Source organism: Apostichopus japonicus, chromosome 14 (assembly GCF_037975245.1).
Source record: "Apostichopus japonicus isolate 1M-3 chromosome 14, ASM3797524v1, whole genome shotgun sequence".
In the NCBI taxonomy this organism is placed as follows: Eukaryota; Metazoa; Echinodermata; class Holothuroidea; order Aspidochirotida; family Stichopodidae; genus Apostichopus; species Apostichopus japonicus.
The window spans coordinates 16455095-16562501 of NC_092574.1; the positions used below are offsets into that span (position 1 = coordinate 16455095).

Below are 107407 nucleotides of genomic sequence, written 5' to 3' on the forward strand. Positions count from 1 at the left end.
CCCAATCCGTACCAAACTGATTTAAGTTCACTTTGAGGAAATTTGAAAGAGTCTGAATGTGTCTTTCAACCTGTAAGCTTCCATGATTGCTTACACTGATGAACTTTTGTTCAATGCCTAAAGCTTTAATTAAGAGCTCCACTAATTTTCCTGTAAGAGAAGCTGCCGCATCACTTATAATACAAGACGGTGGACCAAAGGTTGTGACTACCCTCTGCAATAATGCTTCACATATTGTTTCAGCATCAAGAGTCTTAAGAGAAACACATACAACAAATCTAGTGATCTCATCACAAACAACCATCAAATGTTTAAATCCTGTAGCCGTTATGGGCATAGTCTTGAAATCCAGACTAAGTCTGTCAAAAGGACGATAAGAATCAGGAATGCGAGCATGATATTGTCTCAATTTGTCCGGTTTCTTACGGAATTCTTGACAACGGAGACATGCCTGAATATAATTACTGATGCGTTGAAACATATTGCGCAGATAGAAATGCTGTCTAATGGTCAAATATGTACGCATTACACCCTGATGATTACTTAACAAGTCATCATGATATCGAGATATTATTTGTTCTACCATAGTCTCAGGTACGACTAACTGAAGAGTCATCTTAGCATCATTAGTCTCATGCAAAAATATCCTGAATAACAAACTATTACATAACAAATAATCCTCTGCTTGAGAACGAACCGTTCTAGCATGCTTAACATTACTTGGAATAATGTCATGTGCAAGAAAATCATAAATTGGTTTGTAGTAAGGACAAGTTTGTTGTTGAATTTGCAACTCTTTTACATCAAATGGCAGATCATAGTTTTTGATCAGCTTTCCTTGAATTGCCTTCATGACTTTATTCAATTCCTTTTGTTTTGGAATATGCCCTGTAACCAAATGATCAATGTTTGTTATGACTGGCTTTGGCTGAGCAAATAATTCTGGAGGTGGTTCTCTGATTACCTCTTGCACTCTATGTCTACTCTGATCCACTAATCTTGGCTCTGAAGGTTGAGAAACACTTGTAAAATTTGGCACAACTAATACATCAGGACTATATGTATGTCGATTTTCACTCGGCATAGTAATAATAGGCCTTTGAATACATGTATCTCTCTTGTCAGTAGAAATATCTGGTGTAGTCCTCTTTTGTGACTCAGATTGTGGTCTCTGTGTAACATGCTCATTAGAATGTGTTGCCTTAGGAATGGATGTCCTATTAACTCTATTTGTTGATTCTTTGGCTGGGGAATCCTGCTTAGACTCCTTTGTGACTTTATTCGGAAATAAATCTGGAACTTTGACTCCCATTGACCTTGCCTTTGACCTTGTCATGATTGGATTAAATGTCTCCTTAGGTAAAGTTGAAAAATCCTCACTAGAGTGGACCTCTTGAGCAACCTGATCTATTTCAGAGTGAAATTCCTGTGGTGCTCTAGACAAATAATCTGCCAAAACCAATTCTGAGCCTTTCTTATAACCAACCTGAAATGTATATTCTGACAATTTGAACAGAAGCTTACGTAAGCGTGAAGTTGCTGGTTCTTGTTTCGATTTAAACAATTCAACAATGGCCGAGTGATCAACATATGCCTCAAATTCTACATTTTGCAATAAATGTTTGAATGCTGTCACATTAATAAATAGACCCATCATTTCTAATTCAGTTACACTATACCTCTGACATGCTGGTGGTAATATCTTAGAGTAATATGCAATAATATTCTCCTTGCCATTAACTCTTTGTGTCAGGTACGATCCTGTTGCTACTCGTGATGTGTCGCTATATAATACAAAACGACCATATTTCTGTGGCATATGCAATATAGGTGGATTACACAACAACTCTTTAATACTTTGAAATGCACACTGATGTTCCTCTGTCCATTTAAATACCTTTTTCTTACGACTCAAATGATGTAATGGTCTCAATAGTGCTTGAATATTTGGGAAAAACGAAGCGACATAATTAACTGCACCCACAAATCGTCTTACTGACTTAACATTGTGTGGTTTCGGTGTGTTCCTGATTGCTGCACATCTATCATGTAAAGGTTGGATACAAGCCTCACCTTCTGGGGTTATTGAGAGCAAATGTCCCATATATCGGACTGAATTTTGGAAAATGCTACACTTTTTCGGAGAGATTTTCAATCCGTTGTCCATTAAAACCTTAAAAATTGCCTGTAGGTGTTGTTTGTGAGATTGTTTGTCTGCACTGTACACAATAATATCGTCATGATGAGCAATACAGAACTTACTTGAATTTGGGATCGTTGCCAAAATATCATTAATTTGTGACTGAAAGATCGCTGGAGATAAATTCAATCCCTGTGGTAAGCGTTTATAATAATAATGCCTTCCTCCATGAAATGAAGCAATACCTGTATATTGTTGTGCATGAACACTAAGTGGCAGACAGAAGAATGCAGACTTTAAATCAAGAACACCCAAAATTTTGGCTCCAGAGTACCCTATGGTACGGATAGTCTCATTCAGTAATGGAAATGGGTGATTGAGACGTTTTATCCTACTATTCAAGTAGCGAAAATCTGTGACAACCCTTTTGTCTTTTGTTCCCTTCTTTGGAATGAGGAAAACCGGTGAGGTATAAGACTGATGTCCTACCGCTAAGATTCCTAATCGCACTAATTTGTCAAGCTCACTGGCGACAATGACTTTGTCCTCATCTGAAAGTCTATAGGGACGTATGTAAAATGGCTCATCATTAGTAAGCGTAATATCAGCCTCATAATTTGGACAGTGAGACAATTCACCATAAAGAGAAAATGCATCTCTATGTGAGTCTAGAAATTCATATATGCTCTCTGTTTCTGAAGCATTTAGAATACTTTGTTCCAAATTAATGTTTTCTCTCATGATCTCCTGTTCGGATTTGGAAACCAGGGGATCATCGGCTGTCAAATGTGGATATCGATGTAAATTATATCGTGTAATTTCATCACGATTCTCTTTAGAGTTAGAATTGGTTCGAAAAAGAGACGGTTTTTCGATGTCTCTCATGACATTGAGAAAATCTAGAGAATCAGTAGGTATGTCTTCTGTGACCGTAATGATATCTGCTAAATCTAAATGAGCCACTGTGCGAGAAGGATGCAGACAAAATTTCTTGTTACCCATGTTCCTTAGTAGAATCTTTGTTCTACCTTTATGCATTTTCACTAACATTCGTGAAGGACACATACGAGATATCAGAGGAAACGGTTTAATAACCACATCTGCATTTCGTGCATATAGTGGAAGACGTCCCTGTACAGTAATGTATCTTTGCTGACCTGGGTAAATAACAAATCTCTGCACTGGCCTAAGGAAGACTTTGGCTTGTTTTATTCTAAAACAGTTTGTGGTAAAGTCCAAAGATCCATTCAATTCCTTCAGAGTTTGACTACCTAATATTAAGTCAATACCAGTCAGGTTTGCAGCAATTAAAGCAGAAAGCTGAAATTCATGACCCTGAATTTTGACCTGAAATGTTATCGTGCTATACGCATGAATATACTGACCATTACCCAACTTTAGGTTTACTACATCAACTGAGACTGGTTGTATAGAGGATAAATACTTTGAATTTTGCACTGTAGAAGAAGAAATGATAGAGCGTGTCGCTCCACTATCAAACAACAATGAAATTCCTTTACCATCATGTAAAGTACCTCTTACAAAATTACGTGTGTCCAGTTGAATATCCACATTACGGTCGTTCCCTGTATATTTAGAACTAGGAATATTACTATTCTTCCAAATATTATTTGCTTTACGTTTCGATCTTCCTTTACTTGGTACTTTGTCTGGAGTCACTGTATGATGAGTGCAATCATAAGTGCTCCCTACTGAAAATTCTGTGTTGGTACTCTGTTTACCTTAGCCTCCATTTCATGGCTTAGGCGAATTTGACAATATCGTGCAAAATGACCTCGATTTTGACAGTAATGACATGTGATTGAAGGATTAAAAAAAGGTAACCTTCTCCTGTTATCATTCCTACCTGTCCTAGGACCACGAGAATCACGAGAACTATATCTTTGCCTCATATCTTTTGGATTGTCTTGCGATTCTGACCTACGTGACTGATCAAACTTGGTTTCTAACTCCTGAATTTTATTACACAACTCGTGTATCTCAGAAGATGCAGAAATAGTAGGAGTCTGAACAGAAGATGCTTTGTCGTGCATTGCCATAAATAGTTCGGAAGAAGCTGGGGGTTGACTTTGGATTTGCAAGTCAAAATAACATTGCACTTTCATGACCAAATCTGCAATTGTTGCTTTTGGTGATGCAGACATTAACACTGCTGAGCGACATTGCAAAGGCAGGGTCGAGATGAATTTATCTCTAATTTGGTCCTCGCCATAACTTAATTGTGCTGCAGCTTTGGAAATTTTGGCCAAATGAGCTTGAGCTGTATCACCTGGCGTATAGCTTAATGCATGAAATGCCTGTGATTTAGCATAGGAAGAAGTGCCTGGACTGAAACGAGCAAGGAATTGCTTGCGCAGATCAGCAATAGTTGAAAAATTTTTGTTTTCAATCCAGAGTCTGGCTTGGCCTTTAAGTGTTCGCTTAAATATGCGACATATTTCATTAAATTCTTCCGCTACAGCCTCAGGGGTGGTTGTTTGGGACGGCAATTTATGCAACTCTAAATGATCTTCAAATCCCAAATAATGAGCTTCGGCTAAATCTGCATCAATTACATCACCCTGAAATCGTGATGGCAAAAAATCAGTGGGCCTATGTTTCTGCATAACATTAACAGAGGTCGAAGTTTCCTGTTCACTGACGGACATTATGCCGCATACAATTAGGCTAGTTACGAGTATACAACATGAGCCTTTACTTAATTGAACACACTATCGACCGTTATTAAATACAAATAACAAATATGCAATACATGGACACGATTAAAATAACTTATCGGTACACTCTGATCTCAAATAGGGGTTGGGATACAAATTGGCATGATTTCACTCACCCTTAAGTTTAACTAAGAACTGGTAGTGGAACTGCAAACGATGATTGAAGACCCTCGGCTAGTAGTAGTATTAGCGGCAGGTAGTGGCAGTAGCAGGTGGGCCTACATCTCGTATACTGCAAATTCGTTCGCCGTTAACATCGGGTAGAGTCTAGGCTTAGATCGCGAAAATGTTCAGTTCTGATGTTTAGAGCTGTAGTATTCTACGTACTAGTTGCGCGAATGTTCAAACGCGAACTGCACGTTGATGTACAGATCAGTGGTTCCGGTGTACAGACTTAGGCTAGTATAGGTTGACTTCCCTCGTAGAGTGTGTATGTTAGGCTAGGTCGTGAACATACGTTGTGTTCCTCGTTAGGTCTTCGGGCCAAAAAAAAAAAAATCACCTGTTCGTTATTGAACGTAACGAACGAAAGTTGTGAAAAGTTCCGTTACCGTTTTGTTCCTGAAGAAAGCAACCGATCTCCACCATGTAATATTGTGACGAGCCCGGCTCCTCCGATAGTAAAACTATATCGGGACTCGCGATAGAAAGGTACTGGGATATCTTGATGCCGTTTTTATGCTTCTTCAGGAGATGTCTCGAACGGAAGAAAACAATGAGTTCACAGAAAAACAATTTGACGAGATAGGATTTGATTAATGATTCGGTATAATTTCTTCTCTGTCGATTCTCTTTACAAATAAAATTAAATTACAATGATTTGACTTGACTTGACTCCGTCAATTAAACAATTAGGAGTGATGAACTTTCGGCGGAGTGATAAATTTGCTGATCAAGTCATAAATTTGCTGACAGAGAGATAAAACTTTCGGCCCCATGCCGTGTTTTATACCCTTACTTCCATAAAATCTCACTGCGCATAATCAGTAGGCAGCCAATAACCTGACCATCCTGTATTAACTTAATGATATAAAAATAATTGTGCTGGCACTGATCTGCCCTGATTGGTTGGGAGTTTGGAAGTCCATCCCCTTTTCTATGGAAACTTCCATACCACGTGAGAGAACCTTCTCGAATGTTCCACAGACATAATGGAATCTATTTTGGGAAAAAGGCCCTGTACCAAGATTCAATAAGATAGTTAAAACTTCTCGTGGGAAAACTGAATCCATGACCTAGATAAATACATAAGAGGCCCTGTAAGGTGTCTCGATGGAGTGTTTCGGTAACATCAAAGAGATGGTATTACTATTTCATAACACTTTAATACGGACTTTCGTCAGTGTGTGTCATTACGGACTTCCGTCTTCGTATTCGTTTTCTTCAAATTAAGTAGGCTTTCCAGCTCCGTGCCCGGACATCACAGTTACTTTACCAACCTGTTAGGAACGTTGTTAAACCAAGTTTGGTTTTCAGATTTTGTGTATTTCTGTGCAAATTTCTGATTCTTTGTTCATTGTAGAACCTATGAGAATCACTAAATAAAGAGCTGTTCTTTCAAGTTTTTTGTAAAGATAGATATATTTGTTGGTCGCACCACTGTGGTCATTTTATATACGATTTATTTTTTATTAGAGTAAATAACAACTGATTGAAGCATGTCGGGCGAGAGCAAACGTGTCCTACAGTAGCACGCGTGTCACGGACCGCTGTTCAACCAGGGAGCTGCTACTTTAAGTACCGTATAGCAGCTCCCTGGTTCAACTACCACGAGTAAAACGAGATCAGATGATGCTACAGAACCTACTGAAAAGTGTGCTGTACGGATATCTGGATTCCCTCGTGAGTTCATTTATAGATTCGATGTGCACTCGATATGCAGAGTTCTAGAGCCACAAATGTGGAAGAGCGCCATTAAAATGAACCACAGCGAGCAGAGCCACCGTATTTTAAGGCTCGTGACATTAATGGACTATATTTTTACGGTGGCGGCGCTTTCAGATCTGTTATTTATGGTGCTTTCTGATATATGTTTTACAATATAGCATTTTTTTGTCACGAGATATAAGTACATCTCTAAGTGTTGCCACAAGTGGATTGGGTAATTAAGAAATTTCACTCTGGCCGTCTAGATCAATTACAGGGTTACAGTACACAATATTCAAAATATATACAATAGTTTACATCAGTGCTTTTGCTCCATGTAATCCTAACGTTATATGCCTAGAACTCCTCGCATCAAAACACATACGCATGTATACTTACTATATACATTGCATAATTACATGTTAATTAACTGATAAATAATGATGATGTGTTAGCGCACTTATAAATACACGATCTTTGTTTAAATCTTTGTTAATGAACCGATAAATGCATCACGTCAAAATTCACTAATGTTCTGCACATATACAGTATGATTGCGTAAAATATCTCTCGTGGAAGAAGAGGATTGCACAGGCAACTGCATGAGACTGCAGGTCGCAATCAGGAAACTGTACTATATATAGGCTATGCCAAACGGAACAGTTAACTGTCTTGAGATCAAGTGTTCCGTTAAAAGGACGACTAATTGAGCACTGAAACAAGGCTGGAAATATATGCCTCTCTCACAGGAAGGTTAATAAGTTAATGCAAAACAATGTATCATTAAGCGAAGAAGCCTACTAATTAACGCCATTAATTATACAAAGACATCAAAAACACCTGCACGCTTCCAAATGGGATTGTTTAACTATATACAGAGATATGTAAAGTGCCTCAGTGGACAGGTACTCTAAAACAAAGGCCATTAACTGTTTGCATAATTACCCTCAACGACTAGAGTAACGCAAAGTAACAATCAAACCAGAGACATCATGGTTGTTGCAATCAACTCCCACGCCCTCTCCTCCTCAACCCTTTCACATTCCTTCACCTGGGTACCATATCTAGGGAATAGTCAAAAAAATATCGTAAATGTTCCCAGTTGTATTATTTATAATCACATCACATATAATAATGATAAGAATCAACAGGTAGGTTCAATAATAGGAATTGTTTACACACATAATATAAATATACAATACAGGAGCCCCCCCCCCCACAAAATGTAAAATTAAAAACTTTTATGTGATCGGGTAAAGGTACATGTTGTAGAATTATTTTTGAATTGTAAAATCCGTGGCAAGTGAACTATTCGCCATTTAATTGCAAAATTATAAATACTCTCAACTCAAGAAATAATCAACTCAACAATTTTCTACATTTGATGAAATATATCTAAACAAATTCACAATTTTTAGAAAATTGCGTAACATAATTATGTCAAGGATGGCACCTTAGCGTGTCCGTAATTTAGAAGACTTCGTGTGAATATTTCATCTCTTCTCAAACACCGAGGACTGCATCTATTTTTTGTTACAAATAACTGTGTGATTTAGGAGTACAAGTTTCAGTGTATTTTCTCTTGTCGCATATGTTACGATGGGACAACACTGGTGTAGAACTCCACCGGGAGTTTACATCCACCTCCGGAAAGGGGGAAACCCTACACTATCGAGGATCATGGGGATATGACTCCGGGGGGGGGGGTGAGGTAGTCTACACTGTCTGGGGTCAGGATGTGTGTCTCATGGGGATGGGTACACTCTCATGCATGCTTGGCAACATACGTACACGCTATAGAGCAACGAAGCAAATATTACTCTAAAACATTTACACTTCATGATATGATTGGCAGATCTGTTATTTTTACCTATCACTTTCCTAGCCGTCTGGTGAGAGCATATTACTCTCCGTCAAATTAATTACCTGTCAAGAGTGCCTCTCCTTTTCAAATTTGTTAGTATATTTATATAGTGTATGTTAATGCAGTCAACATAAGACCATATAAATTGCTCGCGTGTAATGTATCATTAAACAAGCGACTCCATACGTGTTCAGGAATTCACAGTTTTCTCCCAACCTTTTCTTACATTTCCTTTCAACCTTGAAATAAGCTATGGTGTTTAATATTGTTTATGACTATCACGAATAGAAGCGGTTAGATCAAATTGTGCTGTTTATCTGATTAATTAAGACTGCTCACGATGCCTAAGATACCTTTTAGTATGATTTTTTTGTCCGCTCGAAAAGACAACGAACATTTACAACCCAAACATGTACGGAAGAGTTAAACGTCCATGGTGTCACAAAGTTGGAAACAACATATCAAAACAAAAGACGAATTGCCTATCTATAGGTTTAACAAGAAATGTAAGAAAAAAAGAACGTAACCTTCAGCAGTACCCTGTGTTTTGATACGGTTCTGTCTGGTTAAACGAATTACCTCCTTTCGATTAATTTTCTGTCAACCGTGGATGTTAAATTTTCGACACCCCTTACACCACCCACTCACCCTCTCCCTCCCCTCCCCTACCCACACACACTTAACTGTGGTATATGTATATGTAGATGAATCTAACATAAGCCAAAGTTACAAATACTTTGATTTATTTTTATTTTATTTATTTTATAATTTATTATTATGATCAAATAGCTTATAACTCTCCTTCATTTTGGCCTCCTTAATGCCTCTCTGCAAATGTTTCTTATTCTTTTTGGTGAGTGTGTTTCATTTTTTGGTATATGGCCATATCAACTTTCCTCCTCTAACTAACCGATGGGAAATTGTTAACACGTTCCGCTCTAGCGATTCTTCAATTAAAGTTCTTCGACTTTACCCATGCAATTAACAAGCATTCACGAAATATGGTATATAAACTACACCTATAGTTTATTGTAAGTTGAGAACCTTTGAGCAATAAAATACAGACACTGTGTGGTTGGATGTAACTAAGACTGGGTGGTATAATTTCAGCTATTACACCAAAATTATCAATCATTATAAAGGAAGGGACTTAAAATACTTAATTTATCGTGTACGAGACTAGTATATGTACGCATTTCCATAATTATATTCCATATGAAGATAACAAAACTTTCCCTCTTTCGTGAATGGAATATTCCATGGAATATTCAAAATGTGCAGCAGGACACATGCTTCATCTATTTGGAAGCCAGGTTGTGAACGCGGGGAGAATCTGCAAATCTTACCAGCCGAGGTAATTATGAAAAAGAGTTCATCATACATCGAGAAGGGGAAAAAAATATTATCTGGATAAAAGCAATATTCTGTAGTAAGAGCGATTCACTGAACAGAAATCAATCGGTTGATCGAATATTTTGGGAGGAATTTATTGTATTAAATACCATTTTTGGACCTCCTCAATCGACAGACTTTGTATTTTAATATCCTGTTATTCAAACTGATATACAAGAGGTAAGCTTTTTTGTAGTCTCTTATAAGAGCAGCAGAATATTTGGTTTTGACTAGATTTATTAGTTTTTAGTTTCTTAAAAAAACAGTTTCTTAACGAAATTGACCCACATTTAATTAAATTAAGCTACCATCTTGCTTGACTTTTTTCTTCAAAGACCGCTAATTTACCACAAAATCAATGATTTCATCCAACAATTTGGTTGCACTAAAAAAATAAAAAAATAAATTTATTTGGTTCTTTTACTTTTATTTATATCTATATATAATGAAATATGAAGACTAATATTTTGCATAAAATCATCCTTTATAGCAACATAAAGTAAATTTGGAGATGTAGCTGGATCATAAAATTGCAACAGATGACTTCTGGGTACTAATAATTACCGTACTATTTGTAATCTCAAGCTCAAAGTTTATTCCTCGAAAGCTACCGGTACTTGCTTTCGCGGCCTCATTTCTGTCGAATTTTGTCAGCTTCAATGGTTATAGACAGCTGAAGGGGATAAAGACGGAAAAAATAATCGCTGAGACCTTTCCCTCTTCTTCTACATGTCAGTCGGCTTATTCAGCTGTTAACGTAGAAAGCCTTATCATCTCTTTAAATGTATATTAGAAAGAAGAATTTGCAAAAGGTCATTCTTCTAGTCTGTCTGTATGTCTGTGTAAATCCTTCAATTGGCTTGGTTTACCCGTATTATACATGTTGGTTTATGAATTTGGGTTGGGTACATACATGGTAAAAACTGTTTCGCCACCTAATATATTGATCGTTTCTCTCGTATAGCATATTGATTTCAAAGAGAACGACCTAAGGGACAGGAGGGGGATGGGGGGGGGGCTTTTCTCCTATAACTTTCTTGAGGTCTCCCCTTCCGGTTTCCATAAAAAACAAATGTGCAAATTGTACATGTTGTAGATATAGAAGACCATTTTATCCTATACGCGTCTCACCAGAGGCTTCTTGTAGCCATATGACATCGTAAATCACACGGAAGCTTTATTCATGGTCCATAATCATGCAAGGAATCCAAGAAACTTGTATTTCTGAATCCTGTTTTATGTATTAGAAAGCCAAAGCATTTTTCATATCTCTCATATATCTTGCTTCAAGGGCGTAGGAACCGGGGGGGCTGGGGGGCGCCAGCCCCCCCAGTGAAAAATATGGGGGGGCGGAAGTATCGTTCCGCCCCCCCCGCTCGGCAAGTCAGAAAACCCCTTTTTCATTTCCAAATGAGAAAAAAATCTCATTTGAAGCACCAAATTGCATCTAAGGCCAGGTGAAAATGCAAAATTCTTTACAAAATGGAGTGGGTGGGTTGAAGTGTGCTATATTGCACCAAATTGCATCTGAGGCCACCTGGAAATGCCAAAAAATTCCAAAGGGGAGGGGGACACCCCCTCCCCTTAGACCCCTCCCCCAGGCCGGCCATCAGTCTTCAGCCCCCCCACTCAAAAGTACCTTCCTACGCCACTGTCTTGCTTATATGTTTCGTTAGTTTGATTTAATATTGTTGTTGTCTGTTACAACATTCAAGTTACCAAGATAGAGCCAACGTTTAAATCATAATGCTGTTGTAAACATACTTTAAGACTCAAAATAATGAGATTTTGAAGGATATTTTCTTACTTAAAATCAACCGACTAGACCTGACAAGAAAGGGGTTGGGGAGGGGAGGGGGGAGGGGTAGAGCTACATCCCAGTGTCTATAAGGGGTCAAGTCAAAAATAGGGATAAAGAATAGTGTATTCTTATTTTCAGAATAAATATACTAAAAGATTCCAAATTTGAGATTAAATGTTGATTTGGAAGCCCCCCGACGTGGAAAGTTGTAATCCATAAGCCTTTGCGGGTTTCTCCCACATTTGCGGTCGCTTAAGTGTCGTAAAAAAATAACTGCTGGTTATTATGGTTATTACTTATAAGGAACAATTAGGAAGCTTGCTGACACGAGGCCTATATACCAGATCCTCGAAGCCTCTGCATGCTTTCGTATTACCTAGACAAGATAAATAAAGGTCACTAACCTACGAGGCTCCCTCCTTTAACTCTATACATCCGTTTAATACTAATTTACAAGAGAAATCAAATGCTTTACCAAACGCTGTATCAGGTTCATCACTTTTATTTGTTTAATCTAGTCACTTATATGAAACACTTGAGCCCAATTTTGTCTTTCAGCGAAAGTGCGGCATTCTATAGTAGAGCTCGGCGTTTATTGACTTGACTTTCTTAACTTTAGATGGCGAAACAGAATTATGTAGTTTGCAGAAAATAATTGGAACAAGTGTGTCAATTGAAACTAGGGCTGCTGGTTGTCTATACGGTGTGTCCAGAGATCCGTTGATTTGTTTCTGTTTAAGTATTTATGTATAAATATAATCGTAGCAAACTTTAGGCTTAAATTTCTATATAAGCCGTTTACAGTCCGGCAGATAAAGTCTGTTGTATGTGGCAATCTGACCACAACCAAACCCAGTGGAACGCTTACACGATGAAATATTTATTGCCAAATTATTTACGACGCCTATACGTCACCATTTTTATAAGCCAATCAGAAGTTACGAATATAACATTATCTCTTTAATTTGACGTTTTCCTTCGGCAAACAACTTGAATATTTAAGAACCACATAACCATGCAGCTTGTTCACCATGCGCATGTGTATACTATATCACTATACTGTTCATTTCACTGATATCTGGTTGAAGTATTGAGGAGGACATTGTTCTATTTTGCGGGTCGGTCACGTTTGAGGGGATGATGGGGCTAGTGATACACCCGTAATAATTCATCAATACAAAGTTTAGTGAAATTTTCAGCACATTTTGGTGCGGAATGTTCGGGGTGGTTCCCCAAAACTCTACTTAGCTCCTCGTTTTTCTGTTCTGTTTTCATCCTTGCTTCATTCATACCAAACCCTTTTAATTTCGTCTTATATACAAGGATCAAATGCCACCGCTTCCTCCCTGAGCTCCAGTCCTGTTCATGCATTCAAACGATTCCAGTTGATTTTCAAATAAAAGCTGATGTACTGAAAAAACGTTTGAGTAATTTGTGATATCGGGAGATGTTAATTTAAAACTGTCAATCAGTTGTCAGTTTCCAAGCCGAGGATTATTAGCCATAACGGTACTCGGTTTCATTTTGTATTCAAAACGTTTGTTTATCTGGATCTTTAAGCTAGATAAATATGATAAACAATACAAGAGGCATTGGTAACGATGCTACATGACGTGAACACGTACTGTAACCCGAACACATCAGGATGCATCATAAATATCTGATGAGTATAGAGAATTAAGTTTCAGAAATAAAATGCTCAAGGAATGATAATGTAAATCAATCCTACACAAGCATGCAGCCAAATTCCGTAGTTCCGTAAAACTACAAAATTATTACATGATTACGTACAGTATCATAGTAACAGGCCTATACTACGCAAATAATACTATGCTCCATGTACAATGCATTAATCCAGTGTACGATAGGCTACTGGGCCTATACTACAGGAGTACCGGTACTAAACTGCAGTGACACTACACGTGTGAATACTAATGCTGCTCCAGTAATTCTATGATGTAGCCTACTAATACTATATGAATGTAGTAGGGTTGATAAACACGATATAATTATGCCATGGAAATCGACTGTAAAATGGCACCATGGTACGGTGGTACTTGAATTACAGTAACACCACAGTACTACATGAAAATGACCAGGGGTATGAGGCTTCCAAAAAGCGGGGGGGGGGCACAACATTAGAGGGGGACTTTCTCATTCCATAACCACCACTCGTTATGCTATAAACCGATACGCACCGGCCATATCACTTAAATACATTAGTATGCTGTCAATACTATTTATTGAGATTGTTTATTGTTAACCGTGCTACAAAAAGATATGGGATGCCGTTTTAGAAATACCAAAAAATAAATAATTCAAATTAAATATTAAAAAGGTTTAAGATATCCAAAAGAGAGTTCTTCATCGAAGGGGCACATTTTATTTGCCAGTGGGGCACATTTGCTATTTTGGAAAAAAGTGGGTGGGGCATGTGCCCCATTCCGGCCCCCCGCTCCTAGCCGCCTGGCAGTGACATTACAGTAATAGTAAATTAATACTAGGCATATACCATAAACGCTACATTACAGTCGATGGTAACAGAAATTAAGAACTCTCTAAACAAACATGACAAGTATAGCCCATATCAAAATCTGCCAATTTATTTACTATATTGACGATAGCGATTCTCCAGTTCTTTCGTCTCAAAACTTTGTTTGTTTCATAACTGTTTTCGAATTCCATTGATTAAATTCGTATTTAGTTATTTTTCTGCCTATTGTTGCACTTCCCCTCATTGTCTGTTTAACCTTCTTTTTAAGAACGTTCTTTGTTCATTATGTTTGTCAGTTTTATGTATGATATGAATTTTCTTTCAAGTCGTCTTCCAGCTTTCATTCTAGTCCCCCTATTATTTTTTTATAACTGTTTTAAAAGTTCTCTAAGCTGGAAAAATAATGAATGCATCGATCTTACTATTTTTTTTTTTAATTTTAAAATTTGTATAATAAAGACGTCGAGAGAAACCATGCAGTTTATACTTATTGTGAATAGGAGCTGTCATCGAGTACTCCCTGTGCATAAACAGTTTTCCTTTTTTGTTTACTTATTGTAAGCTCTCTTTTCAAAGACTGTGAAATTAAATTTCAGAATTGATGTAAACGTTTGAGGCAAAACTAAATGCTGGCCTAAAAGGTTTATGAGGATGATCCATGCAGAGGGATATAGTGGAGGTAAGTGAGGGGGTAAGTGCTGGTTGGGTCAGTGGGCCGGATATATAACTTACTACAGAAGATAAGTGATTTTATATGAAGTATGCCTAGATGCTCGATCGGGTACTACAAAAACCAAAAACAGATAATAAATTATTAATAGGTCGACATGTACTGAACGTGTCAAGTTCGATCCATCTCCGGAGTTCACACGGGATTGAACATGCACCACAGTGCTAAATGAAAGTCCTCAATATTATGTTAAACGTCAGCGGTCATTCTCAGGCAAAATACGTGAAGTTCACGAAACGGATAAACACCTTATTCCTCGAACGTATTGAAATTTTCACTATGTATTCATCGGACTATAACCTATCTTGGGATAACATGCATGAGAAACCCCTGACCACTAAAAGTCTCGAAGAGCTTCTTCAGCAGCACCCCACAGACTTTACTTGATGTTTATATATCAAAATTGCGCCTAGGTCGTACGCAAAAAGGCGGAAGAAAACCAACTAAATAAGGAGTCTTTAAGGATACCAGAATATATATATATATATATATATATATATATATATATATATATATATATAAATATATATATATATATATATATAAATATAAATATATATATATATTATATTAATATTATATTATATATATAAATATATATAGGCTATATATATTATATTATATTAATATTATATATTATATTATATATATATATAAATATATATATATATACACTATATATATATATATATATATATATATATATATATATACACTAGAGATGTTCAATTTATGTTTGAATATACTATATATGGTTTATTCAATGCGACGAAGTTTGTTACAAACGTCGATTACAGCTCTAAATGTTGTCTTCAGTTTCAAGTGAAAAATGACGAAATATCGATAGTGTATCTCATAAGTCCCTGTCATGTTAGACGAAAATAAAATTTGATGACACTTACAAGTGTCCATCCAAAAATATATCGCATGCATACACTTGTGAGAGGCAAAACGCAGAATATTGTGATAACGAGTCCGGAGGGGTTTGGGAGAATTCACAATTTTGGTGTTTTGCTTGATTTGAGGTAAACACTGAAATCCCAAACTACTTCAAAGAATGCGAGAGTGTTTTACCCGCTTTAAGATGCTTCAAGTCATTGTCCTTTAAAACCAATTTCAAATCAAATATGCATTGTGAATGTTTTTATTGTAGATATTAAATACCGACATATCTAGATGGAGTGAGGCTATGGCTGAAGTGATGTTGTTTGATATATTTGAGTCTAGGGATTTTCTGAGTATTATGAAGTATATGGCGTTATAGAAAGAGACGAATTTTAATCAGTTAATTGACCTGACGTTAGTTGACTTGTAATGACAGAACTATAGTACAATGATAAACATGTTCTATGAGAGGGATAGTGAAGGGGCGGGGTGATGGGGGTGTGATGTTAGCTGGAGTGGAGTTGAAAGAACTGTCTGATGGGGGTGTAATGGGGTGCGATGGGGTGTGATGGGGGGGGTTGTGATGGGGGGTTGAGACGGGAGAGTTAGTTGGAGTGGTGTGGAAAGAACTGTCTATGGTTAGATGTGATACAGTGATGCAAGATGTAAATGGTGTAGGCTTAATTCATTGTCTATTATTACTCCATTTTATGCAAGCCTATTCATGGGACACCAACAACGTCACATGGAAGCTTAAAAGGGAACGCACATTAGCTCAGCCAACTTGGGAGGGAGAAGGGAAATAATAATGCCCGGAAGACAATATATAACCACTATGATCAATAGAAACATGCATTGGTTTACCACATTTAAAAGCTCAGTGTGCCTTGTCTTGCCATTATCCACTAGGGTAACCTTTTCCCCGAATTAACATATTTATTGCTGTTCAATTTCTATTTCGGTTGGTGTTGGACAGGGACGTAGTCAGGGGGAGCAATTGGAGCGATTGCCCCCCCCCCCTCTGAGTACCCCGAAAAATAAAATTTAACTAAAAGCAGGATTTAAGGAAGCTAAGCGACCCTTCTCAAAAAAATTCTTTGTACATCATGGCGCTCCGTTAAGTGTAATAATGTTTTCTTTGTGAGAAGTGCCCCTATTAAAATTCTGCTCCCTCCATTTAAAGTTCTGCTCCCCCCCTTCAAATTTTGGCCAAGACTAAGATAGGTTCTGAAAGACATCCAGACCAAAAAAAATCTTCCAAATTGAAGGTGGACAAGGAAGAATGCTTGGGTAGAATTTTTCACAACATGAAGGATTATTCGGTCACGTCCTTTTACCGTAATCCAGTCTAATGAGGTTTGGCACGCACGGCGGAGATACAATCGCTGTATTTAATCTCCTCTTCCCTCAAGTAGGTGACAAATCGACAGTAGGGGATTCAAAAATCTCTATTTCCAAATTTGTCGTCTGGATGAAGTCGGCTTGACAATTCTCTTCCGAAAAACTTACTATATATATATATATATATATATATATATATATATATATATATATATATATATATATATATATATATATATATATATATATATATATAAAGCTGAGGAAAATATTCAACAGGAACACTTTAAAAGTGAGTTACAGTTGCATGAAAAATATGAATTCAATCATAAAATCCCATAATGCTAAAGTAATGAAAAAATTCAACCAAGAAACCCCCATAAGAACCTGCAACTGCAGAGATAGAGCCTCTTGCCCCCTACAGGGTGAGTGCCTTGTCAGTGCCGTGGTGTATAAGGCCACAGTTACTTCCGGTGACGATGGCACCACCAGGTCATATGTTGGGCTTACCGGAGGGGATTTCAAATCTAGATACAATAACCACACTAAGTCTTTCAGAAATAGTAAATACGAGAAGGAGTCTGAGTTATCTAAACACATATGGGGATTGAAGAGACAAAAGGTAGATTATTCGGTTAAATGGAGCATAATTAGGCAGTCCGACACTTACCAGCGAGAATCGGGCAACTGCAACCTTTGTATAGAAGAAAAACTGGAAATCCTACGCACAAGAGGTGACACAATCAATAGGAGATCCGTATGGCAAGCCGTTTTACTTTTTATTCGATATTTGATGATATCATCAAATATTTGGTGATATCAGCAAATAATTGTTGATATCATCAAATCATTTGATGATATCATCAAATAATTGCTGATATCAACAATTATTTGGTGATATCACCAAATAATTGTTGATATCAGCAATTCATTTGCTGATATCACCAATTCATTTGCTGATATCACCAATTCATTTGTTGATATCATCAAATAATTGCTGATATCAACAAATAATTGCTGATATCAACAAATATTTGCAGATATCAGCAATTATTTGGTGATATCAGCAAATGAATTGGTGATATCAGCAAATCATTTGATGATATCAACAATTATTTGCTGATATCATCAAATAATTGGTGATATCAGCAAATCATTTGATGATATCAACAATTCCAACATATCACTTATTCATTTGCTGATATCAACAAATCAATTGGTGATATCAGTAATTGATTTAATGATATCAGCAAATGAAACGTACATATCACTAATGCATGCTTTTGTTGATATCACCAATTCATTTGTTGATATCACCAATTCATTTGATGATATCAACAAATCATTTGCTGATATCAGTAATTCAACCGTGACGATGATATCAGTAATTCAACCGTGGCAGCCCGTCTTACAAGCAACACACACGATGTCAGTGTACTGTGCAGTACATGCAAATGACAATGGCGAGACAACAGGGTACGGGTAGCGTTACTTTCACCTTGGCGATTGCGGTAAACTTCATGAAGCACAGATCGCTATTGACAGAAGTTCTCGGATTTTGGGCGAAGTAGAGAGGCTCTTAACTGGCAATGAGAATGCTTCTGAAGCGAAAGATTTCTAACCGCAGGCACGTAGCCAAGTAGGGGGGGTGGGGGCGAAGATATTTTTTGTCTTTTTTTAACGATATCGAAGTTTTATATTTATAATATTTGTACACAATAAATTAACTGTGTCTGAATTTTCAAAAATTCCCTGACCAACATTCTTCATCATACTTCCCTCTACTCGTGCCATTTTGACCGGTCTGTTAGGGGTTGAAGGTTATGACTGGTTGCAGCCACCATCGGGGAGCCAGTCTATATTTTTTGGACACAGTTCCCAGCCTGTTTCTGTCGCCCACAGACCAGGGTATACTTTTTACATTTTGGTATTTAATATTGAGCTACTTAACCACCCCGATATTATTTTTCATAGGTTTATAGGTCTGGCCTACTCGGTGCTTGCCCAATGTTTGTCCTCCCTGTCACAAGTGCATGAGAAGCCACGGTACCTCTCCCAGTGGCAGTAGTGGTACTGTGTAACTTAGTCCCCTTTCCCCTCCCGTTGATCGCTATAACCAAGGCTGAAATTAACCGCGCACCAGGCGCCTTTCTGTGCCCGCTACCAGCCAAACAGCGCTCTTAAGACCCAAAGAGAATGCCTGTTGATGGCGCTCGTTTCTAATTCCTTTTTGTAGACGTTGGTTCGACACGCTTGAATTACTGATATCAGCAAATGAATTGGTGATATCAGCAAATGAATTGTTGATATCAGCAATTCCAACATATCGCCAATTCAATTGCTGATATCAGCAAATCTTTTAATGATATCACCAAATCATTTCATGATATCAGCAATTCGGTTCCTCATATCACTAATTAATTAGTGATATGTCGGAATTGTTGATATCAGCAAATGATTTGCTGATATCATCAATTCAATTGCTGATATCACCAATTCATTTGCTGATATCAGCAAATATTTGTTGATATCAGCTATTATTTATTGATATCAGCAATTCTTTGGTGATATCACTAAATGAATTGGTGATATCAGCAAATGAATTGGTGATATCAGCAAATGAATTGCTGATATCAACAATTATTTGCTGATATCACCAAATAATTGTTGATATCAGCAATGATTTGATGATATCATCAAATGATTTGATGATATCAACAATTATTTGCTGATATCAACAAATATTTGATGATATCATCAAATATCGAATAAAAAGTAAAATGGCTTGCCATAGATCCGAGCTTATCTCTTTGTGTCGCCATGGGAACCCAAGCCATTGAACCGTAAACGGTTGAAAAAGAAGTAGTCTGTTTTGACCATCCACTGGCCTGAAGATCGTCGCTCTATGCGTGCGTGAAACCCAGGGTAGCAATATGGTGTAAATTGTATATCTTGTCTATATGTGATATATATATATATATATATATATATATACATATACATATATATATATATATATATATATGTATATGTATGTATACATATATATATATATATATATATATATATATATGTATATATATATATATATATGTATATCTATATATATATATATATATATATATATATATATATATATATATATATATATATATATATATATATATATATATATATATACAGGGATTAGGTTGTGTATTTGTCAGTAAAATATGTTTGAGCAATTGTTAATGGACAGAAACTTGTCCCGTGTGATTGATTATAGGATGGTAGACTGAACTAATGGATTGATAACATAGGAAGTATGTGCAAAAAGTTTAGTTTAGTTACCTGTAAAAAAAAAGGAGATTGACAATCGCTTCCTGCATGCAGTTGAAAGCTATTAAAGAAATCTAAAACGGCAATATCATTTGTGAGGATGAGATGTAAATCTTCGCGTGTAATATATTTCCCGCCTCTGAATCTCCAAAATGATTTCTTGGTAAAAAGAAAAGGTGGTTGGTTGACCATTGAAGTCTTTCTTCGCTTGCTTTATTTAGGGCGTATATATACTGTCAAGTGAGTCTAAGAGAGTAACAATTCACTTTTCGATCACGAGTGCATGCAAATGATCAAGATTTCAAGAAGTGATTCGGTCTTACAGCTCAGAGTGAACATTGTAGAAAATGTTGGTCTTATGTGTTATTCCTACCTAGTTTTAAAGCTAACTTGATATGTCGACACTAAATCCTAAGATTGAGTTTCATTGCTCTAAACCGAGAAATCATCTAGGACATTCTCTGAGAGCAAAGTGGAATTAAGAATGAAACCAGTGGCGTGGCGTTAGTATTTCCATTGGGGATGAGCCCCAGACCCCCTCCCACGCCGCATAAGACAGTCGGCTTCAGTATACCAAGCAGAGGAGTAGAGTCTAGGCCTATTTGGTGTCATCAAAAGTGTTATCAATACAAGCGTTAATTCAACGTAAATGCTCTGAATCGAAACATAGGGACCAAATTTGTTTCAGTGCACCCTCACACCAAAAAGGCCCATGGCAACGCGTCTGAATGTAATTAACCCATTTGTCCGGAAAATGCAATTCTTTCATTGTTCTGGTTTATTAGTCTGTTTACAACATATATACACAACGTTCCACAAGCGTATATTGTTAACCCTAGTGAAATGTGCATCTTATCATTATATCATTACTAGTTATGCAAAGCTTGATCAACGGCCAAAAAAATTCTGCTATGCTATACCTATAATGCAATAACGTCTCAAGTTCCTCACACTCGTTCAACAGTACACACATATATTTCCTGTTCATATACACACTTCAGTCGACTACAAATGTCATCATTCTCGTGCTTATATACTACTATGGTGTCTATGATATGCCATATATATGGATAAAAGTACACAGACCAAATCGTTATTCAGGCTGATAACAAGCACCAAAAACGTGACTTTTATTTGTAATTTGATGTCACATAGAGTCTGAAAACTGATGATTTGAAACGAACAAACTTTCATCACTTTTCGCTGTTAATTATAGTATTACATTATAACATCTAAAGCAGTAGCACGGGCTTCGCTGAATTAAGACAATGCATACAAAAGACATACATGCACACATAGGTCCATTAAACAAATATAGCGCAAATTAAACTTTTCAGTTGAATGCGCAGTGTGGAGATGTAATATATTCGCCCAACCTATATATAAGTGCAATATGGCAGGCGATATATATAGTATTTGCTGTTTGATGAAGAAATATCAATTTGGCACTAGAAGGAATATTGGCCTAGTGTGGTTAATTAGATAGAACATTCAATCGTTCTGAGTGAAAAGTTAATATTTATATAAGTAACATGATGTATGGCTATTATATATACAGTACCGATTATCCTGCTAACATGACATAATTTAGAAAGGATTTAGGGTCATCAGTATTGTCAACAACTTTTAGGGTGATAAGAGTTTCCAAATGTACTTTCTATAAAGTTTTCCCACTCTCGAAATGATTCCCAGTCATTCAGAAGTGTTGAATAAGACATTATTTGTCGAATCATCAGGTACAATGCTTCGAGAGTGGCAGCCTTCAAATTGTTTGTTGAAATCCAAGCACTGTCGTGACCAGAATTTGACTTTCTAGCAAATTTGGGGCCAACACTATAAATGACCTTTAAGCGAAAGACATATAAAATTCACGGATGAACCATTCTATGCAATTAATAAGAAAAATCTACATTTAAGCAATTTATAATATTAATTGCACGCAATACCGTGCGTTTATGTCATTATTTAGCTCTTTATGTATAATTTATATTGCCAATGTGCATGTGCAAGTGAAGAAATGTAGGTCTATTTCGCATTAAAAATATCTCACAATAAATGATGAAATACTTGAAAAGACGTCGCCGAGCAGTTCCAGTAACCGGATTAAGTAGGCTTGCCGGCAGCTAAGTCGTCATTGGGGATTTGTTTCTGTTTATCAGAGATGCTGATTTATTATCCGCTGAGGCCTAATGTTCAAAATGCATTACGTTTAATTCCCAGAAATGACACTTACATTAACCCGTAGATATAGGTAAAGACAATCCATAAACTAATCGTAAGTGACGTGTGAGTGTTTACTCATTGTTCCATTAATTACGAAGTAGTTTGAGAATATGTTTTAGTTGTTCATTTACCAAAAAAAGGTGACTTCTCTTTATATATATATTAAAAAAACAGTCTGGTTGCTTTGAGCACGTAACGCTAGCGACGCAAATAACTAGGTCGGAATTACAGAAGTATATCTCTACTGGTTTATTGCTGCAGTGGATTCGAGGTGGAACTATTGACGTAACCGGAACCCATTTTTACAATCTTCATATTTGGTGTTTTCTTTTTTGTTTTCTTCTCGCTTATCTTGTTGGATGATGCAATTCCTTGCATATTGAGTCTCCGATCAAGGGCTGGGGTTTGGTTGTATGCACCCTCGTCCCTCTTCAGAATCACACATAAAATTAAAAGCAGTTACTAGCATAACCTTGCGTGTAGACCTAACTATATAGACCTACTATATAGACTATCAATATGCCTCAGAATGCACTATTTATGTTTCCCATTGGAAGGACCCCACCCCCACGGCCCATACATGACATTCCGATTCAACCACCTAAGGGACACACTCCCTCTACATTTAAAATCCTGGATCCACCACTGGTTTAGTTTTAATAAGTTTCAAAACATCTCCACGAGCTATGGAATGCTGTTATATAACATGAGCGTACATAGAAGAACAGACGCGTGATAATGTTACACGTGAACCATACCACAACTTGAACGACGTATTATTATTTGTCTTTTTTAATAACTATTTTTTATTATATGTCTTTTTAAAAAACTATTTTTTAATACTATTTTATTAAGCATTATTGTATTTATGACTTCTTAAATTTTCCTACTTTTTATATTATTATATGTCTTATCAGAGGGCCTCGTGGAAGATTAGCTATTGCTAAACGAGCTACCCTCTTAAAATAAAGTTGAAATAAAATAAAATAAAATACAAGGTAAACACGCTTTATTACGCTTCAGAAAATATGTGTTTTTAACCGAGTTCGTCAAAATACAATCTAACGGAATGATTGAAATCGCACCACGTGCAAGGCAACAATACATATACTTATAATAATATTACATTTTAGTATCATTCTGGTAAAAGAACAGGTTTCCCTCCTAGCATCGTGTATTATATACAAAATGAAAACACATGGGTCATATATAGACGTGCGCCGGGATAGAATGGAGTTGGCGTTCCATGAACAAATGTACAAGTTCATTGACGAAGTTTCTTAACTTCATTTACTCATTATGCAAGTAACTCTGCATTAGTTATTTATCTCGCATTAAAATAAATACACTTGAACGTAAATATCATAGTGTTATCCTGTTTATTGGCTCAAAAGAGACAAATTAATTGTCTTTGTAACGACTGATTGGTTTAGACATATCGCACTTCCGTACCTAGATGCATTTAGCCTAGTCTTCTAAAACATAGGATGAAGTCGTTCTTCCAATTACATGCTAAGATGAGACCAGGACATAAATATATATAAATGTAACGTAAGCTCTCTTTATTCTATGATTATGAAGCTAGTAATTACGTGAGGTATACAGTATATTGTTAATTTTTGATGGGGATTGGGATAGGGTTAGGGGGTTAATGTCTATATTGTTTAAATTCAAAATTCCAGGAATCGAGAAGGGAAGTGACTTCTTGCCGAGATATGATCCCATCATCGTTGCCAACACTGCACCTAGGCTTTCAATTTCATGGGGCCCCTCCTTCTCCTACCCCCTCCCCCATGCCCCCGCGATACGAAACTAAACCTTTTTGTGATCTGAACTGAACATGTTTTACATTAAAGGATGTTAAATGAAGAGCTGACGATATTATCAACCTTCATTAAAGGAGCGTTCTGGACTTTTTAATTATAGTAAATGCAAATCCCTTGAAAAACAGCATGATAGAGATACAATATAACTAAGATATTACAGAGCATATCAAAGAGCAAACATTTTATCAAAGATCTTCCATGAAGTTATTTCAATTTTGTTCTTGCTTTGAATTCTTGGCATTGAAATATGGCTACTCTAAGATAATAGATGGCGCGTGTTTGGACTAATCAAAAATGAAATTGATTGAAGAGGATATAACGTGATTCAGGGGCTTTCTGTTGTCATGTGATGCATGCAACGGAAGCGTACAAGTTCCTTGAATCGTACAGTTCTCTGCAGACGAAGAACTAGAATTGCATCGTTGCCATGGTGACTTTAAGAATGTATCAGTGGAAACATCAGTACTGCCTAAAGCTTTTCTTTTAAGAGCAAATAGAGTAGAAATGGTTGAAAAATATTTGTACTGTCATTATTAATACTATGGTTAGCTAGTCTGTTTAAAGGGTTAATCCAGTGGAAGAAGTCAATTTCCTTTAAAGCAGCTTTTCGAGTAGAGTTTTTTCAATGAATGGAATTTTGTCGTACAAAATTTAATTTGTTAACATCACTATACTTTCATTAAGAAAAACGGTTAGGAGTGGATAACTTTTGCAAAGATTGTCCAAAATCACTTTTATATGTAATTAATTTAATACCCAAAAAAAAATTGGAAGCCAAAAAGTTGCTAACCGATTGGGTTGTTTACTAACTTGTTCATCAACTTTCATTTGACGCAAAAAGAAAAGAAAAGAAAAGAAAGAAAGGAAATAAAATAAAAGGAAAATAATACACTGAATATCTTAGGTAGATAGCATTTGAGTTATACTATTTTTGGAGTTTACTAATTGGGTAGATTGGCAACTAAACGTAGAAAGGCTGCTGAAATGGTCCACAGCGGTATCATGATGAAAGTCGTTTCGTGTAAGCAGATTGTATATCTCAATATGATCCTGTTTTTTAATTTTTATTCTATTCTCTTTCCCCCGTTTTTTCCTTTAAAAGTATGGGTGAAATCAGCATGGCGTTTGAGCCGTGTCGCTTTCGTTTCTAATATACAAATCTCTTTCAGCAAGTTTCTCTATTCTTAGAAGCAAAAATGTTGTGATTAAAGTGTGAATTTATAGTTCAATGACAGCTAAGCAAACATTATAATGTATCATATGTCAACTTATAGTAGATAATAACTGTCACATTATTATAGGGAAGTAACATTCGCAGGATATGCATGTGTCATGACGACGCCAGGAATACACTCACTATCATGTATTTCCTAGAATTTCGTCAAAATTGTAAGTTACCTATAGGATCAAGAGACCGCAAGTAGTGTTGGCTAGGCCGGAGCGATAAAGCTTTTTTTTATTGTAGAAGTGGGAAATATTTCTCATTCTCTGATACAAATTTCAGTGTTCCTTCACGGGAATATTCTTTAAAGTTGTTGCCATGATATTTTAGCGCTAGACCATTATTACGTAATTGTAAATGAAATCTTTCTTTTTGTTTCCTCCCACAGCTGTTAAGGGAGGATTATTGTTGCCTCATTATCACAGACACCTAAGCAGAAATCAGCCTAATGAATATTCAATGAACGTGTTTAGTATGCCGAAGTAACACGTGTGAGACTACACATGGGCAGATGCGCAGTTTATCAAAATCTGACTGGACATCGATAGAAGAATTCGCAGGATTTTGTTGGTCAGTTATTTTCAAGATGCCGCTCATGTCTTATAGCGACGCTGATTATTTCATTTACGACGAGGACCAAACGTGTGTTAATTCTTCATATGACTTGACAAATCGTACAGACGAGTATATCGCGGAACTACTCACACCCACATATAAGATCGTTATATATGTCTATGTTTTACCATTAGTGCTTACTCTGGGGTTTATTGGGAACTCTGCATTTATTTTCGTCATAATTCGCCTTAAACGCATGCGCACGATTACTAACTTTTATCTATTAAATCTAGCTATCGCGGATATATCTTACCTTTTGACTGGTGTCAGTGAAAAGTTAGTGCGCACTCTATCATCGCCGATAGATAACGATCAAGGGATGTATGGAAGTGCTTCATGTATTATAATCTACTCATTACTAGACGCTTCGTCATTTGCATCATTGTTTCTCGTTACCTTGGTAACCTTGGAAAAATTCTACGCCGTTTGCTATCCTTTAAAACACCGACGTGTCACGGGGAGGGAACGTACCGTGAAGCTTGTGGCACTTTGCTGGATTTTAGCATGTGTGTTTGCATCCTCTCTTATACCTAGTTACTGCTTAATGCTATATGCCTGCACGGTATGGCCAGAGGGAGAACTCTATCAAGACTTTCCAACTCGACTGGGAGGGTGTTGGCCGGTTAACGATTTAGCGGTTGATATCGCTCACGGTATACAAACTTTACCTTTCTTTCTGGTCATTTCACCGAATATCGTGATGTACATGAAAATAATCGCTACACTGAATAACCGAGTTGCAGCAAGTGATGAGATGAAAAATTCGAGAGAGAAAAATTTGCGCATGCGTAACGTGGTAGCCCGTATGTTGGTTGTAAACGGGACGTTATTTTTCATATTGGCGGCGCCATTTCACGTCCTCTCTTTAATATTAATGGCGGCGCCCCTTAGTTCAAACAGTTCCGATGACTTTTACCATGTACTCGACACTCTGTTACCTTTTTGCCAACTGCTACTCTATATGAATTCAGCTATAAACCCGTTCGTTTACAGTGCAACAAATGCTCGTTACCGTAAGGCTTACTGGCATGCATTTTGTTTGGAAAGAGTAAAGGTAGCGAACTGTGAGAAGGATAATTTCCTTGTAAATCCACAAAATTCTGCAAGAGTCAATACAATCAGTGAGGCAGCATAACCTCTAACTGTTTACTGGGACAAACTAAAAGGCACCTGCCATTTGTTTACTACATTTTAACCGAATTCATGACTGAACTGTCAGATACAAGCTTTTATGTTGGAAGCATCATTTTACACTCAATTTTTGAAATTATTCTTTACTGGTGATGTTTTTTTCCTTCTTAATTATGTTTCAAAAGATTCATATTCAATTGTGTACATATTCATTCCCTTCCCGAACTATTCAATGGGTTAAAATTTGTATGTATAGACACATGTATTAATTCATTATCATATAATGTGGTCTAACATGTTTCATTCAAACTTAATGAAAATGATTATCAACCTGCTTAAATATATACTTTTTAAATTTTCAATTAAGAAACTATAGCCGTAAATAAGGTAACAAGATCTTTTTAAAATCACTGTTTTTTATGATTATATCATCTTCTTGAACTTCAAATCTTTATTTCAATTTCTCTGTGTACTGTATGAATAACAATGAATTATTTGTATCGTATAGTCTTGTATGTTTGTATTGAATTCACTGTATAGGGCCTATGAATAATTCATACATTCCTTGAACTATGACAAAGACACAGATAGCCTACACAGAGGAAAGTCTCCCACTAGTAGCAAGATCTATTCGTTGAAGAATTAACGACCGTGGATATGTTTTATATTCATTCATGTTCAAGAAACCTTCAGTTTTCCGTACCATGATCTCGCAGATTTTAACAAGGACAGTTATCGTCACTCGTGGACCGGCCTGTTACTCATAATGCAGTCACCACATTTTCTACGCTAATCTTTGAAGACCTAACGCACTTAATGCTCATTCCTCAGTCCATGAATGAAAAAAATTCTTTATGTTTCTGTCGACATTAAAATACACTTAAATCATTTACAAATGTTTATCATCATTTAAATGTTATCATCATTTAAATACACTTCACTAAAATACCAGTTATTTTATTCTTAATAATATCGAAACATCAACATTATGACATCTTTATATTGATTTTGTTTGAGTTATCTTAAAACTTAGATATCCGAGAGAATAAACAACTAACAGCAGTAAAACCCCGTCAAGCAATCCTATAGAAGCTGATGATGGAATGGTATTTGTTTCTCAAATTTTACGTTTACAGTTCAACTGTAGTAATTAGTCAATATATAATTAGGTTAGGCGTTTACTTTGAAACCGCGCTCCCACTTAATAAGGACAGATCGTTTGTAATGCGTGCAAGTATAATATAACACGGCCATGAAGAATATCAATATTCTGGCTAGAAATACCCTAAAATCATCTGATCATCTGTCGACAGTTATGGAAAGCACTCGTGGTCTTAATGTAGGAAGGTTGGAACTTCGGTTAATGCATTACGAGAAATCAAACCGATGCGAGCTATCTCTTGTTTCAAAGATTAGACCGGTCAAGGTATTACGATAGTTAAATTATTACGATAGTTAATAATAATAATAATAATAAAATATTACGATAGTTAGGCGGAGTGTATAGCCTAGTGGTTAACGCCGGCGTCTCCCAGTCATGAGATCCCCGGTTCGATTCCCCGCCGACAGCAATGTGTGTCGTCTGGCAAGGGTGTTGTTCAATAACAATTTCCTGACATGGACGTTAAATGAATGTGTGCCGAGAGATTGGCTTCGGTCAGCTTGCGAGTCTATAAGCCTCCATGGCTTCTTTCGCGAGTTCCTGCTTGCGGGAAGATCACATATACATACATACATACAAATTATAGTGGCTGGCAAAGTAAAGGACTCTATTACTCAAAACCGAAGTTGTTTTGCGTTTTGAGTGAAACAACGGCGCTCTTTATAGTTATTGAAAATTTTGTCAAATAAAGAAACAATTGTAATTAAAAAGTGCCCTACTGTTGACAATCCGCCATCCAAAATACTGGAACTTCTTGATACGGAATGTACATAGAAAATAATGTTGATGTATGGTTATGACTGGCTTCCTCAAATCAAAGACACATAAACCGCAGAGCAGCCACATATCGTCTTCTTAATTGGTGTAACTTTCAAGATTTCATTTTGGAAGGCACGATGAGTCACAAATTTAGGTAACCGACTAAATTAACTCATGTTTTGCTCTTCATGGATAGTAAACAAGCTGATTTTCTGTTGTTATTGCAATTTACGAGCCAGCCATAAATCCTCCTTTTTATTATCAACTTCGAAAGACCAATTATATATTTGTTTGGTATCCAGACTGTCCTTGAGCGTCTCAGCCTGCTAAAAAAACTACTAATCTACAAAATGAACCCTGGGAATCGGTCTCGATGTATTTGTTTTCGTTTGTATTTTCGTTTGTTTGTAGTAACGAAAGATTGAAATTGTAAATGAACTCTCCTTTGCAAAAGTATTGTATGTATATGTATGTATGTATGTATGTGTGTATATATATATATATATATATATATATAATTGAATATCGTAGTGAGTTGGAAAATCCAGATTTCCAGAACAGTGAAAAAACTTCCAGCCTCCACCGGGATTCGCACCCGGACCTGCAGCTTTATATGCGGACACCCTAATCACCAGGCTATGGACGCTGATTACTTGTCCAGAGGTTCTAAACCGTAATTCCACTCTAGACGTTTGCCACCTGTATCGAACAACACTAGTTCTGTTTTGGTGACATATACAGATATATTAAGACTAATTAAGACGATAGTTAGCTCTAAAATGCAAGGCCGTGATAATAAATACTCTTGTTTTTTGTGTGTAGTTGAGGAGGAGTGGTGGGGGACGGGAAGCAAGCCAGGAGGAGCGGTATAATATTTCCACCCACTGAATGTAACAAGATTCCCAGAATGAGTTCCCCCTCCGAAAGTAGTGTTTGTGTTGGAGAGGGGGGTGACACTTTTCGCACGTCACTGGTTCTCAATGAGTACCATACTTATAAAACAGTACAAGCACTTACAATGTAGTACTTTGTGACTACATTACAACATGGAGGATTATGCCCTTTAAAAATTAAGCCAAACAGAAGACCACGTAAACTGAATGTATTTTGACTCGTGTTTCATTCCATATATATATATTTTTACAACGTTGGAAGAAGATAATACAGTTGGAAATATATCACAATTTAATCTGGTTTTGGTATTACCAGCCACCGCCATAATAATGGTGATACTTTGCTACATACAAAATGACCCACACACCAGACGAAACGATGAAACCTAATCAGACTCTTCTTGAATCAGACCGACCAGTGATATATGTCTATTCTAGAACCTGTAGAGAAACATGAGCCAGATATGGTTAAACTTGACAACGCGATAGCACGTCAGAAAATAGCTCGGATTAGAAACGAAAATCTGTAGTGGCGAAGAAACACATTTAGCTGTAAAATATTTTATTTAACCAAAGATGTGTCCACGATGTATGATTGTTGACATATTTACGTTTAATCGGTGTGGGTCAGTCTGCCACCTCCTAATTGAGATCTGCTTCTATTTGATACCCACTTCCCCCTCCCCCCCCCCATCTCCTACACCCCATTGCTAACCAAACAGACCAAGGAAACTAACTCTTTTCATAGACTCCGTAATGTTTCCTGTGTCTATTAAAGTACATTATGCAATCCTGCTTTTTGAAGAGACAGGATAATTTTACACCCTCCCTGGACCTATTACGTCTACCGACGTACCAATATAGACCTATTAACCACAAAACTGTGTATCATTTCAACTTCCCAACTGGGAACATAATGCAGCAGTCGTATCTGTATTAGACGCACCATACCACTTCCGCTACTTACCACTAATCCACCCTCTAACCACTAATCTACCCCCTTACTACTAATCTACCCCAGTACCCTCTCGGTGGAATGAGACGACTCAGTCTGTGCTGGCTATTTGCAGATTAATGAGGAACGCAGTTGTGCACAGCTCTGCGATATATAACAGAATGTCCTCACGATACAGAGGACTGTGTGTAATATTAGTGTTTATTATTATTGTTTTTACTTTAAATATTGTGCAACTTTGCTACTGTCTGTAAACTAGTATAAGCAGTGGCGTAGCTAGGATTTTTTGAGTGGGGGGGCCATGGGGGGCTGTTCGTTCTTGTGGGGGGGGGGCCGGAGGTTACTATCTGAGCGGAGCGCCACCTTGGTTGGCGCGGAGTGTACAGAGAAAATTTGAGATTTCAGCACCCCCAGATCGCAGGAGATGGCACCTGTGAGGCAAAATAGCAACCAAAAAGATGTGCAACTTTGGTGACAGAAATGCAAAAAAAAAAAATTTCTCTTTCATGCTGACTGGCCTTGCCAACTCAGCCAGACTTTTAACTTGAGGGAAGTTGGCATCATAGGCGTACGGGACCATTTCAGTTTGGGGGGCAGAACTTTTTGTGCCTGAAAGTTCCCGTGACACTATCTAAGCGGAGCGCCACCATCGGTTGGCGCGTAGCGTACAAGAAAATTTTTGGCACACAATGCCTCTCAGGTTGCCGGAAACGGCACTTCTGAGGCCTTGCAAGTTGCATCTAAACATTCTTTATTTTATAATCTCACGTTTTAGAAATTTACACTTCCCCAAAAATTTGGTAAATTAGAAGAAGAAAAAATGGTAACATCACTTTGAAGGGGAAAAATGGGACAGTATATTTTTTAAGCTCCTATATTTAGTTACCTTATTTATTATTTTAACACAGTACTCAGCTACCTCCAGAAAAACATACATTGTTCAACGACACGTAGGCGGGATAATGTCGCTGTGTCGGGTGAGACTGCAATTTGTCTCACAAAAAAAGTATAAAATATAACAAAGAATATGATAAACCTGTACTTCTAGGCTTGTAGGCACTCCCCCCCCCCCACCATCCATGAAAAAGAAAATGTTTCTTTTATACACTCATGTCGGGGATATCCAGGTCAAGGGCGGCGGAAGCACTTTTAATCTGGGGGGGGGGGCACCGACATCAAAGGGCACTTTGCAGAAATTCGATTGGAATGATGCAGCCTTATATTCAGTACCCTTTATAACTCTTATTGTATTATCTTATTTGTGTATACACATCACTCCATCAACGCCCCCCCCCCCCCCCCATCAAGGAAAATATGCATACTAGCACTGCAATATCCAATGCGCAAATTGGAAACAAGGAACAAGTTTTCTTTTGAGACAAAATGAGGTGAAATCATGCTAGTTGCTAATGTAGGAATCTTCCGAATTAAGAGTTTTTTTCTTGTTAATATCTTGACAAATTTTTTCCATTCGAAAATGTTTTGAGTTTGACTCACAGAAATTCGTTAAAAGTCACGGGCTTAGCCAGGATTTGCAAAGTTGTATGCACGACTATCTGAGCGGAGCGCCACCATCGGCTGGCGCGGAGCGTACTAGCAAATTTTTGGTTTTACAAACCCCTCAGATGGCCGGAAACGGCCCTTCCCGAGTGTTCATTCTGGTTCCCTGGCCTCTTGCTAACTTGAGGCGCCTCAATTTTTATGTAGAAAAAAAGGCACATTTTTAACCTGAGGAAAAGTGGGGGAGGGGCACGTGCCCCCTTTTCCCCCCGGAATATATATACTGTATATATATATATATATATATATATATATATATATATATATATATATATATATTTTTTTTTTTTTTTTTTTTTTTTTTTTTTTTTCCAGAGGACAAGAAATTCGGGCAGAAGTCCTGAAAAATTCGGGCAGCCTAAGAGGAGAAAAAAAAAATTCTCCTCTTAGGCTGCCCGAATTTTTCAGGACTTTTGCCCGAATTTCTTGTCCTCTGGAAATTTTGGGGCAGTCTGCCCCCCCCCCCCCCCGCCTCGTACGCCTATGGTTGGCATCATTTGTCGTTTCAAGGTGTCAAGGCCTTTTTTCCAACTCAAACCCCTATGGGCTACCGGTAGGTTTGCAGGATATGCCCACATGTGGACTTGTGGATGGAAGACTAACACGCATCGATGTTTCGGTAATGGTCCACATTGGTGGCTCGGTGCTAATTAGGCCATTTATTGGGTTTCTTGAGGCAGCTGTCATCAGAATCTGGGTTTTTGTGCCAATCGATGACCGATTACATGTATTGGTAGATATCGATATCGCGCAGCACAACAAGGTTCGTGGTGTATGGTCGCAATCGTCGCATCGACCATTGCCATGCCATACTGTGTGACCATTCTCATGATTACTACAGATATTGTATTATTCTTATTCTGCCAGATGCAGACGAGAAAATTGTGTAACTCTATTTCCCAAATTATTGAACAAAAAATATTAGTGAATGGCACTGATGAGTTTTTTTTAAATTTTTTTTACAACATTCCCAGTGGGGGGGCCAGTGGGGGGGCCAGCCGATTTCATGGGGGGGCCTCGGCCCCCCAGGCCCCCCCGTAGCTACGCCACTGAGTATAAGAAGCAGTGAAATATAAATTTATGTAATATGTTGAGAGAGTAAGGAAGAAAAAGTGGAATGGGTGGTTGGGGGTGGGGGAGGGGGGTGGAAGTGTTTGAAAACAAGTTCTACCAGAGATAGAAGAAAAGAAGAAAGAAAGACAATATTACTTGAAAGACAGCATGCCATTTGGCCCGTTTATATTACATAGATTTCTCAGCATAGAAATGACCAGTCACCAGGATAGATGGATTGTGGCACTAATATGAGTGAGAAGCACTAGATGGATGCGTGACTTTCACGAGAGATGGTGTAGAATGAGCATCACAATAAAATATGATATCAAACATGCATCACTCGATGGTATTATTATGCTGTGAGCATCACTAGATAAACACAGTAACAAAGGTAATGAGAAAAACACAACATCATAGGAGGTGAATGTTATAAGCAGACAGTGTTACATAGGGTGTGCATCACACACAATGTGATGTGAGTTATAACAGGTCAATGTATTATTATCCAAGGTCAACACCACTTGATATTATATAGTACCATATTTGTACCATATATAGAGTACCATATATATGTACCATATATAGAGTACCATATATGGTACCACATATAGTACCATATATTACCATATGTATAGTACCATATATGTACCATATAAAGAGTACCATATATGTACCATGTATAGAGTACCACATTTAGAGTACCACATATAGTACCATATATAGTATCATATATGTACAATATATATATATATAGTACCATATATGTACCATATATATAGTACCATATTTATATATAGTACCATGGGTACCATATTGAGAATCATCATATTGTATTATATATTAGGTGAGCAGCAATACACATTATAACATATCATGAGCAGTACTTGACACTATGTAAAGTGAGCAACGAGTGATACATGCAACAACCTCTCAGAAGTACAGATATGTTTGATAAACTCCTTGATAATACAGGAGGACATCAATAAAAGCTAAGAAACAGCCAAAACTAGCATACAAGTAGGATCACAGCACGTACTATCGCAGATTACAAGTTAAACATTTTGTGTTTTATACCAGAACTGAAAATAGCTTTTAAGTAGACATTTCATTACAAGTCTAATGTTTAAATTTTAACTGAAAACTTCTTTCTCATACCTTTCCATTTCAATTCAATGTACGTTTTTGTCATACTTTACACAGAAGACTTCCTACAAATTTCCCCAAACCACCTCCCCCCCCCCCCCCCCACTCCCCCAAACACCTTATACACAACTACTTAACTGTAGCAGGCTAATTTACATAATTAGAATCCAAAGAGAGTTACAGCACCTGCAAAGTTGATAAAAATAAGTATTAAAAAAAGAGTCACATCTCTGAACTATGTTTCAAATGCAACATTCTCTTTTAAACATAGTTTCATAACATGTTTCAACAACAACAATTTTCAGAACATTACAAATAATTACAATTAATTATGTGTCAGATACACTTTCTTGCATTTGTTATTTATATTTGTAAGGAATGAACTGGTTTGTCATTGGACTAGGTCTTATATTGAATTCTTCAACTATTGACATAGCTACTAACGAAGTAATCAAGTGAATTAACCAATTCAAACAGGGAATATTAATTAATTGTATTTTCAAGGCCCCGAACACACTCCTTAAAACCCTGTGAGACTCCATCAACTTGCAATATAAAGCTAAGGCAACTGAACTACAAAGGTAAAAGTCAACTAGTTTCACTTCTACCACATATTAAAGGTTATAAATCTCTATTACATTAAGATTTGTCTTAGAATGGTAGTCTTTTTTTTCTTCTTTCCTGCAAATTATCAAGTATCCTTTACTCAGTCATAAGCTATATTATAAACACAGCAAATAATAATTCAATCAAACAGACAACTCTTCCAGAATTTTGCAACTTTTGTAATTATTACACAAAAGATGAGGTAACAACTTTCTTGAAAAAGTGCATTTTATCAGGTTTTTGTTGTTTTTATAGCATTTGATGGATATAAAAAGCACAAAGGAAAACAATTTCTTTGTCTACAAGAGGGCTACATGCATGCCTGAGATTATATCTATCAATCAGGAAACCTAACAGTAAGAATAAAGAAAGCAACAAGGGGTGTGGGTGCAAATATTACAAACTCTTGGTTGTTCATATCTCCAAAAAACTCTAATGTTTTTCTTTTTCTCTCCAAGTTCATAGAGTTCAATCAAAATCTTTTTCCGAAGCTCAGACAGACCGACGTCTCAGTCACTGAAATAACTTTCTTGCTTGTTCTCTTTCGGGACAGAATACTGTCCTAATTTGACCTTTGACAGTGCCTAAAAAAGTAATTTATAATGTGAATGGAACCAAAAAGTTTCACCATAAATATGTTTTGTTTGGCCACTGTATTTCAATGAAATTCCACATCGTAATAACATTGATAACGTATCGGGACGACCGCATACCCTTCAGTCCCGGTAAAAAGTTGGAATTTTTTGTAAATAACATAATAGCACGCAAAATTTGAAAATAAAGTTATTGTTTTCATTTCTCACTGTAAATATAAAAAAATAAAAAATTGTAAGAAAAAGAATTAAATGCAGTTTATATACAAGAGCATACATTGTAAATACCATGTACAAAATTATTGAGAGCGATAGTCCCCACAGCCTTATATCATTATAATATTAATAACGATAATAATAATTACAATCATAATATTAAGCATAATAATAATAATAATAGTCGTAATAGTAATGACAATGAAAGAAAAGAAAGCATTGTAAGGCAAGATTTGCCACATCAAAGAAAACCTTGGATAACTCTTTCACCTAAACAGCCAAAATCTTTGAAGAGAGAACTTGGTCAAGTTGTATCATGACATCCAAACAGTTACTGACATTGATCTAACAGTTAACAATGTCTGTCACGTAGTCCTGTTATCACCCCTCAGACAGAAACCAAAGAACACTGTTACGTTTGCAATATAGAGCAAGAGGATGGGGAGAGGCAGATACCACTAAGAACACCATTGGTATCCCAGTATATGGTGAAAGTAAGAACTGTGGTAGTACACTGGCATATATACTGCAGGTATTACACAACAATGGTGCAGGGACATACGCTGAAGGGGAAACCAATGATGAAGTGGCATTTGACAGAATTAGCGCCAATGGTGAATCACATATTGTAAATCTAACACCGACGGTGCAGTGGGAGATACCACTGGGAGCACCTATGGTGCAATGGTATATGATTAAAGTTAACACCAACGGTGCATCAGACCATACCACAGGCAATGGCATTGGTGCAGTGGCATACACTACACCAATGGTGCTGGGGCACATGACATAGGTAAATACCTTTGGTGCAACAGAGTTAAACACAATTAACTCCATTTACACCAATGGTGAAATCACAGATAAACAGGATGCATGAGAGTTTGGATATCATCGTTTGTGTAACACATATTTCATGGAAGAAAAACAGTATTAGACAGGTTTTCCCACAATTTTATATCATTTTATATACTCAAGAATTTTGGTAAATCTTAATAAATCTTTTTTTTATTTTGGCAGAAGGAGAAACTATCTTTTTACTTCTAGGCTATACTAAAATGTCCTCCAGTAATATTTTGCTTATAAAAATGCCAATTTTAGGATGGCAAAATCCAATTTGAGTTTTAAGTTTGCATAATTTTCAGCCATTCACTTGAATCTTTGTATATAACCCAGTCCCCATATTACTAATTCTACATGTGCACGAGTTAAGTCTAACATACAAGTGTCCCTTGAAAAAAAAAAAAAAATTGCCATGTTTGAAAAATATTTGGAAATATTTATAATAAAGTTAAATATAACCAATAGTACAATTTAGTAAAAAGCAAGGTCTTCTTTCCATTTTGTTTTATGTAACTTGTACAGATGAAACTCTTTCCTGATAAAGAGCATACATTTAATTCCAGAATTCAGACACCATAAAGACACCATCATGTTCATATTCACACAGACAAAACCTTTCGGAGAGAGACAGCTTGGCATACCGCCTGAAGACTCTGGTCTTTTGGATTATAGCAGACTAGAAGCTTCGACATGGCAGTATCTTTCATCTTTTCACAGAGACAATGTACACAAACGGTTAAAAGGTTATACAAAAAGTGATACCAAATAGCCTAATGTTAACCAATTACACATGTAGATCCTATATAATATCTCCCCTATTTTTTTTATTTCTAGCCTTAAATATTATGACAAAGTGAAAGGGCAATGATATACATTTTGGCTAGAGTGGGACTTTATACCCAGCGACCTTACTCCTTGGTTATCATGTCCTCGGTGAATCGACTGGTCAGAACTTTTGGGGGCTGGAAGGTCAATTTGTTTTTAGCACAGCTCTTGTAATCCTGAGGTTATTACTGGTGTAAATCCTCCTCAAGCAAATAAAATCTTTACTTTGCAAGAGCTTGTTGACATGTTTCAGTCAGTTTTCTAGTAATTAATGCATTTTACACTCTGACATAATTTCGCTGCCCACAGCGGAGCACTATAATTTGCCATTTCTTGGATACGCAAGTTTCAGCTAACACAAAAAAGACAATTAGCTACCATTATTAATTAATGCTTCTTATTAATCAACCTTCCACCACTATAAACAATAAGTCCAACATTCCCTCCAAGGATCAAGCTCTTTCGTGGTACAATGCATACATCTATTTTTCAGACATTCAGACACAAATATAATCGCTTTTTCACACAGTCCAACCTTGGGACAGACAGCATGGCCTATAGGACACTCTTCTTGGAGGGTTCTAGACAATTACCTAAGTTTAATTAATGCTTCTATTTAATCAAACTTCCACCACTATAAACAATTGGACCAACATTCCTTCCAGATGAATCACATCGAAATATTCACATTAATTTATGTCACATTAATTATTAATGTATTTGAGCGTTAAACACAACGCTATCACCCATGTCTTTTAAAGCAAGACTATAGAGACACAGCCTTGAAAGTTATCCTGAGTAACCATGGGAACTGAATCAGAGTCAGTGAAACACAATTAATAGCTGTCAAACGACAGTTTTGTAATTTGTTTGTGTTCTGTGCTCTCTTGAGTAAAGTCGGCACGAGTGCTGACAGTAATTAATGCATATGCTTAATTTGCAGTAGGATACATAAAAGTCATATCAAAAATTAACACAGAATGTAAACCAGAAGACCATACAGTAGGCACAGGCAGAAAAAGTTTTAGAAATATGGTTACATGTAGTTCAGACTTACAAGAACAATCTTGAAGTTGTAAGGTCCAATGTGGCTTGTATTAATGATGCCTCTATAGATAACTTAAGGCCTATTACACAAACAGGATGTCAACTAGCATCGTAGCTATTTTTCTGTCTATTTACTAATCCCAGAGAAGGATTATATTTGAACCACAAATATGTTGACATCTTACATATTTTCGTCAAAACTTTAATGAAGTGTGGCTTGACAATTTACAAAATATGCCAACAGTTGAACAAGTTGTTGTATTTGCCTAACAACACACCGCACACTCTGTGCTATGATTCAATTGACTTTCTATTGGCTATTGTCAGTACCAGGTTTTACAAACATTCTCTGGCACCTATCGCAAGGACAACACATCTCTTGAAACTTACAGCTAGTTTTCAACACTTTTGAAGACTGTAGGTCCCCATGATAGATTCAAAACATACCCATAACAAGGGAAACTGCGTGAAGGGTTTGGTCCGGCTGTCAAATGATCATATAACAGTAACCAACTTTTCGGATTTGTCGTGCGTGATTAACTACGGATGACTGCTTCCAGTCATCACCGGAGCAATGGTATTAAACTGATAAGAGAGATTCTGATCTTCTAGGTAAGATTCGTTATAAGTTGCTTGAATGTATAAACTTAACGATATCAAGCACAGATTTAAGGATTGCATATAAACACATGCAGAGACATGGTTTGTGCACATTCCGTTCTTCCCTAAAGCCAGATTAGAGATTTCAGACACTACCCAGAAAGATCGCAGCAATTCAAACATAAAGGCTGATGGGATCTGACCTTAGAGACACTGATCCATATCTTGGAAAAATGCAATCTCACTTGTTTCATGTGACAGAAATACAGACCTTCAAAAACTTTCTTTCCCATAGCAGATGTTCATCTTTTCACCTCCCACAAAACATGAAATTGTAATCTCATCAGTGTATGCTGTCATTGAGGATTCTTTTAATCCTTGTTTTGTTTTTGGTTTGTTTCTTTCTCTCATCATACACACTCGAATGAAATGAACATATCAGCTGTAACCCACGCACCATCCTACATGGATTGAATTGGCTCTGGTTAGATTGGATACAGTTTAATGAGTAAGCCCATCATTGAGTTTAATATATGTGATTCAATGATGTTAAAAACGTACATGTGTGGATTGCTACAGACAAATGGATTAAAACCCCATTGACAGACACATGTGGTGTTGTATAAATTTTTCAAAAATACACCAAACAACCTTTTTGGTTTTGGTGTGATATTTTATGGCTATATTAGATACAGTTTGATTCAGTAGGACTTGCACTGATGCATCTTTGGTGTGATAATGCTAACCATACACCAACCTGATTTGGTCTGGTATCCAATGACAAGCTTGTACCATATTGTGCCCAACCAGTTCATACACAATTCATTCGATATTAAACTTCTCTCGCTGCTACACTGGAATGAAGTTTGCATCACCAGGGCGATGACTGATGTCCTGCAATGTTGCCAGAGTCATCCAAACAGCATCCTATTTGGAGTGGTTTCCTCTAGTTTTGTCTTGAAACAACTCTCACTGATGGGGCTTATCCCTGTACAGCATTGATGCTCAAGCAATCAATACACCTTCCCTGTTCACCGCACGTCCCTCTGACCTGGGCTGAAAAACCTTAGATTTGTCGTTGGAATAGCACCAAAAGCATGTGTCGTCAACATGTCCAAGTCATCCACACGCCTGTGCTAGGAATTTCGCCTCTCGGCTGGAATGGGATACCCCTTGGATTCAGCAGGATTTATCACTAATTATTAAAGTATGTGCTATAAATCTAACTGTGCTGTTATTTCAGACAGTTCTGGTAATTTTTTGTTCCTGCCAGACTTTTTTACCCCATTCTCTAGACCCATTTCTGCATTGATAACATCGCCCATGAATTGATTACCGACCCTTGACCTTGACCTCTCTAGTCTTCCTTGTTTTCCTGCAAAAGAAAGGATAGAAAATATTGATCAAATCCTTGCAAAACATGAACCTTAAAATTGTCCTAATAAAACAATCGTCTCTCTATTGGCAGTTAGCTATCTATAGGAGAAAGTTTTCAAACAGGCTCTATGGTGAAGCCAATTTACCACACACTTTATGTATCTCTTAGAAATTCCTGTACCCTTGTGTCATATTAACAACTTTGTATCACTTTGATCTGTCTGAACTGGTCAAGTTCTAGCTCTGGGTGGTAAAGAAATCTGTCGGTCATTTGCATCACCGAGGCATTTATAAAAAAGATTCATTAAATACCTTCCCGCCATCTTTCTTACCTGGGATCCTTACCCCTTTAGAGGGCGCCGTGAAATATATTTAATGGATCATGAGGACGTTTTTATTGATCTTATATATGCTGCCAATTTGACATTTTCATGATCTCAGTTCTGATCATGATGGGGGCTGAGGTCACAAGTAATATTCCATATGTCAGGGGTCCATGAACATGTCCTCATTGTCCCTAGGGGGGGGGGGCGTAAGGGCAATCGCTGTCAACTTAATCCCAGCTTCTGCATACTTGGCTTGGTTTCAGTAGCTCAATTGATCACTGTTAACCGTGGCAATTAATGCATCTCCAGGTTGGTCAGTATCTCTCGTTACATTTCCTAAAATTTCTATCCTAGTTTAATTTGGGGGTTATCTCAAGTCAGCTACCAGGTAAAGGTGTAGTTACTGTAAGATTGTCAGGTTTATAAACTGGCCTGGCTGGCAGTTTGGTCATTGCTCCAGATTCTCCGTAGAGAAATTCACTTAAAAAACAAAAGACAATAAGTCACTTCTATTGTACTTTACAAGTTATTGTTTTGAGGTAGACAATAGAGACAATAGGGAGGGGTTCGGTGAATAATTTATATGGCATCATAAAATTCTATGTAAAATGGTTAAATTTGCTATACAGGAGCAAAGAAGTATAGCCATTTTGCATACAGGAACCATATTATTTTATAACAGACACAATTTTGAGTCTTCAAATCTGCTACACAAAACATTTAAAAATATTTAAATTATTTATTAAAATTATTCCCTTGGGTTGGATACACTCGATAACATATATATACACCACACTGAGATAAATTACGAAAGAATAAACAGAAAAACAAAACGAGGATCATATTTGTGAGATGAGGGTGGGGGGGAGGGGTAACCTACAAACCATTTGCTAAATATTATCCCAACTTGTACAGCTAAAATTTGATAATGTTCTGAATATATTTGCATTTGTTAATTTTGAAAGAAGTGGGAGATTCGGCAAATTCCTCTCCCGTCATAACAGTAATTGTATACTGATTGACTATGATGTTAATTTTACAAAAGGGCAACAGACATTACATGGACATGAAACACATGAGAATGACACAAAACCGACAGCTGGCATGCCCTGCCTGCACATAAAGCTCATTAGTAGAACCGATACATACCACAGTGTATAGCTGCTACATGCAAATATCATTACGATTACAGTTAAACTTGCAATTCTCCTCACTGAAATATAGCTGCCAAAATATATGAAAACAAGAACTACAAACGCAGTTGAATATTAGTGACTGAAGCTGCTGGACCCAGTCTCAAATGTGGTGGGACTTGTACATAGTACATACACAGGTAATATGTTAAATATGAAAAGCATATTTGCAGCATCAATTGGACAAATCCAGTTTTGTTACGGCAATATATCATATGTATGAGTTGCCCAGTCAGCGTAATGTTTGAAACTGGGCGTATGAGATATTCAATACCGTTTTCAGGCGTCATCAGTCGTCGCTCCTGCAAAAATGTTAATTTATTCAGAAGTAAACAAATCAAGGCCTGATCATTAAAGCGGCAGTAGTTAATAATTAGTTTTTGAAGAGAATTTTTACTGATTCTTAAAAAACATAAATCCCTTTTTGGAGCTGCTCTTTTGGTAAAATTTTCTAGTGGTCTAAAGATGGTAATATCGAACAGTCTTGTTGGTGTCTTGTTCGCAAGGAACTGGGTCTCAACATTGAGAGTAGTATAAGTATTAAACCTGTCTTTAAAGCATCAAACATAACCGGACTTGAAAAAACCAGGGTCAATTAGAGGGTCTGGGGTGCACAAAAAAGGTGAAAGAATAATGTATTATCATTTTCACGATAGAGAAAAATACTGTAGAAAGGTAGCAAGGAAATAATTGTCCTGAGGGGGGGGGGGGGGGCAGTGGTCATACCAGAGAGAAAAAGTACAGTCTGCCTTTCAATAATTGTTTGGTTTACATTTATACCCTCATATTTCCAAGAGATTAAAACCAGCAGTAGACAAACCCTGTCACTTGTAAAGAATAGAAATTTACTCCACAATGGTACTTTGCAACCATTCTTTCAATATCTTGTTCCTTACTTACGATATATAGTTTGTCTGTATGTGACTTACGTCTTTTCTTGAACCTTTCATCATTACTCAAGGCAAGGATTCACGGAGGGGGGTGGGGGGAGGGGTGACATGACGTCACTTTTAGGCAGATATTGATTATATATCCTTTTCATCAAAACGTTGGCATTGTTGATTTGTCCTTAAAAGTTTTGATATATACAACTGCAGTGTTCACTTAGCTGTCAGTTTTGACCATGGGAATACCCTGTTAAAGGTTCAATGTTCACAAACTGATTAAGTACTGAATCTGAGACGACAGTTTAAAATTGTCACAAAATTCTGATACAATTTTCTTGAAAGACGTTCATTCACTGAATACCTCGATAATGATATTTCTGTCCTGAATGTGACTGGTACATCCTCTATAAAGACCTTTAAAACTAGCAAACTGTTATGCACCCATTTTTCAAGTTATGGCTTTAATACATAATATACTGTGCACATGATACATAACTCCTGCATAAGAATGTTTACCATCAACAACAAAACATATTCTAAAACCCAAATGACTCTATTAATTCTGTAGACTGTACCCTATCTATATAATTAATTCAATTTTTGGTTCTTGCATTCCATGCTAATAGACATGCCATAGACATAAACCATGCTCTCCATTAATGGTTCTCAAAATCAGGCCTCGACATGCTTTTCAGGGTTTATAGATGTTTTGAGATCAGTAAAAGTGTTCTCATCATGAAGATTCCATTTTCAATTAAGCTGCTCATGCATTTTTAATCAAGCAAAATTGAAATTGAAATAACATGACATGCTTTTAAACACACATACCACAGCATGTACTTCAAAGATACAACAAATGTTGACAATTATTACTCTATGAAAAACAGAGAATACAGATAGAATCCTTGTTAACCACACAGAACCATAGAAAGTGTAAAATATAGCTAGTCAAACCTTTTCCTTATTTGCCCTCTCCACCAATACCTACTGTCAGACCCCCACCCCCCCCTCTCTCTCTCCTTCCACCCACAATTCATATCCACCAACCTCCACCCACAACCATGCTCCTGAAGACTTTGCAGATATCTGTGTAAAGTAGTTTACAAAGGACCGAGGGGTTGTGCAATGGTGCGTTTGGGAGTAATGTAACAGCTGTGATTGTCATGCAGCCTGTGAATATAAGTTTCAGAGGAATGGCTTGAGTTTGACTGTTTGGAAAGCAAGAGTAATTAATTTGACTTAACCTGACACAGGGTCGAGGACGGGAGAATGTCTTTAGAAGATGGGTTTCTTCCGAATAATAGGAACAAAGCAAGTTTCCTATTTAGGTTTTAGGACATTGTTTATAAATCTGAGTGTTACTTCAATGAAATCCATCATTCTACCAATCGATACAATGACGACAACAATCATGAAGGTGGTTTCAACTAGATCGACAATGGTTTTGAAAAGTCAGCTAGTACCAACAACAAAACATGTGACTGTTACCCTGTAGATGAAAATTGAGTGGTATTTGATATAGTTTTCTACAAACTATGTTCCATTTACTAGGTATGTAATCCAACAATAAAATACAAAAAATGGATGAAATTTCGATTACAAAAAAAAAATTGACCACTTTGAATCATTCTGCTACACTTATTAATCAATATAAGGGACTATATTAAATATTAAATTGAATCCAAAAGTTTCAGCAGCTTAAGTTGTCAAAGCCAAAGATAGTCATGAGAAGTTGATCAATGTTTGCTTGATAACAAATTTATGATGTACTCCTTGGTTATATGGTAAACATAACACTATGTCACTACCCCCTCCCCCACCTCCCCCACACCCCAACCTTACACTCAAACATGTAAACTGTTATTCCCTGTTCTTTCCTGATAAATACATTTATTATGCTCCCTTTACTTTTCTTAAACTTTCCACACTATATGGAAGATGGGGAGGAGGGTGGGGGGCAGGGGAGGGGTGCTCTTAGTTGAAATCTTCAGTGGCTTCTCACCTACTGCCCTTGGGGTTCTCTTCTTTATCTTGTCCGGTCGATTGAAAGCCTGGCCACTCTGTAATGCTTCTAATAGGTTATCCATGACACCCTTCTGGTCGTCACCTGCTAAAGAAAGACGACAAATCCAACGTAAAAATCGTAAAAATAACTACCTCAAAGAAAAATAGGATCTGGCTTTGGTAAAATAAGTTCTCCCATGACAGGGGATTTGCTTCACCAGATCGACCAGAACTCTATATTCAATCAAAAAATTACTCCCAAAATATGCTAGAAAACAATGAGTCATCTCGAGTCACTCTTTTAACAGTAAATCTTTGTTTACATGTAAAATACATGTTTGCTTCACAGAGTGCAATGCAAACAAAAAACAACACATTTACACACATTTGTCTTATTTGATATCTTCTCTGAAGACTCCTAAACAAACATCTTTTCAGAGGTGCAAGCTATTAGGACTTTGAAGCTTTGAATAGTAAGGAAATAGAGCAGATATTTGCAACAGTGTTTGTCTTGAGTTTTGTAACTTATATATCACCCTCTGCTGCATAAATGAATACTCTTCAAATTATTTTGCTGACACATTTATAGCCAAGGAGATACTTCAAAGCTTCCGTTAAGTTCTTACCCGAGCTAATGTCAAGTAACTGCTTGTTGCGTTTCTTCTCCAATTTCTCCCTCGCTGCTTTCTCTTTAGCCTCCCTCATCTTCTTCTCCTTCTCAGCAGCCTCCTGCCTCTTCTTATTTTCTAATTTTGATTGCTATAAGCAAAAACAAAATTTAAAGCTAAATGATCTCAACTGGTTTGAAGGAGATACGAAACAAAATGTAAGAGCATGGTTCTTGTCTGTTCGGGATATTGATTCTTGAGACTACGGCCCTGATACTGTACAACTGATGTGATAAGTTGTACGGGATCAGGTCTCTTTAATTAAGGAATGGTAGTAACGTTTGAATCTGGCATAGCAATTTGCATTCGTTACATACCAGTTTTGTTTAATGTCAATCCAAGCAGTAGCTTTATCTGAATATTTACATAATCATAAATTTGACTTCATGTTCCGTGTCTACGACAAATGATTCATCTCACACAAAGGACTTTTGGTTCTACCTTGGAATATCATTTACCCCATTTTATTCAAATTGATTATTTAAAGAAAAAAGAAAGAAAAATTTAAGAGTTGCTTTTGTGAGATGTCATGATAAGACTTACTTGGTATTCTTCTAGGAAAGTTTTTATTTGACTGAAAAATTCCTCAAAACTCTTTGAATTTTTGTCAAAGCAGAAAAATTCAGCAAGCTCTTCATAGAGATTCTTCATCTTCTTGGACATGGCTTTGATTGTTTCAAACTCGTCCTTGGCGATCTTAACAAATTTGTGAACATTTCTGTCAAGGTCAATTATGGCTTAGTTGATATTCATGTCAAAGTGATGTAATTATAAAGACACAATTATTAGTATTATAAATATTATAATCATTATAAATAGTAACATAATTATTAAGAGCATATTATTTGATAGTAGCTGAGCATTTTTCATTAACCCAGGATTCACTTTTTGAACCTGATGCATACAATTGACTTAAAGAGACTTCGACGAGAAGTTCTTTTCTTTTCGAACAAACTAAAAGTGACAATGGTGTTCTCCAGCCAACCCCTAAAAATTGACAGAGGACGCTGTCATATTGGTTAGTTCTAGTTCTACGAAACTTGACAAGCTAGTCTTCGACTGCAGATAATAACTGTGTGTTGATCATTCCAATCATACTTATTAAAGAAACATCGTTCGGAACATACTTTTGAAGTTTCAAGACACACAAATTGTCTTAACTTGTGTTTACTAAAGCACTCTTTGTGATTGGCCAAACTGCAGAAGTGGAAGCTTGTACTAGTCAATCACCCAACGTGTCTGTATGCAGGTTCATACAGCATCTTTGCATGTTTGTACTAGTCAATCACCCAGTGAGTCTGTATGCAGGTTCATCTGGCATCTTTGCATGTTTGTACTAGTCAATCACCCAGCGTGACTGTATGCAGGTTCATGTGGCATCTTTGCATGTTTGTGCTAGTCAATCACCCAGTGTGTCTGTATGCAGGTTCATACAGCATCTTTGCATGTTTGTACTAGTCAATCACCCAGCGTGACTGTATGCAGGTTCATGTGGCATCTTTGCATGTTTGTGCTAGTCAATCCCCCAGTGTGTCTGTGTACAGGTTCATGTGGCATCGTTGAATGTTTGTGGTAGTCAATCACCCAGCGTGACTGCATGCAGGTTCATATGGCATCTTTGCATGTTTGTGCTAGTCAATCATTGTGCTAGTTTATCTGGCCCGTTCACATGCTTGTGTGCCCGCTTTTCAATTGATCATGTTAATTTGATTCAGAGATCCGTAAAATTATGGATCACACCAATCTGGATCGACATGGCAGCTTCCTCTGGTGACATGCTGGAGAGCCCCCATTGACTGGTTAGTTGTGATCCGAATGTTGCTATGCTACAATGATGCGCAGAAAACCTAATATAGTACTCCCCAACTGACATAATCACACTGTGACTTTTTCTGGTTCTGTTTCCAGGCATATCATTCTGGTTAGGTGGTATCTCTAAATCTAGACTGTCTGATATGTCTAAAATTCTATTTAACATTATTAGAGGAATAAATCAACACCCTCCCCCCTTGCCCCCCCCCCCCCCCCCCCCCATTGTCAGACTTTTCATATAACATGGTGTATAGTACATCCTTACATGGTGCAGAACTTAACTGATGCAAAAAAGTCCTTCAGTCAATTTTTTATTTTTAAAACAAAAATATCACCCAAACACAGAGGTCCAATATTCCTTGTTCATTTTTTACAGCAAAACCAAATTTAGAAAGCTAAACCATAAACCAAACATGTAAACGAGAGAATTAAATACACAAAAGAACAACAATAATATTGTCTATAAAGAATGAAATGATTGTCATTAAAGGATATGCTCATAACTTCTTTGAATCTGTCATTTTCAGCGCTCGGTTTGAAGCATTTGATGTTTGTCTCTAATTCGTTGAGTTGTTTTTCCATTGCTTTCAGGTTTGCTTGAATGACGTCATCAGACACTGAAAGAGTAAGTCATAAAATGGAGAGAAAAACCCAGAGAAATATGGTTGTAAACAACAACAACAAAAGGGATCATAATAGATTAATAATTGGTTCAGATGCACACTGACTGCAGAGGGTTCAAGGTTCACTTCTGGGAAACGAAATTCCATGACTCTACCATGCCAAACTTAAGAAATTCCATGTCTCTACCATGACAAAATTAAGTGCTCCCATGACCCTACCATGACAAAATTAAGAAATTTCATAAACTTGGTGAGATGGGTGGACTGAATTCTTTTCCATTTTACAGGTAAATATGCTAGATATGAGTACTGACTTTAATACAACAAGTCATACAGTGGAAAAAAAGTCAAAAGTTTACCAGTGAAAAAATAAAGCTGTATACTTAATCTGTGGGACCAACTTTATATATATATATATATTGGAAAGACCAGTATATGACTTGATATATAAAAAGTGAAATGGTTGTAATCCCATGTATCTGGTAGTTCAAATGAGCGGTGTCCAACTATGTTTGGAAAGAGTTCCACAAATTTACAACACAATACAAGCTCTAAAGTTAATGAATTAAATAGAATAACTGTTAATGAATAGAATTAATTCAGTCTGATCCTTATATACAAATTAGCTAGCCTTTGGAACAAAAGGCTAAAAGTTTTGAAAGCCATGTGTTAGTCCTGATGGTGTGAAGGAACAAATATATGTATTTGGGAAACCACCAATATTTTCCCTCACTTGTTCCTCTCCCCCACCCTTCCCCCCCCCCCTCTTCCTATAAATGCTACATACCTGATGCTGCTTTTTGCACATGTGTTAATTCCTCTACAAAATCTGCAACATCTGGGAAATGTTTCTCCACCGTGTCTGCTAAGAAGTTCAAGAATGTTGTTTTATTGTCCACTGATTTTGTGCCGCGAAGCTGTCAAAAAAGGAAAACAGATAAAACAATAAAATTATAAACTCGCAAGAAATCAAAGTCAAAGAAAAAAAGAGATGAAATGATATTTCTCTCAGCTTACTTAAAATCATAAATGATAAATATGATAAATTGTAACTACATAACCTCACAGGAATTTAAGAGTTTTAAACTGAATTTGGAAGACAAATTTAAAGAAAAGGACAATAGCATTTTTAATTCTATGAACAATTAAATGTCTCCAGAAAAGGAAGAAACACACTAAAATGTGATAATATCAGAACTGCAAGTGACTCGGCCATAAAATGACAGCATATCAACCCTGAGTTCCACAAATCTGAAACCACATCTACAAAGCATGGATCTTGAAGTTGTTGAAGATTTTGCAGGGAATTACACACAGAAAATCGAGAAGGACAATTGCGGTCCTAATTTGAAAATTTTGAATGACGGAATTTCTCCAGAAAGACAAAACACTCTCGAGGTGGAGAAACAAAGAAGGAACAGCCAATGAAAAATAACAAATAGGTGACCAAATTTTGTTATTTTTAGCATACTGGAGGACAACGGTGATTAATTTCAGTGTGGTACCATGGCTTCATCTCGGTCCACACTTCGACTCTAGCCGTATGGTATGAGATCCTTCCCTTACCTTTGTTAAAAACTCCAGATCGAACCCTAACGACATTTCATTCCTGGAACCCGCATTCATGTAATTTCCAAACAGCAAAAGAAGTTCTAATATCCGGTGAAATTTGGTACTCTTCCTTAATTCTTCGCAGGCTTTGGTACCGATTACAATGTCCTGATGATGTGAAGAGACAAAAACAAAAGAGAGATTGAATACATCAATAAACTCTATTTAGAGGAACCCTGTTTGTGCCAATATTTGATTAGAATGTAATATTTCCCCTCGGTGACCATAGGAATAAACTGCCAGTGCTTTTGACAGCCCCCCATGACAGTAACACCTGCATCATCCCTGGGAAGGGTCAGGACTGACCAGAGGGTTTTCCAGATCTGGAGAATCAAGTTTCTCAAACTGTTCTGTGGTTTGCTTTGGTCATGGTGTGTTTTTTAGAACGGTCCTGTAAAGTAAATTCCACGTTGACCCTCACTTTTCTGCATGTATGTCATAATTTTGTTGTCACTGTACTTGAGCAAATTTGCGATGATGGCTGGCCTAGGAAACCCTTCACATTGCTCAATTCTTTTTTTTCCCTTAGTTTTAACCGTTAACATTTAAGAAATATGATCTCCTTCCAACTGTTTAACGTCTAATACCAGTGCCAAAGTAATATGGAATTTTGTGTTATTGGGCACTGAAAGAAAGATCTTGTGGGTAGCTTTCTACTGAAACGTAATTTTCTAATTCTGTAACTAGGAAAAAAGATGACCAGATCAAGCCTAAAAAAACTTTGAGGTCATTTACCATCCATTTTCTACTTTGGCTACTTTTTTGATATTGTCCCCTATAAAACAAAATTTGTAAGAAAGAAAACAAACCCATGTTCTAAGATAAGAAAGCATGTAAGACATGAAGAATAAATTTCCATTTGGGTGACAAGAAATCAAAATTTCATGTAGCGACTTCAAACGGGTAAATATGTTTATAAGTTACATCCTGGCATGTTTGCATTACAATATACAATTATATTGCGATTGTATATCTGTCTGGTTAAACCAGAATGATACAATGTATTCATACAATGAGGTAACACAGCCAGGCATATTCTGATCTCTGTAACAAGTATCAATAAACAGGTGAGGATATAATATATAACAAAGTGATAATTGTTGAGAAATTTCAAAAATTTGCCACCAAAGTTGGACATTTCTAAACACTTTTAACAATTTTTTTTGTAGGAACCATGTCAGAAAGAAAAGCTACAAAATCTGATGCAGCAAGGCTGAATTTAATATCAAACAGACCAGCAATGCCCACTGTGTGAACTGCATTGGTATTGTGTGAAACTGCACAGCACAAAATATTATGTCCTATGCAGCTTGGCTGCAGGATGCTGCAGCCCCCTCGGCATACAAATTTTGCAGACAGTGCCTTAATAGGCAGAGATGGTAAACTTAGTTGAGCCACTCAGTGTTTATACATCACCATCAACAAGCATGATGTGATCATGAGTCGTTGATCATTTTGAACATTTTCTTACCTTTTGCACAACTGATTTGGATTATGTGATTTCAGCGACACCTTTATTGTAAACTTTATTTGTTACTGTTTGAATCAGCACCAAGAAATGAGTACAGAAATCTTGCGATGGCGATAGTAACTACGACTTACCGGTTTGATGTCTCCCACGAGTTCCTTGAAACGTAACTTAAAACTCATTGAGTTTAACCGTGGAAAAAGCCTCTTTATTGTGCCAAGCTGAAAATGAAGAAATGAAGAAATGAAGAAGACAAAAAAGGCAATGTGTGGGATAACAAGCATTGGTTGAATTCTTAAAATGTAAGTCAATCCTGGAAAAACAGTCTCATCAAGTTCCTTTCAAAAGTCAAAATGATTTGTACACTGAAGGAAAAACAAACAAACATGTACAAGGGGTTCATTTATGAATAGACTATAACATGGTGTGTATTTAGTGATTGGGGATGGGGTGGGCAGGGGGGGGGGTGAGGACCACTCTTTTAGAAGTAAAGCAAACCCTGTCTGTTTGTTTTGTTCAAAATACTACTCCTACAAAAAAGCAGCTATACTTTGTGAATTGTTATGTAACAAGTTAAACAAGTATTTTGAATTATCTATCAGAATTCTACACAATAGACAAATGTGCATGAATGGAAATGCTGTAAGAAGTTTTCTTCGATACCCATCGCATGATTTATGTATGTGGGTTGCACCTTCTGACAGAGAATATGGTATGACTGGGCATAATTTTCAGTGTTTTATTAATGGTATTTTTCTAAATGCTATTGTTGTCGTGGTTTTTCTAATTCTGACAATTTCATACATGTTTGTTTATTGGGAATATGTTTTTTTTTACTACATACCGTCACACAAAATTGTTCTGCTTCCACCATATCAGCATACTGATCTTTCATTGCATACACTTTATTGATGGCGTCTTGTTCTGCCATATTTTTGAGAAAGTTGCCTATAACGACCTCATTCAGAACTTCTTCGTCTACTTCCAAGATTTTCTTCTTCAATTCCTCGTGTTCCATCCTCAGTGATCCCAAGAAGATAGCTGATTGAAAAGAGAAGCAGAAGACATAAAAATGATAAATCGGTGCTGTGGCCGAGTGGATAAAGCCGGTGGCATTTGAAGCAATGAGGCTTAGCAATCGAGAGGTTCTGGGTTCAATAACCCGGCCGGGTCATAGTAAGGTGGGTTGATCATCCAAGAGCAATCTACGGTTTCCCATCTGTAAATGACTTTCTAAATTGAAAAGATTCCAAATTTGAGTTAAAATGTTGAATTGGAAAGCCACCCGACATGTAAGTTGTCATCCATTAGCCCTTCCCTGTTTCTCCCACATGTGCGGTTGCTTAAGGGTCGTAAAAATAACTGCTGATTATTATTATTATTATTATATCTATTACAATAGGGGTGCTTATGGAAGTACTGGAAATGCCTTTATACATTAAAGACTACATTTATAAAAAGAAATAGAAAAAAAAAAACAGAAATGAGAAATTAACTAAAATGTATATGATCTACAAAAAAACCCGACAAAGACGTATCCTACAAGTCATCCTTGATTTAGCTGCTAGAATCACAAGAATAAGTAACACACAATTAAGGTATTTTTCGAGCAAGAATGTATCTGAAATTCCGATGACCAAAGGTTTGCAAAATTTTGCAAGGCCACCAAAAGACAAAGAAATGAAATGAAAAGAGAAGGGGTTTTGAACAAATTTTTGCCACAAAGGAGGAACTATATAGTTATATAAAAAAAAAAAAAAATATATATATATATATATATATATATAAAAAAAATACTGACTTTTTTTTACAACTTGATCTAATAAATAATGCAGAAACTATCCTGTTATTATAAATTCCAATTCTGACTTCAGCAGAAACGTTTCAGCAGAAACTTTTCAGCAGAATCCAAGCCTGAACTTACCTCTAATTTTTTATAAACTACAAAACCTTTTTTACAGAATAAAAAGTGTTGGAAGGCAACAGATTCAAACCGCAATCGTAGGATGTGGTATATTAGATACTTACACATATTTTGGGCAGTTTTGGAATCTAAAACCTTCAGTTCTTTGGTTTTCTTCTTCTCTGAGCCATCTGCGTTGTCTCCTTTTTTCCCGCCCATTTTCTTAGCTGTCAAGAGAAGGTTAGATCATTATTGGCAAGTTTTTCTTTATATTTCAGGTATTTTTAATACCTAATAAGTTTCGTGGAACTAGAACGGATCGATATTACATCAATCTCTGTTAATTTTTAGGGGTTGGTTGGAGAACACCACTATCACTTTTGGTTTGTGCGAAAAGAAAAGAACTTCTCAAGCCACATGTATATGTCCTACTTAGGTCCCTCCCCTCCCTCCTCCCCTTCCTCCTCCCCCCCCCTCGTCACTGTCGTTGCCACGCTCTTTATCCATAAACCCCACTCATATTTCCTACTCATTTTAGGCTATTTCGCAATGCATATCTCCTACTTCTCCTGGGCATAGCATCTCAAAGTTGGTAAGAAAATGTTTCCAAACTTATTAGAGTATTTCTTAAAATGATATTGCAAACTAAGATAATCTTTCTAGAGTTGCTTCACAGAGTGACCTCAAAATAAACACTTGATGGAGAATCACCTGGCTTGGACGCAAATGTCTCGGTCAGATGCTTGAGGACATCATCATTCTCAAGCTGCTCTTCTTGAACTTTTACCCAAAAGGAATTCTTCTTTAACTTTTTGGCATGAATCTAAAAAGAAGAAAAACAAACAGCAGGAAATGATTTTTGCTATTAACAGTTTACAAAACGAGTAAACCTGCACACGTATTATTTAATGTGAAACAAAACTTGATACATGAAAACGTCATAGAGTGTGGGGAGCAAGTTGAAGTGAAAGCTGTTCATATAATGAAACTTTGTCAAATAATCTTTAAAACAGAATTACATTTGATAGAGAGTTTTCGCTGATATCATTCTCTTGCAAAAATAATTGATTGATGGACTTAAATTTAGTGTGGTGGGTCACATAAACCAGGGCTTGAAATATAAAATTTTGCCTCATAGGGAGCCTCCACCCACTCCCCCCCCCCCCAAAAAAAAACACCACAATTTTTGGGCTTCTCTGGAGATATGTCTTAATTGTGACTTGTGCCAAATGCTCACGAGTCTTAACATCTTTTTGGAAAACCTAATATATATATAAATATGTATAAATATATATATAAATGTACTTTTCATGGGGTAAATTCATTGCACCAGTAGTGAAACAATATGTTTCAAGCAGCAAACTGGTTGTGCTTTGATAAGCCTTTCGAGTTGCTACTTAGCCAACTTCTGGCACAAAAAGCACTAGATATTTTTAAGCCCTGCACATGGCCACAGCTGTGTTCATTCACAGATGAAGCATTTGGACTTTGCTGCTAAATACTTGATGGAGAAGATCATTTTTGGCTGTTTCTTGCTTTGTTTTTTGACACTACCCGTGTTTGTCTCGTATCTTGTATGCCGTTCAAGTCTCTTGCAAGGACTATCTTATGGGAATTAATCAAGTTTAAACTGATCTCTATGATACAATCAAGGGTAAAGCCAATGCTAAAAACCTACAAACCAGGGAGATTGTTAAACTTGTTGTCATAGACTGACCATAGGGTACAATCTTGTATTGTATGACTCATCACTAATGGGAAAAATAAAAGATGCTTTATTTCAGCAAAAGCCATTTTGCCATTGCTTCAATAGGTGCAATAGAATGTGATAGTTTTACCAGTATTGGCTTTTCCTGATTATATTTCGTTCTAAACACAACAATGTCAAAATTAATATTTAAAACCAATTTTTTTTGGATTAATAAGGCAGTCTTGAGAGCCCACACAAACAACCCACCTTGCTCCAAGCAACTCTCTTTGTTGGTGTGGCAGGGACATACTTCTTCTTTTTTTTCATTCCAAAAGGTAGTGAAGAACCCTTTGGTGTCACCTTGCCTCCAGGAGGAGGAGGGGGTCCACCACCTGGAGGTGGTGGGGGAGGTGGGCCACCACCAGGAGGTGGTGGAGGAGGGGGTGGACCACCACCTGGTGGAGGTGGAGGAGGAGGTGGAGGGGGACCACCTCCAGGAGGAGGAGGAGGAGGTGGAGGGGGAGGTGGTGGAGCCGCTCCTCCAGGTAGTGGAGGCGGGGGAGGTGGTGCAGGACTGACATCAGGTGGTTTGAAAGGAGAAACATCAAATCCTGCTTGGGCTTTGCTGAGCTGCAAAAAGGGACAAAAATAAGAACATGAAAAGCACACACATATTACAAGAATCGTCCTGAGGGTTTATTAATATTTATCGCAAATAACACCAAACATGTAAAACAACACTCATATACATTACAAGTTAAGAGAAAATAACATTTGACATATGTCTGTACATAGGAAGGTATGTTAAGCATGATGCCTGACTGATCAACACCGGACTCAACTTGACCGTCTCCACCAAGTTTTCGATGTTCGTGAAGGTGAATGGCCTTACAACTTGATTCTGCACAATGCTGATCGACTGATATGCTGAAAACTAAGGCCGGTTTTTCTGTCATTATTTTCACTTACTTTCTCATCCATTTCTTTGACTTTACTTTCGTATTCTCGAATCTTTTTGTTGGCTTGTTCCAGTTTCACATCCGCTTCTTGTCTAAGCGTCAACTCAAGCTCAAGCTGAAACGAAAGGTATTAAATTTTTGAAACCAAAAATTACAGATTAAATAACCCATTAACTACATCCTAATTTACTTTGGGAACACCGGTATACAAACAAACAAAGACATTACAAGGTTTTCATGAAAGGCCTGGCCTTCATCACAACAACTGGATTAGATGCACATACCCAAAAAAATTCTTGTCATTTACAAAGAATGTGAGACTTTAAAAAAAAAAAAATAGCAGGGAATAAGTTAGTACTAATTTTATAAAGCAGTTTTGGAGAAAAAAAAAATATATATTCCTCAAAGTGTTACAAAAGTCGCTGGCGTTTCAATCGCAGCCGTAATCATACTGCCTTCAATATACATTGTCATCTTTGGAATTCCCTTAACAAAATGTTTTATAGCCCATTGATCATGTAAGGGAGGCCTACAACAAAAAAGGGGGCATCCTAGAAGATGTTGAATGAGAGTGCAATAGTAATGTGAATGCAGGTAAGTGAATATATCAATGAGGACAATACTTCATACGTTTACTATGTCTTTATTGTTATTTAATCTGCCAATTTTTGTTTTATTTATGCTCTCTCCCTCTCCCTCTCTTCATAATGTTTCATTTTCTCAAAATGAGACAACTATTTCAACTCATGACTCTCAATGAAGTACTCGGTCACAAGGATATTTATATTAAAAAAATATGAAAGAAAAATTTTAAAAAATTGATTTGTTTTCAAACACACCTCCCTTTCCATTCTCTTTGCCTTCACTTCCATGATTTCAAACTTGGATTTATCAATCATGCTCTCTGTTGAAAATAAAAAAATAAAATAAAACATCACTTTGTTAAATCAACTTTCAAAATAAAAAGTAAGAATGTTTTATTAAACTTTAAGAGACTTCTTTACAAATGGAGAAGACAATTTCTAGAATTCATAAATACAGAGTTGATTCTAGTAGTTGTGTTGTATGTCATTATTACAGTCAAATAGAAAGTATATTCCAATTTTTCACAAGATCTGCAACTTTTTCCACTAGCAGAGCTCTCAATGTATTCAACTTGCTGAAAAAAGGTTGTACATAGCTAGACATAGCTTTACTCAGTTTAATAATGAACAAAGGTTAAAGGCTGCAAACTAAAAAGACAGTACTCAAAAAAGAGTCCTTGAATTATATCTTCTTTTTGAAATCAATCTCAGTTGCTAAAAATTAAGATTCTTTGTATATTTGCTTTAGAAGTATATTGTTTCATGGTAAAAAACATTTGATCAGAAGAATGGTTGGTAAATGACTTGCAGTTTAAGAGTAAATCTATGTTATGTTAGATTTAATATTTGTAAATATCATTTTTCTTAAGGGGTTGAGGAGGGGGATTTCTCTTCATCTACTTCTCTTTTCATGTACAACTAATTATTATTTATTTTGTAATAAAGGAGATACAATCCCAACCATCATCATTGGTCCATGTGAAAGAGATAACTGTCATGAACAACTCACCCCCCACCCTCCCAACCCTCCCCACCTCAACAGCCAAGGAGATAAAATCCCAACCATCATCACTGGTCCATGTGAAAGAGATAACTGTCATGAACAACACCCCTCCCCCTCCCCACCTCCACAGCCAAGGAGATACAATTCCAACCATCATCATTGGTCCATGTGAAAGTGATTATTGTCATGAACAACACCCCTCCCCCTCTCACCCTCCCCAGCCAAGGAGTCACAAACCCAACCACCATCATTGGTCTAAGTGATACAACTGTCATCAACAACTTTCCCAAACAACCAAAGAAAATCTTGTTCCATTTTGCAGATATCACAAATTTAATGAGCATCCACACACACACACACACATACATGTTTGTATTACATTCAGACCGAGGACCCCATTGTATTTTCCATTGTTCAAATCCACGTACCCTAACCTTAACAATACCCCATACAATAGAATTCTTCCGAGGACGTGGTGATTCTTTAGAAATCACAACCGAGGACCTGGAATTCTTTTGTTCAAGTCCTCGGTCAGAATACATAACAAACGCACACACACACAATGATGAAGACTTGATCAAGCCTAACTATGACATCATTAAGTCTAACTATGACATCATCAAGCCACACGTGCATCAATTGTTGATGTTTTTTCTTTATTTATTACAATGTTCATTTCCTGGAATGGAGAAGGGTTTTGCAAATGCTGAATGGAGTATTGAAGCTATGAACATGACCTAATAATGATGGCATCGGTTCCACTGTCAACCTGGTCGCCCCCTCTGCTGACATTAATGTTATCCATCATCTCATAAAGATATAACCGTTGAATGTGACGTGTATATAGATAGAGGCACTTACCTATAAGCGGCTCTACAACGATGTTAAACCTCTCGTGTTTCCTAAAGTCTGGATCGATACCCGCTTTATGGAGGACAATCTGACTAACGCATTCTTCGATTAACTTGAAGTACTGGGGTCTGCAAGAGAATCGAGACAAATAGAGAGATATGAAACTGTTTTCCTGATTCTACAAAACAATCACCTCTGCCCCCCTCCCCCCTCCCCCCAAAGGTGCCATGCTGTACTATTTGTACTATCTAGTCGTACTTCAAGCTTTTTCTCAGAGAATGATCATCATTCTGACAAAGCAATCTTTACTTTTCCAAGTTTTAAATAATTTTTCATAATTTTTCATAATTTATTAATCAAACTTTATCTTATTATCAATTTCTTTTTCTTGATTTTTACTATGGGTGATCTTGCAGAAACATCTGAGAGGATGTAGCAATGTTTTGGTGAATATTATTCGAGGTCCATTACCTGGCATAGACGTCCTCTCGTACAAGTAACAAATGTTGCAAAATCGAGAGAAAGTCTTTCTCTGATGGGGTGTCAGTGTGAATCTGATGAAGGACACTAAAACAGGATTCAGGATCAGTAAGGTAAACGTTAAGGAAAAAAAATACTAGAATGGAACATCTGAGGCTGGCAGAAGAACCAAAATGATCAAAATTAACATCATAACATCATCCACATTGATTACTGGAAATGTTGAAAGGTCCACGCAGGGAATAATTTATCCAGAATTGCATGGCAAAAATACTATGCAAAATGGTCAAATGGCTTATTATAAGTCCACAGTTGTAAGACAGTTCTTTTTATTTACACAGGGACCATGATAGTATTTTGCAGGGGAAAGTATTCAGAAACTGCAAAAGAATAAAAACTTCTATATAAAATTTGAATTATAACAATAATTCCATGTGGGGTGTGTATTGTTACAAATTAGACATTACATGGTATTTTTTGTATCAAAGTTTGGTAGCTACTCGCACAGTACTACCAAAATGATCTTTCCTGAAGGTCAGTAGTTCAGAAGAAAGTCAGTATTCCAAATGTGCAGGGGAAAGTATTCAGAAACTGCAAAAGAATAAAAACTTCTATATAAAATTTGAATTATAACAATAATTCCATGTGGGGTGTGTATTGTTACAAATTAGACATTACATGGTATTTTTTGTATCAAAGTTTGGTAGCTACTAGCACAGTACTACCAAAATGATCTTTCCTGAAGGTCAGTAGTTCAGAAGAAAGTCAGTATTCCAAATGTGCAAGGTAGCTCTATAGAAATCGCTCTAACAGAAATGACTCATTGCCTGGAGAGCGTGAGTGCTGTACTGTTACACCACTTACTCTCAATCTTACATTGATAACTGCCACCTTATACCCACTCCGGCCCAGCCTATACCCACTCCGGTCCAGCCTATACCCACTCCGGCCCAGCCTATACCCACTCCGGCCCAGCCTTATCAACAGAACAGTATTTTACACGTTAAAACGAAAGCATTCTCACATCTCCAAAACTCTCGTCTGATCTTTCATTGATAGAGGTTAGACCTGACTCTTGACTATATTATCTCCGTTTAAACTCTCGCTTGATCATGCCGTTTACTACCAGTGCGTACATAGCCCTAGTGTGTACATAGCCCTAGTGTGTACATAGCCCTAGTGTGTACATAGCCCTAGTGTGTGCATAGCCCTAGTGTGTGCATAGCCCTAGTGTGTACATAGCCCTAGTGTGTACATAGCACTAGTGTGTACTAGTGATTAACATTTCTTTTTTGTTTCTAGAGGGCCTAAGTTGTTGCTCTTCTTCATTTGTATACTGTTTGATATGGTTACCATTGCCATCATAACATATTCTGGAGGACATTTTGGATCCATGCTTTCTATGAACCCTGTAGCTTCAAACAACAGAATTTATATTTTTAACAAGCAAAGGATATTCCATCTCAATTTTAAGGCCGTCAAATCTCTGTTGAAATTCTTCGGCGTCATCTTCCCTATAGTCTTCAAAGACTCCTATCTGGATTTTAAACTCCTCGATTTCAATATCTTGGAGTTCCTGTAAATCAAAAAGATTGAGATCAGTAAAAAAAAAAAGAAGAAAAAAGTGTGTATTGATACTGAAATACCTTCCGTCCCATTACACATTTAAGTATAAACTTGGACGGATTGGTCATTCATTATCAGTGTTTCATGTTTAATTTCCAAACTTATTCTTGAACAAAATACATGAACTGTATCTGAGAGGTTTATCCTTTAAAACCATTGTATGGAAACAGATTTAGAGATAATTTGTCCACTGTACTGTAAAACAATGGGTTTCTATTTGTTTGTTTGTGTGCGTGTTTATGTTGTTCTTAATCGTTTCAAAATTGAATCCTTCCATCAATTGGAGGACCTTTCAACAATGAATCCTTCTACAAGTAGGAGGGACTTTAAAGCTGGATCTCATTGTAAATGGATATTATTTCTTAAAAAAAGAAAAGGAAAATACATATTTTTTTATATTATTTCTTTATATCACCACAAAAATATAACTGTGTCACCCTCTAGACGAAGATGTAGTGTTAAAAATATTCACGGGACAGCAAAATTCTCTCAATTGCGTTTTTCAATGACTGGATACGGCAATTTCCTTTCATCGTCACGTCTCTTTTTCTCTGTCTTTCTTTCTAGGAATAAAAGGGCTTTATAACCACTTTTACAAAAGTTGATCTTAACATTCCATTTATATATATCTGTATATATATCTATATATATATATATATATATATATATATATATATATATATATATATATATATATATATAAAATTATAAATATCTACACAACAGATGACTTTGCACTGTTGTAATACAAAGCCAGTGGTGTTAAAACATCTCTTAAATTATTTAAGACTGAAATTTACCACCAGATGAGCAAACAAAGAAAATAAAAATTAGTTAAAATGCTCAATTTTAACGCTTTCTTGTAAATTTTTGTTATTGTTTACATTAAAACACACAAAGCTTGAATCGTATGGTAAGCTTTACACATTTATGTGTAATGGCAACAGATTCATCCTTTCTGAAAAGTTTTAAAAAGAAAATAAAAAAAAATAATACTCATATATATATATATTTTTATATATATATATATATATATACAAGTTTATGACAATAGAAATCAAGAGAGACTCCAACCCTTCATTTGCAACCTCTTTACATTCAATTTTGTAATCTCATTATAATAATGCTCCGTGTTGTCTACCAATCAAATGTGTTTAATTTCTGAGTACATGCACTACTACGCATACTCTCCGCAATGCGGAAACTGAAACGGTAACTACTCTATAAACCATCAATGAAGAAGAAAGCAAAGCGTGATATCGAAATGAATGCATACTGTACATTCTGCGGACAATGTTATTAACTCTGGATTAATCATGAAACATTTTTCTTTATAAAAGCCTGGTTAAACTTAACAATCTCCCAAACTCAATATCCACTTGAGATGATTTGAGGTGCAATAATAAACAACCATGTTGACAAAATTGTCCGTTCCAAATATTTGACATTTATAATTTTCTATATCGCTTATTTCTACTAATAATTTCTACTACTAATTTCTACTACTATTCACTAAACTATGGCAAATGAAGCTGGCAACTAATGGTACTTTCGTAGGTACATTTTTTAAATCTTTTTTTCACTATGCAATCATGCTGTTAAATGTATTATAAAACATGCTAGTCAAAGTTAAAAATATCCCCTCCAAGTTTTAAGCAGTTCAACAAGCTACATTAAAATAGTCAAAACAGAAAGATCCACTGTATGGAAAGTGAACACATGCAATGATTTTTTTTTTTTTTTTAATGTATGAAAAGCTTAAAAAGATGGATGTGCCCGTTTTTATTACTACACAATACTATACAATATAGCATTGCTGACTACAGTAACGGAAAGCATTAAATGTTAAGTACACATGCACTGGGAATAGGTTTGACTAGTGTTTTTTTTAAATTTTTTTATGGAGCATAAAAGGTATATATCCCTTTCTGACATCTGTGACATGTAAAAACATAGATATCATAGCAGACACACGATCTTCCCTTTCACTATTAACGACAATACATTTCCTTCTCTAAATAATAAAATTAGAGTGTATGTTATTTCAAAGATAACTCTCCCATCTGTTGATAAATTAATTCCCAGGACTTAAATGATTGATTTTATCAAACAAAACATTTTTTTTACTGAAGTTGATAGACCTGTGGATTGCAATATATATAGTCAAACAAGCAGAAAGGTTTTTTTTTTTTCATTCCAAAACATCTCTTTCTAGGTTGGACTTTAAAGACATCCTCGCTATTAAGTGTAAAATTTGCATTTTGTATAGAAATATGCTAACACCTAACTGTGTAACCTCAAACTAGACCATTAATAATGGGAAAATATTTCAATAATGAAAACGTTGAATATATATATATATATATATATATTTATTTTTAATCCATTAGTTAAGATTGGCAAAATTCCTACCAAATGCAAACTTTGGCTTCAGAGTCTATAATCTTTTTCCACCTGAAATTCTACAATCCTGCACAAGAGATTCTGTTTCTTATGTACACACAGTGCATTAACAAATTTAAAACAAGAACTTAGTACCGGGTTATTTTCTGTCATCCATATCCGAAGATGAGCTTTACACATATAACTACTGATAGTCTGATAAATTTGTCTCTGTTTGACCAAAATCCCACAAAATTTGGCTTGGTAGAAACCGCTTATAGAATTAGTTTTGGAGGCAAAAAATCCTTTGTGACACCTTATTTTGAAAAATATTTATTGGGTTTGACAAAATTGTTATACAAATTAGCACAAAACCCCTACTTGAATAGCTATGCATTTGGGGGGGGGTAGAAAGGGGGGACACACTTAAGGTATTTTTAATCCTTTGCTTGCTTTTAATAGCCTGTGATGAGGGGCGACACTATGTATTTTGCAATCCAAGCGAAATGGTAAATATTGCTTCAAGGATGATGAGCATGTCACAGTACAAGAACTGAACAGAAATATGAATGAGATTTGCAAAGAAGTTAGCTCAGACAAAAAAAACCAACCTGACAATGGGAGGGGGGAGGGGAGGGAGGGGGATTTGTAGCAAAATAATATAAAGTAGAGTTAAATTAGCTTTGCTATACATTATGCCAAATAGCATAAGTACATTATGCAGCAGATTATATTTGCAAATGTATTGTAATACACTACATAACTTCATAAATCATAGCATTCACACAAAATGCTATATTAAGTATGATTGTTAAGTGCTTAAAGTGCCTCAATGAGAAAAACAAAAAATAATAATCAAAATAAAATAGATTGCTATCACAGTTAGCCATCCCTTTATAGTTTCTGTGACTTTTTTTCCATTTGCATGAATGGGTTATATATTTTTGACAAATTAATAAATAGTTGTAAAGTTACCTTGTAAAATGGCACTTCTGTGTTAAGTTTAAAAAACTTTGGAAAATACAGGAAAGTGAAATTTGAGTTGAAACCTTCAACTTCATCAAAGTTATAAATATGGAGGATGAAACTATCAACACAAATGAGTTCATTTTGTAAAAAAAAAATATGAAAAACTATTTTTGAATGGTCAGGATTCAGCCTTATGCTAATGCCAAAAGGGAATCATTACAAAATGCTTGGTTAACCTTTCTTGATTAGACTGATTCCCTTACAAAAATTGGTTAAATTCTTTAATAATATTGCTTTCTTTTATCACGGCAGAGGCAAATTTGTGATTATGATACTAGTGATTGTTAGCATCTTTTACATATTAGTCCATGCCGTTATAAATCGTTTTTTAATAAGGCAACTTTGGGAAATGGATATCGCAAGAAATCTGACGGAAACTCATTTTGATAATATATATATAATATACTTCAGAGTAATTTGGTTAGAATACAATTCTGATCTCTGCTTCATATTTTATAATTTAATCATTGGAATGATATTATATAACATTGCAGGTAATAAGTCCCCTCCCCCAAACCTCACAGCTTTAACTCACAAAGTATCTCTCCTTTGACCTCACCCTGCCTCTACACCCCTCCCCTGCACCCTACCCCTGCACCACCCCCCACTCCAGATATATTCCCACGGTATTGTGAAATGGTTTTGCAGTGAAATGTATTAAAACTACGAAATGTAAGATGTTAACAAAGGTTAACTATATCTAGTCAGCAGAATATGAACACTATTGCAAACATAACAGGTCTACTCTAGAGATCTTCCCCTCTAATCCCTTGGAAATCATGTTATGAAGCCACCTTTTGCATGTTTACATTCATGTAAAACCCTGGTATTCAAACTTTCTTGCTTGCTTGGTAACCCCAACTTTGAACTTCATTATCTTGGCTGCTGTGACCTGAGGAAGGGCTTTACAGGGAGGGGGTTAGGCCCCCCTTGCCCTCCTCCCCTCTGTGAAATTTTCATATGACTTAAGGGCGCTTAGTTGCAAAATGATGTTATATTTGGAGCAACTTTTGAAGCAAATTAGTGTTCAAGGTATTTCTACTTTTACCACAAATATATGGCAACTTCAATTCTCTTTCAAAATTTTCTGTAAAAAATCCTCCAAAAAAAGTTTGGGAGACCCTAAATAAGGGTGGCAAAACACAATTTTGAATACCAGGGTTGTACAGTACAATGTCTATGTCTTTTCATGCAAATGTGTATGTATGTATGTCAGGTGATAATGACATGACAAATTCAAACTTGCGCAACTAATGATGGTCCAATGATGGCAATGATTCCAATAAAAAACCCTGAATCTTTCTTAGAATTGAACTAAACCCAACTATTAACCCAACTGTTAACCCAACTATTAACCCAACTATTAACCCAACTATTAACCCAACTATTAACAGACGTGTCAGGTGCTGAGGGGGCTGCAGCTACATTGCAGCCTGGCTGATTAGGAAATAATCTGCCATGCTATGTATTTCTCACATTTGTTCAATGCTGGTCTGCTGTGGGAATTTGAAGCAGCAATTTGTTTTGTGTGTGTGTGTGTGAGTGTGTGCATACAGGAGTTTGGAAGGGATACTGCCTACCACAGATGTGACCACTGATATAAATTTGAGAAACCATCCAGGCTAGGGGATAGCTGAGGAATTTGTCCTATTGATAAGCTGTTAAAAGTCAGAGCATACTACGTCACATCTGAACCTAGTAGAACTCTATGATCAGAACAAGTTTCACATCCAAGAAATGTATTTTAAGAAATTTTCTAAACTTCCCTCTGCCATTAGTCTAACATGTTTTTTCTTTCCAAAGAAAGCATTTCACAAACTATGAGTTTGCTTCATAAAGCATCCCTAATAAACTCTGAGATAAACTCTAAGAATGGCTTTGTTCTTTCCGTTTTGATCTTAATTCTGATTGCCTTATACGTTTTGTAATTCAAGTAAATCAGCTTCCCTGGTTAATGTATAGTCTTCCAAATTGGTATCCCTTTCATTCTAAGTAACATATTTCAATGATGGATAGTTGTACAGTCATTTAAATCTTTCCCTCTTGCATCGAGAACAAACCAAAAAACCATTTAAAAAAAAAAAATTCTATAGAAAATCTTGCAATTCTATATTGGGAGAAAAAGAGGTATACATCCCTTTATTAACCAGTAACCACATATGTAAGTTAGGCAAATAACCTTCGCTGTGTTTATTGTTTTAATGATCTTTTGTGTGAGGTCGTTAAAACTTGTTGCAATCGTACGCTGACCTGGCTTCCCTAATTAATGATCAGTCAAATTGTATTAAGCTGCTAATTATCGTTACAGTCATCTGAACCATCGAAAACTATCTAGTAAATTCTGTTAGTGGGCGTGTACATGAGTGAATGGTTTAATATTAGAATACAAGAAAAGAACTTGCATGAAGTTATTTCAATTAACGTCAAGTCACGAGTCCACTTACCGGAAGCATTTCCAACATGCCCGTTCTGAACAGTTCGTTACGAAGATGTAATCTGAAGTCCAGATCCTCCGCATTTGTGATGAGCGCATTGATCAACTGCATACTTGTATTCTGCGGGTAGAGAGAGAGAGAGGTGCAAAGCGCCCCCAAAAATTAAATTTTAGACTTAAAAATGGCGCATTCAGATATATAGTTAGGCCATACATTAGGTCGGTCTGTCATTTGGTCTACATGCAAGGTAGTGCTAATATCTACTTTTAATTTTTCATGTGGGGTTGAAGAGGAAGGGTGTATACTCCCCCATCCTACCCGCCCCCTCCCATCCATGCCTTCCAAACACAAAATGCAATCAGAGGTAGGGGTCCTCTAGCAAATAAAAAAAAACAATAAATCCAACTCTTTCTCATCATATTTTCCCCATTGATGCCTCCTCATTTCTGTGGCATGATATGGTATGGGATAAGCATCACAAAGTTTATGACTTTTCCAGTCGAAATTTTAATACAAAACTGGAATGATGCTTTACTACAAATGATTGTTTGCTAAAATACTTTCAGTTTAAAATGAGACTTAGAAAACATACAGGACAATTGCCAAGAAAAATGCTCTTGTAAGTTAAATATTGACACTGATTAAGTTTCAGCTTTTGACCATTTTCATATCTTTCATAACGGATGCAGTCAGCGCTGAATGAACTATCGATCGGTCAGATTACGGTCAAATTTAATACACAATGAGGAAAGTGAACACAAGAAAAATATTCTAATTATTTTCTTTAATATTTCTGAAGATGAACTTGTTTCCTATCATACAGCCATCAAAACACTCATATTCTCAAATTTCAAATGAATTATTTTTTTTCTCTCACATATAAAAAATAAATATATTACCATGAGCTGTGGACCTTGTGGCGTATTTTCTTGCCTCAAAGCTTCAATGATGGGTGAAAACCTCGGAGAATGCTTTAGCTCTGCTACCTCTGTTATTGCATTCAGGACCCGCTCGTGTCTGATGAGGAAATACGAACAAGAAACGACATAAAATATTTATGACTTCAGTCGACGATACAGAACGCATGTCACCAAAAATTCCAACAGAAAGCACAGATTATTCAAATGTATTCTTAATAGATTCAACATAAATACATACCATAAATTTAAATATGCTTTGAACTGATGCTACCGCATAAAACACACAAACAAACAAACAAAATGAAAATAAAAAAAAAACACAAGAGTAGTAACATTTTGATCAGAGTAGCAACTCAAAATACAAACATAACAAAAGAGAAGCTTACATTTGTAGCAAACAAGATATTAAATCCATCATCAAACCAGGTTGAACCAAAATATGAACAAAATTAACTTCAAACAAGAATCTGTGGTCTTTCCTTTGGTCCTCTCTACCTACAGTATTTAAAATATCCCATCCTTGTTATTTTGAAAGTTTTTGATATTTTGTACTTGTAATGAAATTCTCCTCCAGGATATAGAGAAAGCATAAAATATGTTGTAAGATTTGGTAGGAAAGATGTAATAGAAAACCCAGATTCTTAATGTATAGAGTGAAATCACGAGGCAACAGGCAGAGTTTATCCGCTCTTATCTGAAAACATTTTAACAAATGAAAACCTAAGAGGTCAAATCTACTTTCCATTAAGCCACCCAAATACTTTGTTCCTTAATTAATGAGCTTAATGAAAGATCTCAATAATCCATAAAGATTGATAGCACGATTGATTGATAAATCTGCCTTTAAAGTAGCCTCTTGCTCTTATAAAGTAAAGTCTCAAAAAATCCTCTTGACTTACTCAAGTCCACCACAAACATTTCTTTTTATAATATTTGTTTCCATTGGAAGGGATAGAAAGTGGGCAGTGCCAGGGATATGGGATTTAGGGTGATCAGTGCTAAAGCATTTTCCAAGTTTCTTAGTTTTATAGGTGGATGGGAAAATGCTTTAAGTCAGCTGGATGTCCAGAGGTGAGAGAGGAGCAAGAGTACTCTCTCAATGGTTCTCAAAACTTGTCAGATCATCTGAAATCCCAACTCTCTCCCCCTATTTGTCTGAATCACTGAATGAAAGACCGTTTGACTTATCAACAACTTATCTTATCAACAAATCACAATATCTTGAAGTGCTGAGTAGCCAATAATCCGCATCAGTTTCTTAATGCGACCGTGACCGCTTTGCATCGATTATTGTCTCTTACCGAAACTCTAGACAACAATCGATGTCATGTCAGCTTTTGCACTTGTAAAGTATACCGCATAGGATACAATGCTTTTAGCCTATACTCTAGGATACAATGCTTTTAGCCCAGATGCTCTGCAAGACAGGCAAGACGATCTTCGATAGTGCATTCTGAATCTTATACCAAAAAAAATAAAACTATATTTGATAAAAGCAGGAATATTCATATCATATTACATCACAATACATTTTAAAAAGAGTGTACTGCAATAAAGCCGCTTTAAAAAGTTTAAACAAGTTATCCTGTTGTTTAAAGTAATTCCCCAATTCAGAACATAAGTCGAAGTTTAAAAAAAACAGAGTCATGTCTACAGTTAACAATTTAATTTCCAGCAAGTTCTACTCTGTCAAAGCAATCAACTCCATTTAATCCAGACCCGTCAAATCGATTCCTGTTTATGGGAAGACCTAAATTTTATCAGACAGAAAATCAATCAAGGACCAAAAGAGAACAAATAAAATCCTTCGAAGCCACAGATATGATCGCTGACATTCCCAGAGAGAAAAATGTCACGACAAATTAGACAAAATAACTAAAAAGCTAATTAAGAATCTTTAGTGGAGGAGCCTTCTTGTCAATCTGTCTCAAAAAATTATATTTTGATGTGATAAATTATTTGCCATTTTGAATATTTGTGTCTAGCCTTACTCTCAAAGCTCACTTTTCTATAATGTATTTTAGTGATCTTCTTTCATTTAGCTTCATCCTTAATGTCATCTTTTGTCATTATTTTTGTTGTACATTGTATTTCTGGGGTATAAATACGCATTTGTTTCACTTTCTATTTTTTATGAGAGGAGGCTACAACCATGACAACTACAACGAAAACAATGGTGACAGACATAGCATTACAACTGACCTTTTTGTTGTTCTTTTGAGCTTCGAAATGTTACATTTCAAAGAAAGAGGACAGTGACCCCAAAGGAGGTCATTGGTGAGGCAGTGCAAGAATGTTAGCAATTGTTATACGTTAGGTAGATCGAAGTGAACATATAGACAAGTACCATAGGAATGAAAGTACATAACACTTCATATTAAAATCAACTGAATTTAAAGGTAAAACACTACTAAGCCTACTATGCCTATGATACTTGTATACATAGGTACTGTAAGAATGTGAACATTTACCAAAACATCAAAATAATAAATTAATTGAAACTAAATCTAAAACACCTCTAATCTCCAAGAGTGTCAACTTTTAGTTCTTGACCATTAATTATGCAGCAGAACTCCCTCTTGCATTAAACCCCTAGATAGAAGAAGTTCATCTAACAGAAAATTCTCTCACACTATCAGTGGTTGTAAATTTCGGAGTCGATGGTGTAAAGAATCAAAAATATATAATTAGTTTTTATAGTTATAACAAGACAACTACCCAAAAGAACACCTGAATCGTTAAACTATTCAACGGTGGCAATAGGCTTGACTTTAAAATCTCAACGAGGAATAAGTTCCCACATGGACTGAGAGAGTGAAATCCAAAGACTTCTAGTAAATGCTTCAATAGTTCAGGGTGACTTCGGTGTTTAGTATCTCAGAGCCATTCAGGTGGCTTGAAAAACACTTCGTTCACAGGATGTTTCGTACAGATGGAATCAATACCAACATATCAAGTCATACCGTGTGTGAAGTAATGTGATAAAATAGATTTCTGATGGTGTTAGAACTTCAATAAAATAACGCAACAAATTTCTTGAAATTTTCCAAAGCGAAGATTGACCATATACCACTGTCCATCCCACTCTAGTAACATGTTTAATACAAAATGGACAGCAGCCAAAACCAGTGAAAGGGAAATTATTAACAGCGGTTTTTATTAGAAGGTGCAGTGAGAATGTACGACTGTATGTAGAAAATGTACGAAGCTATTTGTCGCAAAACAATAACAGGTGCTTAGAGCATCTCTGCATGCACATGATCTGGAATGTGTGTGAAATCAGTCATACATACATTACAAAGTGTTGTGTTGAAATATAGCATTCACCTATTTCAGAATGCTTTTATATCTTTATACAAACTAATGTTGGTGTGACATAAACAACCCTTTGACTTTGCTTTCATTCACCCATGATCCTTCCCCCTCTGCTCCTCCCCCTCTGCTCGTCCCCCACCCCCCCCTCCTCAACCCCACAGATTGCTAAAGTTTATGATGCTATTTGATACTTAATCCATTGACAATGCAGGCAATGCGCTTAACTGGTCAGGTTTCGTAACTTTATGTAACGGTGCAAAAAAAAAAAGTCCAAACTTTTGAAGCTTCTGATGTCATTTATAGAATACACAGAAATAGTGTCGGGCCAAAAATGGGCTTGGAAGAATGTTCAATTAATTTTAAGTACTTGCCACTTTACCTTCACTTGGCAAACAATTCTAGGAGCATGTCTATAGATGAGTTTGATGAATGGTTAACTTAGTTTAAATAATACCCAGTAGGTTTGCTAAAATCGATAACCAAACACAAAATACTGAACTAAATTAATTACAATACATTTTTCAACTTTGGGTTTTATCGTGGTATAACACAGAGAGACAGGGTATTTTGTGGTTTCATGTACGAACTAAAAGTTCTAGATCAGACATTGCCTAAGACATTCTTAACATTGTTTTTTTTTCCTAGATATTTTACTATGTACATGTTACCCGTTAAGTGCTACTTTATTTGCATTCTTTTTATGACTGTACACATTCCTGGATGGTGATATATGAAGCACTCACTGGTACGGATTAAAAGGCAGGTTTGATCGTTGTTCATAGTTACACTCCTTAGAGCTGTGTTTTACTTCCTTATCAAGAATTTTACATCAAAACACAAGAGGTACAATGAAAGGTAACAATGTTTACATGTGATTGAGCCAAAAAGGCCAAAAGGAGGAAGAGGGGACGGAAAACGGCTTCTTTGTAACGGATCGAGCCGAGCTGGATAAATGACAAGGATATTCACATGAATGAAGACTGTAGCCTTGAGCTACATAACTACAGAAGATGAAAAAAGGAAACTCAACAGTTCAACTTTCGTCTTTTTCGATTTCCATTGATGACAAATATGGTCATGAATTTTCTTCCATTTGGGTAGAATTTTGTGCAATAATGTGGTGTCAGACATAGGCTGTACAATAACTGCCGTTGATCTTTACATATAAAATTGAAATGTTTTTGTCACCTTGCAAAATAACACAAATGTCATTCCTTTAAGAGTAATAAGAAGTCATAAATATTCTACATGACAATGCTGGGGTTGGCAAGCATATTTTCAACGACCCAACAAAGCTTGACCATTGTCTAAGACGATGACCAGTGATGATTGTAATACTTAATGAAACTCTGTCCTAGCACTGACAAACTATCGCTCCAATTTCATAAAATGGCTTTAATGTGGTTCTTCACTACTTTAGCTTGAATCCTGAAGAGAATAGAAACATTCAAGTTCAGCGGAGTCCCAGACTGCCAGACTGACAGCAACCTCTCTGGATCCTTGTAACGTGGATAAGTCATGAAGGTGTACGTGCGCATACAACTACGACTGATAAAGATTAAACCAATCTGATGTAGCATCCCCGACAGTCAGGGAGACTCAGCAAGTAGCAGTTTCCCCTGATGGGGTGACCACTGCCACACAGTGTAATGCGGTTTGCGATAACAACTGCCAAGTTTTCGACAGATGTAACCAATCACGGGGGGATTCATTTTGAATGCCACCCAAACAAGCCACAGCTGAATAACGAGTTATATCAGATTATACGATTCTTGACGACTGTTCAACACTATGTCACGACGGTCTCAATTCTTCTTGGGTCGGACAGTCTGCAAACTGGCCTTACAAATCATCCCCGATTGAGAGATGCAACATAAGATAGAAGACTTACCCATCAGGAGGCAAGAAACAAACAGCTGCCAGAAGCTTCATGGTATCAATCATCATGTTCGGGTGGTTCGGGTCCAACGCGCTCGCCACATAGACCAGCGCCCTCTCTTTTGATAGCACCGTTTCGATACCGTATCTATTGTTCATGAAAGCCTTAAGGCATTTGATGCACTCATGTCGGATCTCAGAACTCTTGTTACCTTCCCTGTGAAACAAAAAATAAAAGCAATGTTGTTATTAAAGTTACCTCTAAGAGAGTAGTTTTAAAATTAAGGGGCAGATGACCACAAAAAAAATAACTGATAATAAGCTGAAAATAAAACATTGGTTTAAGGTTGGTTTAAAGATGATATTATGAATTACTGCTGTATTTTAACTCAGAAAGCGAGCCATGCTCATATGGGTCATTCTTTACCTTAGTCCCAAGTATAGGTATATGTCCAATAAATACACTCTAGAGTCTATCACATAAAATTAAATACAGTGATTATTTCAGCTTTACTAATGGTGCATGGAGAAATTGTATAGTACAAAGGATGCTGGGTAAATATCCTTCCATCTTCGTAAGGTGAAACCTTTGATGCTGTTTTTAAGGTCATCAGTATTTGCCCCTAAAACAGGGTTGTCCAACCTTTTGCAGAGGAGGGCCACATGGATGATTATGATAAAGGAGGGGGCCGCATTAAACCCTACGCTCGTTTTTTCGATTTTTTTGCCCGAAGTCCAAGGCAACAAAATGTGAGCACTGCGCGCGGAGCGCAATGATTTATTTTCCTTCCTGATAAAACAGATGAATAAAGTCCAGCCGTCCCCCCCCCCCTCCGCTGAGAGAGTGTCACACAAACTGACATGTTTTTTGGACCCAGAAGGTTCGAATGATTGATTATATAGCTTCAAATTGTTATTAATAAATCTGATCACTAAAATTTCGCACCGTAGAGCATCTCTGGCGGGCCGGACGCAACCCTGCGGCGGGCCGGACTGTGGCCCGCGGGCCGTAGGTTGGACAACCCTGCCCTAAAACATGGTAGAAAGTAAAATAATGGTTGTCAATGCTCACACTTCAGGAAGCATTCTACTGCCACCCATTGAAGTTAATCTGTCAAATTGAGCACTTGTGATTTGAAATGTTTTGGCAATTTGTGGAAATACTGAAAGTTTAAGTATTGCCCCCCAGATATGCTAGAGGGCCAAATAATGGTCATTAATATTCAAACTTCACGAAGCACTCTACTCTACGCCACCCATTGAAGTTAATCTGTCAAATTGAGCACTTGTGCTTTTGAAATTGTTTGGCATACTGAAAGTTTCAGTATTGCCCCCCCTCCCCGCCCCCACCCAAGCTAGAGAGCAAAATAATGGTCATTAATATTCAAACTTCAGGAAGCATTCATCTGCCACCTATTGAAATTAACTTGTCAAATTGAGCAATTGTGCATTTGAAATTGTTTGGCATGCTGAAAGTTTCAGTATTGCCCCCTCCCAGATATGCTAGAGGGCCAAATAATGGTCATTAATATTCAAACTTCAGGAAGCACTCTACCCTACTCTACTGCCCCCCCATTGAAGTTATCTTGTCAAATTGAGTACTTGTGCTTTTAAATTGTTTGGCATGCTGAAAGTTGAGGATAATCCTGATGACCTTTCAAGTTTAGATCTTGTTCTACTTGTCTGATTCTTGAAGATAAATGTAACCAGGAAAGTTTCTTTAAAGACACTCAAGAATGTTCCTGTTTCATTCTGTTTATGTTTGTATGTTCCGAATACATTATGAACCATCAAATGTTGTTCTTAACCGACCTAACATTTTGAAATAACCAAGACAACATCCTACGACTACATTGTGACCTCTGTGGAAACTAGACTAATCACTAATCCAAATTCTCCAGGACATTCTGATCACACGTACTTCTTTCTATAACTTTGGCTGGTGGCACAAGGGACAATGACAGTCAAACATATGTTTGGGTAAACTTTCAAAATTCATGACATGTTTTCTAGCTCAAATATAAATACTATGATGCAATCATCACATCACCATTTGTCTATGTTCTTTAGTTCACAAGCACATATCTTTACTAGGTGAGAGTAGTCATCGTTGGGTTGAATGGAAAAGTGTGCCTAAATAAACAAGGGGAAATTCCCAAGTCATAAACTTCCCTGCAAAGTGAGGTTAATCCAAGAATGAATACATTCAGGAACTTGTTGTAAAATACAAAGAGCAAAAAAAACTCCTTTTTTGAAGAAACCTATTGAAGACATCCTTCCTCATTCAGATAATATCAATGCTGCTGAAAAAATGTTGAGTCCTCTTTTAGATGTAAACTTTTGTAGGCAGGATATTGTTTTCTAAACTTTGTTCTATTCATTACCTCTGAGATTCAAGATCCAAATACAGACAGGAATGACTGTGAAATCTCCCACCGAAGCAGGAAATCAATGTAGTCAATTGGTAACTAGGATGCACTTGACTTGCGAAATGTCCACTGAGGTACGATGTGATAAATGAAAGGGGGTATTTTTTCACCCACCCCCCCCCCGCCACAATTGCTGTAAACTTATCATTCAAGTCAATAATTTTTTCACTACTCAACTAGCAAAAGCAAATAGCAAATTTGGAGGTTTCTCTTTATTAAAGCAATAAAATTTAGTGAAGGATCATACTTCTCACAACTGGATGGCCAAACTTCCCAAGCATCTGAAATGTCATGATATGTTCAATGTTTTCCATATTTTTTTTCTTACCCTGGCACTTCTATTCCTTCAACACATGTAGCAATTGATTCTGCTACTATCTGTTTACCATTTTATGTTTCTAACAGCCATGTACTGCCCTTCCATTACTTCTCACCCAGCCCACACTTCACCCTAGGAACCCACACCACCTCCCTCATCCCCTCATTCCTCGGTTGAATGTCATGGTAACCCCCGCCGGTTACCTCTTTGTAAATCCTTCTAATGTCTGTAAGAGCATGTCCAACCCTTTATCGCCAAACTGTTGTACCCAGCTGATGGGATTGCTTCCCAGGGAGACCCTGAGAGATGACAGGATGCTGTACAGCTTGTTGTGGTCTGTTGGTGCGGTAGATCTGAGCTCAAGAATATAATCCCCAGGCTTCCATACATGCTCTTGGTTTCTCTGTAGTAAAAAAAAAACAGATCAAGAAAGAAGAGCTTGAGTTAACAATGGTGATGATAGACTGAAGATGGGGGGGGGGGGGGCACAGATTAGATTTAAATTAGTGAGAAGCGAGTTGAGATTAAACTAAAATACGATAATTATTTAATGCTACTGAATAATTTAGAGGGCATTGTACGGTACGAAGGCAAGGGCAGGGAGAAGTGGGAGAGGTGTAGAAAATGGCTGTAGTTAAAAAAATAATTAGGGGAGGATGGAGGCAGATGAATATTTGGCAGAGATAGTGGATTTGGATCATATAGCAGTAGGGTGAAGATTTAATGGGAAGTGCCAGGGAAGAAATGGAAATTGGAGTTGTCTTTTACCTTGAGTTGATGCATGCAACAATATGTAACATATATCATTGATGCTGAATGTTCTTTGAACAAAAATACTGTATGTGAAAACTAATTTAAAGTTTTAAACATTATATTTTAAGGGAAACAAGCCATGACATTTAGGAAGAAACATTGGGGGGAATTCATTACACATTCATGGCGTGTACCTGCCAACTTTAACCATGGACTTCCCTATCACTCATAGTTTATTCAGGTGTGTAGTATTTACACTGTACAGCGAAATCCACTCTTGATAGCTACTGTACTGATGCAGTATACTGTACTGTCAATTCGGTATACATGTGTACAAACTGAAAGGAAAGTGCGTGCAGCATCCACATGCTATGGAAAGTCCTCTAAGCTATAAGTGAGTGCTATCTTTTACTGATGAGTGTTTCATCACTGGACACTCACACGTAGAACTGGACACTCACACAAAGGAACGGCAGATCTAGAGTGCTGATGTTATGGAGGAGACAGGTAAGCGTGGAGTGAACTAAAGTTTAGTGGTCACAAACATACTGCCCACCATAAACTCACACTGTCAGATTCGGTAGAAAATTATTTTTTACCAATCAAATTCTGTCGTTTTCCATTACCATATCAATATTTTTATTTCGCTTCTCTGCTACCTAGGCTCCTGACCCAACATGAAAAGCTTGGCAAATGAGCAGACCATATTTGTGTGAGGGACCCATTCTTTGGGTCCAAATCCATAGTTTGGGAAGTGTGGCAGCACAGACCGTGTTACGTACTTGCAAACCAAAAGTGGCGGAGGATTTTTTCTAGGTTAGTTTCTTGGTTTTGGTTAATGACTTGTCTGACCTTAATGTATTTTTTCGCTCCCATAGGGTCCTTGATGGGACTTGAGTGTCCCTCCTGATCTAAAATTCTACTAAACTAAACTAAATATCTCAATTCCTACTTCAAGGATATACTAAATCTGACTGACTGGGAAATAATGTACTCCCATGTCTCATGAATTTTGGTGAGATTTAGTCCACAACATGAATGTTACAGTGAAGTATGGTGACACTGTTTATTGCCACAGAACTCTACCAACACAGTATAGTTTCATTTTGTGAAATTTTACCATGAAACTTTACCATGATGACATGTTTGCAATTTGTTTTCACATGTTCGATAACAATAACATAAATGTAAACATTGATGTCATATCCGATTTTTCTCAAATCTTAAACTTCCTTACAGTTTATAACGTCAGTATAATTCAGAACACTAAAAACAAACATAAATTTGCATAACAAAGCAAGTTGAAATATAATGTAAGGAATATATTGTTATAATTAGATCTCTTTTATTTATTTAGTTATTGTTCTTTCTCTTTCACAGCCTTGCACTGCTTGGAAAACATTCAGACTTTCTTTTCTATCTTTTAAAAGTAGAACCAATTGCCATGGTCTTCAGATTCAACTGCCACCCAGCCATTCAGATGTGTAACATTAATTTTAGACAAAAATCTGTAAAGATGATATTACCTAATCTTGATACATTTCATTTTGGGGAGCTTGTAATCTTTTATATGTGTGGATATAGCTCAGCCAACTTTAAGCAAACAATTCACTTTTAGAGACAAAACAATTGATCAAGATCATCCATATTGTGTGTAAATGAAAAAATAATACAAACAGATCAAAGAGGTATCCAGCTGCACTGTTTAAATGATAAAAATGGTAACATATTTTACTTTCAAAGACAAAAAACTATGTTTTCCACCAAAATACCACTATACCCATTTTGGTTATTTGTTAAATGTTTCTTGCCAATAAGAATCACCCTTGTATTAAATGTTGAGAGCCATATCACTGACAAACTTGAATGAAATTAAGCAAAACTAAACCCTAAACAGTCACTGCAGACAGATGCATGGAAGGTTGGAATATATGTAGACATCGATTGGTAATTTAAATGCATGGCTCTGTAACAAGAGATAGAGATAACTGCCAACATTTCAATTTAAGACAATTTTACGACTCTCCAACTTCATCAAGTGAAAAATAAGAACGGTTGACAAGAACGATCATATTCCCAAAAATCTTTGAAGCTTGCTCAAACTTGTTTTTATTCAGTATGTAATAAACGTCTACATCTACTACAGCCTTATTGCAATCACCATTTTTCTCCATTTTTCAGGGGTCTTCCACCCCAAATATACAGACTGATGTACCTTCCACCCCAGTGTGCTCTACACTATTCCCGACGGTTGCTTATATCATAAAACAATGGGTTAAACCCGGGGAAATTATTACAATACATCCATGCTGCTATTCATAGAACTCAATTTGAATTGCTTGTACTCGGTTTCTGTAGCAATAACAGTGTAATTTGCTGAGAGAATTAACCTCACTTTCATTTCTGTTGAAGCTTAATAAATAAAACTAACAAAGTACTTTCAGTTTTCTTTTCTTGGTTTTTTGCCAATTTTGTGTTTTACAACACTCCTGATCCTATAAAACATTTTATAAACTGTCTCTGAACAGCATGTGGTGAGCGAACTGCTTTTAACATGCAAAATTGTTTAGAGAAATTTTACAGTATATCCCGACGGATTTTATGGTTTTGAGTCTGTCGTTAAAAATGGAAAGTTTGTGAGACTAATTAGCACTTGAAACTAATATACGGTACTTCACCAAAGTGATAACGTGAGATTATTGCTATTAAGGGGACACAGATTTGTTGCAACTTACATGATGTATTTGAATTATAAGAAAAGAATGGCAGGGTTTTTTTTTGGTTCTGAGGGAGGTGGGTGGCGGGGGAGGGGGCTGGGGGAGAATGGAGGGACAAGACGAACTGACTTTTCTTTGGATGTGCATCAATTAATTTCTTTGGATTTCTTTAAAAATACTATAGAATTTCTTTGGATGTGCATCAATTAAGTATGAAGTTAGCAATCCGGACTTTCTGTCAATTAGATCTGTCAAACCAAGTGAAATCTAAAGTACTTTGAATAGTACTATTATTCTCAACACTATACGAAACTGGCAATTTGTAGGCTATTTTGGCAACTAGCTCCTACAGTACTTGCTTTAATAATATTTCAAACAAACTTGAGGTAACCTTGAAATTGCAAATTTGCTTTCTATTCTCCCCGGTTCAAAATGAAATACTATAGAAACACTATAAAACAATGCTACAGAGTATTTTCTTCCTTCACACACTGCCTACATTCATCTACTGTATAGGTTCACTATTTATCAGGGTAAAGTAAAGGGGATAGGGGAGCTGTTCCAGATTAACTCAAGCTCAATTTTTATATCTCAAATGACAATCACCACTGGCTTTGAACATAGAGCATTCAAAACTTCACACTTTATTCATCCTTGTATGAGAGTGATCTAGCTCCAAATATGAATTTCGACCTAACATATCTTTCGTTTAACAAGTTATGATTAATTAAACTTCAAAGGCGAGCTTAAATTCCTCACAATTAAAAGTGGCACAGATTCTCCTACAAACATGCAGCATGTACACTTTGGTTAGCCAAGAAAATTCTTCCTTGAAACAACTAAATCAATCTCGGCAACCATTCCGGGTCACAAGTTCAATCGTTCCGCTTTGGCTCCCCTCTCAAACATTTTGTGGAGATATTTAAAGCCCCTCTCAATTTTGAGTCAATAGTCAGTGTCTGATCAATCATGCAATTAGTCAACACACTTTACCAAAACACATTCCAGTTGAGTTACCATAGCAACTGCCGCCATGAAGTAAACAAAACAATTTAAGAGGTTAATGCACAACTATAAATCAGATCAACACAACAATACTGCAGACATAAACTAAGATGTATAAGAGAGAGAGGGGGGAGGGAAAGAATGGAATGAGTTGGGTAAAAACAACAGATATAAACATTCTCTTTTACATTCTGTCAAAACCGAGACTTTGTCCCTCCTCGGCAACCTCTTTTACATTAGTTTTATGGAAAATCTATGAAATCCCAAACAACTTACAGTACAATATTTTGTTGAATTGTCCCACATGTTAGGAAGATCATATATTTGGGGAGATACCAAGAGATGAAATTCTCTTTAAAATGCACTTGCACTTTGCAATTTGAATATATAGCACAATTTGGGCAAATGTGAAACAGACACGTCCATAGTACATGTTCCATAATAATTAACAAAGTTCTGTTAAGTGAAATGTCATGCTGCAATTAAACAGCTGAATCTAGTTATGCTCAACTTCATAATTCACGTAGAGTAACAACCCAAAGAACACCCTTCACCCACCCAAGTCGAGATCATAATTCCACGCTTGCTAATATTTTTTTCCGGCTACATTGGTCCTGACTCCGTTGAGGTGGTTATAACTATATCTTTAATTCAGAATGTGTGCTGAAAATAAATACAATGCTAAAAAGTATTATTAATAAGTTAAAGCAAACAACTCACATACAGAATCTGTGTTTCCACGTAGTTGATTAAAAAAATAAATCATATAAAACAGACATTGAAGGAGAATGAAAGATTCTAAATATCAGCATTTTTCACTTAAAAAATTTAATTTCTGATCTTACCAATGAATCTCCCTTTCTCCTGACATATTGTACCACCATTTTCTTCTTGCTATTTATATCTCGACTTCTGAGTGGCATTGCCTTTTCACCTGTAAGGCCCATATCCTCCTGCAACAGAAAACACATAGATTTGGTTTATCCTGTACATAGCGTGCAGGTACACATGAGCATTTACTTGTGACATTGATTTAATTTATAAAATATGTTATACTACTGCCCTAGACTTCAAACAAAACATTTTTATTATTAGACCTAGTAACACACTTTCACATGCAAGTTAAATTTTTAAAGCGCATGAAAACTCATGCGCTCAAAACTGCATATCTTGCCAGGTTTCGATAGTTATGAGCAGACTCACCTACTGTACCTCCTTGCAATGATATGACTCTCAAACTATCTCTCTAAATTGACCCCCATCCTACCAACGCCATCACTCTATCCCATGATTGACAAATTCGTCTACATAAAGTAAATCGCTCACAACCGGCTGCCTTACTTCTAAAGTATTTACTTACATACCTCCCTCTAAGGACAGCACAAAAGTTTTAAACTCAGTTCACAAAAATTAGTTAAAGTCCTACGTTCTATCACCATTCATGAGGACAGGTACATTGATGTACAATGACATAGGAGCATGCAACCTAAAAAATAACTTTGAATGCTTCCTGCTGGCATGTCCCCTCCCTTTCCTCGTATCATCTTCCTTACTCTCCCAAGGAATATAAACACAGGACATATTTTATCTGAACTTGTAGGCCCTACATGCCCCTGCAGATTGTTAATGCAACAAACTGCATTTATCTTTTAAGTGTTCCCTATACTTATTATGCTATCATATTTGTTCCAGGACTCCTTTAGCCTCCCCCCCTTTTTTTTTGTTTCAGTCGAAGGTTCATCTTCTTCCTGTGAATCCAAAGCAGGAAATTGTGAACAAACGTTTTAAGTCGCATCTTTTCAATTAACATTGCAATATTTCTTCCTGTAATATGTATGTTATCATGTATATGTTCTTCATTGTGATATTTGTTTGAACTAGCAATAGTCACTAACGATTTACTTAATTATTTTTGGATGATTAATTTCTCAATACTCATTCAACTATATCCAATTACAAACAATTTATATCTTCCTGAAAATATAAAAATATACAACATGTCAATTAAACCATATTAAATCCCACTTGTAAAAGCGTGATAGCATCATTTGCAAATTTCCACAACGAGGGTTAAACTTAACCAGAAAACAAAAAACGTTTAGTGGTTCCGATGCCCAAACATATTCATAGAGTCAATATTCATGAATCAGTTATCACGTTGACAAAGTCTATTTAGTGACATTGTACATGGAAACAGATGCATGCATGAATAATTTTTAATTTCATGATTTTATAAGCATGTACTATACATCTATATCTACAGGCATCATACTGACCATGGCCAACATACAGTATGTACCAAGTATCCATCCCTTATTTCCTTCTTGAGATACCGTTTTTACACACTAGGGCATGACATACACGCACATACATGCGTACGTACGCACACACACGCCAACTAACTGCATAGGTTCCAATGGATGCCAAAGCATCAGAACCAAAAAGAACAAAATTTGTCTTTTTATTTCCTTATAAAATTTCAAATACCTACAAATTTTTATAGTTATAATATCAAGCTATGTATAGACTGTACCAAGTAAATTTGGCAAATCTCTGACTTTGTGTACCAGATGTGTACACTTCTGCTTTGCCAGTATGTCAAAACTAATGTGTGAAACCTGTTTAACTGTGTACTATAATGACTGCTTAACACTTTTGCAACACCCTAGATGCACTTTAATGAAACTGTAGTGTTGCTTTAGTATAAAGTGACACTCTAAATACATACATCCATATACAAAAGTACAGTAGTTGATACTGTAGTTTCTATTCAGGTTGTACTGTACCATGTATATACAGTGCGTGTGCATATATATCGATTTACATATACATTTATATAGATATATGTATGCACTGTACAGTATACTGTATACAAATATAAGCCTCTAGAGGCTGGCTATATGTCTATATTGTATATGAGTAAACACAGCTTCTGAAGGGGATGCATCATGCTTTTGGTGCATATTTTATGATATCTCTGCCAGGTATAAACAAACCATACTTCTAGCCAAGTTCAAAAGAAGGCCAGGCCATTATGTCTCTGAAATGCTTACAAAAGGATGAATAGATACATAGATCATGACTCACACAAGTGGGCATGTACTACTGTAGCCCACACTAGCAGACAAATACTACGCTACATTGCATAAGCTCCTTATGTCGGTATATATGTGAGGTATATGTACAGTAGTATAAGTTTTGCAACATACCATATAACAATGAGTCTGCTATTGTGAACTAGTACTAATGGGTGTGCCTGACAGTATGAACTGAAGCCTGAATACTGTGTGAGGGTCATTTTCAATGCAATAATTAAACATTTTTGATTGGCTCAAAGCTGCCAGTGCTCGGTTTGTCAAACTTTGTAAACAGTTCTTGCTCACCAGAAAATTGCAATATTTTAGGAAGGTAAGACACGTATGTGATAATTGTCAAATGATAGCACCATTTTGTATCTAAGTAAAATAAGTCATTTTACTTAAGTACAAAAATTCTCAAAGGGGAAGCGAACCCCCTCCCCTTAAATCCCTCTCCCATATCATTTTCATATTTTTGAGCCCCCCACCCTAAAAAAAATATTCATTGCCTCCCAGTTGTCCCACCCCCCCCCCCCTCCCCCTTTATTTACGACTAGTAATTTCTCTTGTCCCTCTACCCAATGTGGAATTGATACTACCATTCCATGACTTAAATATGACATCAAGAAAATCCGACATGAAATACATTGATCAAATTCTCAGCCAATATTTAACGTTTCTTCCAGGAAAAGAAGAAACAGAACAAAAGCAATTTGTAACTCACCAACATTTTCTCAAAAGTAGCTTCTACTTCCTGATCGGTCAGGGATTCTTCCAATTTCTTGTCATGTTCCTCAGGTGTTTCCCCCTCTGCCCCCTCAGGCGGAGTAGGGAGGGCCTTCGACTGTCTGTTTCTTTTATCATCTTTAGGCTTGGAGGAACCTCGGCCAAACTGAAATGAAGGACGACGACGAAGAGCTGCTACAATTGCCTTTTTATCCATTTTTTTTCACTATCTAACTTTTATCCCTAGAAAAACTATACTTGGGTTTTATAAATGATATAAAAAAAATCACTGCTGTCAAAATAGCCTAGTTTGTCAAGTTATGTTAAAGATATGTAAATAAATAGAATTTGATCATATCTTTGGCACTATGTTTCATATTTGCCTCATCTTCCATGGAAAGGAAATCCAAAGTTAAATATTGCTCCATAATCCAATAAATGAATAATTCTTGTTGATGCAGTATCTATTTGCTAGTTGATGCCATACTTAACATTCAATCAAGTCTTCATGGCAAAATATGCAAATTCCACATCGTCAACACAGATTAAAATATAAAACATGTAAATGTCACTGTGGTAGGTTAGAGATGATCATAATTTTTCCTCAAGAAACTATCCATAATATCTCAGGGAAAATATTTACTCCCGCCAACAACACTTTCTACTCCAACACAATTTCCTCACACAATTGACACCCTGATCTTTTCTGAGTTAGTTCCACAGCAGATAAAAAAAAGTTCAAAAGTTACAAATTTCTTCTGTTAAACTCCAGGATAATCCATGATGTTACATCAAGTAAGTACAGTACCTACACTGTTAAATGTGTACAAAACATACCAATGGGTTTTTAAAAAGCTCAAAGGTTATCAACTGGCAAAGTCAAATAAGCAGTTGATACCAGGAAAGGAATTCCCACTATGATTTGACAATCCATTATCTGCAGCAAAACACATACAAGCCCACAATGAGTTTTAAGTGCATTAAACTGTAGTGCCAGTGGTACTAGGTATTATTACAAGCTGTCAAAATAGTTTGGCTATTATTTTCAATCAGATTATCATGATACCCAGGCTAGCAACTCCTTTCAGTGATAATTCTTGAAGCCAGAGTCTTTTATCTGATGATTTCTCCTTGCTCAATCCACCACTGATCACAAACAAGACCATGGATGATATTTGACACTACTCACTGTGTTCATTTAACACTATATGTATGTATACGTGCACACAGTAGTACTGCATACACTCAAAACCTGTGTTAACTGCTTGAAGGGCTATTATTCAAAGGCACTCTTGTGTAGAATAAAGAGAAAGAATGACATGCACTCTTCTCCTGCCCTTGACTTCGCCAATTTCCAAAATTGTTAAAACTTTTGAAATTTACACAAATATCACAACAAAAGCAACAAAAAGTTGCAAAATTAACCAGCAACTTTCAAAAGCCTTCTTTTCTGATGCACAGTCACAGACTAGTTAGAGTAATCATACTCTGATAAACGTGCCGACGGACGGCCGTTAAAAACAATCCAATGTTGCAATCTTCTTGTATGTTGGAAATTCCTCCATATAGAAACAGGATGTATAAAATCAAAACAGAAACAGCTCAAAATTATTTTTCAAACTATGCAAAGATGTGGTGTGATAAGTTTCCCTTTGGTGTTTTTTTTTTCAAAATCACTCGCTCTTTGATATTTGATAATGTATACATCTTGGATCATAACACACAATTTTGAGGCAGCTTTGGTTATTTGGTACTTCTGGCAGAAGCACAGCAGCTGAATACAGTCACACACATGTATCAAGTCATCCACACAGAGAATATACATATCAGGAAGTTATCACTAACAACATGCTGTGTTGCAGCTTGTAAAGCAGGCATCTACTGTTATGATAAGTCCCCAAAGACAAAGACCCCATGTCCTCAATGAAAAGTAAAATTATCATTCCTGTGCAAACAACTTCCTTTTGTGATTACAACTGATGATAACTTCAATCAAACTTGATCTACTGATCGTGAAATATGATCACAATGTTTTGAAATCATCATCATATTTTTCCCCTTTAATACGTCAGGGATTGTTAACGGTCGACTTTTCACCCAGATTTTTTAATAGCTGGCAACACACTTAACGTAAATATATATAGATATATTCTAATAGCCACTTGCGAGGCATCGACCGATCTTGCCTTGATTTGTACCAGTAGACCCAAGACATCACAACACTTCTGACAACTGAAAAAACCACGCTGATTCTAGTTTGCAATAATCTACTTCCTGCTTCAAATTTTGTCCTTGAATATGAAATTTAATATGACCTATCAGAGAGAGTTTTGTGAACATGATGCCACAGTGATGGTACACAGTACTATCTTAAATATGTGATTGGTTCATTGACAAGTCTTTAATTGCAGAGTCAGTTCGGTTCTATGAAAGTGTGTAAACAATATTCTAGTACAAAATACAACCGGCCATCATCATGAGCCATGACTATTAAAGGTAGTCAGTATAGGCCCCAAATTATAACATGCTATAATTGCTAAAATATTTCAAAAAGTATTTTCCTGGAGGTCTTTACTCTCCATATTGTGCTCAGACATTTTTTAAGGAACACACAAGATGGCTGAATGTCCCTGTGAGGAAAATTACCTCGAAGGTTGTAACAAATACAGTTTAAGAATTTTGACCACAGGTGACCATATTTGAATATCTAGCATATTTGGGGAAAATAGAGCATCCCTTTAAACTTTAAGGACGACTCTAGGCACAAAATTAATTTCAATGCATTTTAGAACATTAAAATCCACAATTAGCAGTTCGGGTATATCCAAATCTTGTAAATCACTTTCAATTTTTTTTTTTTTTTGAGAAGTGATACTTTAAAGTTTTGAGGCTTTATTAAGCAAAGTGACTGGTATACTTCTTAATTCTAACAAATTATGCACCACAGAACCCATTTGGAAAAACATACCACTACTACGAACTCAAATAATAAGTTTAAAGTGTATTAAAGTAATTGTGAAAGGCAAATGGTGTTGAGTGCTATCCAACATTGTTTTCATGTTTATATGAACTTAAAAAAGAACAATGTTTTGGTTGAGTTAATAGAATTTATAAAACAATTGATTTTACTTTCTCATCTAGACCAGTCCTGAGGCGCTGACATCATCAAAAACTTTTGACTTAAAGGAGCATTCTGTAGATTTAGCAAATATTAAAGCTAACTTGAGTATCTTGAGAACCAGAATAGAGCTAAAACATCCCCTTTCATTCATCCCCCCCCCTTTTTTAGACTATATAATAATCTAGTATAACCTAACAAGACTAACATTCTGCCATGGAACAAGATACTGCCTGTGGATAATATTAATCGCAGATCTATGTCTGCAAATTTGAAAACAGTATCTTAAAAGTGCTCTAGTTGTGCAAATTACAAGAATAACGGTAGATGAAACAGTATTTAACATAGCTGGTTGGATTTGGTCCAAAAGTTCAGCAAGTTTGCGAAACCTAATGAGATTGGTTATTATTGTCAGTTGTCAGATTAAAATGTCACCATTCCAGATTTTTTGACAACATTAATGCTTATTAGAAAGGGACAAATCAATTTTTTCCTCACGATAATATTAACCATCCACAAACATAAAATTTAGGAAATTTCCAACTTTATGGCATTTTCATCATTACATAAAGTAAAACATGACTAGTCAAACTAACATAACTGATTACAAATGAGATTTCAAACATCAAATTTTATCCAGAGTATTGTTCTAGGTTTAAATATAACACAGAATTTACAACCACTTAATCCCAGGACACTAAACTTGCATTAAGCACAAGTGTGGAGGTTAAACCTAATTTGCATATATGCAACGCTGGGTGGAAACTCTTACAGTTGCTTTCATTGCATGTTCAGAATGATGTATATAGTTAACACACCCAACTCAAAATGTGGTTTATCTTATGAGAAGTAGGCACCATCTGACATTTTATGATTCCAGCCACTCTGGATATCTCCCCCAACAAAGGACCTTCATAACATTTTGAATTCAATAATACTCATCAGATACTCGAGGATCATGTTGTAGGAAATCTTTGAATTTCAAATGAAAAAAAGTGGACAGGTCTCTAAGTGATGGCAGTATTTCATTTAAGAACTGCACAGTTGAAGCCAGCGTGATGTCAGTTATAATAATGATGGCGCTATACAAATGATGGCGCTATACATATATCACAATAGGGTATTTTTTTGTGAATGCCTTTGAGCAATTAAAAAGGAGGAAAAGATTACAGGGAAATGATATTTGGAAGTTTCTCAAAACAAAGTGAAAGTAAAGTTGAAACTCTCATGACATGTGTCTAAAGAGAAAGCTATTTCTGCCATTAGGTTCTGCACAAATATCCTGTATTGGACAGTACACTGTTTTCTAGTGAAGGCATACATTTCTATATAAAACAGGCAGCAACTGTTTAATTCAAATTGTTTAAAGTAACCTCAAACTGGTGTACATTATTTTACACAGGACGCAACAACCACTGACACAGAGGATTCTAGTAGTGCTGATAGTTGACTCTTTCTTTAATCGCATAGCTCTTCTCGCGATTACAGTTATGACGTCATCACTGTGGTTTTACATTGCAGAAATGGTCAAAACAAATGTTTCTCCATGGTGCACTATCTTTATTTGTTCTTTTGTGTCTTAACGCATGGTGTCTAACTCATGTTAAAACATCTACCGACCATAAACTGTGAACAACTTTCAATCTGCAACGTTTCTGAAAATCCTTCATCGTAAATCAAAAACTTTCAAATGAATCTATGAGGCTACTACAACTACTAGCACTAAAAGCAAACATGCAAAAATAGATGTAACACCTAGTAGTGGTGTGATGATTAGTATGCAAGAGTTTTCTGTAGAAGGATGTTCAACATTCTAAGCTAGGCTCTAGCCTAGCTCGATAGCAGGCACATATTTTGCACATTGAAATTAAACTACACCGCAATCGAAACACTCTATCAGACATCTGACAAATGTGAACCAGGCCAGTAATGAAGTAATTGTAAACAAGTTTGAAGAAATGACGAATACTTTGGCAATCATAAAAGATTAATAAGTTACAAATTTGCTATTATGCGCAATGATTAAACATTGCTAGAACTGAATGTTGCACTGCAGAACAATCGTATTACTGACAAGCAAACTCATGAATATAACCAGAGCAGTTGCTTGAACACAGCACAGTGCTAGTGTAGCATTGTGAGAACCTGTATACTTTTGCGATATTTCCTAAAAAACTGCTTTAGTGTTGTTTTTAACAGGTTAGGCTATTTTTCAAAAGCAGATTATGTGTAGTGCTAGCTTGTAGTAAAGTAATCGCAACTTAGGTTTTGAGCGCGATTCTAGCCTATAATAGTTTCACTCAAAACTTTACAAAGAATTTAATATTTGGCCAACTTTGTCTCCAGTGCCTTCAGACCCTGCTAATATGAATATGCATATTTCTAGACATAACCAGTCATGACTCCATGTATTTATAATCCCTGTTTAATGTTATTAATTTTGAGTATATTCAGCTTGCTTTGTATCAAATTTGACAACCTTGTTCAACTGGAACTCAAATAACCTGCAGTGGCAGGGTTTTCGTTAGTAGCCGGGACCCGGGTCAAATGACCCGCTTACTGCACGTACATGACCCGGCTACTTTGCGACGCTCAGTAAAAAAAATAATAAAAAAATAAATTAATTAATTAAAATTAAAAAATAAATTAAATTAAATTAAATTAAAAAAAAATCATAAAAAAAAATGACGAAAAAATCGAGAGGAATAAATACCCACAACCAGGTCAGGTGTGATTGAAACTGTCACAGCAGTTAACTGTTGGTAAAAACTACAAGAAGTTGAACATTAGTAGTATGGTCGAGGAGATGAGGCCGAGGGGTGGGTGAGAGTAGAGGTAGGCGAAGGGCTTCTCTTGACATACAAATTGTTGCTCAACAGAGATAAAAGCTGAATAAAAAACAGAAGGTTATATCACAGACCTAGTTGGGTAGTTTTTGGCAGTAAAATCCTACTCACTTTGTAGGTACCATAGACCTATTATCATTTTGTTATGATCGCACTTCATTTAATGCAGCAAGTGCGTCACACCCTTGCTAAGTTCGGTTCAGTGGCATAGCTACCTCCCTAGGCTCCATGACCCGAGTGTTAATAAAAAATTCAGGAGAAAAAAAGAAAAATAGGACAGAAGAAAGGGGTGATTGGGAGGGGGCAATATCATTGACCAAACAACTGTATATTGCACCATTTTGCATCTAGAGACTTTTTAAATTGCAATTTTCCGGCAAAGGGGAGGGGGGACCCCTCCCCTTAGACCCCTCCCCCATGTCCGCGTACAGACAGTCCCGCCTACTTTTCAACTTGACCCACCTACTTCATTTCTTAACAAAAACCTTGAGTGGTCTTGCCTACCCTGGTTGACAGTAAAGGAAAAACACACAGTACATGTACACTGTATGCTTCATACAGTAGCAATTCATGGCAATACTGTACCTACAGTAAGTGTAAAATCTACACTATGTGTACCATAGTCTGGACTTGCAATAAGACTACCACACCAAGGGTACAAGTAGAATTCCCCTTGCCTTGAGTACCAGTACATGAACAAGGCATAATTGTGAGAATAATTACTTTGTACTTAATCAGTACCCTCCCATTTGAGCAAGTACAAGTACATGTGGCATAATATCCGAGTACAAGTACACTACAAATTTTGTGGTACTCTACAGTTATAAGCATGACAACAAAATCATATACCCTCTGGCTAGTTCTCAACGAGATCTTAAGAGACGTGACACAATCGGTCAAACTGCTGTCCACAAGCAGATTTATTGTTGTACTCTAAATCACGGTACACATTGTATACTTAGTATTAACTGTCAATATCTATGACTACAGCCCAGGACTGACTGTGACAAGGAAGTTACCTTGTTATATCCTATTCTTCCTTTACCCCTTATATTGCTTCCTCTAACAGTGATCGCACCAGGCAAGGGACACTTTATCGTTAGCGTCCCAGCGGACGTATAAGTGCGGCTGTCAAAATATGTCGTGTGCATTAATCAGAGACAGACAGCAGGATTTTGTTTTGACGGCCTTTTTTGGTATATTTCAGGGTTACGGAAAGAGATTGTTACTGACTAAGACTTATACTGAAGAAACCTGGCAGCATTCTTGTTGGCAGAGTGGTGACATTTTTTTTCCAATAGGTGTGACATACACATACTTATTAAACATGAGGGAGTACGGGTAGGCGGATGGGGTGGCTAACATAGCACTGTTGGACAGCGTTGGAACTCAAAATTCTCTTCTCAGAAAAATTTATACATCCATGTGTCATTCCATATCCAATCATAAGATTTTGGAGGAGTTTGTAGTTCAAGATTCATTCCAAACTTATCATACTGCTTGAATGATTCCTTATCCCTTGTCCCAGTACAATGCTGGAATACCCTCAATTTTCAATTACCCATTCTATATGGTAGGCTCTATAAGTTTCTGTAATACGAGGGTAGTGAGATGTTCAATTGCTGAAAAATAGGACCACAAACAACACGAAAATGACACAGAATTACCCAAACTATTTCCAATTCTGTCAAATATTATAGGCATTTAATAGAGGTAAAGAATTTAAGGTATTGTAAGTAACTTTACTAGCTAAATGACCATTCACTTCAACCTATGTATTTTGCATCATTCAGGGATAACAGTAAAGTCGACATACACTCACAAGCCACTGTGTTATATGCTGCATCTAAATGAGTGAAAGTATGTACTTCAAAACACAAACCTAGCCTCATTATTTAATTTGGTAGATCACTGTTAAAGCTAGCTATAGACAGGTGGTACCTCTGGCTGATAGACCTGTGACATCCAAGAAGTGAAAGTGATTCCATTCATCCACATGAGAAACATCCTACATGTATTCTAACCTTTAATGCACGTGTCTACACATATTGTACATACCAGCTAGACCTGCAGAATATCTATCAACATGATAACAGCTACATTAGCTCAATCTGAGCAACCTCAAATGTTTAGATGATCACTGGTAATAATAAACAAGTCCCTATAGTGTGCATTAATATGCCCACATACTGGGCATGTCAACATACTGTAGGTGTAGACTAGCTAGCTAAGTACTGCTTAAATATACTGTAGTGTGAAACAGAACTGATCCCCTTCTGAGTCAACGCCCACTCCCTGTTCCTCCAAAATCTACTGTTCTGAAGACCCTTTTGATGATCACTCGTAATAATAAACAAGCCCCACAGTGTGCATTAATATCCCACATTACCATTAATCATGTCCACATAGGTGTTGACTAGCTAGCTAAGTATTGCTTAAAGTGTGTTACATTTTAGAACTGATCCCCTTCTGAGTCAACACCCTCTCACTGTTCCTCCCAAATGTACCATTCTGAAGATCCTTCACCTGCTTTTTTTGTCATAAAAGATTCCCATAATGACTTCCTCAAAATCGTTTCTTTTTAATACTTTCAGGGACAGCAAAAACTAGCAGAGCTTTACATATATCTGAGACTATAAATGTACAGAGAATAAATATATAAGTGTTCATATTACTTGTAGCATTTTTCGATTAAACTATGAGATTTATTTTTCATGAAATATTGAAAAAGGTTTTTTTGGTGTGTGCAAAAGCTGCTATACATTTTTTTCAAGTGTGTATCAAATTGCCTAATTTGCATAACATTTTGCAGTGAGATACTGGATTCCTCTTCCCTTAATCCTCTCATTGTCCCTCCACTCTTTATCTCCTACCTCTCCTCTTCCCCTGTTGGTTTCTTTCTTCTCTCCATCCCTTGTCTACTAATCCTCTTACATCTATCTCTTGGTGTTCACCATGCTCATTAACCTGTCTGTATTCTGTGCGTGTTTTTGTCCCTTCTGTTACTGTTACTTGTCACTTAGCCTTTGAAGAAGATCCTGCTAGGATTGAAACGTCAGGCCAACTTACTTTTACACATTCTCCTACACAGGCTCTCTAGTGGATAAGCAGTTTGCTAACAGTTTTATTTTATTTTGAGATACTGGAAAAATTATTCCCTGAGCAGAGAAAAATTGACCATATCCTATCATCTTCTAACTAGCACATTAGAGGATACATGGATGTACAGTAGATCTCTATCAAGTAGAACCCTCGACGATGTTATTTTAATAAAATTTTGTCATGAATACAATACATATTATACAATGGCAGAGTACAATGCACAGGAAGGATTGCTTAACAGAGCAGAATATCTAGGTTAATTGGGGTATTACTACGTTAAGAACGGGTCATATTTCTGCCCTTCAGACCGTTTAACGCTTCCTAAATACATGGCAGATTGTAAGCTGAGATAGAATGTATTTTAATGTTTCACTGTGCAGAGCTGTATACTATACTGTGCTAAAGTTTACACAAACACAGTGAAATATGCCAAGAATCCCTGCAGTAATATTTCCATGCATGAAGTACTGCACAATAAAGCTGTTCATGCACAACATGCAGGTTAGATATAGTACATTTCAGAATTGCAAATTATATACTGTAGCCATTCACCACAAAATATGTTTTTGTAGCTTAGGTATGTATCTATCACTCCAGATATATTTAGAAGTAATGCCCCAAAATTTTAGTCACATTTAAAAAAAAAAAATTTGAAAGGGGCAAAGAAATTTTGGTTAGAACAAGGTTCAGACCAGTGATGACACTATTTCAAATCCTGCACTCTATCTATCAAATGAGTTATCCAGCAGATTGCCACAAAGCACTTTCTTTGGTAGGTGTGGGGAAGGGTTATACTCAGAAGCCACAATATCTTGTGTGCTGTGTTAACCTAGGAAAACAATTTCCATTTGATCTAATGGGATTTCAAGAGAAACTTGATTTTTAAGTCTATCTAAGCATTTAAATGAATGCAATGGAATGTGACTAGGAAATATAAATAAATTGTAAACACGTTCCATTGCTCATAACTTACTTATAAGTACAATTCAAAACAAACATGAAGACTTACAATATTGTAACCTAGGCCTTAAAGACACTTCACAGCAGATGTACCTGTAGACCTACAGAAGCTGAACCTATCAATTTGAAGTTGTCATCAAATTATGATACAAATGACTGTACGACTTAACAGGTACGTGGCAAATCAAATTATAAACATAGCATACATCAGTTTCACTAGTAGCATGATAACCCTTAATCATAAATGTTATACTTACAATACTGTAAACAATTCCTAACTTTCACAACATCTAAATTATCGTTCACGACACACTGACCACACCAACTAATAGAGTCATATACTCTATGATTGTGGCTAGATCATACCCATGACATACTGTATTACAACAAATAGTACTGCTATATCCAATTCCAATAAGCCCTATCCTCCCACCTCCCAAGTCTTCTGATATCCCTTCCCATCCATCCCTTCCCACCTTTCACCCATCCTAGGCCTGTACTATTTTGCCACCAGTCCCCATATTGTGATTTGTGGTAATAAACTATGCCATAAGAAATGGAACATTTATATCTAGCATAAAAATAGCACAACTCTTGTACAGGTAGTCACCAAACCTGACAGGAAACCAACATGCAGACATGTACAAAGTGTATAGATTCAATGAGGGAATTTAAAGGCTTGGCAATCAAGGTCACGAACTTACAAAGAGTAAATATAAGACTGGCATTCTTTGCATGTGTCCTCAGCGTGGAAGGCTGCCAATTTACATTAAACACTATTCCTCTATTGTGGCAAATTGCTTTATTTATCCTGTTCATGTAAGAGGCATAAAACAGTGTTAAAATTGTTTGAAGTAATATAACTCCAGAACTTAGTAGAAGATGTTCAACTTTCACGTATATTTAAGTTCAAATGTCAACTATTACTTACCACAACACTTACTGCACCTGTCTCCACCCAAACATACACATTTTCAGATCTACTGTACCTAGCCTGCCACCCTTGGTGTTAGCACCACACTTGTTCAATATAAAATGTTACTATTTCCTGTAAGCTAGGTGAATCAGTAAGTGCATGTTTTGAATGGAGACAGGTAAGAAAAGGTTGGCGTAAAAATTCAGCAGATTTCGAACGGACTTCACAATCACCACTATCACCATCTATTGCTATTAAAACAAACTATGTGGTTCGTAACGCAATCCGTTCATAGCTTATATTAACAAACAAAACATTTCTGGCCATTATTTTGGTATTCATTAAACATTTTCTCATTTCCTTTTTTTTTTCATTCCTACAAAAATTGCCAATAAGTTGGGAACCAATGTATACCTTCTTTTTGATGTGTTAGTAAGCCTGACATGATATATGACCTGATGTGCTTATGTTTACAAATGATATCACATAATCAATCATTTAGAGGCAGTACACAAACTATCAGTCATATCCATACTACTTACCAAAGTCTCCAATGAATTCATGATGAAATTCCCAGTGAAACTACTTCATATTTGTTGGAGGAAAGAACAAAAAAACTTAAATATTCTGATGACAGTTTTAAAGTTCCTCTTGATGTCTTGGACAGCAAGATGCAATCATCAGTCAAGATGATTAATTAAAGTTTGAATTAAGAACTTTCTGTTTCCAAAATCACTGACCTTTTAAATTGAAAGGAATCATCGTATTCATTTGTTCACCAACAAAAATTAATTGGGCAATATTAGTTTGATGTCTAAACCATTGACAAGAAAAAAAAAAAATATCCCTTATTCTTCGGTTTTGTTATTCACTATTCCCATCACTCACTGATCGAAACTACAATCTGCTTTCACTCGAATCATAAATCAAAGTTAAGCACAGAGCAGACCTTACAACAATGATGTACACAGTAACCATTACTGTAACTACAATAACTGTAAAGCGTACTGTAACTGCAGATTTATTGCAATATTGTATATAAGTATCTCTCATCAATCGGGAAATGAAACAGATATGCGGTAGACACAGATCCTTCCAAAGAAGTTACCGCTAGTGATATCGCTTCATGATACACTCCACATGTTCAGCAAAATACCAAAAAATAAACACAGCTAATTCAGTATCAAGTTCACTTTTACAAGCTGCACTCTTCCACGAAAGAAATCCAAAAATTTCCCTCTCGTTGGATTGTGATATTTATGCAGGCTGGGTGTAACACAGTTAGTTGTAGTTTATACAGTACGTATGCCACAAGCTACGTATGAACAATGCATGGTTGCATGATATACCGCTATGAGAAATCCAAAACCTAAGAATCCAAAGCAAAAAATCCCAAATACTGTAGTCTGGTGAGTGGGTTGACAAGGCAACTACTACTGTACATATCATGTGTAGATAGATCATATATACACAGCCCAGTGTATAAAGTCACTGATTGTATCTGACACCGGATATCATGCTAACTAAATATGAAATCAAGCTTCCATTATTATGGCTAGAACTTCCACCTAGAGTAGTGAATCATGGGCTTAGCTGGTAGCATACAGGAAACTAAAACAGCTGGTTTCCAACAGTTCAACAATATTCCAACCAGAAGTTCAAATTTTGTGGTAACTACTTTTCCCTGAACATCCATATGCTAACTGCTACCAAATACATAATATTTACCTACCTATACTGCTGTATTATCAACCAGGAGCATATGGTGTGAAGAACAGACAATGTTAGCTATTCCCTATTATCTCTGGAATCATAATTTGCTCATATCTTTAGTATTTTGGTCGATTAATTCAATCATAACCAAACAATATTTCTGAGCAGATGAGTCAAACTCGACTTAGCATTTACAGTAAAATTATATAATTTGTCTTCAAATCCTGCGGCACAAGAATTAGTTGACTTAAACAAAAAGGTTATATTCAGTATTTATTAACCGAATCGTTCCACTGTCAAGCTCATACTGTGCACAGTGTTTTGTGTATTAACACTACAACACAGACTGACTGTAGGTACATTCCTCCAATACATACTCAAGTCTGGGCGGTGTCAATGACATCCATGAATTCATGACATAGTAAAATAATCTTTCCCCAGCAGAGAGGTTGTGATTCACTACAGAAATATTATCCTCTGATCTATTCAAAGATATCCTCTCTGAACACAGAACCACGTAAATCAAATTTCAAAACAGACTCCACCAGAATATACAGAAAAATACTGTTTGGGAATGAATGGTTCTCTCTTGAAAATCAATCGACAATCGAGAAATTCATCAAGCACTAATTAGCTCGATATTAGCAGCAGACAAAAGAATACTGTCGTAGACATCAAAGTCAAAAACACATTTGACAACCATCACGCCACAGCCAAGGGTGCTGTAGTCAAACATACAGTATTAGCCGAAAACCTTATACCAAACAAGAACAGCTGTTAACACTAATTCATATCTGCACTATTGTACAGCGGTATGTAGACACAGGGAAATTGACTACTCGTTTGTCCGGTCCTCCACACTGAACAGTTTACTTAAATAGTCAAGATGAGATTAACAGAGCCATAAAGTTTAAAGTTCATATTATCAAAGAAAGTAACTTTGATAACATTAACATTCACAATGGATCAAAGTTCACAAATTTACTGCCATAATTTTTGGAAATTTGAACTGAAAAAACAAAAACAACAATAACAATAACCAAAACAGTTTCAAAATTCTTTCCTAGCAGTCTACAGAGAACTCTCAAGTGTGTAACTGTCATACCAGTACTACTAGTCTTTCATAATTACTGTTTCAAAATTACCTGTACACACTGTGTATTACAGTATGACTGCTGCATTTTGCATTAATAATTATAATAATAATCATAACTAATCATATTAATCATGCAGTTATTTTTACGACACCTAAGCGACCTTAAATGTGGGAGAATCCCGCAAACACTAATGGATTACAACTTTTTACGTCGGTTGCTTTTCAAGTTTAGGTTTACCCAGGTATTAATTCTTCAGTTTATTCTAATTAACTCCACTGAAAAGTGTCCTTAATGTAAACAACAGAAGCAGACTAAGATGACGATCAACATCATTGGAACGTTTCCCTGTTAATGTAAGCAACCCACTTGAGCTGATTGCAATGATAACAAATTGTGTGACACCGCCATGCGATGTGATAACGTGCAAGTAACATAAATGCTAAATTACTTCTAAGCAGGAAATGAAAGTCTTGCAAAAATAAGGACTTAAACACATAACAGCCTTCCAACTGCATGAAACATACGTACAGTAGCGCTAGTAGAGTAACATACAGTGAATGAGGACCTGGTGTGAGTTGGAGTACAGGCAATATGAAACACAACAATCTACTATACAGAGTAACACATACTGTACTACTGTAGTTATAGAAGGTTACTCTATCAGTGATAGATTTCCCCCTCCTGACAAAAAGTGACCTTTGTTTAATATTTTTTAAAGAATAACGTGTTAGTATGAAGTTTTTTTCCTTAGTATGCGACAGGCTCCACAGTATCTGCAAATCTCTCGTTAGGTTTTGGAGGCATTTGACAGCTGTGATTATTGACATATCATCAGTCATACCATATTGAATCAAATAATACTATGCATGTACAGCTAATCAAACATATAGATTAGTTTTAAATGTTCTTGTAAACAGGCAGAAAAGTACCACTCAGTGATATATTTTGTCCTACAGAATATAATCCCTTATCATCCCTATACGCTTTCCTATGCACTGTTATTTGAAATTTATAACCCACAGAGTCAATGTGAAAAAGAAAAATTGTTTAACTTACGTGTCCCTCTGGTAGCGACCATGTCTTTTTGAAAAAGTCCAGATTCATTTTATGCACCACGAATAAGGGAAATGTATTCTTTCAAAACGAGACAATTTCTATGACTCTTTCAAGTTGTAAAAGTCTCAATTACAAAGTGCTTAAACCCTACTGCTTGTAATATTCTTCTTTCCAATAACAACTAACCAAGCCAACAATCTCACAATTTGTACTCAAACAGTCATCCAATTCAATTCTGTTGTGGTAAAAAAGATACGTTTTTATTACTGTACGATGTACACAACCCTTCGTGATGAAAAGTACATTTCCGTATCGGTGAGACACTATCCTGATCACTCACTCCAGATGATGATAGGAAACATCTCTATAAATTTAACGAAAGTCAGTACCAAAAGCCAACCAGTTTGTGGTCAAAATGGTAATGCGCCACATAAACTGTATTCCCTGGTACTGGTAGTATACAATCTATACTGTTAAAAAAGATTAAGATCATACGGAAATATGTATGGGCAAATACTTTTAAAAGCAAAATTGAGACAATCTCTATCTTGGAAGAGAATTTCCACAAAATAAAATTGCCACAAAAAGAGATTAAATGGTTTCTTGCATCGACAGTGGTTGTTTCAAGTTGGTGCAAATTCCCACTGTACGAGGTACACACCTCCAGGATTAATGAATGTCTTTTAAGTTTGACCTTATCCTCAATTCCAACATAAAAGTCATAAACATGTCCCGCACTGTAGTGAATATATACCACAACAGATCGAAATATCTCCAAAACTGATTTCTGTAACGTTTCTCTGTGTCCAATCGAAGTGAGAGTCTTTATCCATAGGACTATACAAAGTGTGTTTTTTTTTTAATATGCAACAGAAACGTTCAGTACAAACATGACTTTCCCTCTTGGCTTTGATGGCAACAGATGTTACTTTTCACAATACATTACATATATTATACTTGACTCCCAGATTAACTGTATACAACAGAGCATGCATCCACATTTACACATTACAAGTCTGGTCTCTCCGTCACAACACTAGACTGATGTAACCTTTCCATCCATCAAGGCAATACAGTGAATTCCTTTCTGCTTACACTCAACAAGTGGGAGTACAACTGTAGTTACTTGACCTCTCCCTGCTCTCAGGTTACTTCTTTTTTTCCTCTTTTTTTCAAATACCAAACTGAACCCTTTCCAGAGAATCTCCCATTGTTATCAATCTCCCCCACAGATATAAAGATATGTACTGAAGCACAGAAATATCTACATGTGTACAGTACCTTAAATATCAAAAAAATAATATAGATCAGAAGATGGATTCCTACAGTAAACCCACCCACTGTGCCAACAGATCAAGAGGGCAAGATGTACACAGAAAAGACCGTAATTCCTATTTAACTGACAACACAAGAAAACAAAATACACACACACACCTTCAAAACCCCAAAATAAATGAATTTCTATGGCCTCCAACCCCTCTAGAGAGGTTAGGAAATTACAATGAGTTGAAATTAGAATAAATGAAAGACTTCCCCCCATGGATTAGGAAAGATTCCTCCTTAAGTATGCACTTGTCAAAATATGTATACGGAGGGCCCTATTAATTGAACATGACATATGTCTGGCATCTGTACTTTATACATTGAAATTAAAAACGAGCATTCGGATAGTGCTAATTTAGTCACTTTCATATCTCTTATTGTTTGTATTATATTTGTGAAACCTACATTACTGTACATGTCTGTACATCTCAAGCATCATGCAATTATTAGTAGAGATCAAACATTCAGTCTAAGTGGGAGTATCACTTTCAGATATATTTATAAACATTCAAAGAAAATGTCTCTTTGCAAAAGGTCACAGGTACTGAATGATATGAATAGATTTTTTGGTTTCAGCCTTCCCTTTCCCACATTTCCTTTCCCACATTCCCTTCCCCAGCCCCCTCCCCACATCCCCTTCAAATTTGACAGAATGTTGCAGCCCGTACCAAATAAATTCCATACATTGGTGAGTGTTGACGTACACAATTCATTGGGTCCATGAAGGTTATATCCTTCAGGTACAGACTACAGTAAGTTGTGTTAGAACTCTAATAATAAAATGGTGTGGATGTGTACTATATATAGTCTGTAAGTGGAACAACTATTCCCCAATGGATTTAGTTCTCATTTTAGCTAATAATAGATCTCTTTCTCCAAGTACCTTCAACCTGAGAGAAACTTCATTTTATGCTCCACCAATCAACACCTGCTTTCAATATGTAGAGGAAATTACCCAATAGCTATTATTTAGCAATTTGTCACAACCTGTGTGTGGATCCTTGGCAGCTCCTACAGTGAATCTAATCAATGCATGTAAATTTACTTTCTTAGCTGGTGGATGCCTGCACTCTAGTGACAAAGTACACAGTTGTCCAAGTGGCAACTTTGTGGTTCAGTTTGTATAAGTGACCTAGATGGTATGTCAAATCTTTCCCTCTTGTGAGTTGTGACAACTCAAATAAATTTACTCTGTCAACCTTCAACTTTTAACTGACTACTGGATTGTATGCTTCTTGTTTGGACTGTAAAATACTGTGATAAGAATCTTCTTCATTGTGTGTAATGTCATCCAAGTAATACACAGTGCTGTAACTGGACATTCCTGTCGCATAAAGTAAACAATTAGTTCCATTTTTCCAGGCGTTCCAAAAGTTCTCAGGAACATATCCGAGGTGCACTGTATACAGTATTGACAACAAGAGGTCAAAGACTAATCTCCTAAATCCTCAACACTGTTAATTAAGCATACATGTGCACCAAATATTTGTACCACCATTTGAGAATATTGATGTATTTGGTCAGACAAAGATTGGTCAATGGGTCGGGTAAATTCACCCTCACCTTATTCTACTGTAAAAGAGTATTAAGTGTAACATACCATCATCATATTTGACAGCTAGGCACTAGTGATGAGAAACTTCCCCAGCAGCTAAAAGAAAGAGCTAATTCTATTAAGGCGATATCACCATATTAATGTTTCTGCACACATAAGAATTAAGACTTGAGTAAGTCTAAATATGACATCATCGAGCCACATAGTTGTCGATATATCCTCCAAGGATTAAATCAGCAATTGTTTGGAAACAGGAAACTGACCCCAGCAGGAGCGACTTTGAGAACGTCTTTGATTGGTGAACGACAAGTATGTATGAGCTACTGCATCACAAGTTACAAAGTAACAATTGTCTGTGTGTGTTAGAAAACAGTGAAGCAAATGGCCATAGACTCAGTCCTTCTAGGTGAGAGTATTCAGATACTGTGGAGTAGTCGCAACTGCCTATGACTCACTGTAATGCCGATACCAGTGTATGGCGAAGCCCTCCACTAAATAGCTGGTATCAAAGGTTCAGTCCAGGAGGCCATAGTGTAGTTTACATTTCTATTTTAATAGGTAACTTTGTTCATCTTCCCCAGTGATAATGCTTTTTGTCTAAGTAGGGCTAACTTTAAAGAGGTGTATCGATGTTCCATCTACAAAAGATGATCCAGAAATGTGAAAATTTCTATAGTCTAAGGACAAATTAAACGTAGAAAACGCAAATTATATATGTAATTTCTTGCTATTTTGCCATGTATTTTATCATTAAACCTACAGTAGGGGTGAATGGGACGAACATATAACCACTTACAGTTGAGAAATGGGTTTCACTTTGTTTTCTCTGACAACCATTTACAATGATATGATTTTCATATCATAGAAGTAACAGGTACTCCTTAAAAGAAGTGTATGTAGTATGTATGTTATATGTATGTAGTGAAATAGTGGGTATTTAAATGTCATCAAAACTTCTAATACAAAGACATCACATTCATGAGAGAAATATTGAAGAAACAGTTTCAGGCATTCAATCTTAAACCTAAACACTTTAACCATCAAAGCTGTGCAGAAATATTAAATTTACGAGACAATACTGAGAGGCATGCCTAGGGATCAGTAGCTTAACTTTAATGCTAATTCGCAGATCAATATTTGTAGCATCTAGCCTTGGCAACTCCTGAAAGTTTAGAGTCGAGTGATTCAGCCCAAGAAGTCAACGACTCCTACGTAGTGGTAACTAGTCGGCTCATTATGCAGTACTTATATAAGGCATAACTATACACTTTCAGTTTCGCACTAAAATTGAACACACTGAAACGCTCTGCTGCACATACACACAAAATAGCTAGAAATTACATAACTTTTTAAAAATTCGAACCTGCATACTCCGAGTTTCTATTAATTAAAATCCATGAAGTAGTAACCCATACATGTTCTACAGCTGATATGATAAGAATCTTATCCTCATCTCACAATTTTGTTACCGTTATAGTAAGTTTACATGTTTCAATTGTGTGATAACTTTCAAGGTGGTTAGGCTTCATAAATTGAGGACACAGTAGGATACTGTTCATCTGATAACCAAAAAGTTGGAATAAATAAGTTTATGTCAGCTAAAGAATACATGTTATGTTGGTCGAACATTTCACGGTTGTTTCCCTGACGACATACATGTATTGCATTCGTTTTACTCCGCATAATGTGTTTGATATAGGGAGCTATGAAAGATGTTTGCTATCCTTCAATGTAAACAAGATTTTTTAAAACAGTAATTTATGATTCTCACTCAAAGCTCAAATTGCATATGGCCACATTGTCTTTGTCAAACTTTGATTTTGAAGGCATGCAAGATACAGGCTCCATTTGGGAATAGTAAATAGTGGAAAAAGTGGAACTCTGGTCTATTGGGCAGTAGATTTCAGAAAACAAGACACCATATTTTTTAAGGAAAACTAACAGCAAAAGCAGCTGTGCATTATAATGAAAATGACTTGTCACTCATGTATTTTCATAATTTTTTGAACAAAATTTACCTCTTTCGTCTCTTTATCAACACATGCTCACATAAGCAGTTGTGTACAAAACTTACACAAAAGAGCATTTGCCTTGTCATACATGACTTTTAAACCACTTGTCATGCATTTTTTCCATGCATGAATTCCACTCAGAGTGTTCTTTCCTAAGCTTCCATTTCTCAAACCAATTAAGTTCACCCTGCATGGCAAGTTATCGGCATATGAATTAATATATATAATATATAGGCCTCTGCCTAGTGCCATATCCATGTGTGTGAACGCACTCAGTGTTTTTGTTCTATTTTTCCTCTTGCCTAGAAATGCCAATGAAACGCACTGAAGTTTCATGTGAGAACCCCATTTGGACATATAATACCATTTAAGTAATTTCATCTCAATCAGATTTCCCGCTTGATGTATTGGTTGGGGTTTAGGATATCATAAGGTTATCCCTTAAGTTGAACTATATAGTTATGTCAATATAACTTTATAACATATGCCTAACACAGGAGATTGAGAAGACAACTTAAGACATACTTCTTACTCGTTTGAGTTAGGCTACCTCAAACTATCAAATATGTAATTACTTTTAGTAAAGCTTATTTTTTCTAATTATGAAAGTAGCTATCGGTCATTACAACTAGGTCTAGGCATACATGTTCAGTGCAGTTAGATGGGATTTACGTTAACGTGTGGCAAGTGGGTGTGTGGATTTGACATCAAATAGTTAGGCCTACAACAACTTGTACAATAACATTAACAAGTGGCAGATTGACCGCCAGTTTGACTTGAGTGCTTTGAAGAAGAGTCCTGCCTAGGCCTATACCATCTTCAGTTAAGTTAGGCGTATTTCCTACCGACAGTTAAAATAGACTAGACGGTTGTTTTTTAAGAAGTTAACTGAAACACACAATATGAAAAACAACTTACGAAGCTGTGTCTTTTCAGCTCTTTATTTCTGTCCATTCTTGCGAAATAACAGTTTGATTCATATCATATTGAGTTGGCTCAACTATAGCGAGATTGTTGCTCGCGGTGCCACAGATGTAAATACATAACAACGATCTTTGTAACACACTAGAGCTTCATAATGAAGGTAGTAATGCGCGACAATAGAGTTGCGAATATCATGGGAAAACGTATATATGGAAAGGGATGGTGAAAGGTTGCAGAGAAGAAGCGCAGGGATGGGTATTTCTGTTTGGGGTCACCGTTTTCACCTGGAGTTGAGAGGAAATTCAAATCACCAAGGAAGAAGAGACTTGGTAAGGGTCCAGGGGTGAAATCCCGGAAACTACCGCATTTGCAGGTATTCTTTGACTCTTTATTATGTTCTTTGGTATTGTTAGCAAATTAAATTGCGCACTGAGGGCAGGGACGTAGCTAAAGGGGTGCCTCGACCACCCCCGGGGCCTACCCTCAATAATTGGCTTGAGTCTTCAGTAGTTGGAAAATCGGTGGTGAAACACACGACAGTAGTACGATTTTTTTTTTTATCTATGCAACATCTCACGTCAGTCTCTTGACAGGAAAATTCTGATTTCTGAGTCAATGATTAGGCTATTTCTAATATTTCTAATTTATGCTTACATTATTACAAGATTTGGCGAAATTCGAATTTGAAATTAACCGAAAGGCTTGTTTCTAAATTCTTTGAAGACCCATAATAAAGGTGATACAAACTAACTTTAAAATTGTCTGAATACGGCCAATTTGCGTTCGATATAACCGTATATAAGTACCCGCTATATAGCATATATACAGTACTAAGAATTGACAACCCACTCGTGTGGTGCTGGTGCAAATTTCCAACTTGCTGTATATACGGCACCCCTCCTTACGAATCCACCCAGTTGGAAAATTATGATTCTACCCGTAACTCCCCCCCCCCCCCAACCTCCATTACAAGAATCTAGCAACGTTCCTGACTGAGGGAAGTATACCTTTCTCTATCACCCGTTTGCTACGTCCTGACCATGAAAGAGACGGAGTGGGAAGACGACGCCTGGGGACAAGTAGGAGACCCGAGAAAATATGGGATAAAGAATAATGTACGTATTATCATTTTGTGAAAAATTCTTCATAAGCCCATCAATGTTCGATGAATTTGATGAAGACTTCAAAAGTGGGGACACTGAAGTAATTATCCACACTGCCCAACCTGGGTCTCAGTCATGCACTTTTGAAATCAAGATTATCGTAATTGTGAGGCTGGTCTTACGAGGGGGTTGCTGGGTGAGGGGGGTTGCGGTCAGGGGCCACATTCCGGGCCCTCGGTCGATAAGGGGTACCCGGTGGAAATATTGAATGAATAATGATTTATATTCATAATATACTGAATGAGAATTGAAGGCTTCAAGAAGGTGAACTATTGACACATTTTCCCGGCAGGCGGCACGTATAGGACCTGACTCTGGACGCCACGTGGCTGTCAGTTGCCGTGACGTGGTAAACGATGATTCAGTAAGTTTCATTCATCTGGATGAACTTTGTACCGTCCGCCGGAAGATGAGGTGGTAAAGGATTTTAAAATTTGAAACAAAGCGGAAACCCCCCGATTCGGCACCTAGTGCAGCTCCTGGTTGGCGGTTTGTCAATATTTCCGTCCATTCGTTTGATCAGGACTTCTTCTTTCAACAACTGAAATAACGTGTCAATCTGATATATAGTGTCCAAATTGTACTGCTGAGGTTTTTCTGGCATGCTTTCAATCATCACATTTTGGCTAATATGACTGAAACTAAGCATAATTCTCTTCCTTCTAAGCTTGAACTCTAAACAGTCGTGGTATACATTGAGATTCTTAAGAGCCATCGATGGTCCCGAACCATCAGCTATCATATCGGTATACTGATTTAGGCTAGGACCCTTTATGGCCGGCATCGACAGAGGCCAGTGTGGCCATGAGGCCGTTGGGCCGACTCCCGTATGTATGGTGGACTGGGTCGTAAGAGTTAAGACAACAGATGATTTGTTCTGTTTCATATCTAGACTAGATTAGGTCTAAAATTCGGTCTAAACGCAAATTATTAGTAGAGTATACCGTATAAACTATATATGTGGAGATGGAGGTAGGTGTAGATTACATACTACAACACGGGGTCAATTATAGGTGACCGCCGGGAGAACTATAACGTATTGTCCAGTTAATAACTTCAAAAAGGGGGCCAGTTAACATACGGTACGTGCGATCCCCGGGCCCGACATGGCCCTATACAAAGTTTGGTAGGGGTCTGAACTTTTATGGTAACAGACCGTGACCGGATAAAAATTAAACGATTTTATAAAGGAGGGGTAACGCCCCGCCCAACAAAATTAACGGTCAAATAATGATTTCTGAGGTATATTTAGACATAGAATACCGGCAATCTGTAAGTAGCACAAAACGCATAGTCGTGCTGATAAATACTTCAGTTTTTGAGGTTGAAGAAAGTGGTGGGGTACATTTGCACCCCATAGTAGCCGGCTGACAGCAAAGAAAGCGATATGAAAATAAGCTGCCTTAGTCACTTATCCGCGACTGGACGACCTGACGCCCCTAGTATGCGCATGCCACTAGTCATAGGCGTAAGAGCCCAATTTGATTTTTTTTTGGAGGGGGGGGGGGGTAGCTGTATAACGACTTGCCCGAAAACTATTACCAAAAGAATTTTTCGCGCGCGTTCAACATGTTAACGTCCATATCATTTAGACATGCATCGGTTATTACATCGCATGCCAATAACATAAAACCATTTGCCGTCTTATTACCCTTCCATATTGGTTATAATTATTGGGTAAGTCGTTACAATAATAATGATAACAATAATATAAGTTTAACCATTGAAAA

At 36.5% G+C, this 107407-nt stretch overlaps 2 protein-coding genes across 2 annotated transcripts; one reads left to right on the forward strand and one right to left on the reverse strand.

Annotated features, from left to right (window-relative positions):
• The first annotated feature begins 9926 nt into the window (after positions 1-9926).
• LOC139979832 (neuropeptides capa receptor-like) lies at positions 9927-29018 on the forward strand. The gene is made up of 2 exons (XM_071990980.1): positions 9927-10180; positions 26229-29018. Exon 2 carries the CDS (start codon positions 26352-26354, stop codon positions 27588-27590), a length of 1239 nt encoding a protein of 412 aa, XP_071847081.1. The 5' UTR covers positions 9927-10180; positions 26229-26351; the 3' UTR covers positions 27591-29018.
• A 5102-nt stretch (positions 29019-34120) lies between these two features.
• Positions 34121-104667, reverse strand: LOC139979648 (protein diaphanous homolog 2-like). Its single transcript, XM_071990657.1, has 25 exons — positions 104509-104667; positions 83891-84058; positions 80935-81042; positions 75818-76017; positions 72880-73083; positions 67653-67770; positions 66763-66873; positions 64265-64300; positions 60739-60857; positions 59273-59389; positions 58811-58929; positions 57202-57266; positions 56373-56477; positions 55671-56033; positions 54425-54536; positions 53839-53940; positions 52655-52851; positions 51945-52031; positions 50298-50450; positions 49519-49648; positions 48603-48725; positions 46840-47003; positions 46255-46387; positions 45627-45734; positions 34121-41216 (listed from the first exon to the last, which is right to left on the reverse strand). The coding sequence occupies exons 1-25, from the start codon at positions 104542-104544 to the stop codon at positions 41056-41058; spliced, it is 3339 nt and encodes a 1112-aa protein (XP_071846758.1). The 5' UTR covers positions 104545-104667; the 3' UTR covers positions 34121-41055.
• Between the last annotated feature and the right edge of the window lie 2740 nt (positions 104668-107407).

What these genes read in the sequence shown, in the direction of transcription:
- LOC139979832 (XM_071990980.1), top strand. Translation starts at nt 26,352, where the DNA reads ATGCGCAGTTTATCAAAATCTGACTGGACATCGATAGAAGAATTCGCA.
- LOC139979648 (XM_071990657.1), bottom strand. Translation starts at nt 104,544, where the DNA reads ATGGACAGAAATAAAGAGCTGAAAAGACACAGCTTC. An exon ending in TGTTTCTTGCCTCCTGATGG is followed by an intron (nt 67,771 to 72,879) that starts GTAAGTCTTCTA and finishes TTTCCTCATCAG; the next exon opens with ACACGAGCGGGTCCTGAATG. An exon ending in GCATGTTGGAAATGCTTCCG is followed by an intron (nt 64,301 to 66,762) that starts GTAAGTGGACTC and finishes TATTTTCCAAAG; the next exon opens with TTTTTTAAACTTAACACAGA.